The sequence below is a fragment of the Schistocerca americana genome, chromosome 6 (genome assembly GCF_021461395.2).
Source record: "Schistocerca americana isolate TAMUIC-IGC-003095 chromosome 6, iqSchAmer2.1, whole genome shotgun sequence".
NCBI classification, from domain to species: domain Eukaryota; kingdom Metazoa; phylum Arthropoda; class Insecta; order Orthoptera; family Acrididae; genus Schistocerca; species Schistocerca americana.
In genome coordinates, this window is record NC_060124.1 from 166,057,986 (window position 1) to 166,179,881 (window position 121,896).

The window sequence follows — 121,896 nt, forward strand, 5'->3', positions numbered from 1 at the left end:
CCTTTACCCCGCCCGGAAGATCTTTTTGACAAACTGTGCCCGGGTAAATATTTTTCGAAGTTGGACCTCGCAGATGCGTACTTGCAAATACCGGTGGACGAAGAATCCCAGCGCGTTTTGGTGGTTAACACGCATCTTGGTTTGTATCGATTCAAAAGACTGCCATTCGGGTGTACATCCGCCCCTGCATTGTTTCAGCAATATCTGCAAACTGTTTGTGCGTCGGTCCCTACTGCAGCAAACTATCTGGACGATATTGTGATCTCCGGAAAGACGGAAGAAGAACATTTAGCCAATCTCAGAACATTATTTCAGGTCTTGCGACAAAATGGTCTTCACTTGCGGAAGGACAAATGTGTGTTTTTTGCTCGTGACTTACCCTATTTGGGACATGTAATCAATGCCCAAGGCATACATCCCAGTCCAGAGCGCCTCCGTGCCATACAAGACTTGCCTTCTCCGCAGAATTTGAAGCAGCTACAGAGTGTGCTGGGACAAATTAATTATTACCACAGATATGTGCCACATGCCTCTTCCATTTCAGCTCCGCTTCATCGCTTACGCCGTAAAGGTGTTCCGTTCGTCTGGACGAGGGAATGCGAACGCGCCTTTCGCCAGTTGAAATCGGCGTTGCTTTCAAATACTTGCCTTACGCCATTCAATCCCCAGAAACCCCTTTTGTTGACAGTAGATGCATCGAATTTCGGGATCGGTGCTGTGCTTGCGCACAAAGATGGATCGCACGATCGCCCTATTGCCTTTGCGTCCAGATTGCTCTCGTCTGCGCAAAGAAATTATTCACAGATCGAGAAAGAAGCTTTGGCTCTCGTATTTGGTGTTACTAAGTTTCATGATTTCTTGTATGGTCGTCACTTTACCATCATCACAGACCACAAACCTTTGACATCGCTTTTTCATCCGAACAAGCCTATACCTCCACGTACAGCGCAGAAATTCATTCGCTGGCCTATTTTCCTCTCGCAGTACCGCTACGATATCTTGTATCGGTCCACTGCTAAGCACGGAAACGCTGATGCGTTGTCCCGTTTGCCTGTTGCTGAGGATAGAGCATTCGATTCCTCCGAACTTGCTTGCCTGTTCATTGATTCGGAAAACGATGATGTGGTCGAATCGTTTCCGATTGATTTTCGTCGTGTAGCTACAGCCACAGCTGCTGACCCTGTCCTTGCTACCGTTTTGCGTTTTGTTGCTACGCAATGGCCCTTGTCAAAGTCACGGATCGAGGATCCGTTGGTTCGCCGATTTTTTGCTCACAAGGAGAGACTTTTTGTACGACGTGGTGTTTTGCTGTTGCGTTCTGATAATGATCAGTCCAGGGTCGTGGTCCCACGTTCGTTACAGTCCTCTGTCTTACGGCTTCTCCACCAAGGACATTGGGGTATAGTGCGAACGAAACAACTTGCTCGTCAGCACTGTACTTGGTTCGGAATCGATGCTGCGATTACGAAAATGTGCTCTTCTTGCATGGCGTGTGCCGAACAACAATCCGCACCACCGCGGAAATTCTTTGCATGGCCGAAAGCCACTTCCCCTTGGCAACGCATACACATCGATTTTGCTGGTCCCTTCTGGAATGCTCGATGGTTGGTTGTGGTCGATTCATTCAGTAATTTTCCTTTTGTTGTCCGGATGTCTTCCACGACGTCATCTGCCACCATCCAAGCGTTATCTGCTATCTTTTGCATAGAAGGTCTTCCACAGACTATTGATTCCGACAATGGCCCACAATTCATGTCCGCAGAATTTCAGTCATTCTGCAAGGCCAATGGTATTCAACATCTGACATCCGCGCCGTTTTCGCCGCAGTCAAACGGTGCCGCTGAACGATTGGTCCGGACTTTCAAGTCACAGATGTTGAAGTTGAAAGAGTCGCATTCTCGGGAGGACGCGTTATTGCTCTTCTTGTCCTCGTATCGCTCTCAGCCCCGAGATGGTCGCTCGCCGGCTGAGTTGCTCCACGGTCGTCCTCATCGAACCTTGATGTCTTTGCTCCATCCGCCGCATCAGGTTCCTGTGCAGCGGCAGCCACCTGCTTTTGCTCCTGGCTCGCCTCATCCCCAGGTGTTACCGACGCTGCCTTCCATTTTGCCCCATGGTGACGCGCCGCCGCCGCCGCCGCCTGTTCTCCCGCCGGCGACGCCCGCGGTGGACGCTTCGCTGCAGCCGCCAAGCGCCTCCCTGGGTCACGCGCCGCCGATCGCTTCCCGTGACCCGCTGTCCTCCGACATGGAACTCTTGCCCGCTCCGGACCAGATGGCGTCTTCGCCCGTTGGGTACCCCGACGCGATGGAGGTCGACCCTTCGGCCCCTCCTGTCTCTCTACGGGCGCATACACCGCATGTTGGCGTGCTCCCTGGACTAGGTTTTCGGGCGTTTCCTAGATCCCCTCGGACCGAATGGCAGGGTGCGGGTGGCACAGCCTCGCCTGTTGTTAGGCTCCCCACCTCGTCGCATATGTCAACATCGGGTCCTCCCCACGGCGGGCGGAAGCCTTATAACACAACCGTACGCCGATTTGCGGGGGAGGAATGTGGTGTCACCGCCAGACACCACACTTGCTAGGTGGTAGCCTTTAAATCGGCCGCGGTCCATTAGTATACGTCGGACCCGCGTGTCGCCACTGTCAGTGATTGCAGACCGAGCGCCACCACACGGCAGGTCTAGAGAGACGTCCTAGCACTCGCCCCAGTTGTACAGCCGACTTTGCTAACGATGCTACACTGACAAATACGCTCTCATTTGCCGAGACGATAGTTAGCATAGCCTTCAGCTACGTCATTTGCTACGACCTAGCAAGGCGCCATTATCAATAGATATTTAACTTGTGATGCCTGTACCGTCAGACGGATGTACACCAATTATGGATTAAAGTTAAGTATTCCAGCAGCAACGTACCTTATTGGCTATATTAATTACATTGTCCTGTTCCAGACCTCACGCCAGTTTGCGTGAGCTTAAACGCGTGCCTTTCGGCATCCTCGCATAGTGACTTGGCTGTCTTGCCAAGTCACAACATTACCTATGTTCAGTTACAACAATAGAACTATTTAAAGAACTAACAATAGTGATCTGGAAGTTCTCTCTCTACTTTTATTGATACTACTAAACCACAACTAATACCAATACCACCAAAACTTCACACAATTTCTTACCTTAAACCAAAAATTCAAGCGACCACTGGAACACTCTACTGAAATATTTCACTACAAACATAAGAAACGTCAGCTGAAAACTACCGTAAAAATTTAATAAGCGGCTTCAACGCACAAAGAACTCTAAGAAGCACAGTGCCGAAAGTTACCAAAAGTTTATTAAACCGTCATTTCGCCAGAAGCAGCACGAGACACCGCTGAAAACTACTAAATTTAATAACTGAATAACAGTGCACAAACAACTTTGTCAGAACTTAAGAACCGCTACAGCTGCAACTGCACGCCGCGAAATTTAAACTTACAGCTCATATTTGGATAAACGAGTGAAAACTACTAAATCTAATATTCGAATACAGTGCATAAACAACTTTATCAGTACTTAGCTATGGAAACGCTACTCTTGCAAATGTGCACGTCTACGCTATGATGTTATGCAAAAGAATTTCCCATAACCCTGTTACTAATTGTGCTGGGGTATAAGTACATATTCTTAACTGCAGTGCACTTAAGTTGTTGAGACTAAGTCTCATTTCGTATAGTAACTCAATTGCTTCAAGTTACTAAGTTTCTTTCTACAAGAGAGCGAAACAACGCTCTCCAAATGAGATCGCCAAGTTTGAGCAGCTTGATCGATGTAAAGAAAATTGCCATCCAACAGTTTGTTTTGAACATAAAATAACGTGAGAAGTTCCCACAACTGGAAAGTTGTAAGCTGATTATTAGTTGTCAGCACCTGTTGATATTCCCTCGACTTTGCAGCAGAGCTAAGAAGAAGCAAAATTGCGTGTGTCGGTAGAAACGGTAATTTTACGCGCGGGCTCTACCACTCAGCATGTCCTCGCAAGTTCGACATATTCTTAAGATGAGAGTGTACGCTACAAGAAGGGCTTTCGGACTGCGTGAGTGGGCTGATTAAGAGAGTTAAGGGCGAGTGTGCAGCAAATAAAGTGCGGAGTGCTACTCAGATCGCGTGTTTGTTATTGCTCATAGCGAGGTGCTAGCTGGCGCGGGCAGACAAGTCTGAAATATTGATGACTCTGCTAGACCCCCATACATCAGTTCCTTTACCAGTTGTCTCGAGCGGGAGTACGACTGTATGTAGCTGTCCAGTTGCTTGACCGACGAACATTATGCGGCAGTTATCTATTTTACGACGTATGTCAAAATGCGGTAAGTCTTCCAGTACGCTATAGAAGATACACAGAGGGTGATTTGCTACTGTTCAACGGCATAACGGGTTTCTTGAGCGCCTTTTCTGCCTGCTACCTGCAAGGGAGCTATCACATCTCTAACGGCCAAAATCGAATAAAAATTATTTTAAAATACGGAAATATGTCTGTTGTACCTACCCATCATGGTCATTTATCTGTTCACCTATAAAACTCTGTGTTTGTGTGCAGTCGATGTTTGAACGTTAATCCAAGACCAGAGGAGCACAGCTCGTAGGGTATGGCTTAACGACTGGCCCGTTTTGAGCGCGAGTACTCGCGTCTGCTCAGGCACGTGCTCGCGAGCAGGTGCAAGGTCGCGGAGTAGGGAGGGAAGGGAGGGAGGGGAAATGCGCGCGCGCGTTTGAATAGGGCCGCAGTGTGCCTATTGAATTCGCGCCGACTGTGTAACGTTTAAAGTACTACTATCAGCTCTAACAGTCACTTCGCTCGTTAAGAATCATGTCAAGTCACCGTTGTGTAACCCCAACCATGCTTTCGCAGTTCAACCTCCATTGGGAGGAATTGTATCTGTTTACAGAAAAAGATTGTGTTGCAAAATGTTTAGTATGTCACAAAACGCTGAATTCTTTCAGGAAATTTAATTTCCAGCGACATTATATGTCGTACCACGCGAAAGACTACGGAAGTGGAAAATGTGATGGACCAGATCGTGCACAGGAAGTTATTAAACTTAAAAGAAAGCTATCCGAAGAAGATCTGGACGCCGGCCGAAGTGGCCGTGCGGTTAAAGGCGCTGCAGTCTGGAACCGCAAGACCGCTACGGTCGCAGGTTCGAATCCTGCCTCGGGCATGGATGTTTGTGATGTCCTTAGGTTAGTTAGGTTTAACTAGTTCTAAGTTCTAGGGGACTAATGACCTCAGCAGTTGAGTCCCATAGTGCTCAGAGCCATTTGAACCATTTTTAGATCTGGACGACGAAGAAAACTCAACTGCGGCAGCTCTCAGAGTGAGTTACAAAATTGCTTTGCTTTTAGCAAAAACCCTGCGCCCCTTCACTATGGCGATTTAATAAAAGTATGTTTGGTAGTTGCAGCGGAACATTTGAATCCATCTCAAGTTGAACAGTTTCGGATTGTGCCATTATCTAACATGACCATTATGCGTCGCATACAGCCCATGGCAGACGACGTCCAGAGCCAGTTTGCAAATATCTGTAAAGATTTTATGGCGTATTGTCTAGCTCTGGACGAAAGTGTTGATATCACTGGAACAGCGCAGCTTGGCATATTTATTAGAGGTGTTAATAGAGATCTTCAGGTGAGGGAGGAGCTCCTCGATGTAGTAGCCATGAAGAACACTACAACCGGAGGTGATATTTTGTAGTGTTGAAGAAAGTGTTGAAAATATAGAATTGTCGTGGAATTCTTTAGTTTCAGTGTCTACAGACGGTGCACCAGCGATGACAGGGAAAAAGACAGGTTTCGTTGAGCTGTTGAAGGAGAAAATGCAAAAACTGACCGTGCCGAATGAAATAAGGGGCGTTCACTTTGTGATCCACCAGGAAAACTTATGTGCAAAGAGTATCACTCTAAAAAATGTGATGAGTGTGGTTGTTCGTACAACCAATTATATAAGGAAGCATGGGCTACAACACAGGCAATTTAAAAGCTTTCTTGAGCATGAAAGCCAGTATGGTAGCCTGCCTTATTACAGCGAGGTCCGCTGGCTTAGTCGTGGCGAATTATTAAATCGATTTTTTTGCCTATTAGATGGGATAAATATGTTCATGGAAATAAATAACATTTGTGTTCCTGAATTGAAAGAGCCTTCATGGAAATGTGATCTCGCGTTCTTAGCAGATTTAACTAGCCATCTGAATGCTTTGAACATTTCACTACAAGGTAAAGATCTGCTAATTACTCATTTCATAGATCGAACACGAGCTGCCCGCATCTCGTGGTCGTGCGGTGGCGTTCTCGCTTCCCACGCCCGGGTTCCCGGGTTCGATTCCCGGCGGGGTCAGGGATTTTCTCTGCCTCGTGATGGCTGGGTGTTGTGTGCTGTCCTTAGGTTAGTTAGGTTTAAGTAGTTCTAAGCTCTAGGGGACTTATGACCACAGCAGTTGAGTCCCACAGTGCTCTGAGCCATTTGAACCATTTGAACACGAGCTTTTAAAATGAAATTGACGCTTTGGGTGAGTCAACTGGAAACAGGAAATCTAGCTCATTCTCCTAAATTATCATCCGTGCAAGATGTTCACAAAGACTGTGAACGTTATTCACATAGTTTAGTTGCCCTTAAGGAAGAATTTGATCAACGGTTTCAAGATCTGACAGCACTAGATAGTGATTTTCATCTGTTCTCCTCTCCACATTCAGCGAATATTGAAGAGATTCGTCCTGAGCTGTAACTAGAAATTATTGACCTCCAGTGTGACAGAGAATACAGAGACAAATTTCAGAACAAGAAAAACATTTTGGAATTCTACAACTTCCCTCAGGATAGATTTCCTCGTTTGCACAAATTGGCGGCTGCAATAATATCAATGTTCGGTTCCACGTATATTTGTGAACAACTGTTCTCTGCAATGAAATGTAACCAGACGCGCCTGAGAAACGCATTGTCTGATCGAAATTTAAACTGCACGCTGCTCCTACAATGCACAAGAACAATTACTCCGAACATAGACGCAATTGTAAAGAGAAAAAAGTACAAGATAACCAAAATCCCACACTTCAGTGACATCTTTTATTGTGTAACAGTCCACAAATTAATACGAATGTAGAGGCATACACTAAGCTAATAAAATTATGTGGCACATGTACATTCTCCTTTATTTGTTTCATTTGTCGCAGTAATAATTCGTGAGTGATATCCCTGCAGGTGGCCGCAGATTTACATTGACTGGCGGCAGCTGTTGTGTGCCCGACGTGACTCTCCCCACTCTCCGCTCTGGTCCGGTAGTGGGGGTAGTGTGCGCGCTGCTCCGTGCTCGCGCCTTGCTGCTCACAGCTTGCTCCGCGAGCACGTATGTTGCGGAGCCCTGTCGTAGGGGAAGCAATACTGCCTAACAGACAATTACGTGCAGGCAGCAAATTCACGAGAGTCACGAATGACGCATTATTTAGCAAAAATCTGAAAATTGGATTGAAATATGTGTTAACTCATGCTGCTCTTCCCAAAACGGACGCAGTTGTGTTGGCGCACGTAGTTTCCTCTTTCGTCACCGAAGTGAAAATGTACAGTTTCAGCCGAGTGATGAAAACACAGTGCAGTGAAACAATATGCGCGCTTGACAAAGACAATATGAGGAAATGCCAGATAATATTCGGTGTATCTGCAGTGGTCTTATGTCGAAAGCCACAGAGATTACTCCGTCCAGATTTCTGCCACAAGCCATTCCAGCTCGGTGTTCAAATGGTTCTAATGGCTCTGAGCACTATGGGACTTAACGGCTGAGGTCATCAGTCCCCTAGAACTTAGAACTACTTAAACCTAACTAACCTAAGGACATCACACACATCCATGACCGAGGCAGGATTCGAACCTGCGACCGTAGCGGTCGCGCGGTTCCAGACTGTAGCGCCTAGAACCACTCGGCCACTCCGGCCGGCCAGTTTGGTGTGTTTTAGCCATTTAATTAGTAAAAATATTCGTCGACGAATAAGAAAAGAACACCCGACAACACAACTGCTTCTGTTTCAAGAAACACCTAAAATATTTGAAAGCAAATAAATCACCAGGTCCGGATGAAATCCCAGTTCGATTTTACAAACAGTACTTTACAGAACTGGCCCCTTACCTAGCTTGCATTTATCGTGACTCTTTCGCCCAGCGCAAAGTCCCAAGCGACTGGAAAAAAGCGCAGGAGACTCCAGTATATAAGAAGGGTAAAAGAACGGACTCGCAAAATTACAGACCAATATCCTTAACTTCTGTTTGCTGCAGAATCCTTAAACACATTATCAGTTCGAATATAATAAACTTTCTTGCGACTGAGAAGCTTATCACCACGAATGAGCATGGTTTTAGAAAGTATCGCTCGGGCATAACTCAGCGTGTCCTTTTCTCACATGATAAACTGCGAACTATGGACGAAGGGCAACAGGCTGAGTCCATGTTTCTAGATTTTCGGGAAAACGTTCGACACGCTGATCCATAGCAGGCTGATGGAATAAGTTCACAGATATGTGAGTGGCTCGAAGACTTCTTCAATAACAGAATCCTGTATCTTGTCCTTGACGTAGAGTGTTCATCAGAGAAGGATATCGTCAGGAGTGCCCCAGGGAAGTGTGACACGATGGCTGTTGTTCTCTATAAACGTAAATGATTTGGCTGACAGGATGGGCAGCAATCTGCGATTGTTTGCTGATGATGCTGAGGTGCACGGTAAGGTGTCGAATTTGAGTAACTGTGAGAAGATAAAGGACGACTTAGACAAAATTTCCAGTTAGTGTGAGTGTTGAAAGGCAGCTAGCCCTAAACGTGGAAAAACGTAAGTTGATGCGGATGAGTAGGAAGATCAAACCTGTCATGTTCGGATACAGTATTACTAGTGTCCTGCTTGACACAGTCACATCGTTTAAATACGTGGGCGTAGCGCTGCAAAGCGATATGAGATGAAATGGGCATGTAAGAACTGAGGTAGGTAAGGCGAATGGTCGACTTCGGTTTAGTGGGAGAATTTTAGGAAGAGTGGTTGATCTGTAAAGGAGACCGCATATAGGACGCTGGTGCGACCTGTTCTTGAGTACTGTTCGAGTGTTTGGGGTCCGTACTAGACCGGACTGAAGAAAAAAAAATCGAAGCAGAAGCACACAGCTAGATTTGTTACCGGCAGGTTCTAACAGCATGTAAGTGTTGCGGAGATGCTTCGAGAACTCACATGGGAATCCCTGGAGGGAAGACGACGTTGATTTCGAGGAACACTATTGAGAAAATTTAGAGAACCGGCATTTCAAGCTGACTGCCGAACGATTCTGCTGCCGCCAACATATATTGCGCGTAAGGACAATGAAGGAAAGCCGGCCTTTCTGGTCGAGCGGTTCTAGTCGCTTCAGTCTGGAACCGTGCCACTGCTACGGTCGCAGGTTCGAATCCTGCCTAAGGCATGAATGTGTGTGACGTCCTTAGGTTAGTTAGGTTTAAGTAGTTCTAAATTCTAGGGGACTGATGACCTCAGATGTTAAGTCCCATTGTGTTCAGAGCCATTTGAACCATATTGAACAATGAAGGGAAGGTATGAGAAATTAGGGTTCATACAGATGCATATAGACTGTTGACTGGCAATGGCAAGAAAAGCATTTCTGAAGTAAAAAAGTTTGTTAACATCGAATACAGATTTAAGCGACAGGAAGTCTTTTCTGAATGTATTTGTCTGGTGTGTAGCGAAACATGGCCGATAAACAGTTTAGAGAAGAAGAGAATAGAAACTTTTGAAATGTGTTGCTACAGAAGAATGGTGAAGATTAGGTGGGTAGTTCACATGACCAATGAGGAGGTACAAAAAATGGTTCAAATGGCTCTGAGCGCTATGGGACTTAACTACTGAGGTCATCAGTCCCCTAGAACTTAGAACTACTTAAACCTAACTAACCTAAGGACATCACACACATCCATGCCCGAGGCAGGATGCGAATCTGCGACCGTAGCGGTCACGCGGTTCCAAACTGACGCGCTTAGAACCGCACGGCCACACCGGCCGGCGAGGAGGTACAGAATAGAATTGGGGAGACAGGAAATTCGTGGCAAAACTTGACCAAAAGGAGGGGTCGGTTGATGGTACACATTCTGAGACATCAAGGATCACCAATTTAGTATTTGAAGGAACTGTGGGGTGTAAAACCGGTAGAGGGAGACTGAGAGATGGATACAGTAAGCAGATTCTGAAGGATGCAGGTTGCAGTATGTATTCGGAGATGACGTTTGCAGAGGATAGAGTAGTGTGGAGAGCTGCGTCAAACCAGTCTTTAGACTGAAGACCACATCAATAACATATTTTAAGAAATCTGCACAGAAATCTCCACATGCTGCTGTTTCTTCTTGTCTCGCAGGTAGCTCAATAATGCAACTAGATTTCTCATAAATAGCTGAAAAATTCCTAGAGGTGTTCCATAGCCTGTTACAATGATCGTAGGAATATTCTGCAGTAACAACTCACTAGCACAATATTCTATCTGCTGATCAATACAAAATCTATTTGTTTCAGTTTCTTTGACTTTGTGTCCAACTTTTACATATGATGCAATTCCTCCTTTTTCCGTGTCAATTCCACACAAAGATGATGCTAGTCTGTAATCCCTGATATTTAACTTCTCCATCCCTTTGCTTACATGGCGTTCGGAGAGGCACAAACATCTATCACTTCAGAACTTTTCTCATATTCTAGACATAGAAGAAGCTCATCGGCCTTGGTTCCGTCTAATACTCTGATGAAACAAATTAATTTTATTTTCGTGAAAATTGCTACCTACGTTATGGTCCTGTTCTGATCCAACTTCTAAAAATAGTGTCTGTTTGTAACCTGCATGTAACCTAAAGGACGTGCCCCTTTGACTCGAGCAATCACAGGGATTTGGTCCTGTGTGCTTGTGGCCCCCATTACACTTTCAGCAAGCTGCTCAGGTAATCTTTCCTTCCACATCCTTTTCAGGTGCAACCCATGATTTATGTATCCCCATCTCCCAAATGCAGCAACAGGCACGGTACAAATGTGAGACCTTGTTTCAGTCAAAAGCAATTCGATCAGATCTTTATTCGCGTGGTTAACAGCCGTGTTAAGCCAGGGCTCGCCATGTCGCTGCGGAGTCCTACAAAGCCGACGCGAGGGTGTGCTGTTGCTGCTCCCGTTCCCTCCAGGTCACCTTTAACGCTAATCCTAAGTCGCTAGCCATACTGTTTCCTGCTCCTCCTACAATAAGTACCCTATCATCGTTATCACAATCTTTACAGGACGTCCCTTGGTCCTCTGTCACCTGGCTAAGGTTTGGCGCTAGGTTTCACTATGCATGCGGCCTTGTATTCTACGCCTAGCTTTTCCTAGAGCAACTGACCTATAACTCTGCCATGACTGGTACTTAGCAGCGAGATTCTTTCCTTTATACATGTCTTTTCTACTGACATCACCTTAAAATCGTTCTTACTAGTCTGCTGCACCCTACTTAGCCCAAAAACTCGTTGAACCTCCTCTCCTATTTACGTTAACAAGACAAACTGACTGCTAACCGGAATTTGAAATGTGATTTCTGAGGTTTTCTCCTTTTGCCTATTAATTGTCACCTTCTTTCAGCTCTCACTGTCTCTTTCCCACTTTCACCCATCCAATTCAAAATATACCATTTCTAATCCTGCCCGAAGGGCACAAATCCTTACTTCCGTATTCCACGATTTTCTTGGCTCCACTAAATAATCAATAATTCCATGGAAGAGCCTCATCTGACATCTTTTTGGCTTCCCGCTGCATTATCCCCAGTGAAATACCAATCCAAAATCCTGTTTCTCCCATACCAAGTAACCTACGACAGAAACTAAAAATCACTACAGTACACTTAAACTGTAATAAAATAATAATTAGTAAAAATTTATCTTTCGGTTTGCTGTGCAGCTAACTTCCAGGGGTCTTTGAACAATTTATACACGACTGTGCTTAAACTGACACACACTATTTTGTTAGCGCAACGCAATCTGACTTTCAAAATTCCCTACAAAAGAATGGCCCTGACTAACATTAAACTATACCCTTCACAAATCACTTACCTCACAAAAATCTTCGCTGCTCAAGCTACTGCAATACAGCGAGCGCCACTACTGCCAGCTAAATAAAAGATTCAGACTATGGAAGGCACTAACTACTGATAGGGATAGTTAGCAAATGAAAGATATTAATAGAGAACAAACAATGTATTTACCTTGATATCATCATATATAAATATAGCAGTTCATGACAAATTTCAAAACTCCGCCATCTCTCTCCCCACATCCACCACTGCTGGCGACTCACCTCCAACTGCGCAACGCTACGCGCTTTTCACATCCAGCTGCCGCTGCCCAACACTACAATGGCAGACAACAATGCAAACTAGCCACAGACTGCACACAGCACAGCCAGTGATTTTCATACAGAGGTGTGCTGTTGCTGCTCCCGTTCCCTCCAGGTCACCTTTAACGCTAATCCTAATAGATATATGTGCAGGTGTAGCAGGATGTTAATCATTGCAACTGCAAAATTCTTCCTCCTCCATCATCATAAGTTAATTATTGACTTCTGTAAACATGTCACCTCCAGAAAGTATATCAGGTATTTGGCAAATTTTGATAGTGAGATGACTTCTTCAGAAGTACTTCTCTTTATTTCCTCTTGGGTGGTTGTTATGTGTAACATAAAAGAGTGTAAAATTTTTTGTGGGGAGCATGGGGGCTATGTAAGTAGGCTGTTTAGGTTTTTTATTGGTAACGCCACCTCTGTATGAAAATCACTGGCTGTGCTGTGTGCAGTCTGTGGCTGCTTTGCATTGTTGTAATACTCGCCATTGAAGTGTTAGGCAGCTGGCTGTGAACAGCGCGTAGCGTTGGGCAGTTGGAGGTGAGCCGCCAGCAGTGGTGGATGTGGGGAGAGAGATGGCGGAGTTTTGTAATTTGTCATGGACCCCTGTTTAAGACGAGTATTAAGGATCACATGTGGGCAGCCTGTATCCGCTTCTTGTGTCGTCGGTGGCAAAAATGTTACTTTACCAATGACAGAGGTCTGTGGGGACTACTACACGGCACTAAAATTGCAGTTCCAGCCAATTTGTCGTAAGCTAGAACAAAGTCTGCCACTCTATGAGCCAAGCACAAACAGACAGAAATGCAAAACTTAGCAATAAGCTGGTGAAGAGCAGTCTAAGAGAGTAAGTTGAGACAGAGAGTCGAAGTCCAGTTCCGAAATATATGCAGTGATCACTGCTGGCAGTGTGAATGATTACGGTGAGAAAAGTGCTGACGGCTGGAACCTGTACCACCAGCAGCGGTAGGTTCGACGTGACACGTCACTGGCGTTGCCTGTGGCGAGGGCTGGCTTCAGTCACGAGGCCTACGAGAAAGGCAGGCCACGGCGCTTACGTCACTACTCTTTTAAATGCAGGCATGCTTTCGATAGCACACGGCTAGGTTGAGATCCTTAGTGGGTGCCTTTTCATTGACATTTTAATTTCCCTTGGGCCCTACTCGGAGCCGAGCGTTTGCGAAGAATCGCGGACATGACGGCTAGTGTGACGTCACAAGTTCGTTGCAGGGCCCGTATTTCTCGTGGACCCCGCATCAGTCACTGGTGACGCAACTACGAGCATATCGACAATCTTGCTGTTTGTCACGATATGATGCTGTCGTGTCCTGACACTGGATACAGGGAAGACAGGGGGTTTAAGGTCAGTCCGCAGTTCCCGAGCAGTGAGGAGAAAATGCAGAAAGACAAATTCTCAGTGAAGGCGAGCTGGTGTCTTGGATCAGCGCCAAACACTGTCATAGGGCACCTACGAGAGATGCGGATTTTGGGACTCGACAGGATACTTATACCAGGAGACACACGGAATTCAGTGGTCTGATTAGCACTATTTATTTGCGAGGAGACTACTTAATACATCGAAGGCTAATTATAGACATTAGAAAAGCAAAGGAGGCAAATGGTTCCACATCAGAAGTCAGTGTTTGAAGCCACTGGTACGGACGCTGACAGAAATAGCGATCGATAGCAGCACGTTAAGTACAAATTTGAGAGCAGCACTGCAAGTCGTTCTATACAGTTCCCCACAGTCGTTTAATGAACAAAGTAAGAGCACATGGACTATCAGACCAATTGTGTGATTGGATTGAAGAGTTCCACGATAACAGAACGCAGCATGTCATTCTCAATGGAGAGAAGTCTTCCGAAGTAAGAGTAAGTTCAGATGTGCCGCAGGGGAGTGTCGTAGGACCGTTGCTATTCACAGTATACATGAATGACCTTGTGGATGACATCGGAAGCTCACTGAGGCTTTTTGCGGATGATGCTGTGGTATATCGAGAGGTTGTAACAATGGAAAATTGTACTGGAATGCAGGAGGATCTGCAACGAATGACGCATGGTGCAGGGAATGGCAATTGGATCTCGATGTAAACAATTGTAATGTGCTGCGAATACATAGAAAGAAAGATCCTTTATCATTTAGGTACAATACAGCAGGTCAGCAACTGGAAGCAGTTCATTACATAAATTATCTGGGAGTAGGCATTAGATGTGATTTAAGATGGAATGACCATATAAAGTTGATCGTCGGTAAAGCAGATGCCAGACTGAGATTCATTGGAAGAATCCTAAGGAAATGCAATCCGAAAGCAAAGGAAGTAGGTTACAGTACACTTGTTCGCCCACTGCTTGAAGATTGCTCACCAGTGTGGGATCATTACCAGATAGGGTTGATAGAAGAGATAGAGAAGATCCAACGGAGAGCAGTGCGCTTCCTTACAGGATCATTTAGTAATCGCGAAAGCGTTACGGAGATGATAGATAAACTCCAGTGGAAGACTCTGCAGGAGAGACGCTCAGTAGTTCGGTACCGGCTTTTGTTGAAGTTTCGAGAACATACCTTCACCGAGGGGTTAAGCAGTATATTGCTCGCTCCTACGTATATCTCGCGAAGAGACCATGAGGATAAAATCAGAGAGATTAGAGCCCACACAGAGGCATACCGTCAATCTTTCTTTCCATGAACAATACGAGACTGGAACAGAAGGGAGAACCGATAAAGGTACTCAAAGTACCCTCCGCCACACACCGTCATGTGGCTTGCGGAGTATGGATGTAGATGTAGAAGTGAGAAAAACAGACACGTCGGAGCTTCCCGAGGCTGACCGCGGCGACAGAGTCGGCGCCCCAGCGATCTGACTGAGAACTCCCTCTGAATACAAAAAAACATGGGTTTTTAAAGAATCGCGGCGGCGCACCATTTCACCCTTTCAATAATCGACACACCAGTCCACCAGCACTTAACAATGTTCGGCCAATGTGGCGAGTCGTTCTGCACCTTCAGGGCGCCTCTGGCCAAGCACATTTAGATTCCGCCCCTACTCCTATTCGATAGGTAGGGATGCCTATGGATTTTACACTAACAAACTCCAAATTTCACAGCAACAGCGTTCAGGTGAAGGCTAATCGTCACTACCAATGCTATTACGGCCAGTAACGACTGTGTTTTACGTCACATGGCCCCTTCTGTGGGTCGGAACTGCTGTAGTAGCACTCTAACCTGTGTAAACCCACTGACGTCTCAGGAGCAAGTATCAAACTCGCTGCCTCTGCTAAGAGATGTTTATTCGCGACCATCTTCTACAGAGACCCCTTTCGACAGCGTCTAAGCGGTAAACGGAGTTATCCGGTAATTCTGTGAAGTGAAATTTCTCCCCTGGGACAGCTACACAGAACGTCTGCAGTTTGCACGGCTCTGGTAACGTAAACGCTACCACTTTTACCTACTCTCTGCATTGTGTCTCTGATTTCTTACCTTGGAGTGCCCTTGATGGCTCCAAATAGCCTTAAGCGTAACAACGTATAAGTCATGTCGTCAATGTATGATAATATGGATGTACCAAGGTAGGGCAAAGAAGTTCTCAGTTGCGAACGTTTGAGTAGATGTTATCAGTTGTATCATTTTTCTGACAGACAAGGAAAACCCACTAAAAGCATTGATCAGAACTGTGGAAATGGAACTGATTTTGATGTATTTTTGGGGAAATACAATTCCCTGACAGAAACATAAAGAGGGAGACGGAAATAGATTGACAGACAGATAGATAGATTGATTGAGAGAGAGAGTGAGAGAGAGAGAGAGAGAGAGAGAGAGAGAGAGATAGAAAGAGAATGCAGGACGTCGTTTTCCCGCTATTATTACAACACAAGAGATGAATAACTGTGTTCACTTGCCTGTTCAAGCTTACGACACTAAATCTGGATGGTTCCAACTTCTCTGCGTTGTTTTTATGGGGGAAATGTTTTGGTTATCCCACTGCAGTCTATACGAACTAATGTGCTCGAACTTGAGACATTTGCTTTACGTCGGCTAGTGCTCTACCGACTGAACTATCAAAGTATGGCTCACGACTCGTTCTCACAGCTTAACTTTCACTACTACCTCTTATCCTATGCTTGAACTTCACAGAAGTTCTCCTGCATACCTTGCTGGATAACAACTCCTGGAAAAGAAGTGTTGCAAAGGTCACGGCTTCGTGTCTTGGTCCAGCAAAAGGTTTTAATTTTACACTCCGCTGCAGAGCGAGATTCAATTCTGGAAGTATTTAATACAATGTTTGGCAGCTCTCAGTATCGTTATGCTTGCTGCACACTCTGTGTGCTAAAAACGGTCCAATACTCAGATTCTTAAACCAATGCTGGATTATTTACTCTTAAAATCCTACAGGGCAGCAACTTTGTTGTTGTTTATGTGTTCACTGCGAATACACCTACATGATGCTAGGGCCAAAATACGTTATCGCCTTAGATACGGTTGTGTTGGGTGCAATTAACAAAGTATTATGTAATACTGACGGGATACATGCTTGTCGCATTTTTACCACTGTGGCAGCCTGTTAATGTGGCGCCGGACCGTCAGTTCTGGAGATACCGACAAATTCCATTTCTCTTATGTGTTACGATGCTTTTCACCTTCAGTAAAGTGGATACTTAAAAACCAAAAGAGGAGTGGGGTAGAATAACATGAGTTTTCTCTTTCGCGTTACTTCTACCAGACAGGAGCAATGGAACCATTAGTGATACATACAATGCCTACCAATCACCTTGTGATTCAATACGTAAGAAATACTTGGATAACACAGGAAAGGAAATGGATTAGGCTATCTAGCTAACTTATACACACGCACTGAAACCATTCACGAAAATATTTTCGAAATGTTTGGCGAGGAGCGCATCTGTATACGAGCACCAGGTACGGATGACGCTCTCATTAATAAAACCTCCGCGGCAGAATTCTATGATTGTGGAATTTCAAAGCCAGTCAAATATGCGAGAACTGTCTGAATGTGGTTGCAATGTACAAAAATAAATTGGAGTGTGTACTGTCGCAGTATTGAAAAACAACTTCTGTAACTTCAATTGTATTTCTTTAAAAAACAGACGGAAGTTACTTTATAAACAGTCCACCTACAACATGAACTGGTAGTTTGATGAAGGGAACGAATCGAAAACCACCTTCTGTAGGGAAGTCCAAAAAACTTTCTCCCTTTCTTATTTTAATTTTATCTAAACCAAACAGTTATATCAGATTCTTTAATCATCATCCTATTTCAGTACCGTGGAAAGATGAACTGGATTTTCTTGAAGGACGCATCACGATATTAAAAACCAAGGATTTGTGCCCTTCTTCAAACTTATAATGTACAACGCATTTCAACTTCTTATAACAACAGCATGAATAGTTACGTGGTCACATATAATTCATAAGAGAAATATTTAGAAAATGTCTATACTACTCACAGGTTTTGAAAGCATTGTCTGTGAAACTTACTCTGAAAATCACTTTCATCATCCCCTGCACAAACACCTCCTTATAAAATGACCTGTACTCACATGGAATGTATGGATCTTCTTGTCTTATGTTAGAATTTTTCCATTGTATACCGTTTCTGCCGGAATGTGGGGCACTTCTGTGTTGTTATTTTGCAGCAAGAAGTATTTGTTACCACACCATCAACGGAATCAGTTGCGGTTAAATAACGTTTAGGTAAGAAGCATTCTAACTGCGTGTAATTGCAAATCGAAAATGAGGAGTCTTCCATGGAGATGCTTTTGTCGAAAGTACGTCAGCAGATCTCGAAAGCAAGTATACTATCACCAGAGGTGTGGGTAACTTTGGATCCTGTCTTCCTTGAGATTGAGGTGGAGGAGGAGATTATGTTTAAAATCCCGTCATTAGAGACGGAGCACAAGCTCGGATTAGGGAAGGATGGAGAACGAAAACGACCGTGCCCTTTCGAAAGAACCACCCGGACATTTGCCTTAATCGATGTAGGAAAATCACGGAAAACCTAAATCGGGATGGCCGGACGCCGGTTTGAACCGGTGTCCTCCCGAATGAGAGTCCAGTGTGCTAACAACTGCGCTACCACTCCTTGTTTGAGGATTAAATCAAATCATTGTGTTATTATGGTGTGTAAATTCTGTCTAGTCGCCTGATTTTCCTTTTCGCAGACCCAAAATTGCAATCACATTGAAGACAGAAGTGACCGCGCACTGGAAAGTACTGATAAATCTTTGTAAAAGTGCCCAGTAGCAACCAGTGCAAGGAGAAACCGCACTAATGTATTGTTGTGGATTTGACCTTCGCAGTCATCACTGAAATGGTGTAGTTCCTTAATCTCAAGGTCCATCTTGATTATTTTCAAGAACATCACGCTACGTACTTCTTTAGGTCCATGTTTAGCTTCTCCTTCGAGATTAACATAGAAATCGGCAGAATCTGTTTTCATATCCTGTATACAGAATACATATAAGAAGAGTTTCCTCAGATAGGGCGTTTCCTGGACAGGCAGTTTTGGTAAAGGGAGATATTGCAACAGTCAAATTTAAGTACTCCAACCATCGGATCATTAGAACAAAGAATTTTCTTCCTGTGTTTGTTACAGAACTTCCGAGGCCGACAAACGTGAATGATCTATCCCGCGACAGCAGCTCGCTTTGCCTAGTCATTCAGATAAGGACCTTTCTTCTTTGAAGTTAGTTCTTCACAAGTATCACAGACTTCGATTTGAGTACTGCTTCTTTTTGACATTGCCTGCGTATTGATGATTTTCGAACAATCAGCCCCATTAAGACTTTGTTCTTGAACCTGATGCCAATTTAAAATATAATTTATTTCATGACATTTTTGTAAATGCATTTGAAAACTGCTTCCCCAAGAAAATAGTTAAATATACTCGTAAGAAACCTTGTAACAAACCATGGCTTACTAAGGGTATAAAAATATCTTGTAACCGGAAAAGGCAGCAAGAAAGAGTAGTGACCCAGAAACTATCAAAAATTATAAAAACTACTGTGTTATATTAAGAAAAGTTATTAAAAAATCCAGGAGTATGTGTATCATGTCTGAAATCAGCAACTCTGATAATAAAATTAAAACAATTTGGAATATTATTAAAAGAGAAACAGGTCAACCAAGAGCAGAGGAAGACAGTATTACCATCAAATTGAATGAAAACTTTACGAACAAAAAGTCAGAAGTTGAAAATATTTTTAATAATCATTTTCTAAATGTTGTGGGTATAGTAGGATCCAGGTGTTCATTAGAAGATGCTAGGCTGTTAATGGAAGAGGCCATACCTATGCAATTTGATACAATTGAAATCTCACCCACTTCTCCCTCTGAAATTAGGGAAATAATAAACTTGCTTAAAAGCAAAAACTCACATGGAATTGATGGCATTTCCAGCAAAATACTAAAAGCTTGTTCTCAACAGATAAGTAAGATTCTCAGCCACCTGTGTAATAGCTCTCTGGAACAGGGCATTTTCCCTGATAGACTGAAATATGCTATTGTTATACCTTTGCATAAAAAGGGGGATAGATCTGATGTCAACAATTACCGTCCAATCTCCCTTCTAACAGCTTTATCCAAAATTTTTGAGAAAGTAATGTATTCAAGAGTAGCTTCACATATCTGTAAAAATGAAGTACTAACAAAATGTCAGTTTGGTTTCCAGAAAGGTTTTTCAACAGAAAATGCCATATATGCTTTCACCAGTCAAATTTTGAATGATCTGAATAACCGAACAGCACCCATTGGGATTTTTTGTCATCTCTCAAAGGCTTTTGATTGTGTAAATCATGAAATTCTGCTAGACAAGCTCAAGTATTGTGGCATGAGTGGGACAGTGCACAAATGGTTTAATTCGTACCTAACTGGAAGAGTGCAGAAAGTTGAAATAAGTAGTTCTCGTAACATGCAAAGATCAGCACATTCCTCAAACTGGGGAACTATCAAGAATGGGGTTCCACAAGGGTCAGTCTTGGGTCCTTTGTTGTTCTTATTATATATTAATGACTTGCCATTCTATATTCATGAAGAGGCAAAGTTAGTTCTCTTCGCTGATGATACAAGTATAGTAATCACACCTGAGAAACAAGAATTAACTGATGAAATTGTCAATACTGTCTTTCAGAAAATTACTAAGTGGTTCCTTGTAAACGGACTCTCACTGAATTTTGATAAGACACAGTACATACAGTTCCGTACAGTGAATGGTATGACGCCATTAATAAATATAGACCTTAATCAGAAGCATATAGCTAAGGTAGAATATTCCAAATTTTTAGGTATGTCCATTGATGAGAGATTAAATTGGAAGAAACACATTGATGATCTGCTGAAACGTTTGAGTTCAGCTACTTATGCAATAAGGGTCATTGCAAATTTTGGTGATAAACATCTTAGTAAATTAGCTTACTACGCCTATTTTCACTCATTGCTTTCATATGGCATCATATTTTGGGGTAATTCATCACTGAGGAATAAAGTATTTATTGCACAAAAGCGTGTAATCAGAATAATAGCTGGAGTCCACCCAAGATCATCCTGCAAACATTTATTTAAGGATCTAGGGATATTCACAGTAGCTTCTCAGTATATATACTCTCTTATGAAATTTCTTATTAACAACCAAACCCAATTCAAAAGTAATAGCAGTGTGCATAACTACAATACTAGGAGAAAGGACGATCTTCACTATTCAAGATTAAATCTAACTTTGGCACAGAAAGGGGTGAATTATATTGGCACTAAAGTGTTTGCTCACTTACCAAATAGTATCAAAAGTCTGACAGATAACCAACAAGTATTTAAGAAGAAATTAAAAGAATTTCTGAATGACAACTCCTTCTACTCCATAGAGGAATTTTTAGATATAAATTAAGAAAAAAAAGAAAAAAACAAAAATATTAAAAAAAATAAAAAAATAAAAATAAAAAATAAAGAAAAACAAAAAACACAAAAAAACAAAGTTGTTATATTAACTTAAGTATGTTGTTAAATTAACCTAATTATGTCATGTATTGGAAAATTCGACTCGTTCCACATCATTACGAAATATCGTATTCATGATCCATGGAACTAGTATTAATCTAATCTAATCTAATCTAATCTTTTTAGAACGCATATCAAGCAACGTTTTCGAGCTAAGTCCCTTCACATCCACAACCTCTGAGTACATTTACGTTTACAAGAGCAAACACCACTATTATTTGTCTTAGAAGATACTGTTACATCTGTCTCAATACTCGTATATTCGTCTCCACGAAGTCGTTTGTTTTTCTGCTCTTCATAACTTCACGTTTCTGGACGTCGAATACCTTTCTTCTTTTTTAGTATAATGGCGTCGGTTTCACTGTAAGAGGTGGACGAAGACACTGTAGCAATAATCTCAACACCAAACAACTTAAACGTAGGGCTACAACAAAAATATGACATCACATACGAAACGCCAAACAAAAACGCTTTGTAAACATGTAGAATTGTTACTATATCAATAACTACTATTGATTTACCTTTAATGAAGGATATCCAGACTCAGACATCATATATTGAACACAAAACAATAATCTGCTCTGCTCACACGAGATTTTAAGCAACTGAACAGCAGTTAGCGCGACCGCGGAATTGAGGGAAGACTAAGTCGAAAATGGGACATGTTCCTTTCTTGAAACTACCGAGTAGTAACGAGTCCGATTAAGCCGGCACTTAGTGGTTGATGGTGGAACTACTACATCACAGTGTTATTCTGTGGTAGTCTCCAGTAGTCAATAAATTTAACTTGCATGTTAATAAAGAAAATTACAAAAGTAGCCGAGGTCGCTAACGTTTGCCTGTGCGGTGGCACTCGACTCGGCGGTACGTTGTTCGAAACCCGGTGGAGGATGAAATTTACACTGCTAGTATTTGGCCGGCAAGAGGAGGAGACGTAGGGGCACAAAGTTCCTGATCGCCACTGTTTGTACCATTGTCCTGGATTAGATTCCAAACCTCTCTGCAGTGTCTCGTGGAATCGTGGCATGTCACACCGGAGATGAGTGATCCGTCCCTGGAATGGGGACACTAAGCTCGATAGCACACTCGGTACTATTCGAGAGGAGTAGGCTTTGTTGGTTGGTTGGTTGATTTGGGGGAGGGGACCAAACAGCAAGGTTATCGATCCCATCGGATGAGGGAAGGATGGGGAAGGAAATCGGCCGTGCCCTTTCGAAGGAACCATCCTGGCATTTGTCTGAAGCGATTTAGGGAAACCATGCAAAATATAAATCAGGATGGCTGGACGCTGGTTTGAAACGTCGTCCTTCCGAATGCGAGTCCAGCGTGCCAACTACTGTGCCAACTCATTTCATGGTAGGCTTTGTGCCGGCATTGGAAAATACGTTCTCCGTGCCATACTATCAACATGCGGGGTGATTTTGCTTAATAGGGACATGTTGCAGAGAATTATTCCTGAGAGGTTAAGGAGCAAGAAATGTGTACATCTACATCATACTCCGCAGGCCACCTAACGGTGTGTGGCGGAGGGTACTTTCTGTACCAGTAACTGAGCCCTCCAACCCCCTTACACTCACGAATAGCGCTAGGGAAGAACGATTTCGGTAAGCCTCCGTATTGCCTCCGATTTCTCGAACTTACTCCTCGTGGTTTTATGCTGGGAAGTAACATGTTGTCCGACTCTTTCCGGAAAGTGCTCTCTCGATATTTCAATAGTAAATCCTTCCCGATGGATAACGCCTCTCTTGTAACGCCTGCCAGTGGGGGAAACGCTCTCGCGCCAACTTAACAATCCCGTGACGAAGCGCGCCGCTCTTCGTTGGATCTTCTCTGTTATCAGTCCTATCTGGTAGGAATCCCAGATAGATGAACAATACTCAAGAATAGGTTGGACAAGCGCCTTATAAGCCACTTCATTCGCGATGAGTTACATGTCCTTAAGATTCTTCCTATACATCTGAGTCTGGCACCTACTTTTCCCATTATTTGTTTTAAGTGGCCATTCCACTTAAGGTCTCACTGATGACATAGAAACAGGTCTAAAATTGTCTACATTATTCCTTTCTCCCTTTTTATAAAGCGGCTTTACTACTGAGTACTTAATCGTTCAGGAAACTGACCATCCTTAAAGGAAAAATTACAAATATGGCTAAGTATATGGCTAACACGGGCGGCACAGTACTTTAATATTCTGCTAGGCACTCCATCATATACATGCGAGTCTTTAGTCTCAGTGATTTAATTAATGACTCAATCTCCCCATTGCCTGTATCACAGAAGAGTATTTCAGACATCAATCTCGGAAAGGAATATTTCAAGAGAGTTATATGGTTCCCTGTAGAAACTACGTTTTTATTTAATTCACCAGTAATATTCAGAAAGAGATTGTAAAATACCGTACTTATATCCGATTTATCAGTAACAGAAATAAATGATAATTAATTAAAACCCTCAGCTGCCGACAGGTGTTGTTGATATACCTCGATGGGGACAGCTGAAAAATGTGTTTCCCGACCGGGACTCGAACTAGGGATCTCCTGCTTACATGGCAGAAACTCTATCCATCTTTTTTTTTATCTCATTTTGTTCGTTTTCGTTCGTTGTATCTGCTCTGGGCGGACGTCGAAAGACACCCGTTTCAGTTCGTTGTTGATCCATTAACTCAGTTTTTTTATTACAGAGGGCAGCTATCCCTCTGACCGAACACGCTGAGCTACCGTGCCGGCATAATAATAATAATAATAATAATAATAATAATAATAATAATGAGCGTATGGCATTGGTGGCCAGGAGACCCCTGTCCATCTGAGCCACCGAGGCTGCAGGGACTTATCCCTTGCACGCTTCCCGTGAGACCCACATTCCCAAGTGTCCACAATCTACATACGTAATGTACCTAATAGATATTTGCCCATCCACTCACTGCTCGTTCACACTAAGGTTACGATTCCCGTAAGAGTTCGGGCAACCTGTGCGCATTCGCACAGGCATAGGTCAATGGCTGGGTAGCATTTAATTATATTTATGAAGATAGTAACTGTACTCGAAAGAACGGAAGTGAGCAAGGGATAAGTTGCTGCTGTCGCGATATTCACAGTTTCAGCTGTCCCCATCGAGGTATATCAACAACACCTGTCGGCAGCTGAGTGTTTCAATTAATTATCATTTATTCTAGAGAAGCTGGACGGTCATCAATGGTATCTGTTGTTTCGAGAACAGTTACTATCTTCATATATATATATATCGTAACAGAAATATTTTTGCTACGAACTGACTTTATCTCGTGGACCTTGTGCTGCTGAACGGACACATCCTCCAAAACTAGACCATATGGTCTTAATTTTATCCTGTGAATTAGCTATTATATTTTCGTACCACGTACTCTTTTCACGGCCGGCCGGTGTGGCCGTGCGGTTCTAGGCGCTTCAGTCTGGAACCGCGTGACCGTTACGGTCGCAGGATCGAATCCTGCCTCGGGCATGGATGTGTGTGATGTCCTTAGGTTAGTTAGGTTTAAGTAGTTCTAAGTTCTAGGGGACTGATGACCTCAGATGTTAAGTCACATAGTGCTCAGAGCCATTTGAACCATTTGAACTCTTTTCCCTCCTAATAACATTTTTAACTACCTTACAGTACTGTTTGTAATGAGCTATCGTAGCTTGATTGTGAGGATTTGTAACAAAAATTCTTAACAACAATTCATTTATAGCATAAAATATTAAAAGAAATTAATTGGTCTGCTGCCTGTGCCTACACAATAAGCCTTTATCTGCTTGTAGCCTTTGAAAACGGACAAATTAACAGGAAAAACAGAGTCCTTCAACTTCAGTTTTCACCTTTTAGCACTGACTGTTCGTAGTGCTCAAACAATGCTACGATCCCCGATTACAGAACTATTTTTGAGCAGAGTTTCGAAAAATTAGAATCAGTAGAGGTACACTGGTGACTTTTTGTTCTATTCAACCACTTATCACTTTTCGATAAAAGCAGCGAACGGTGGATGGACTTAGTTTTCTTTTATTTGCCTACTTAACTTAAAATTTTAATTGTATGTGTCTTGTAAAGAGAGAGTCAGAATTTTTCAATCTCTATTCGATTTCTTCGTTTATTACTTGAAATAATAGGGATAAAAAACAGGAAATCGTTTACTGCAGAATTTTGTTTTGATCGATGTTAACAGTCAGGTTAACTAGCGTAGAAAAAGATGGTACAACTGGAAACCTGTTGTTTCAGCGAAGACCGCCATCACTAGTTCCAAGAGAGGTTCACCCAACTGAAGGTGGAGATAAAACATCTTTGACAGTGTAGGCTTCAGTGACTGAAGGACACATGAGACAACACAAGCCAAGTGCACGTGTTTCAGCTCCACGCTCAACAGGGCAGTAATGTGTTGTCCGCGACAACTGTCGCTACACACATCATTTACAACGCGTGCAGGCCCCATTACCCATGGATATGCCTCCCATAGACTTACTAAAATCACTACACCACTCACTGGCACCAGTGTAGCGTTCCGATACTGAGGCCGCCATTTGGAGGGCAACGCTGTTTTTGCGCTTGGTAAATGATGTCAAATATCAGATAAAACGGTGCATTTACAGTGACTTAACATACGCAAATTACGTTCACAAGGACTCTGTATCCCTGTTAGAAACAAACGCCAGTATGAAATGGCTAATTCAAGCTATACTGCAGATTACAATTTTTCCAGTCGAAGCTAGCTGAAGGAGAAATACTATCGTATTGTGGGATGAATGATAGATAATGTTGTGAGATACAAAAATAAATTAAAGACTGAAAAAAGTAAGCGCAAAACACAGGAACAGGGTATGTGTAAGGGGATACTAAACAGGAACTTAAAGTGGGAAACTTAGTATACGATAAAATAATCTCACTATATGCTACTTCCTAAGTTTCGTGCAACTGTCTTCCATCTACAACTTGCTGCATTTTCGCTCTTACTTGTAAGAACGAATCCTACATTCTTCAATATACATTTATAACTTCCTGGCTTTTGTTGCAGATCTAAGACAGAGAAGTAGGAAACTACGTTCATTTAAGACAAACTTGATTACTCATTAGAAGCTGTGAAGTAAACAATCTTTTACTTTAGGTTCTTGATGATTCGGCCTGCAGTGAAATATGTGTCTTTAAAGGTCTTTAAGTAAGGTTCTAGTATCAGTGCTTGAAACATTTACTTATTTTATAACAGCAATTTCGGAAGATTTCCGTTTTCAAGTTCTTCTACGTTTCCTGACGTATATACAATATCTGGAGTGATTGTATCTGGTGACTGTTATCGTCATATATCAACTGAAATTCTAAAATATCGATTTCACGTAGATTTTGAGCCGTTTTATACAGTGTGGAGTCATATTTTCATATAATATTGTAAATATTTCCCATAATTTTTTGAGGTTCACACGATAGATGTTTTATTCTTACATAGTTATTGTGTAATGTACAGGGTGACGTAATATTCTGATATGGTATTGTAAATATTTCCTGTAATTTTTTTACTGTTCACACCATAGATGTTTTATATTACACAGTTACCATGTACATATAAAACATCTATCGTATCAAGTGTCAAAAAATTGAGGGAAATTTTTACAATATTATATCAAAATATTACTCCGCACTATATAAAAGACGTGAAATCGATATTTTAGAGTTTAACGTGAAATACACTGAAGTGACAAAGAAACCAGTATAGGTATGCTTATTCAAATACAGAAATACATGAACAGGCAGAATACGGAGCTGCGGTCGGCAACGTCTTTATAAGACAAGTGTCTGGCGCAGTTGTTAGATCGGTTACTGCTGCTACAATGGCAGGTTGTCAAGATTTGAGTGATTTAAACGTGGTGGTATAGTCGGCGCACGAACGATGGGACACAGCATCTTCGAGGTAGTGATGAGGTGGGGATTTTCCGGTACGACCTTCTGTCGAGTGTACCGTAATATCAGGAAACCAGTAAAACATCAAATCTCCGACATCGCTGCGGCTGAAAAAAGATCCTGCAAGAACTGAATCTACGACAACTGAAGAGAATCGTTGAACAAGACAGAAGTGCAACCATTCCGCAAATTGATGCAGATTTCAATGCTATGCCATCAAGAGGTGTCAGCCTGCGAACCACTGAACGAAACATCATCGATATGGGCTTTCGGAGCCGAAGGCCCACTCTTGTACCCTTGATGACTGCACGCCTGGGCCCGTCATTACCGACACTAGACTGTTGATGACTGGAAACATGTTGCCTGGTCGGACGAGTCTCGTTTCGAATTGCATCGAGCAGATGGGCGTGTACGGGTATGGAGACAACCTCATGAATCCATGGAACCTTCATGTCAGCAGGGGTCTGTTCAAGCTGATTGAGGCTGTGTAATGGTGTGGGGCGTGTGCAGTTGGAATGATATGGGACCGCTGATACGTCTAGATACGACTCTGACGGGTGAACGGATTTATGGACAGTCCTGCAGGATTCATGGTGTCAGTTTTCTCCAGCACTACTTCAGACATTAGTCGAGTCCATGCCACGTCGTGTTCGGGCACTTCTGGGTGCTCTCGGAGGCCCTACACGATTTTAGGTACATGTATCAGTTTCCTTGGCTCTTCAGTGTATAACGGGAACAGCCACCAGAAACGACTGAAATCACTCAACAGAGGAAAGTCCACTGGACCTGACGGGATACCAGTTCGATTCTACACAGAGTACGCGAAAGAACTTGCCCCCCTTCTAACAGCCGTGTATCAAAGTTTCTAGAGGAACGGAAGGTTCCAAATGATTGGAAAAGAGCACAGGTAGTTCCAGTTTTCAAGAAGGGTCGTCGAGCAGATGCGCAAAACTATAGGCCTATATCTCTGACACCGATCTGTTGTAGAATTTTAGAACATGTTTTTTGCTCGAGTATCATGTCATTTCTGGAAACCCAGAATCTACTATGTAGGAATCAACATGGATTCCGGAAACAGCGATCGTGTGAGACCCAACTCGCTTTATTTGTCCATGAGACCCAGAAAATATTAGATACAGGCTCCCAGGTAGATGCCATTTTCCTTGACTTCCGGAAGGCGTTCGATGCAGTTCCGCACTGTCGCCTGATAAGGTAAGAGCCTACGGAATATCAGACCAGCTGTGTGGCTGGATTGAAGAGTTTTTGGCAAACAGAACACAGCATGTTGTTTTCAATGGAGAGACGTCTACAGACGTTAAAGTAACCTCTGGCGTGCCACAGGGGAGTGTTATGGGACCATTGCTTTTCACAATATATATAAATGACCTAGTAGACCGTGTCGGAAGTTCCATGCGGCTTTTCGCGGATGATGCTGTAGTATACAGAGAAGTTGCAGCATTAGAAAATTGCAGTGAAATGCAGGAAGATCTGCAGCGGATAGGCACTTGGTGCAGGAAGTGGCAACCTACCCTTAACATAGACAAATGTAATGTATTGCGAATACGTAGAAAGAAGGATCCTTTATTGTATGATTATATGATAGCGGAACAAACACTGGTAGCAGTTACTTCTGTAGAATATCTGGGAGTATGCGTACGAAACGATGTGAAGTGGAATGGTTATATAAAATTAATTGTTGGTAAGGCGGGTGCCAGGTTGAGATTCATTGGGAGAGTCCTTAGAAAATGTAGTCCATCAACAAAGGAGGTGGCATACAAAACACTCGTTCGACCTATACTTGAGTATTGCTCATCAGTGTGGTATCCGTACCAGGTCGGGTTGACAGAGGAGATAGAGAAGATCCAAAGAAGAGCGGTGGGTTGCGTCACAAGGTTATTTGGTAAGCGTGATAGCGTTACGGAGACGTTTAGCAAACTCAAGTGGCAGACTCTGCAAGAGAGGCGCTCTGCATTGCGGTTTAGCTTGCTGTCCAGGTTTCGAGAGGGTGCGTTTCTGTATGAGGTATCGAATATGTTGCTTCCCCCAACTTATGCCTCCCGAGGAGATCACGAATGTAAAGTTAGAGAGATTCGAGCGCGCACGGGGGCTTTCCGGCAGTCGTTCTTCCCGCGAACCATACGCGACTGGAACAGGAAACAGAGGTAATGACAGTGGCACGTAAAGTGCCTTCCGCCACACACCGCTGGGTGGCTTGCGGAGTATAAATGTAGATGTAGATACAGTCATACCAGATGTTATATGTACGTCAGGACAACGTAGACGATCTTGAAAATGGAAATCTTCCGAAACAGCTGTCCAATAATCAATAAATGTTTTACGCAGTGATACTAGAACCTTACAATAATGTTGTTCTCGATTTACTAGGCCAGTATTCATATTCGTCTCTGCGGTATCGACGGCATCTTTTTCGACTACTCACGTACGCCGTGGACTGATCACAGCTACGTGCGAGAGAGAGACAGAGAGAGAGAGAGAGAGAGAGAGAGAGAGAGAGGGAGGGAGGGAAGGAGGGGGAGAGAGAGGCGGCACTTTCCGATCTCCCGTCGCTCGCTGTTGTCCGGTAGGGAGTACCACGCAGACACGCGAACAGAGGGTGCGGAGCTGACATGACGTCACTGCTTGCTACTCTGGCCGGCGCGTCTTTCTATGCAGCCGCTCTCAGAGCTTTGCCGCCGGATTCAATGCATCTGTAGAGGTCGGCAACATTACTGCGGAAGACTACACTGTCGTAGCAGAACCCTGTTAAACATTACTAACATTGAGAGACTGTCAGAGTGTGCAGGCATATCAGCTTTCAAGACAATTTGTTACTATCAACACCATTACTCTCATTGTACGAGGGGCGTTCAAAAAGCAATTCAACAATTTTTTTCTGAAAGCAGGTTGGTTTTATTCAGGATTGCAGCAAATGATGTCATTCCTTACTCTTCTGGCTATAAAATCTTATTTATCAACATAATCTCCGTTCACTGCGGCGGTCTTATCCCACTTTACTGGGAGGGCCTGCATACCCGCATGGTAACACTCTATTGCTCACGTCGGAGCCAACGTCTTGCTGCATCAATAAGCCTCCCGTGATTCAGGTACTGCTTCCTGCGGAGTGCTTTCTTCTTTGGGTCAAACAGATGGAAGTCGGAAGGTGCGAGATCCGGAGTGCAGGGTGGATCAGCAAGAACAGTCCAATGATGTTTTGTGAGCTCCTCTCGGTTGTGCAGACTTGTGTGAAGCGTTGTCATGGAGAAGAAGAAATAGGAGAAGAAGGAGAAGTACCACCTCGAATGAGAGTATCCGCACGTCCCAATATTGCAGAAGTCACAGCTGTGTGAGGGCGGCTGGCACGCGGGAGATAGGTCAGGTTTAGGCTGCCTTATTGTGATGATGAGAGATGCCGCTTCGCCCATCGACTCACTGTGATTTTGTTCACTGCCAAGTCACTGTAGACGTTCTGGAATCACCTATGAATATCTGCGAACATCTGGTTTTCCACCAAAAGAAACTCAGTGACACCTCTCTGCTCGGCACGCTCCTCCATTACAGACGCCATTTTGAAGGCTACGTATAGTGCTGCAACCTCTCGGAACTTCATGAAAGTGTAGGTGCTGAAGTGGCAACATGCCGCCATATTACACAACGAATTCCGCATTTGTAACCGAAATTGGACGAGATAACGCGCCTCTTATATAACAGAACGACTGTACCCCAAACTGAACTGTCAGCAATCGGTGGGAAAGACTGCAGAATATGTATGGGTCTACGAGTATGTAGGGAAAATATCCAGCATGTTGGAGACTGCGTTACAACCGCTAGCCACGTCTCAGAGCGCAGCTAGTTGAAGGTTGTCCCTCGTGTTGGATGAAACGACTCCTCTTTATGTTCGCCATTAGCAAACAAGGTAAAGAGACCAACTTGGTTCAAACGGTGCCAATTCAACTGACAATCTGCAGAACGGATCAGTGTAATGGTTCAAATGGTTCTGAGCACTATGGGACTCAACTTCTGAGGTCATTAGTCCCCTAGAACTTAGAACTAGTTAAACCTAACTAACCTAAGGACATCACACACATCCATGCCCGAGGCAGGATTCGAACCTGCGACTGTAGCGGTCTCGCGGTTCCAGACTGCAGCGCCTAGAACCGCACGGCCGCTTCGGCCGGCAATCAGTGTAATCTGTGATACACCTGTATCTGTCACTGTAGTGAATAGCTAAAAAGGCTTGCATATGTGTGTGATACTCTAATGCTGGCAAATGAAGTGGTAAAGAAATATAGTCAAAAGAAATAAACACACTCTGAGAAAAAAAAAGACGCACCTCGAAGGACTCATGCAAATTGGTCACATATTGATATTCATCCAGGTATCAAGAGAAGATGCAAAATTGTATACTTTGGCGGCCGGCTGATGAATATGTGACGCTACAGCGCAATTTTACCACGCGGCTGGTGAGCATAATAAACAGGGAGCATGTCGATACCACGGCATGAAGTTTTTGCAAGTATCATTTCGTATACTCCGTTGGAGAGGAAGTATGCCTCGCTGACAGGAACATGATCAATATACAGATATGTCAGCTTTTGGAAAGGATGTGTAGTTAGGCTGAAAGAAGCTGGTTGGAGTAATCGACGAATCGCTCTACATTTGAGCAGGAGCGATGCCACGATGTTGGCAGGAATGAGTGATCCGTGGCCAAGCTCAACGTCAAGAAGGAAGCAGTCGACCTAGAGAGATGACAGAACGGGAAGACCGAACGATCGTCTGAGAGGTACTCAGACCACCGGATTCATCATTGTCATCGATCCGAAGTGCAACTGGAGTTTCGGCGGCCACAAGGACCATTAATAGGCGTGTCTCAGAAAGGGGGCTGAGCTCACGGCGGCCCTCGTGGTGACTACCTTTGACTTCCGTACACCAACAAGCCCGTTTGCAGTGGTGTCGGTCACATTCGATCTGGAATCTCATTGACTAGAGTAGAATAGTCTTTAGTGATGAGTCCAGCTTCGAAATGAGCTCCCATGGCCAGTGACGACGTGTCTGGAGTCGCCCCAGACCACTGTGGGATACCACCCTAACTGTCGCTCGCAATATGGCCCGGCAACCAGGAGTCATAGGCTGGGATGTCTTTTGATTTCACAGCAGGGCCTCTTTCGTTGTCATCCACGGCACTCTTATAGCACAGCGGTAGATCGACGATATTCTACGCCAGCTTTTGTTGCTCTTCGTGGCAACACTTCCTGGGCTTGCAGTTTAACAAGATAATTCCTACCCACACATGGCGAGAGTTTCTACTGCTTGTCGTCGTGTTTGCGAAACCCTGCCTTGGCCAGCAAGATCGTTGGATCTCTCCCCAACCGAGAACGCTTGCAGCACTATGGGCAGAGCCCTCCAACCAGCTTGGTGTTTTGAAGATCTAACGTGCCAATTGGACAGAATTTGGCAAGATATCCCTCAGGAAGACATCCAACATATCAATTTGTGATGCTTTTTCTCTTGAATAAATCATCCAATTTTTCTGAAATTTTAATAATTTGTTTGTCTGTACATGTACATCACATCTGTCGATTTCTGTGTCATTCGGATAATTCCTCCGTTGTAGGTTGTTTTGCATAACAATGTGTGATGAATATGTGCAAAATTAGCTGGGTTTGTAAATTATATTAGATGGCTGCGACATCTGCTAGCTATATGGCAGTTTTTTCTTTTCATTTTCAAGGTTAAAAATGGCCTGTATTTACTGCGCTTTGCCCTGCTCACAGGGAGTGTCGTTGCATGCCACGCCCGTCTCTACTGCGATCTGTCCTCACTACATGGCGTACGACATCTGAACGCTCCATTCCTGTCAGAGAGGTGAGTAGAAAACTATGGCACATAACGCATACAACTTTCTGCACTTCCTCACATAAACTAGAATAACACGTAATGTCCCCAAATCCTTACATTTCAGTGTGGATATGCAGCACATAATTTTATGCTAAAGCTTTGTTGAAGAACCACTTCTGACTCTAGAGCAGCTTACTTGGAAAGTTGTTGGATGAGTTCTCCAATACCATGGTGATCGCACGATCAAGAATACTTACTCAAGAACGACATTTTTTGTTATTGAATGCTTCCACACTGGAGATCGATGACTGTGAACCAAGTGCCAATCATGTTTGCTAGTAGCAGCAGAATTCTGCGCCAGCATAACAGTAGCTGGTGCTGACAGTGCAATTGCTGATGCAAGTCTGGTGTCAGCTCTGCAGTGCAGCGAAGCTTTGGCAACTGGGCTGGCATACACTGCATGCAGCTCGAGGCGACTGGCAGGAACATGGAGACGGCTCAAATTGAAACCAGGACCCTCAGAAAATGGCAGGCGGTGATACTTACTGTGCATCCTTGCCTCAGTTGATCCAGTTTGTAGCCTGGAACCATCAGGGCTAGCTGACCGCTAATAGATCAGCAGCTTCACCCAACGGATGATGGTGCGTGATGAGGCTGTAGCAGACTAGCCACACAGTTCACTGATGACTGGCACCAAGACCACATGGCACTGATAGAATCTGCAGCTACCAGATGAGCCAGGAATGTATACTCACTCTGGCCAGGTGTACTGGGGCAGTCATTTGTGCAGAGTATGGATAGTTAGCGAATTGTGTCGAAGGGTGGGTAAATTGGAACTTCCAAATAGAATGCTTCCTGCGTTTTCCAGCGCTTTTATCATAGGACATGACGATGAAATGGACGAGGCAGCTGTTTGAAGAAAGACTGTTGACAGACAATGGTACTGTCTGTTCTGATATGCTTCACATATCATCTGGGAAAGTAGGTACATTAAAGCTAGTACAGATACTGTGATTATTCCTGCATAAGGGATTTATCTGAGGGTATTATTACGGAATTTTTTTTTTTTGGGAATTTGTGGGAAGATCTTATGGAATCAAACTGATGAGGTCATCGGTCCCTAAGCTTACATCACATTACTTAATGTAGCTTAAACTAACTTATGCTAAGGACGACACACACACCCATGCCCGAGGGAGGACCCGAACCTCTGATTGGGGGGGGGGGGGGGGAGCCGCGCGGACCGTAACAAGACGCTCCAGACCGCGTGGCTACCCCGCATGGCTATCATTACGTTTGTAATCAGAATTTTTTTTTTTTTTTTTGGTTTGACAAAATGGAGGTTGGATATGTCGAAGTTTTCTAGAAGAGTAGAGATCCAAAATCAAACTGTACCAGTAGGAACTTTGTGTGGGAGACAATATTTCACAAGTGAAGGATGGTCTAATCCCCACAATCATTTAAAACGAAACAGTAGTGCAAAAATGACTATGATGAAATGATAAGAGGCTAAAACAAGAATAAATCTTGAACTAAGTAAACGAAAGGACATAGATAATAATTTCTGAAGATAATTGTATGCAGAAGAGTCGAGGACACAACACACATACACACACTCATATACACACAAAAGGACACTGTTTATGGAGTATCATACGTTAAATGAACTTTGTATGTCCCAATAACAGGCTGTGTTGATGACATTCATGTACAGTGTGTGCAACTCCGCTTGCAGTGTGCAGTGGTGAACAAACTAGTGCGTAGAGATGCTGTCACAGCTCCACCACCACATCCATAGAGATCAGCTCATTCCTATGCAGATAGCAGATATGTTTCTGGTTGTTGGTGGGGAGCTGCATGCACAGTGTATTCCACCTTGGCTTCAGTGCACTATGCAGAGCTGCTTAGTGTGTATAGATGCCTTCACAGCTCCACCACCAATTGTGCAGAGACCAGATCCTTGCCAAGTTGATGGCAGGTATATTTCAGGGTACTGTGGTGAACTGAATGTACACTGTACACCACCACAGCTGCAGTGCGTAGTGCTGACCCGATTGGTGCGTAGAGATGCCATCACAGCTCCACCACCACGTCTGTAGAGATAGCTTCTCCCCACTCAAGTGGCAGGTATGTTGGAGGCTTCTGTGGGGAGTCGCATGCACAATGCATGCCACCATGGCTGCATTGTGCAGAACTGATTGGCATGTAGAGAAGCCATCACAGCTCCACGGATACCAGCTCTTTCCAATCTAGTGGCAGGTATACTGGAAGCTCCTGTGGGGAGTTACATGTGCAATGTAGGCTACCCTGGCTGCATTGTGCAGTGCTGAGACGGTTGGTGTGTAGAGACACCATCACAGCTCCACCATCACATCTGTGGAGACCAGCTTCAGCTTGTGCGCGTAGATTCAATGAGAGCCTCACCACCACCTTCTCCCCCATCTAGGTGGTAGGTTTGTTGCAGGCGTGAGGAGTTGTTGTACAATGTACACTACTTTAGCTGCAGTGCATGCCTTTTGGCATGCCCAGATACCACCATAGTCCCACCATGTTCTTCCTCACTTAGTGGCAGGTGTGTTGCAGGTTGCTGTGGGGAGCTGCGTGTGCAGTGTGTGCCATCCTGGCTGCTGTGCTGAGCCAGCTGGCGTTGGACAGGTATCGCCACAGCCCCACCATCACTTCTGTAGAGACCACAGCCTTCCCCATCTGGAACGTGCCATTCCCGGCTCTCACTCTCTGCAACAACAACAAGGTGTATGGGCCAGCTGCGGATCGCTTTATAGAAAATCTGTAAGTTCACTTGCATTACAAAATCAACATTACTGAGCTCTCTAGGCTCATTGGTTTCACACTTTATTTGTTGCTGTGTTTCATCATGGACAGATGTTATTCTAAAAGAAATGGTTAGTGTGTTGTAGTTACAGACTGGTGGAAGGGTTATGTTACCAATTAGCGCATTGTAAGATGTTTAACACTCCTATTTTCTAATGTAAAAAAGCCAGTTTTTTGAGTTATTGAATATTTCAAGGATTAGTATATATTTAATAAAATTGATTCTATTTCATTCTGAATTATACAGCTATCGTTACTTATTTTTCGGAAAATCACCTTGTGTTGCATAGTTGCAGCTCTTTTCTTATTTTCTAATGTATGAGGTTATCCAAGAAGCTAACTCATTGTTATTATGTAATTGCGTCACATCTTACGTATAATTTTATATTACTGGCATAATTAACTACAGCTCTTGCCGTTTTACTTTTCAACATTATCTCAAACAGTTTAGAAACTTCAATGCAGCAAGGTCTAAATGATAGAGAAAACTCATTAATGCACTATTCCCTTGTCAAAGGTTTCAGCGTGTTCAAAATCAAATGCTTTTTTTGAGTCAGTCATCAAGAAAGTGTTCATGAACTATTATTTGCTTGACAATTTTAGGTGCCTAGTCAGTACTTCCGTATCGTTTTCTATAACGTGCACAAGAAAATGTTGCAATATTTGTTCGAAATATAGAGGTGCTTCGTTGTGGGGAAGTGCAGATCTTCCTTGTCATTAGTTGTTGCAACAATAGTAAAGAAGAATATTTCTAACTTTTTGTACCTTTTCATGTTCATCATGTTAAGGAGATTACATTAATCCAGAAAAATACAATACTGAATATAAAACCACAGTCTCACATATGGACGGAACTGAACTTCCTCATTTGTAAAATCCTCAAAAATGGTTCAAATGGCTCTGAGCACTATGAGACTTAACATCTGAGGTCATCAGTCCCCTAGAACTTAGAACTACTTAAATATAACTAACCTAAGGACATCACACACATCCATGCCCGAGTAGCATTCGAACCTGTGACCGTAGCGGTCGCGCGGTTCCGGACTGAAGGGCCTAGAACCGCTCGACCACATCGGAGACAACTTCATTTGGCCTCAGAACACGACTCAAGATATGGTGTTATATTTTCAACAGACTAGCATGGATTTAATTGACAGCACCTTGATTTCACAATTCTTCTTCGGCTGTCATTTAGTGACAGGAGCTATCTGTGGTTTTCTGTGTACCTCCTTCGTTAAATTTAGTGTCAGACAGTACATCAAATCTGATTCTTGGGTCTTGTCTCGCAATGCTGAAACAGATTTACAGGCTTCTGTAAGAATTGTCCTCGATGTATCCTTACCGGTTACTTAATGACTGTAGTCCTACGCATATATTAGTTGTTCACAATACTATTGTGGCAACTGCTGCACTGATGTCCCACTTACATCAAAAATGGGCAGCTATACTTCTATCTTGTTGATGAGTTACTCCTAAAACAGACAAGAACTGCATATCAGTATCCGAAATGGCAAAATCCATCCTACTTTATGCTAATGTTAATAAGCAGTTTCACCAGTTTGTTACTGAACTAAATTAAATAAAAGTCGAAATGCCTTTAAAGATTATGCTTTAAGTATTTCTCATAGAATTTTCCTTCCTTTCCTCCCTCAGCAAACGATTTAGAAACACCACGCACTTAGCTCTTCAATACCTGCCAGCCATAGGTAAGAAAAGTTTTACTTTCGTTAACAGAAACCACCAAATCACACGTCACAAGGCATGCGAGGTAGGCGTGGATAAATGAGTACTACCAATGGAAATTCAGAGCGGGGGAGAGGGGGGGGGGGGGGAAGGTCACCCAAACTAAAGAGCTGGGTTGCTATTAGAACGAGTGAGTGAAGACTAAAGACGACTGATCCCTGTTGACTGTAGGCCACAGTTCGAGCAGTGGTGGTATCACCTTGGGTTCAACAGGACTGGAACCTTGGTATGCTTGTATTGTTACACACGTTACACAATCAGAGCTTGGGGAGGATCATTCAGATTAAAGAGCGGGAGTACTACTAGAACGAGTGAGTGGAGAATGAAGACGATTGATCCCTGTGGACTGTAGGCCACAGATTGGGCAGTCATGGTATCACCATAATTTCAACAAAATTGGAACCATGGTATGTTTGTATTGCTATACATATTACACATTCAGAGAATAGGGAAGGACACCCAGACTAAAGAGTCGGGGTACTATTAGAACGAGTGATTTGAGAATGAAGACGACTGAGCCATGTGGACAGTTCGAGCAGGGTGATATCATTTTGGGTTCAACCGAATTGGAATCTTGGAATGTTTGCTGCTATTCCTTACAGCTGAACGATATGGGAGTGTATTTGCGGTTATATGCAACTGTTTGCTGCCTAGAGCGTCCAGCTACAGAACTGCGTTCAGAATCGCTTCCTAATTATGTCAGAATGGTTCACCGACGTGACAGGACATGTCATTGGCCTCAGGTCCCCCCTCACCACTGAGTTCATTCAGGGTGTTTCTCAGAGCGACGTGGACGTTCTGGATCTGTATCTGGTAAGCATGCTGTGTCTACTAGAGCCAAGTTTTTTTGCTAGCGTGGCAGACTGTATTTGGACATAGAAATAAGCTTAACACCTGTGCAACTGCTGAGGGTAGAGTGGGGCTATCTGGAGGGGAGAAGCTATTTGTACGCTCAGCTTAATCGGAAGTGACACTAATATGACGTGAACGTGTCCAGCAGCACATTTCGATTAAGCCGAGTGTAAAACTGACACTAGCTTTTCCCGTGGCTGGATGGTTCCTTGGAAATTGCAGAAACAACAGCTAAATATTTAACTCGTAACAGTTCAAGTTATCCTCATAGCTTCCTGACTAAACACAGTCAAGTTTCACTCGCAGCAATTTGATCCTTCGTTTTCTAACCAGACAGAAGTCACAAAACCGAAGAAACTCATTGCTGAGAAAACAAGCTCAAGTACGTAAGTAACATAAAAAAAACAACAACAAATTAACGTGTAAGAGGACGCGAACCTGTTTCATTCAAGTTTGTGATCCATGTCCTTAACCATTACTTTCGCATTTTGCGTTTTCTTAGGCAGCCCTAAAAATAATCACCATATTGGTAACTCCACCTCCTCCATACATCACTGTTGGCGCTACACAAGATGGCAGGTAACTTTCTCCAGGCATTCGCCAAACCCAAAACGTTCCATCAGGTTGCCCACAGGGTACAGCGTGTTTCATCACTGCAGGTCACTTGTTTCCGGTCACCCACTGTCCAGTGGCGTCGCCCTTTACAGCACTTCAAGCGTCACTGAGAACTGACCACAGAAATTTGTGGCTTATGTTGAGCTGCCCAGTCACTGTACGCCATTCTTTTTAACTCCCTACACACAGTCATTGTACTAGCTCGACTGCTGGTTGCATTTTGGAACCCGCTAGTGATTCCTTCCGTTGATTTCATGAGGTCTCTTGCAACCGCATCACCCAATATAGACTGTGCCTGACCGTCAACACGACTGTGGTTGTTCCTTCGCGTACCCACTACACAATTACATCACCAACAGTTGACAGGGGCATCTTTAGAAGGACTGAAATGATCCTGATGTTTTCGTCACTCAGGTGACATACGAAGGCCAGTCCACGATCAAAGTCACTGAGCTCTCCTCAACCACCCACGCTGTTGCCGCTGCTCCTCTGCTTACAACACAGTACTCCCCGCCTCCTTTTATACTGCCGGGTCCGCCTCTCACGACATCTAGTGGTCGATTCTGCATTACATAGGGCTGTCCACCTACTGTTCATCGGACGGTGTATCTGTGATAGATTATTCTGATGTAGTGTCTACAATCCCGCCATACCCCGCATAATTTGGGCGTCATACTCGGTACATCTTCAAATGGAACCACTCAATTCAGTTTTGGCCATTCAGTTCAGTTTTGGAGTGACCTTTTTCTTTCTACATTGAATATGTATCATCGTTTTGTGTGAAGTGTCCTTAGGTCAACATACTGCAGTAAATTATTTACGTACAACATTTTGTAAGGATTGAATGCCACTACGCTTTTCATGTTCTCACTTCTGGACTTAACTCCTCTTACCACAGCGCATCGCTAGCATTGGTATTATCATATTATTGTAAGCAACTTCCATTTGTATTTAAATCTGCGAGGGAGTACACGTCTTACTGCCAAAAGCTTTATAGCTGCACGTTGAGTCTAAAGTACCGTGTACTTTCTGCAGGCGGAAACTATCTACGCCGGCCGGTGTGGCCGAGCGGTTCTAGGCGCTTCAGTCAGGAACCGCGCTGCTGCTTCGGTCGCAGGTTCGAATCCTACCACGGGCATGGATGTGTGTGATGTTCTTAGGTTAGTTAGGTTTAAGTAGTTCTAAGTCTAGGGGACTGATACCTCAGATGTTAAGTCCCATAGTGCTTAGAGCCATTTGAACCATTTGAAATTGTTTACGGCAATAACGAAACAACCACTCAGTGCAATAACTTTCAGTGAACCGAGCTGAGGTAGTAACTACGATGTCACACCAAAGGACTAGGTTTTATTTCGCATCGTTGCTACCAGCTGCAAATGCGTGTAACCCCCAGAGGCACTACTGCGAGTAACCACATCAGGCAACTCAGTTGCATCAACAGCTGACTGACAACAATGTTGTACGGTCTGGGGAACAATTATTTCCCACTTAATTACACAATTGTGGATCTGCATCGATACTGTGCAAACTACTGCGAAGTGCATGGCAGAGGAAAATGTTCCCCACTGTACATTCCTAGAGTCATCAGATATCAGAGATTCTTCAAATTTATTAAGTGGGCATTCAAGAGTTAGTGTGCGTATTTCTTCAGCGTTTCCCACCTCAGTTTGCTCTCCCATGGTTAAAGAAATCTGTGACCTTTCGTGCTACCCTCCTATGTAGACGTTCAATATCCCATGTTATTCTCATCTTGTGTGGGCCCTACACACTCGATAAATATTTTAAAATGGTTCGCACGAGTGTTTTGTGAGCAGTCTCGGTTGTAGACGGATCATGTTTCACTAGGATCCTACCAATGAACCGAAATCTGCATCTTCGTTGCCTAAGATTGTGCCTACGTCATCGTACCATTTCGTATATCTAAAAATACTTATACCTAGATAATTGTGTGGGAAGCCCGATTTCACCTGTGACTGACTGATATAATGGTTATAGGATATCACATTTTCCTTCGGTTTGTGAAGTGCACAATTTAACAGGGTGACAATTACTGAAGTATATGAAATAAAATCGTCATAACTTCTGAAAGGATTGCGTTAGGACGTTCAAATCGTACGGTTGGCGGCGGGGCATAATAGGAATTAGTATGGTTTGGTTTAGCGACGCAGCACACTTTCATTAGGATGGATTCGTTAATAAGAAAAATCGGTGGATTTGGGGGACTGAGAATCCGCATTTCGCGATCGAGAAGCCTCTTCACCCTCAACGGGTTACTGTGTGGTGTGCAATGTCAGTCACGCAATAATTGGTGCGATATTCTTTGATGGGACGGTGACTACCGAACGGTACGAGAAGGATTTGGAAGATGATTTCATCTCCATTATCCAAAGTGATCCTGATTTCGTCATGATGTGGTTCATGCAAGACGGAGCTCGACTCCATCGAAGCAGGAGAGCGTTTGTGGAGCACTTTGGGGACCGCATTCTGACTGTGGGGTACCCAGAGGCCAATGGCATGGGCCTCGATTGGTCGTCATATTCTCCGTATATGAACAGATGCGACTCGTTTTTGTGGAGCTATGTTAAAGACGAGGTGTGCAGCAATAACCCCAAAACCATTTCTGAGCTGAAAGCAGCCATTCAGGAGGTCATTGAAAGCGGGTCATGCGGAATTTCAATATTCGTCTGCACCACATCATTGCCGATGATGGCAGGCATATCGAACATGTCGTAACCAAAATCCGAATATCTGTAGCTACGTTTAGATATTGAATGAAGTGTGTGCACACCGTTGTTTGTAACTAATTTGGTTTTTTTTATCAAATAGTTCAGTAATTCTCACCCTGTACGTTTCAAGCTAATTGCCAATCTTTGAATGAATATTTGTGCAACATTTTTCAGACAGCACTTGATTATAGATAACTGCATCGCCAGTGAAAAATCCGAGGTTACTATTGTCTTCAAGATACAGCACGAACCGCAACGGTCCAAGGAGACTTCCCTGGGGCACACCCGAAGCTTTCGTTCGAAGATAACGTGTTGAGTCCTCCGTACCAAGAAATCCTGTATCCAATCATAAAATTCCCTTAGTACTCCATATGACGGTACTTTCGATGATAAGCGCAGGTGTGGTACTGACAAGAGGAGGCCATCACGTTCGGGTCACGGATTTACTTCAAACATTGTACGCCTTTAGTAGGCCATCAAAACAACATAATGTGCAAGTTGTAAGGTGCGCTACTCTGGCAGTTCCATGAAAATCGCAAGAGAAGTTTTACGTTTTCATTATGTGGTTTATACGTTTGTTGTAGGGGCAGCACCTTAGAGTTCATGGTGGTCAAGTGGTTAGCGTTTGAGCGTCCCAGTCCGCTTTCGGCCGGTGAGCGGCGAGGACGTCTTGTTTACAACCCGTCCGCAGAGTCGCGAGCGCGCGTAGTTTGTTTACTTCCTCGCCGCAGCTAATACTCGAGTCCGTTAACACTGAGTCGCCATGGCTCATTCGTACAGAAAAGCTACCATCAAGATCAGCTTCCAGCCCGACTACGCACGACCACGAGCCTTTGAAGCCGAACCATTCATCCGTGACGAAGTTCAAATACCAACACAGCACATCATCGGTATCCACCTATCCATCACAAGTAGCGTCGTTTACGTCAAGATGGTCGATGACGAGTTATGTCACGCAGTTGTGAACAGATGCGCGAACACTGTCAAGTTCAAACACTCCGATGGTCTCATCGGAGAGGTTACTGTTGACCATGCTGGACTAGGATTACGCACACTAAGAGTCTTCGAACTCCCTTTCGAAGTACCACCGGACTTCGTTACCTCAGCTTTCCGCCCTTATGGGACGGTAATTAGCCACGTGGCCGAAAAATGGAACACCTTCGAGACGTACCAGGTCCTCAACGGCGTCGGACAAGTGAAAATTGAATTAAAGAAACATGTGCCATCCTACTTAGTTATAGGTGGCTGTCGAGCAATAGTAATGTACGACGGACAACCTCGTACTTGTTCTGGTTGCGGCCAGGAGGGTCATGTGCGCTCGGCGTGTATTCAACGTCGGGTTACACAACTTCCAATACATGACACGACACCACCTCCTACGCTCACGGCCCTCCCCCTCAATTACGCAGAGGTGACACGATCGACCGTCATGCCAGACGACAAACCCCTCGGAAGACAGGAAGCGTTAGAATGCGCACCTGTCGCCAGTCCTGGATTACGGTGTCTGCAGAGATTGAAGAACGCCGCCCATCGACTCCACATGAGGATTCGGACGCTAGGGTTGTACCGACCTCTGCCTTTCTACCTCAGGGGGGATGCTATACGGGAACCACAAACTCTTTCGGACACAGAAACCCACGTCCGCAAACAAAGGTCACCGAGAAAACATAAAAAGCGACGTCGCACACCATCAGACGATTGCCTCCAGCGGACGTCTTCTCCAGATGACGACCGGACGGCCGACGAAACGACGAGGAAAATGGATGACACGAGATCGCCCTCACCTGTCACTTTGTCTGATTTTGACAAACCCGATTCCGCTCTCTCGGGCAAACGGATGGCCAGCACAGCGCCCGCCGTTGGTACACAACCGGAAACAACTGCGGATTCACCCTTAATCACTCAGCCCACAAGTGTTCTACCGCAGCCACCGTTAACTTACCGACCTTGGGCGGATGACATTGAAGACGATTCTACGGCCGCTGTGGTGGATGAGGAGAGGGGTCTCTCCTCCCACACCTCGGCCCCTCCCGAGTAGCAACAGATGACGGCGCGGACGCGGCCAGCAGATCACAGGCCCCACCTTTTACGGCGACAGTGACGGCGGCCCCCACCGCAGGAGACGATCTACAGACCTATCGCTTAACGACCATCAACATTAACACCATTCGGACACGTACGACGTTGTCGCTGCTCCAAGACATGCTCAATGCAGCAGACGTTGACATTGTCTTTCTCCAAGAAGTCTTCGTCGCCGATTTCCCGGGTATGTATGGTTATACGGCTCATGTGTCCCACGCCTCGCCAACTAACAGTGGAATCGCAATTCTCCTCAGAGAGGGCCTCGAGGCGCACGAAGTCCGATATCTCCCCGACGCTAGAGGAATGGCCGTAACGGTGCAAGGCGTCCGGTTTGTCAATGTGTACGCCCCTTCCGGAATGAATCGCCGTCGTGAGCGATCGCTCTTCTTCGCAGAAGGAATAGCACCGCTTTTTCAGGGCAGGCACGATGACTTGATATTAGGGGACAATTTCAATTGCACCCAAGCACCTAAAGATCAGCTGCCACGCCATTCACCGTGCCCCGAACTTGGGACACTCATCGGCGATCTCCAGCTGGTAGATACATGGGAACATGTCCGAGGAAATAGACCGGGATACACCCATTTCACGAGTCACTCGTCTAGTCGCATCGGTAGGATTTACGTCTCCCGTTCTCTCGCGGCAACGGTGAGTGCTCGTTAACGGGCGTCTCTCGCAGTCCCTCCCGATTTTCCGCTCCGTGCGTCAAGGCTGCCCCTTGTCGACGTTACTATATGCTCTGGCACTGGAACCGCTCCTCTGTGGATTCCGTCAACGCCTCACCGGTCTTACCCTACGTGACGTCACTTTTCGCTGTACAGCATATGCAGACGACCTGGTTCTTGTGTTCCACAATCGCGACGATGTCATCAGAGCACTAGAATGGATTACCACGTACGGTGAGGCTTCCGGCAGCTGTCTCAACGTCGCCAAATCGGTCGCCATGGCCATGGGAGACGGGTTGACCCCAGCGTGTGTCGAGCCCTTACAGCTTCGTGGCACTATCAAATGTCTCGGAATAGAGTTTCACGACGACTTACGACGCACTGCGGCTCTTACCTACCGCCGCTTATTACAAAAAATTCGGGTCCAGATCTTCAACCTTCGCCTGCGGACCCTCGACATTCTCCAAAGGACACACTTCGTTAATGTTTACCTCGCATCGCGCCTTCCACAAATAGCGCGTGTTCTTCCAATACCGTTACTGATGGCTCGACGTCTATTAGCGGCATTCGGAGCCTACGTCAGTACAGGCATGCTCTTCAAAGTCAGTTATGAGTCACTGACCCTTCCCCCAGAAAGGGGAGGTCTTAGTCTAGTCCATGTCCACGACAGAGCTGTGGCCCTGTATGTCAGCTCACACATCAAGCTGTGGCGCCACCACCCGGAAAGTTTGACAGGTTTGCTGTTGGAGTCCCTAGCTCCGCCCTCCCTTATGCCCCCACTGACGACGCAAGACATACCCCCGCCCTTCTACTACTTCGGGAACTTTTACATTGTCCGTATCGCAGTACCACCGACGAAACAGGCGTCGGATAGGGATATATATCATGTCCTACAGCAGAGGCGCCCACCAAACATCGTGGAGACCAAAAGCCCTCAGGTTAATTGGAAGGTGGTGTGGAAGACGATTCACGCGGTTACACTGGACACAGCCGTCCGATCCACATGATACATCACATTCAATGGTAAACAGATCACCCGATCACGCCTCCACAAGATAAACATGGTGGAATCGCCTCTCTGCGTAGACTGCGGGATACCAGACACGGACGAACACCGTCTCACATGTGGCGCGGCAGAAGACGTATGGCGCTTGGTGCGACAAATTTTGTCGTATTTTCTACGAGTGACTCCGGAACACATTACACCTCGGTTTCTACTGTTTCCAGATCAACAGTATTTCCCGCGCGCCAAGACCAACGCTGTCACGTGGATCCGTGCGCATGCGGTACACTACTTATTTCACGATGGACCTAAAGATGTATTCGACTTTTGGAACTACCTACAAGAACTTCACTGCAAGATCGTACGGAACCCAAAATAGAGACAGTATTTTTCTAATTACTTAGGGAGTGCCCTACGCGACCCTCAATGCAGCTGGAACATCAACGGGTAGGAGAAGACACCCATTGAGTGAGCTGACAAGACTAAGTTCGATTCTCGGTGGAATAACATGATATACGTGAAGACGTACCTGGATGATGAAGCGTAAGGAGAGTAGCGACACACCCTTCTGCATCCTGTATGCAGCACTTTTTTTTTCGTTTTCCCCATATACATTACCTCGGTGTAGGAACGTGCCGAGATATTGTTTTCTTTACTCAGAGCACGATGCGTTACTAGATACATTTATTTTTGTTGTGGTATAAAGTAAAACAAAAAAAAAAGAAACCAACAAAAAACAAAAAAACGAGCGTCGAAAGACGAGTGTGGATGAGGCGACGGCTCGACTCACTTCAAGGTCTTTTTCATCACTGGTCATGTTATTTAATTTAGATGACATTTGAGAGGTAATTTACTGAAAAAGAAACAACGTGTATTTGTGTGAAGTTTCAATTTATGTTTTCCACGTCTGTATGACAAATATCATCCTGCAACGTGTGACGTCGAGAGCACATTCGAGGAGTACTTGTACATTGCTCTTGCGGGCTGGCACATTGTGACTTACTGTGTTACTGATTCTGAATAATGTCGTTCGCATAATTATTTATCGAGGTTTGACTTGCGCTTTCCAAGCCTGTCCCTCGTCCTTAAAATTTAATTACAAATAGTAAGTAGTCAAATAACATATGAAAGTCACTACAAATTTATGAAAATGCACTTGTTTTTTTTTATTGCATTACCTCTCAAATGTCATAGGACCCGCCAGGATAGCCGAGAGCGCTAACGCGCTACTTCCTGGACTCGGGTAGGCGCTCCGGCCCCGGATCGAATCCGCCCGGCGGATTAACGACGAGGGCCGGCATGCCGGCCATCCTGAATGTGGTTTTTAGGCGATTTTCCACATCCCGATAGGTGAATACCGGGCTAGTCCCCACGTTCCGCCTCAGTCACACGCGTCGCAGACATTTGAAACACGTTCGCACTATTTCACGATTTACAGTAGACGCAGACACTTGGGATAAACTGATTCCATCCCTGGGGGGTACGGGGTGGCGGCAGGAAGGGCATCCGGCCACCCCTAAAACTAACCTTGCCAAATCCGTTGTAACCACGCCGACCCTGCGATCGTTGCGGGACTATGGCGTAAGTGAAAGAAAGTCTTCTCAAATGTCATATAAATTAAATAATGTGACCAGTGATGAAAAAAGTAGAGACTGCACTCAAGCGGTACAGGAATACGAACGGCCTCGTCCACGACCGGCTTACTACGCGCGAATCCTAACCGCTTGATCATAATGATGTCTTACGACTGCCACCTTCGCACAGTTACATCAGTTACACAATAGATGCGTAAAACTTCTTTCGTGATTTTCTCGGAATTGCCAGTGTAGTTCACCTTACTACTTTCACATTACGTCCTTTTAATGGCCCACTAAAGGTGTGAAATGTTTGAAATAAATCCCCGATTCCAACGTCGTCGCCTCCACCTGTGAGTCAAATACTTTTCATAGGTTAGGAAACGCTGCATCTACGAGGGCAGTTCAATAAATAATGCAACACATTTTTTTCTCTCGGCCAATTTTGGTTGAAAAAACCGGAAATTTCTTGTGGAATATTTTCAAACATTCCCACTTCGTCTCGTATAGTTTCATTGACTTCCGACAGGTGGCAGCGCTGTACGGAGCTGTTAAAATGGTGTCTGTAACGGATGTGCGTTGCAAACAACGGGCAGTGATCGAGTTTCTTTTGGCGGAAAACCAGGGCATCTCAGATATTCATAGGCGCTTGCAGAACGTCTACGGTGATCTGGCAGTGGACAAAAGCACGGTGAGTCGTTGGGCAAAGCGTGTGTCATCATCGCCGCAAGGTCAAGCAAGACTGTCTGATCTCCCGCGTGCGGGCCGGCCGTGCACAGCTGTGACTCCTGCAATGGCGGAGCGTGCGAACACACTCGTTCGAGATGATCGACAGATCACCATCAAACAACTCAGTGCTCAACTTGACATCTCTGTTGGTAGTGCTGTCACAATTGTTCACCAGTTGGGATATTCAAAGGTTTGTTCCCGCTGGGTCCCTCGTTGTCTAACCGAACACCATAAAGAGCACAGGAGAACCATCTGTGCGGAATTGCTTGCTCGTCATGTGGCTGAGGGTGACAATTTATTGTCAAAGATTGTTACAGGCGATGAAACATGGGTTCATCACTTCGAACCTGAAACAAAACGGCAATCAATGGAGTGGCGCCACACCCACTCCCCTACCAAGAAAAAGTTTAAAGCCATACCCTCAGCCGGTAAAGTCATGGTTACAGTCTTCTGGGACGCTGAAGGGTTTATTCTGTTCGATGTCCTTCCCCATGGTCAAACGATCAACTCTGAAGTGTATTGTGCTACTCTTCAGAAATTGAAGAAACGACTTCAGTGTGTTCGTAGGCACAAAAATCTGAACGAACTTCTCCTTCTTCATGACAACGCAAGACCTCACACAAGTCTTCGCACCCGAGAGGAGCTCACAAAACTTCAGTGGACTGTTTTTCCTCATGCACCCTACGGCCCCGATCTCGCACCGTCGGATTTCCATATGTTTGGCCCAATGAAGGACGCAATCCGTGGGAGGCACTACGCGGATGATGAAGTTATTGATGCAGTACGACGTTGGCTCCGACATCGACCAGTGGAATGGTACCGTGCAGGCATACAGGCCCTCATTTCAAGGTGGCGTAAGGCCGTAGCATTGAATGGAGATTACGTTGAAAAATAGTGTTGTGTAGCTAAAAGATTGGGGAATAACCTGGTGTATTTCAATGCTGAATAAAACAACCCCTGTTTCACAAAAAAAAAATGTGTTGCATTACTTATTGAACTGCCCTCGTACATTACTGCCTTGATCCATGGCTTTCAGTACCCATGTGAGAAGAGCGCAAGTTGGGTTTTATCACACAATCGACGTCTTCGGATCGGCCTGCACTCAGCGGCTGGACGGTGTTTCAGGACGCGGGCGACTGGTGTGAGCCGGGCAGACGCCCTGGAGGCCCTGCAGCAGCTGCCGCATTTGGTGAACCCAGTGATGGCTGAGGGGGGCCGGCGGGCGGTGCGAGGGGCCGCCGCCTTGCTCTCTGGCTATCCCGCAGGCGCGCTCATGCGAGAGGCACGCACCGTTAAACTAACTCTGTGATTTTTTCCTCCGTAGACTGTTTCTTTTCACTTAACGCGCTGCGTCCGTGGACTCGTTTTTCTTTTCTTTCAACTTTCTGTTTGAACTCAAGTCACGAACGATGGCGGTCGAGTTTAAGGTTGTTCTGCGCACATACATCACAAATTCTCCTATAGTCAACGAGAGTTCAGTAGTGTTTTCAGTGTTCTGCATGGATGTCGTAGCCAATGCGAGCATTAAACGTGATAGTAACGAGTTATTTACTGCCAATTGTCAGGGCCGATTGGTGTCGGTAAGCGACAAACTCTGCACTAAGAAGCGAGAGACATCGCAGTATAGACGATTTCTTCAGGTACAGAACACACGTGTGCGTTTACCGCAGCCGAAACAGTGCATTCCACGTCCGTGTCTCGAGCTGCGACAAACGCCATCGTTCGTGGCTCGGGCTGTAGTAATCAAACCTACCTTTCTTTGGACACCATAAATTTGATTTCAGTACAATTTTCAGCGTTCTAAACTTCTTGAAAACTCATCCTAATGTTGGCGTTGAACCTTTTCGGAAAAATAATCATAAATACCACTCACGGCCTTCGTTTTCATGATGCATTTTTGACGCCCAGCACTGTGTACAGGGTGTTTCAAAAATACTTTTACAAGCATTGTGGACAGGTTCCTTACACCAGAACGAGAAAAATTTCAGATAAACACATGTCCGAAAGTTCTTCGATTTCAGTTTTAATGAAAGTTAACGATTCAGGTAAATAGAGCTCATCAACATATAACAAATGTTCCAAATGTCCTCTTGCTTCTAAACACGCATGTAGTGGTCGAATCATGGACTGTCGCATCCTTTCTGAAACACTGCCTGACGGTACAGTATGGTTTCGCTGGCTTCGATGACACGCCGATGAAGAGTTTCTGCGTTCGAGTGGTCTGCTGCATAGACCTGTAGTTTAAGGTGTCCCGAGAGATAATAATCCAAAGGATTCGGGGGAACGTGCAGGCCATGCAACTGGTCCGCTGCGTATACATGTGTCATGGTATATACCTGTCAGAGCATCTCGAACATTGAGACCAAAATGTGCTGGAACTCCATCATGCATAAACCAAACGTTTCTCCTTATTTGTATCGAGCGAGGTGGCGCAGTGGTTAGCATACTGGAGTCACATTGGGGAGGACGGTTCACAACCGCGTTCGGCCATTCAGATTTAGGTTTTCCGTGATTTCCCTAAGTCGCTCCAGGCAAATGCCATGATGGTTCCTTTGGAAGGGCACGACCGACTTCCTTCCTCATCCTTGACACAATTCGAGCCTGTGCTCCGTCTCTAATGACCTCGTGATGACCTCGACATCGACGGGACGTTGAACACAGTCTTCCTTCTTTCCTTCTTCTTATTTCCAAGAGCATATCTTGTATTAGGTCTTGTACGGTCTTTTGATGAAGTCCCTCAAGACAGCACCTGTAAGACGTGCTGGGAGAATGTATGACCTTGGCAGACAGTCACCTATAAATCCAACCCGTTCATTAATCTTTTACTGATGCTGATGTCTAGCAAGTACTGCAGCGTAAGGCCTGGTATCGGCCCAAATGTGATGCTTGCGAAAATTTCTTAATCTGTCTCATCTAAACGTGTCTGTAAATAGAACTGAAGGGACAAACAACGGATTGGCAGTTTCTACAACAAACAATCGGCAAAAGTTCTTTCGTGGTGGATGATAAACGGGCGTAAGGCTCCGCACACTGTTGAAGTTAATAAGGATGCATGAGTTGTTCGTGAAGTGTCCTCCATTCTGAACTTGGAGGTGAGCCGCATGCAAGGGCCGCTTGTATGACGCCGATACCTGGCTCTTCATCGACAACCTGTAGAACGCATTCTTCCTTATAGGCACACGAGCCACAAGTGGTCTTCCTTGACCCATAGTCTGTGGTGCTACGAATCCTGTTTTGTCAACGCGACGATACATAGTACCAAAGGCTGGATGACACGGCTGTTTTCGTCCTAGAAACGCAGTCTGGTACAGCCATGCGGCCTCTTGCCCATTGCCATACTCGTAGCCTGTTTAAAAGTCGCGTCTGCCGGCTCAGGAAATGAATATCCTGCCATGCTTGAACAGAGGACTTTCAGTAACTCAATATCTGTAGTACTTGTACAAAATCGAGACATTCAAGATAAACGAACGACGAATGTCAACAAGTCTCCCTGGCAACATAACAGCATCTAGGATAAAATGAAAAAACGGGTGCACCGATTAGTGAAGCTGTTGGGTTGTACCTGGTAAGTCCTTGAGCACCACTTAGCGTTTCTCAGTGAAAGAAATTATATAAAAAAATAAGATGTTTTATTTAATTACTATTGGCTAGATGGAGATGAATTAAAATTGAATGTTAATGGATTTTATCTCTGCTAATAAAAGTGACCTTTGAGAAAGCACTGAATAATTGGTAAGAACTGGTTGAGAAGACTGCATGAACGTTGCTAGCTTTTCTGGAGGCAATAATACTGAAATGATAAAACATGGCACACAAAAATTTACTCCCTTTTCTAATAAAGCTGCCTTCCAGCATAGTCATTGCATCAGACCGGCGAGTACGTTGGCAGACGACATTGTTTGGGGCCAATGACAGATCTGAAAATTAAGCGGTTCGCATAACAGCGTTGCCCAGGTTTTGAAAGAAGAACACCGATAGAAATGATCTCAGGCATGTAAGAATTATAATCTGATGGATTAAAAGGCGAATGAACACTAACAATGTACCAGCAACTTCTCTTCGATGCAACCTGAAACTGGACTACAAAAATGCATGGTAAAATCACATATGACGTGGATAATAATGAAAAGGAATCTTCGAATGAAACAAGCCTACTAAACATCAAATTAACGTAATTGTTCAACAAAAGCGTAGAAGTGACAGTTACACAGCTTCTCCTGGTAGCAAAAAAAAAAAAAAAAAAAGAAAAAAAACCAGAAAGAAAGAAAAAGATAAGAGAGAGAGAGAGAGAGCGAATGAGTCGAGTTCCGTTCCGCTTTCTTATATCGCTAGGCAGCGAAGGTGCTTACTACGTTTTGTTTCACAGAGTTTTTTCTACACATTTTAACTCACAGATATTTTTTTACAAAATAAATCATGAATAATTAAAAATACATCTCATTAATACTTCGTTTCCTTCGATTAATATACAAATTTATTTGTACAGGGTGGTCCATTGATAGTGACTGGGCCAAATATCTCACGAAATAAGCATCAAACGAAAAAGCTACAAAGAACGAAACTCGACTAGATTGAAGGGGGAAATGAGATGGCGCTATAGTTGGCCCGCTAGATGGCGCTGCCATAGGTCAAACAGATATCAACTGCGCTTTTTTAAATAGGAACCTCCATTTTTTATTACATATTCGTGTAGTATGTAAAGAAATATGAATGTTTTAGTTGGACCACTTTTTTCGCTTTGTGATAGATGGCGCTGTAATAGTCACAAACGTATAAGTACGTGGTACCACGTAACATTCCGCCAGTGCGGGCGGTATGTGCTTCGTGATACATTATCCGTGTTAAAAAGGACCGTTTACCAACTGTGGGAAAGATCGACATCGTGTTGATGTATGGCTATTGTGATCAAAATGCCCAACGGGTGTGTGCTGTGTATGCTGCTCGGTATCCTGGACGACATCATCCAAGTGTCCGGACCATTCGCCAGATAGTTACATTATTTAAGGAAATAGGAAGCGTTCAGCCACATGTGAAACGTCAACCACGACCTGCAACAAATGATTATGCCCAAGTAGGTGTTTTAGCTGCTGTCGCGGTTAATCCGCTCATCAGTAGCAGTCAAATTGCACGAGAATCGGGAATCTCAAAAACGTCGGTGTTGAGAATGCTACATCAGCATCGATTGCACCCGTACCATATTTCTATGCACCAGGAATTGCATTGCGACGACTTTGAACGTCGTGTACAGTTCTGCCACTGGGTACAAGAGAAATTACGGGACGATGACAGATTTTATGCACGCGTTCTATTTAGCGACGAAACGTCATTCACCAACAGCGGTAACGTAAATCGGCATAATATGTTCTATTGGGCAACGGAAAATCCACGATGGCTGCGTCAAGTGGAACATCAGCGACCTTGGCGGGTTAATGTATGTTGCGGCATTATGGGAGGAAGGATAATTGGCCCCCATTTTATCGATGGCAATCTAAATGGTGCAATGTATGCTGATTTCCTACGTATGCTCTACCGATGTTACTGCAAGATGTTTCACTGCATGACAGAATGGCAATGTACTTCCAACATGATGGATATCCGGCACATAGCTATTGAATAGCATATTTCACGACAGGTGGATTGGTCGTCGAAGCACCATATCATGGCCCTCACGTTCACCGGATCTGACGTCCCCGGATTTCTTTCTGTGGGAAAAGTTGAAGGATATTTGCTATCGTGATCCACCGACAACACCTGACAACATGCGTCAGCGCATTGTGAATACATGTGCGAATATTTCGGAAGGTGAACTACTCGCTGTTGAGAGGAATGTCGTTACACGTATTGCCAAATGCATTGAGGTTGACGGACATCATTTTGAGTATTTATTGCATTAATATATGGTATTTACAGGTAATCACGCTGTAACAGCGTGCGTTCTCAGAAATGATAAGTTCACGAAGGTACATGTATCACATTGGAACAACCGAAATAAAATGTTCAAACGTACCTACGTTCTGTATTTTCATTTAAAAAACCTATCTGTTACGAACTGTTCGTCTAAAATTGTGAGCCATATGTTTGTGACTATTACAGTGCCATCTATCACAAAGCGAAAATAGGGGTCCAACTAAAACATTGATATTTATTTAATACTACACGAATATGTAATAAAAAATGGGGTTCCTATTTTAAAAAAAAAACGCAGCTGATATCCGTTTGACCTATGGCAGCGCCATCTAGCGGGCCATCCATAGCGCTATCTGGTTACCCCCATCAAGCTAGACAAGTTTCGATCTTTGTAGTTTTTTCGTTGGCCTGGTCACGATCAATGGACCACCCTGTATATGTAAAATTAATTGTAATATTTTCAGGCGTTAATTAAGATTGGGGTTACTTTTTATTCATTTTTAAAGTAACGTGTCAGCCTACTTAATTAATAAATCGAAAACGAAAAATTTTGGCATATATTTTTATAAGAACCTTTCCTCTTGCTTTGCTGTAAGGAATCTGTCGCCAAGGTTTGTAAAAGTATTTTTGAAACGCCCTGTGTATCTTACTAAAAGTAGTAATGCCTTCCTTCTCCTCCTTCTGCTCCACATACAGTTACATCCACTTCTTCATCACTATTGCAGTTCCCTATATTTGGATATTTCGTGACCACACTTCTTTTCACGAGTGGTTCGTCTCAAGATAACCCTCAGCTGCTACGCTGAGAATTCGCCAAGTGAACTGCACTTGCAACGCTATCACCTGTGACGTATTATTACCCCTGAGTTGCGGAGCTGCGTTGAGACAAAAGACGGCCGTGATGCGCAGCTGATGCAGCCCTGCGAGAAGCTGGTGGTGCGCTGCGAGTGGAACGGGCAGCCGCGGCGCTGCGCTGACCTCGTCCACGCGGTGCCCTCCATGGAGGGCTTCTGCTGCGGATTCAACTACCGCGCCCTGCTGCCGGAGCTCGACCCGTGAGTAGTGCGGCGCTGCCGGAGTGAAGGCGTCGGTAAACCCTAGTGTCCGATTCCGACCGTCGGCTTTGACCAATTACCGTGGATCACCTCCATGGAGGCAAATTGAGTACCCCATTGCCGCCACATTATCCCGTACTTTAGTGTTCTCTGCAACTCATAACCATAATTTTGCCAAGAAGCTCAATCAGGCACGTGCATTAGTTTTTGACTTGATTCTAGACCATTTCAGGTCAAATATACTAATCTTGAATAATGACCATCTATTTTATATGGCCCATACTGCCGGATTATCAGGAGAAAGAAAACTGGCGTTTTACGGATCGGAGCGTGGAATGTCAGATCCCTTAATCGGGCAGGTAGGTTAGAAAATTTAAAAAGGGAAATGGATAGGTTAAAGTTAGATATAGTGGGAATTAGCGAAGTTCGGTGGCAGGAGGAACAAGACTTTTGGTCAGGTGAATACAGGGATATAAATACAAAATCAAATAGGGGTAATGCAGGAGTTGGTTTAATAATGAATAAAAAAATAGGAGTGTGGGTAAGCTGTTACAAACAGGATAGTGAACGCATTATTGTGGCCAAGATACACACAAAGCCCACGCCTACTACAGTAGTACAAGTTCATATGCCAACTAGCTCTGCCGATGACGAAGAAATTGAAGAAATGTATGATGAAATAACAGAAATTTTACAGATAGTGAAGGGAGACGAAAATTTAATAGTCATGGGTGTCTGGAACTCGGTAGTAGGAAAAGGGAGAGAAGGAAACGTAGTAGGTGACTATGGATTGGGGGTAAGAAAAGAAAGAGGAAGCCGCCCGGTAGAATTTTGCACAGAGCACTACTTAATTATAGCTAACACTTGGTTCAAGAATCATAAAAGAAGGCTGTATACATGAAAGAAGCCTGGAGATACTGACAGCTTTCAGTTAGATTATACAATGGTAAGACAGAGATTTAGGAACCAGGTTTTGAATTGTAAGACATTTCCAGGGGCAGGTGTGGACTCTGACCACAATCTATTAGTTATGAACTGTAGATTAAAACTGAAGAAACTGCAAAAAGGTGGGAGTTTAAGGAGATGGGACCTGGATAAACTGAAAGAACCATAGGTTACACAGAGTTTCAGGGAGAGCATAATGGAGCAATTGACAGGAATGGGGGAAAGAAATACAGTAGAAGAAGAATGGGTAGCTTTGAGGGATGAAGTAGTGAAGGCAGCAGAGGATCAAGTAGGTAAAGAGACGAGAGCTAGTAGAAATCCTTGGGTAACAGAAGAAATATTGAATTTAATTGATGAAAGGAGAAAATATAAAAATGCAGTAAATGAACCAGGCAAAAAGGAGTACAAACGTCTCAAAAAGGAGAGCGACAGGAAGTGCAAAATGGCTAAGGAGGGATGGCTAGAGGACAAATGTAAGGATGTAGAGGCTGATCTCACTGGGGGTAAGATAGATACTGCCTACAGGAAAATTAAAGAGACCTTTGGAGAAAAGAGAACCACTTGTATGTATATCAAGAGCTCAGATGGCAACCCAGTTCTAAGCAAAGAAGGGAAAGCAGAAAGGTGGAAGGAGTATGTAGAGGGTCTATACAGGGGCGATGTCCTTGAGGACAATATTATGGAAATGAAAGAGGATGTAGATGAAGATGAAATGGGAGATATGATTCTGCGTGAAGAGTTTGACAGAGCACTGAGAGACCTAAGTCGAAATAAGGCCCCGGGAGTAGACAACATTCTCTTAGAACTACTGACAGCCTTGGGAGAGCCAGTCCTGACAAAACTCTACCATCTGGTGAGCAAGATGTATGAGACAGGCGAAATATCCTCAGACCTCAAGAAGAATGTAATAATTCCAAAGAAAGCAGGTGTTGACAGATGTGAAAATTACCGAACTATCAGTTTAATAAGCCACAGCTGCAAAATACTAGCCGGTCGCGGTGGTCTAGCGGTTCTAGGCGCTCAGCCCGGAACCGCGGGACTGCTACGGTCGCAGGTTCGAATCCTGCCTCGGGCATGGACGTGTGTGATGTCCTTAGGTTAGTTAGGTTTAAGTAGTTCTAAGTTCTAGGGGACTGATAACCACAGACCCATAGTACACAGAGCAGTTTTTTTTTTGCAAAATACTAACGCGAATTCTTTACAGACGAATGGAAAAACTGGTAGAAGCCGACCTCGGGGAAGATCAGTTTGGATTCCGCATAAATGCTGGAACACGTGAGGCAATACTGACCCTACGACTTATCTTAGAAAATAGATTAAGGAAAGCCAAACCTACATTTCTAGCATTTGTAGACTTAGAGAAAGCTTTTGACAATGTTGACTGGAATATTCTCTTTCAAATTCTAAAGGTGGCAGGGGTAAGATACAGGGAGAGAAAGGCTATTTACAATTTATACAGAAACCAGATGGCAGTTATAAGAGTCGAGGAGCACGAAAGGGAAGCAGTGGTTGGGAAGGGAGTGAGGCAGGGTTGTAGCCTCTCCCCGATGTTATTCAATCTGTATATTGAGCAAGTAGTAAAGGAAACAAAAGAAAAATTCGGAATAGGTATTACAATCCATGGAGAAGAAATAAAAACTTTGACGTTCGCCGATGACATTGTAATTCTGTCAGAGACAGCAAAAGACTTGGAAGAGCAGTTGAACGGAATGGATAGTGTCTTGAAAGGAGGATATAAGATGAACATCAGCAAAAGCAAAACGAGGATAATGGAATGGAATCGAATTAAGTCGGGTGATGCTGAGGGAATTAGATTAGGAAATGAGACACTTAAAGAAGTAAAGGAGTTTTGCTATTTGGGGAGCAAAATAACTGATGATGGCCGAAGTAGAGAGGATATAAAATGTAGACTGGCAATGGCAAGGAAAGCGTTTCTGAAGAAGAGAAATTTGTTAACATCGAGTATAGATTTAAGTGTCAGGAAGTCGTTTCTGAAAGTATTTGTATGGAATGTAGCCATGTATGTAAGTGAAACGTGGACGATAAATAGTTTAGACAAGAAGAGAATAGAAGCTTTCGAAATGTGGTGCTACAGAAGGATGCTGAAGATTAGTTGGGTAGATCACATAATTAATGAGGAGGTATTGGTTGGTTTGGGGAAGGAGACCAGACAGCGTGGTCATCGGTCTCATCGGATTAGGGAAGGATGGGGAAGGAAGTCGGCCGTGCCCTTTCAGAGGAACCATCCCGGCATTTGCCTGGAGTGATTTAGGGAAATCACGGAAAACCTAAATCAGGATGGCCGGACGCGGGATTGAACCGTCGTCCTTCCGAATGCGAGTCCAGTGTGTAACCACTGCGCCGAGGAGGTATTGAATAGGATTGGGGAGAAGAGAAGTTTGTGGCACAACTTGACTAGAAGAAGGGATCGGTTGGTAGGACATGTTCTGAGGCATAAAGGGATCACCAATTTAGTATTGGAGGACAGCGTGGAGGGTAAAAATCATAGAGGGAGACCAAGAGATGAATACACCAAGCAGATTCAGAAGGATGTAGGTTGCAGTAGGTACTGGGAGATGAAGAAGCTTGAAACGTCCCCTTTGAACAATTATACACGACTGTCCTTAACCTGACACACAATATTTTTAGCGCAACGCAATCTGACTTTCAGAATTCTCTACAAAAGAATGGCCCTGACTAACATTAAACTATACCTTTCACAAATCACTTACCTCACAAAAATCTTCGCTGCTCAAGCTACTGCAATACAGCAAGCGCCACTACTGCCAGCTAAATAAAAGATTCAAACTACTAAAGGCACTAACTACTGATAGGGATAGTTAGCAAATGAAAGATATTAATAGAGAACAAACAATGTATTTACCTTAATATCATCACAAGTCATAATATATATATCAGTTCATGACAAATTGCAAACCTCCGCCATCTCTCGCCCCACATCCACCACTGCTGGCGGCTCACCTCCAACTGCGCAACGCTACGTGCTGTTCACAGCCAGCTGCCTAACACTACAATGGCGAGTATTACAACAATGCAAAGCAGCCACAGACTGCACACAGCACAGCCAGTGATTTTCATATTGAGCGCTACGTAACGTTGCCAATAAGAAAACATAAACAGCCTACTTACATAGAGAAAACATAAACAGCCTACTTACATAGAGAAAACATAAACAGCCTACTTACAAGCTTGCACAGGATAGAGTAGTATGGAGAGCTGCATCAAACCAGTCTCAGGACTGAAGATCACAACAACAACATTGCCGGATGTTACAGATTAGATATAGACTTGTTCCTATGTTCAATCATGACCATTTGTGTGCTAGGTAAATAAGATGTTCATGCATTGTAACCATAGCTAAGCAAGTGCTTAACAATTACGTCTTAAAAATTTCTAGATCTAGTCGTAATAATGACGATGTCAGCTTTATATTATCTTTCCCACTCCTAAGTTCTTTTTAGGTGATCAAACTTTGTGCTTAAGCACAGAAATTTTCCTAGATAGGCCATACCTTGTAAGCACATGTCTTCCTCATATCATGACCACTGAATACTTCATAACTGTTAAGACAGTAGATTTAAGTACGTTCTGCACAGGTTAACATATACGCCCTTTTCCTCAGCTATACCTTTTATTTCACTTTACTAGTAAATTCAAGGTCAGGAGTTAAGTTCACGTCTTGTCCCAACAAGTAACTGTCATACAGTTTATGCGCAGTCGCAAGGTATTGTATCCGCCTAGGCGGGCCTCATGACGCTACGGTCAATTCCAGTACAGCACTCGTGGCTGCCGCATCGCGGCCGCGAAGTCGGGCCGAGGCAGTTCCAGTTAAGTTTTATAGTCTGACGATAATTTATGGATTTGTAGTTTTAGCTTGACGATGTCCACTATGGACAGACGGTAGTTACTGTTATTCTGAAGAATGTTGCGTTATCCCGACTGAAACCTAGGTAAATTCTAGGCAAACGGTGCAACTGAGGCTGTTAATTATTAAAATTAAAAGTAATTTGACCAATGACGCTATATACGGGCGATACCTGAAGCAAACGGCGCTTATTTGCATACAAACTAATGTATCACAGTAAAGAAAGATAATACACATGTACTCTGGTGTCCAAAATTAAAGCAACGAACCGCTATCTCCCTGTCTTGTGTCTAATCCACCGTATAATCATACAAACTGACAGCAGATTGTGTCTAATTCACCGTATAATCATACAAACTGACAGCAGATGTCCGTACAGCCGTCTTCTGCACTGAAAATGGCTTTCCTGTCACGGACAACCGCGTCACCGATGACGCGAGGGCACCTATCAAAGAGGGTACTGTTTGCCGGGTAGTCCCACATCCCCGGTGGTGCAATATGGCACAAAGAAGACGCCTGCCAGCTTCTCTGCGGTGGAGGACCATAAGAAGAATGGAAGCAGGACAGTCGCAAACTGGTGAGACTCGATGGCTCAATGTGAATCGTTCTGTTGTTTCTCGGATGTGCAGGGCCGACCACGTGTGATATCGGAGACAGAACCGTTATTTGCATGTAAGTATGGTTCCACCTTAGCACTGTGCGGCAACTGGCATCTGACTTCGCAGCATCAACTGGACGTGTTGTATCGAGTCAGACGTTGTCCAGAAGGTTTCAGCAGAGTGGCCTTTATTGTCGGAGACCTGCTGTATGTGTACCTGTAACGCAACTTCACAGAAGGGAACGTCTATAGTAGATTTTTACGTGGTATGAGCTGTAGTTCCATCAAGTATTTAACTTATTCGTATCGCTCTCTAGACTACTACTACTACTACTAAAAAAAAAAAAAAAAAAAAAAAAAGGCAAACCTTGCAAGCGACAACTAGACTTGACGTACGTAGCTCAAGTACAGAGACCAGAATTAGAAAAAATCAATCCACACTTGAAGAGAAATCACGAAAAATAACGAACTGTGGAATGTAAAACTCAGAAATCGTGCCTTATTCTGAAAAAAATCCCAAATATTCGTGAGAACCAAGATTATAAATATGGCTGTAGATCGTATCACTCGCAACCATGTAAGATTTGCTCTTGGGTTCCTGCCTAACCTAACCTACGAAAATCGTGGTGCCCACGCAAGAAAAGCGAAATTTGTTTGTGATAACTAAGATCATCAATATCATTCCTAATCGTTTCACTTTCAGCAACTTAAGATGTTCTCTTAGTTTCCTGCCTAATCACACCCTCGGAAACAGTGCCACATTCGGAAAGAAACAACCAAATATTTATGAGAACTGAGTTTATATATACGATTGATAGTTGATTCAGTCACGGCATTTCAAGCTGTGCGTTTAGATTCCTGCCTGACTACACCCAAGGAAATCGTGACGTATTTGGAATAAAAACATGCTTTACGACAGTTACTAAGACAACCACAGATAACGTTTAACAAGCCACTTACATCGATCGCATCGTAAACTCATGTCGTCACACACGACCTCACTGGTCAAAGCTGACAAGTGGACACCAGAATTGACCCCAAAAAGTCGCGTGGCACCACTCGCTGGAGAGTCGCCTTGTGGCTTAACCGTCCGAGTAGGTTTCGTTTAGTCGCAACCAATTGCCACTCTTGCTTTGCGGAGTGATAATGTAGTGTTTTGAGCATAGTTCTCTCATCCAGCAGACTGGAATGAGTCTCCCAGCAAGTGGTTTGAAATTAATGACCACGATGACTGTATTCCAACGTATGTATCTACGGTGTTTGGCCAGTTAATTCCCCTTTGGTGGTCAAAGGATGCGCTGCAGGAAACAGGACATTAATTCCTCAGCTTCACAAAAACCCCTTAGGGCACTCTCTGGTTAAAGTAACCCATCAACTCCAGCCGACAGCCTGTTCAATGCTCTCAAAGCTTTCCAGATGCAGGAATAAACTGTTTGCCGGGTAGCTATCTTTCTCCACACTACCACATGATGCGTCTCAGACCTGTGTACTACAGGCAACAGAAACTTAACGAAACTTCTTCTGAAACCCAACCATCAGCTAGAAAGTGCCTTTGCAGTGGTTGGCGTTGACGTTCTTAGATGATTCTCCATCATGTTGCCTGGTGCTTCAAGACATAGCTCAGGAGATGATATGCTAGCAGCAATGTAGCCTTTGTCTAAATGTGTCTGTGTTATCAACAGAAACAACTCAGAAGGATAGCATGACTTCAGGCTCGATAAAACTAATACTTGTAACGAGAAATAAAAAATCGAAAATTGGTGCGGGACGGGGATTCCAAACCGGGTTTCCTGCTTTCTAGGCAGATGCTCTGACCACTAAACCATCCAGGCACAGTGGTCATCTCGACTTCAAGGATTACCTTAGCACGCCTCCCGTCAGATCCAAATTCTCAGCTTATCGAAACACTACGAATGTAGTGCCCCTTCAACCTCATTACGCTCAGCATTTCGCCGATTCCCGCAGGAGTTCGGGCCTGGTGTACATCTGCACTGAAGAGATCACTGGCTGTCCTATCATTGATTATATATATGTGATATGTGGCATCGTTCTTTCGCACATGGCTGAAAGAACAGACACCATTTTGATCCAGCATTCACTATGAATTAAGACTCAAAGGAATTACAGACAATGGCTACGAGTGAGCATTGGTTTCTCCGAACAACCCATACTATGCACAAAATTTTAAGAAAAAGTGGAGAGTCAAGCCAGAAAGAGGGGTCTATACTTTATTTTTCCTAAAATATTAAGGATAGAAGAAAAGAGGGGAGTGGCTGGACAATACGAGAGTTAGCAATTAAGAAATGGACAGGCAGGATCTAGATCCAGCACTGGGGCCTATAGAGACTGAAGAGAGACACTCTTTATAATTGGAGGAGACGGGGCTGGGGGTGGATGGCGGTATTTGTAGCATGGGAAGGGGAGAGAAAAAGAAGGCATAACAAGTCGTGGGCCCCAGGGCAACGGGGTGTTACTCAGAGCCTGAGTCATTCAGAGCTGAAGCCACCCACCACCACAACACATCAAAATCGTAAACACTTTACCTTGCATATTCTCACATTTCCAATTGGATGGTGAAAACTTTAAATTCCATGTCTCTAATCCATACACATACACAATTTTTAAATTATTGTCTCGGACAATTGACAACATTGTCCCAATTAAGTTAGATAGTACCCTTCGCCCAATAAGACTGATGTTTTTGGTGGTTTTCCGTGGTCATCATCCAAATGCTGGAACTTGAAATCTCCTCCAAAAAACTTCCAATTGGTATTTCCTCTGATTCATTCTAAACCTGTTGAGATATTTGACAGGACGTAGTCTGCTCTCACGGGTTGGGAATGAAGTGTGTAAAAAAAGAAAAAAATCCTGTAACCGTAACTGATCTCAACTTTCCTCATCATCTGATCAAAAACATTGAATAATCAGATGTCATACTAATTGATCTCTATTCAATTAGTCCAACAATCATGTGCTGCATGGTAATGCACTGGACTCACAGTCGAGAGAGTGCCGATTCAAATCCCAGTTTCACTATGCAGATTAAAGTTTTCCCCCTATGTGTTGAGGTAAATGTCACGATCTTACCACTGAAAAGAACATCACTCATTTTCTTCTCCATCTTTCCCTCAATCCGGTCCTTAAGATACCAGACAATGGTAGACATCGTTACCCATTCCAGCTTAGCTTAAGCCTGGCTCGGGTAGCTGTCAATTAAGGAACACTTTGCTCCAAGCTTTGGAAATCCTGCTTTCTCTTTCGCCAATCGTCTACCCGCGATGTGACAATCTCACTAAATCGGCTTGCATAATATCCGTTCCAAGCACTCGCTCATGGTGATTAAGCGGCTAAAGAAGTCACGTGGATTGCCAAACACAGCTGCAATATATCCGCAGCTACTTTGGTATGGCGGGCCTTAAAGGAGGGTGTTCAGTCGCAGAATCCAGCGAGCGTCTACCTTTGTGACGTTCAAAATGTCGTGGAAGATGTTGAAAACTGACCCATCACTGATTAGTATTTTTTCCAACTATCTCTTCGATTATTATACGTCGGTCTTCGACCACCACAGCTTCGCTTCAGTTGCAATTCCCGGACAGTCGCGAGAGGTGGCCTGTCACCTCGTTCTTCGTCATTCTGAGTTGTTTGACCGCACTGGAAGAGTCTGCGCCAACTAATCACTGTGTCATATGATGGTGCATTGTTGCGTGCACTTACACCAACATAGCAAGGGTTCTTCCAGTGTTGTTCCCCTTCAAATTTTGAAAACGAATTGACACCTGATCCTCGACTTTATTGATGGGTTGCGCCATTTTGTTTTGGCTCCCATAGAGGCGGCGTGCTAATATGAGTTTATAAAATCGATGTGCACTAGAAACTAGTAAAAATATATATTATGTCTTTCGCAGACTTAACGCATGTTGCAGGCCCATCAGAAAAGAAACTTTTGGAATCAATGCTGAGAACAACTATAGGCAATTGTTGCTGAACATACGCGTTAAAATTAAAACAGTAAATATTATAGAGAGCATAAAATTCAACAAACAGTGCCTCACAAGAAAAAATACCAAAATACACATGTACAAATGTGCAAGCGAAATTTAACTTAGCGCACCATATTAGAAGGTTTGGAGCAAAAATCTGGATTAAGCATGAAATTACCAATAAGTTAGACCAAACAGACAGAATAAATTAAGACTTATATCTGGCACATTTGATACTATTAATGAAGAATCAATTTTGCCAAGATTACCAGTAGTTGTTTTTATTACTGTTGCCGGTTTCAACAGAACCATACTGTCATCATCACATCTGTCGAAACTGGTATTGGTAATAAAAAGAATTACTAACGATCTTGACAAACTTGAGGCTTCAAGAATAACATAATATTCAGATCACCCCCAATGACTCACACAATGTCAAAAATATACAGCTCATTTATAGTTAAGTAGGAGCCTGTAACCTTTGATATTTAGTCCTGTTAACAGTTCATTAAACAACTATATCTGATATACCAACTGTGAAATGCATACTAAAATTTGTATGTTAATAGAAGTACAACAACACAATGTCAAATATGGACCACAGCAGGAAATCAAAACACCATTTAAACTCTTTGAATGTAAAGAATTCACTAACATTCAGTTAGTTCATAGAACTACTCAGTAGAGGTCTTAAATACAACATAGAATCCCGCCCATATTATACAACTACAAATAGTCTAATACATACAACTGACGTTACAATAGACATGACAAAATTATCAGTGTGAGAACAAAATGAGTTCATGTCAAAAATAGCAAAATTCGTGGAAAGAGAAATAAAACAACAGAAAATGCTTAAACAGAACTACAGACAATGAACACAATACTCTCAAAAATATAAATAATAATTTGAGCACACAGAATGCAGTAACAATGAAGCAGAGAAACATAATATTGCAGTAATTATGAAACTTGAAAATTATGTTAAAAAGGTATTGCATTCCTTAGAAATAACCCTTAGAAATAACAATATCATAACTATAAGCACATCCCAACTAACAGATTCAGTACAAATGTTAGAAAAAAATTGTAAAGCGATCTTCTCAGACCAAGAAAAGGAATCATGTGTTCTAATGAACCTCATCTTTATGAGCACAGTCAAAAATTCACAAAGAATTCTTCCCACTAAGCCTATAAGTCATTGCACTGATAGCCCAACCTAGTAAGAAACAAAACAGATTAACAACCAAATTATATACATACACTGAAAATTACACAATAAAATTCTATGGTATTGATTTACATTATAAAAGTCAAAGACCCTCCAGAGAGGAAAGTTTGTATCGCTGAATATAAAAACCTCCTACAAAGATAATAAGAAAAATCTTATACACCATGAGAAAGTATTTGCTTTGGAACTCGAATTCAAGAAGAATTAACAAACAATTAGTTGGAGTAACTAATCCAGGGATACATAAAATCTCATGCGGTGATTGTAACAAGTTTCACATTGGACAAACAGGTAGAAACTTGGACGTTAGGTTCAAAGAACATACACAAAACTGCGAAAGTAATCAATCAACATTTTAGAAGCACCTACATAGCCAAAAACACAAAGCAGAACGAAAAGAAAATGCAACGACAGTTTTACATTTTGTACGCAAAGGAACTACAACGGATGTTCTGGAAGAATTCAAAATCTATATCCACACCTATTCATATCCAGGAGAAATTCTTAATGAACAAATGTAACTTAAACAGAAACAACATTTGGAAAACTTTTATTGACTTCCTAACAGAAAAAGAATAAATTTCACTGCCTCACTAGAGGACCATATAATTTAAAAACAACAGAATTCTCAAGATACAAATATCTTTACACGATACACGAAAACATGTACTAATATATTTGTACTGTTGCTATTACCGTAGGTTTTTCGCAAATTTAAAGTCATTGTAAATGTGTATGCGCCAGTGAAGGAAACATTCCTGTCAAAAGAATACATTTGCAAATACAAAAGTGAGCACCTTACATAATTTCCAACATAAAAACTGATAAATAATATCAGTAAAACACATTAGGACGCTGTGTTATAACTATAAAACACAAGGCGAAAAATTACAAAAATAGATGTAGGCCATCCAACAGGTACTTTTATAATTTCATACAAAAATTATACCTTCATTAATATTGCAGGGTCACTTGAAAATGGCATAATAACTGACTAGTCGTATATAAACAAGTAATTGATAAAGTCTTTGAGCATCAGAAACTTGCAAAACTGTGTAGTACATAGAAATTAGTTACGTAACTCTTTTTTGAGGTGATAATTATGCCTTTATGACTATCTCTCGTAATAGGTAACTGGTCCTCACGTATGCCGTCATACGAACCATGTTCTCTCACTTATGAAGTTCTCACTCACTGTGCAGGTGGGTGAACCCCGACGAGCCGATGCTGAGGACAGCTATGGCGGGACCCCGCTCCGGTGTGTCCCTCTTGATGGACTGCGAGGCGCAGCACTACGTGGCATCGCTAGGCGGCTACTATGGCGTTTCGGTAAGAGCTCTCTCTCTCTGAAACTAGCGCCTGAGACAACTGTTGGTCTGTATCTTATCACATCTTCTGGTCATCCACGGTAGCAAGGCTGATAACAGTGTGCTGGTGGGCACTGAAATCACTACACCCTCTAACTGAAATCCTACTCAACTTAATTTCGATCACTCATCACATCAGTAGGGAATGTGAACGATTAACGAGGCACCGCAATGTCGTCAACACAGTGCAAGGTACGGAGGGCGCAACCATAAGGGGACAGTCAGACGTTTGAGTCGTTAATTGTCATTCTCAAGTTGTATTCCATGAATCTGGTGGAGAGGGTGTCTGATATGGAGGGAAGTGAAGGAGGTACATTTTATTTAAATGCAATACAATGAAATGAATTAAGTTACATTATCAAGTTGTATTCCATGAATTACTTGCAGAAGGGTCTCTGGGATATGGACGAAGTCAAGGAAATACATTCTCTTTAAATACAATGCAATGAAATGACATACAAATGTAAAATATTGTTCAATTAAACTGCTGGTATTAATTAGAATATAATCTCAAATGTCAATTTTCTGTGAATATCCTGTTCAATCGAGCAAAAGGAATTCTCCTACGGAAAGTTCTCCAGATCAGTCTTAAGCTCCACCAAGTTACCTGTAAGATATTTAATATGCTCTTAGAGTAGTGGGAATGGAGCGGAATTATGCCTTTTCGTTGCTTCTAGGGTGTAGCTTTCCCAAGTAACGTTCAGTTCTACATACATCCCAAAAAACGTACCACCTGCTTCTTGTATTTTATTATTTGAGCAGACTGTTGTCGCAGCTTGTGGATATCTATGAGAAGCAATGCATTATAAAGTCTGAGTCTTGGCAAACTTTAATGATAATCATTTTTTTAACCTTATGTTGATGTTTAAGATATTTCATTAGCTGCTTTATCATTTCGAGAACTACTAATACTTTCTGTTTGTGTGCTTGTATAATTTGGAGTAAGGATAACATCTGCATCACTAGACAATGCAAGTGGAAGATCATTTATGTTTATGAGAAAAAAATGAAGACCTAAAATGGAACCCTGTGGTACATTATATCTGACTGTTCTCAATTTGTAGCACTTATTGCTATTTTATCGACATGAAAATGATACGCAGTGTGTTTGTCGTAGATAATAAACGAAGACAGCTAATAGTGAAGGCCAAAACTGCTGTGTAGGCCCTTTGGAAATGGGTGAAGGAATCAAAATTTGGCCTAAGAGGACTAAATTCCATAAAATTTTAACAGAGACCTGCTAAAAGCCCAGCAGCAACCTGTGTCCTAGCCGGATACTCATACAGACCATTAATAATAAGATAGTGCATCAGTTATATCAACCAGGATAGGGAACACCTAACACAGCCAACAGGAGATGAGAATTTAATAGAGACTTAATGGAGCTGGAATGAAAGCTAGAATCAGATCAGCTAGAGGAAGGAACTACCTAAACTAAATACAGAGATGCGACCCATGCTGAGATATTAGTGAGGTTTCCCTCAGCATAAAGGGCAATACAGAAGACATAATAATCATTTCGATAAGAAACGAAAGCGATGAATAAAACAAGGAATACAAAATTCCAGCCTACCAGTTTCTTAAAAACAGTTTCGATATCGTAAGAAAAGCTTGAGTGAACTTCCTGCGCCAATAAGCAGTGAGAATAGGTGGGGTCCATTCCAGAGAGTAACTCTTGCCATGTAATTTAAATCAGTGTTCGCAAGAAGCAATACACAAATACTATAGTTCAGGAAAACTGAATAGTCAATCTGGTTTGACACCCGAAATTACATGCACATCTTCTCTTTAAGTACGAAGGGAATGTCTCAGAAATCGCAGCTGTAATCTATAAGGGGCAGTCAAATGAAAAAAGTTAATGAACTGTTTATTATTTCAAAGTAATCGCCATAACTGTTAATATTCGTACATTTATCCCACTGCGAGACAAGACGGTCTATGCTTTCATGGAAAATGGTTTCTGCTGCCTACGAACCATAATTAGTCCGTGGAAAATTGTATACCACGAATGGCTTTCTTCAGGGCCAAAAAATATGGTAAGCGCATGGGAAGAGATCAGGACTATGTGAAGGATGTGGAAGGGCTTCCCAAGGAAGCTTCTGCACCATAGTCGAAACACTCTTTGTAACACGTGGGCCAGCGTTATCCTGCAACACAATGATGCAGTTTCTACTACAGTGTTGAAGTTTCGCTGGTAGCCTTACACATCCTTCACACAGTCCAATCTCTCCAGTTTTCCGCAATCTTCAGGCAACTCAGATATGGTTAATATAACGAATTTTTCTGGTCGAAATGTCTCCAAGAATAATAATTTTTTCCGCTATATTTACTGTAAAAGCCGCAAAGAGTCATTCCACTGCCTCGTTCGTATGGTCTTCCACGATATATGCTGTTTCTTACGGCACGTTATGTAGGATTAGACAAATATTTTGCTAGGAACCCGGCTTGAGATTCTGCAGATCACTGACAAAACTCGGTCATTCTTAGCCCACGCGCTAAAGCTGCATGTCTTATACAACTTAAAGTGCGACTCGCTGCATTTCTTCGTCAGTATCTCTGCTAATTGCTTGATAAAGGCAACCCGATTGCCTTCTTGCTTGCACGAAAAGGATGAGGTATGCAGATAGATAAAAATCTCTCGCTACCTCCGTTATAATAATCTTGCCTCGTTCCCGCTTCCCTGTCCTGTCGTCTTGACTGATTTGGATTTTCAAGTGGGCCATATAAAACAGATCTACCAGTGGCGCAAGTAAGTTTCACCTGCTCCATCGCGATGGTCACCTTTTTTGAAGGTGTGAGATACTTACAGAAAGTTATGCCTTTTTTCGACAAAGTGATCACTTTTATCCTTCAGTCCTGTGACTGTGAGCACTGCTCTGGTCTCTGTCTGTTCTGTTCTATATCAACATCTACATCTACATGACTACTCTGTAAATTACACTTTAGTGCCCGGCAGAGGGTTCATCGAATCACCTTCACACTAATTCTCTATTTTTCCACTCTTGAAAGCGCAAACGAATACATGTATCTTTCAGTGCGAGATACGATTTCCCTTATTTTATTATTATGGTCTTTTGTCCCTATCTAGGACGGCGTCAACAAAATATTTTCGCATTCGGAGGAGAAAATAGTTGATTGAAATTTCGTGAGAAAATCCCGCCGCAACGAGAAACGCCTTTGCTATAATGCTGCCCACCCCAAATACTGTACCATATCTGTGACACTCTCTCCCCTATTTCCCGATAAGAGAAAACGTGCTGCCCTTCTTTGTACTATCTCTATGTACTCCGTTAATCCTATCTGTTAAGGATCCCACACTGTGCAGCAATACTCCAAAAGAGGACGGACAAGCGTAGTGTAGGGAGTCTGTTTAGTAGCTCTGTTTCATCTTCTAAGTATTCTGCCAATAAAACATAGCCTCTGGTTCGCCTTTCCCAGAACATCTTCTATGTCTTCTTTCCAGTTTAAGTTGTTCGTAATTGTAATTCCAAGGTATTTAGTTGAATTTACGGCCTTTAGATTTGCTTGATTTATCGTGTCACCGAAGTTTAACGGACTCCTTTTAGCACTCACGTGGATGACCTCGCACGTTTCATTATTTAGGGTCAATTGCCAATTTTCGCCCCATACAGATATCTTATCTAAATCGTTTTGCAATTGGTTTTCATATTCTTATGAGTTTACTAGACGACAAACGACACCGTCATGCTGAAAAGAAGAATGTACAGGCGTAACGAGTGTGCACAGGGACAGTGGTAACCATTAGTGTTGCTTCAGTAGACATGTGATTAACTGTGTTCTGAAGCTGAAAATTGTTACCCAGTTCGCTAATATAATGCGGGAGGTGATTCCAGAGTCGGGCCTGCTACTAAGAAGGACTTCGAGAAGGTAGCTCAATGATGGAGTGGGAGGGATGGGATTTTGCTCTGATGGGGATGGGTGTTTCTGCCATGTTGTTCAGACAAGAGCGTTAAGGTCGAGGTGAGATATGGGGAACAGTGTATGTCGATAAGACACTAGAGTAGATAGAGGCTAACCGAAATTTAACGCAGTTTGTTTAGTAATCATTTGGAGGACCTCGCACTTTTTATTGTTTGGGTTTAATTGCAATTTTTCACACTATGTTCAGTCGCAAGAAAAAATCAAATTAATAATGATTTTATTAAGCAATACTTGTCAGATGAAATGAGCTGAAAACAATTGCCACTTCAAGAAGTTAGAGGCCTCAGAGTTTAAGCACTGAGAAACCCTAGTGGATGATATTTGTGAACAAGAGAGAGATAAGACGCATACGATCAAAACACGCACATTAAGACATTATTTGAACCGCAGTTGGACGACAACTGAAGTTTTACATATTTTATGTAAAGTATGGACCTCCAGTAGCCCGTCAGATCACGGACTAATCACAGATGGAACTATTTGAGACTGCGCCAAGGGATACAAGCCCTGATGTCAACGGAAGCTTTCCAGTATACGTAAGTGGTAACATCGAGTGGAAACCTCTAGGAGAAATCAAACATTAAAATATTTATGTGTCAAGGTGAAAGGACTCTGTTGGATTCCTTTCATGTTAATTTCTTAAATCTGTTGTCATTTACGCCATACATTCCACTTCTGAGTTTACTGTGGTGTTTCTGACTCCATCTGGGAGGAGACTGAGCAGTGGAACGTGTTACTTTTACACATAAACAAGAACCATCTGTCACACTACTACATTTTAAAACACAGTTTATATGTAATTCATGTCACACAGTCTCATATGGAACCTACTTGCGCTTTTTTTTTTATATAGTGTATATGATAAGATACTGTCATCCCCCTTCCCTTCTGTGTGGGAGGATGAATGAGCAAATGTATTTCTAGTTGCATGCTGGATGGTAGCAGACAAGCCTGTCTGCTGGAGAACAGTAGGACCAACGTCGGAACAGGTAGCTATGCTTTCTAAAAGCAGAGGTTTCTGTTCTTAGTATGGTGCTGTCCGTCCCTTGTCACGTTGGTATAGGAAGCTCCCTCTCTGGTCACTTCCATTTGTATCTGTGAAGCACCCTTGATAGGGGCCCATGCCAGTCTGTCTGTGGCGAGCGTCTGAAGTGGTAAGATCTCCGGCTCAGCGCGTCTCTGCTAAGTCTGTAGGACAATGGATTTCTTAAGTTCAGACTAACTAAAAATTTAATCACCTTTATTTCAGGTTTAGCTCTAAAATATCTTATGTTATCTTAAATTGCAATGCAGTGTAATTGGAGTGTGAAGCTCAGAATATCTTCCAGTAGTTACTTTGTCACTAATTTGTGAGTAAAGTGGAACCACGTGTTGATGATCTGTAGCTCTAAGATCATCAATCTTAAATGCGAATGTGCATGAGATTATAACATCTCGTCTTGAGAATATTTTTCAATGTAGCAACTTTTCTTTGAGTTCAACCCACGTGGGGTGTACTTTGTGAGACCAGTACCACGTGTTTATACATTTGTTTGACCCATCAGGTTAATAGTAAGACGATAGTAACCAGTTCGAGGTTTTCCTTTTGTAAATAGAGTTCCGATGTAATTTATTTTAATTATCAAAATTATTGTGGAGTTACACTCTTTGTGTAATCCAAGTTGACCACGTGAAGCATGTGGTGTAATCATCAAAGTAGCTCTCAGCTATTCTTTTCGGGAAGATTTCACAGAGAGTTATTATGAATTTAGTATGCCAGTGTGTGGTAATTTCATGACGAACAGGATTGCGCTGCGAACGTCACTTCTTTGGGTGAAAATTGAATCGGTTGGTTGTGGTTAATTTCCTCTTGCATATGTTTCAACGTTCTTCGTGTGTTATTTTATGAATGCAGTGTTGCATGCAGTCTCCCAATCTTGGCTCCATATTTGATGTGTTCCGTAAGATTACAAACTAACATTTTCACAGTCCTAAATAAGGCACCAGTTTAGTTATGAATCAAGTTTGATATGCTGAAATTGAACAATGATCAATGTTAAAATAAATGTCCAAATATAAACTGATTTATTTCTTTTTATTTAAATTCTCTTTATATATATATATATATATATATATATATATATATATATATATATATATATATATATATATATCACCGGTTGTCGTAAGATGACTATTAAAAGATTATAATTAATGTTAGTCTGGTTGGGAATTTGGCAAGCTAGACTGGATACCTGGTGAAACAGTTGCTCAGTAATGCAAGGTTAACTTCCCCAGATAGCTCACAGATTTAATCCGCTTTTATTGTCTTGAATATCAGCACCGCTTTCAGAACAACTTAATGCATCAACATTACAAAGGGAGCCAGCTAATGGAAATATCCCGAAAGGCTATTATCGAGGGTCAGCTGCGACGTAGACGATATATAAGCAAGAGATAAATTGGGAAGAGTTAGTCTGATGGAGAAGTCTGATGGAGGATTCTGATTGAGTAGTCTGACGGAGGAGTGAGAGAGCAGTAGTACGCCAGTCCGCCGCAACCTGAGTATGCAGAAGTAATATTCTCAGCGAGAAGTCGGTGATCAGATCTGGAAACACACACAGCAGCTGCAAGATAACTAATCATTATCTGTTCTGGGGAATAGCTCTGAACAGAGACGATCTGTCTTTGTCTCAAGGAGCAGCTAGCATTTGTAGCTTCATAATTAACAAGAAAAATTTGCGGAATAGTAATTGTCTCTTGTAAGCTTAGGCGAGTGACCTGCTGACAAGAGTAAACTGAGTCTGACAAGTAATACAGAAAGGGGTTAGGAACTGGCACCTCTTTTATACGTTATCAAAGAGAATAAAGATATTACTTAAATAAATACTGAATTCTTCAGCATACCCAGCCTGCCATTAATCCTAAGAGATTACCACTGTAACCAATAACCACCCAGTTCTACCTCAGAGAGCTTTCTCCCTCTCATCTCTGACAATAAAGGTGGACACTCGAACAACCCTCAGATTGTCGTCAACATTCCGATCGCACTACAAAACTGTGCTGGGACACAACAACTATGCAGATATCTTGTCTAAATATTTTTGCAATTCGTTTTGATTTTCTGTTCACTTTACTAGATGCTATACGACAGCAACACATGTAAACAATCCAAAAGAGCTGCTCAAATTGTTCCTCTCCTGCCATTTATGGCCAAACACTGGCGGTAAAAATTTCTGTCTCCTTCGGATTATGACCCAGATACCTCCGAGCCGCACGCCAAAGATCAGGCGTGCGTTAGCTACAGGGCGTGTCTTCCCGTCCGTAAGAACGTGGAGGTGGGCTGCTACCTCCTAGAAATAACTGTCAAACTTACAGTGAGTGTAAATTTAAAAGAAATCAGAAGAGCACGAGTAGACTTCGGTAGGTGGATCTGACGTTGCAGGTGTTCGTGCACGACCCGCAGGACTACCCGGAGACGTCGGTGCAGCAGGTGCTGGCGCAGCCGGGCACGGAGGTGTCGGTGGTGCTGGACCCGCGGGCCATTCACAGCACCAGGGACGTCCGGCGGCTGCCGGCCGAGGCGCGCCGCTGCTGGTTCGACGACGAGGTCGGTCACGCTCCGATCTCGCTACTGGAGGGGGAGCAGGGTGGAGTTGGGGAGTTTGATGTTGACTCTGTCTTCACTCCCCTCCCCCACATCTTCAAATACACTGATCAGCCAGGGCATAATGATCACCGACCTGCTGTCGATATAAACCCGTCCAGCATTAGCAGCGTCACTTGGCGGGGAATGACTGCTAGTCACAGTGCATGTAGTATCGGTCAGCGTGCTGTCCTTATTTAGAATGGGGAAAGTGCGCTGTCTATCTGAGTTTGACCGAGGGCAGATTGTATGTCCCGCAGGCTCGGAAACTGCACAAATTGTTGGTGTTTGAGGAGTGCTGTGGTGAGTGTCTTCAACACGAGGCGAAACCAAGGTGAAACCACGTCCAGAGATCCCGTGAAGGTACTCCTCGTTACAGTTGTCGGACGTCGTAGGCTGGACAGACTGGTAAAACAGGACAGACTGCGAACTGTAGCGTGACTGACATCAGATTTTAATGCTGTCTAGAGTACAAGTGTATCTGAACCCACACTGCATCGAACACTCCTAGCCATGGGCCTCCGCAGCCGACAACCTGTGCATGTTCCCGTGTTAACACCACGATATCTGAAACTACGACTGATATGGGCACGTGACCATTGGCACTGGATGTTGACACTGTGGCAGAGCGTTGCAAGGTCTGATGTGTCCCGATACCTTCTTTATCATGCCGATGGGAGGGTGTGGCCCAGTGGTTCTGGACGCTTCAGTCTGGAACCGCGCGACCGCTACGGTCGCAAGTTCGAATCCTGCCTGGGGCATGGATGTGTGTGATGTTCTTAGGTTAGTTAGGTTTAAGTAGTTCTAAGTCAAGGGGGATGATGACCTCAGATGTTAAGTCCCATAGTGCTCAGAGCCATTTGAGCCATTTTTGGAGGGGGTGAATCCATCATCTTCCAGGGGAACAGCTCCTTGACACGTGTACTGCGGGACAGAGACAAACTGGCGGTGGCTCCATTATGCTCTGGGGAACATTCACGTGGGCATCCATGGCTTCAGCAGAGCCCATGCACGGTACTGTTTTGGCCAAGGAGTATCGTACACTGGTTGCAGACCACGTACACCATTTCATGAAGATCATGTTTTCCGATGGCTCTGCTTATTTTCAACAAGACAATGCTCCATGTCGCTACGCCGAGAGTGTGATGGAGTAGTTCGAGGCACACAGTGGCGATTTCCTACGTATGTGCTTGTCCCCGAACTCGTCAGATCTGAACTCGACCGAACAGATCGAGGATGTTATCGAACGTGGTGTTAGATCTCATCACCGCCCCCCCCCCCCCCCCCCGCAATTTACGGGAATTAGGTGACTTGTGTGTGGAGATGTGGTGCCAACTTCCACTACCGACCTACCAAGGTCTCATTGCTTCCATGCTATACGCGCCGCCGCTGTTATCCGTGCCAAAGGTGTACATACTGGCTATTAGGTAGGTGATCATAATGCTCTGGCTGATCAGGGTAGACTGTTGTTGGTATTAACTTCGTCTCTGTCTTCGCTACTATAACGCGTTCGCTATCCTGTTCGTAGTAGCTTACCATCATTGTTCACTTTTTGACCTACTGTTGCATTATTCCTACCTAATCTGAGTTGATAGCCCTGTACTCACCTGACCAAAAGTCCTGTTCTTCCTGCCACCGCACTTCACTAGTTTCTACTATTTCTAATTTCTACCTATCCATCTCCTTTTCGAAATTCTCTAATCAACCCACCTAACGAAGGGATTTAAAATTCCACGTTTTTTCAGATGACGACATCGTTCTGAGTAGTCCCTACTGGAGATCCACGTTGGGAACTATTTTACCCCAGAATATTTTATCCAGGAGGGCATCCCCATCATTAACCCAGTATAGGGCAAAACTTTCTTTTTAAAAGTGACTCTTGAAGTCTAATTTGTTAAATTACTTATCATGTCCAGACACATAAAAAATATTTAAGATATGAAAAATCTTATGGTACTAATTACTATAAATTTTCATGCTTGGAAAAATATCGACCACAATCCATTCACTGGAAGTACTATTTTTGCGGTCGGTAATTTAACCAAATTGTGAAAACGGGGTCTTTTATTGAAACAGCAGTAAACAGAAGAAAACAAAGCTTTATTTATTGTTATCTTTTGTTATTTTATATACGTACATAAAAATGCATATAAGATACACACACATTAAATCATAAACTTGATTTGTTCTGTTACGTAGTTCTGCTGGTGGAAGGGTTCAAAGTGTTGTCTGCTCAAAGCTTCATTGCCAGTAGTCACGCTGACTTACTACGTTTAGGTTTGCTTTGTATTCTATAAGATGCACACCTTCCTGATGCACCCGTTGAAGCCATATGCACAGTCACATTCCTGAACTGCATCGCTTGGAATCCTGTATCTCTTTTGTGAAGTTTTGACCTGCTAATTACAATTTTTTGGGCTGGGTGTTGCTACCGTTTTCGGTTTTGAGCAGAAACTTCCAGTTAGCTCGTTGCCAGAATATTTCGAAATTTTAGATGTGACAGAGGCTTTATATTCCCAGCAAGAAAGCTAGTCGCCTTATAAAGAGCATACTAATTTATTGTTGTTGCATCAATGAAGTTCATCCATCCACGCCTAGGAACACTAGGACCAAATAGTAGTAAAAGTATTTGACATGGGTTCCTTCTCTGTTTAGAAAACTTCAGCAGATATGGAGTAACTACAGGCATATTAGAAATTTTAGAATCTGTTTGTGAACTAGAAGTTTATTCTAACACTTCTTCACTGTTTGACTGACCTTCATCCTCTGGATGTTCCTACTAGAACACCCTCTTCATCTGTGTCTCCTTCATAAACCGATGTCTTCTAACGCATTTCCCAAGAAAAGCTGTCCTTTTCCATAAGGGATGAAGACTGATTTTCACCAAGCCTAAGTTGTTCCGTCGTAACATCAAGCGCCGGCACGTCGGCCTGGAACCTCACAGTAGAGAAGGCTGTGAGACGACGTCAGCCACTAGAACGCTGACTGGGACGACACCACGACAGGAGCAGCACCTATATGAAGAGAATATTAGCGCCGCTCCAGCTAGCCTCGACCGCACCAGAAGAACTGTACTAGAAGACGAGCCGTCATCTTAACTCTTTAGTCGTGACTTGTGGTCTATATTAATTGCTTGCATGGAAATTGTATACATCGAAGGATATTGATTATTTGCATGTTGCCAATTGCCTGCGACACCTATTTGTAAAAAGGCAAAGTTAAGTATTGTCAATCTAACTTACTGTAATAAACTCCATTAATAATATTTGCTTGAATTGTTGTCTAGCTATCCGAGAAAACAGCTTCCTAGCCACGATACAGTAGAGTGGGCATGATCCCACATAAATTATAAAGAAATATTAATCATGTTATGATATTGTAATTTTTGTGCAAATATTTATGAAACGATATAGAAACAAGAATGCAGATTAACACTCTTTACTGAGTGCAATACTATAATTCTGAAACTACTTGTTAAAAACATCAAGTAAATACTGAGGTACCATAACAGCACGAAATAACTGTATTTGTTTGCAACTTAAATATTACGATAAATTCGCGGGAAATTAACGTCATGTACGTATTTTTGGCAACACGAGACAAAGAAACTCATTTCACAATGATTTGCACTAGGTGCAGTGAAACTGGAGGCAGGTTATAATTGGCATATCTTTATTAGACTGCCGGCCGAAGTGGCCGTGCGGTTAAAGGCGCTGCAGTCTGGAACCGCAAGCCCGCTACGGTCGCAGGTTCGAATCCTGCCTCGGGCATGGATGTTTGTGATGTCCTTAGGTTAGTTAGGTTTAACTAGTTCTAAGTTCTAGGGGACTAATGACCTCAGCAGTTGAGTCCCATAGTGCTCAGAGCCATTTGAACCATTTTTATTACACCATAGTATTAGAATAATTATAATAAATCTATTCAATTTTATAAATGCAAAGACTTATCCAACACCAAAATTACGACAGATTGCGTGCACTGAAAACTTCTCCTTCGGCTTCCCGTGCTCTTTGCAGCTCTCTGCTCACAAAACGTCGACCTTGCTGTACTGACGTGCCTATAACATCTGAGCGAAATGCTATATTTTAGAAACTGTTTGATAAAAGTGTCAAGCAATTACTTAGGTACCAAAATACACAACATAACGTGTGCAGAAGTACTTGTTTACAACTGAAGTATTACATAAACTCAAGGAAAATCGAGATTATGTACGTCTTCTTGCACACGTGAGACAAAAAATTCATTTTACAGTGATTCGCAGTAGATACAGTGAAACTGGAGGTAGATTTCTGTACTACATCAATATTATACTAGAAAATCATAATGAATAGACTAAATTATCTAAACGTAAAGACCTACCAGCTAAATTACGACACACTGCTGAGACTGCTTCGTTGTTACTTTATCGACCACAAAGTACAACGAGTGCCACCATGCGTTGACAAAACAACGTAAGTTCATTGTGGTTGCTTTGTTGGCCACAGATTGGTCCCAAAGAATGCAGTATCTGAATGCGATAGGGTCGTTTAGAGGCATCAGATTACAGATATTTTGAATCTTATGTGGTGTGGTTAAAATATCGATCACAAACCTATAAAGGATTAACTAATACAGTAAAGCTGCATGCTCTCGGGGGAAAAAATTATGGGTGTAGTTTCGCCTTGATTTCAGCTGTTCGCAGCATCAACACAATAATGCCGTGTTGGCTAATGTTACAAGAGCCTGTCTGCCAGTCATCCAGGCCGTTGCCCATTGCAACTACTGAAAAGCCTGTTGCCCTCTTCAGGAAGCACGGTTTGATCTACCCTTTTCTGCAGATACCTGCCTCTCGTGGTTGCACCTGTGGTACAGCTATCTATACTACTGAGGCATGCAAGCCATCCCACCTCACCCCGGTCCAAGGTTCATGGTGAAAGGAGGAGGACAATACGGGAACAAAGATAAATAGAGTATATAATCAAACGAAATGCAGTCATTTTATTTTAAGTACAAGTTTTTTTTATTAATTCTTCGTAGTGATACAGGTTGCACGACAAGCTCGTTTCGGCGATTTGCCATTATCAGGTGTGCCTGTGAAGATGATATAGTAGGTATAATGTTGTTCCTTACGGCTATATTAGTCTCTGTCTACATATGGCACTTTATGTTTACATCTTAGCTGGTATGACGTGGTCCATGTGGCATCTTGCAGTGTAAATATTGCTTGCCTTTCGTTAAAATATTACCACGTTACTTACATGTTTACTTTTTTGAGTGATATTGTAAAGTTATGTTTTGGCAGCTTTCCTGACAGCTTCGGCTCCAGCGATGCTGTTTGTTTACAATGGAATTTCTGTTTCGCGAAAGTCTGTGATTACGTTTAATTTATCAGAGATAGCCATGGTGCCAATATCATAACGAAAACACAGCCGACATTTACGCTCCAAGATGCCATATGGACAACGTCATACCGGCTAAGACGCAAGCATAAGGTGCCACATGTATACAAGGACTAACATAGGCGTAAAGAACAATATTATACCTATTATACCATCTTCAGAGGTACACTTGATAGTTGTAATTAGCCAAAACGGGCTCGTCGTGTAGCTTGCATCACTACGAGGAAATAATAATGCAGCAAAGAATTTATACTTAAAACAAAATATGTCATTCTTCGATCTTGTGTAGGCAAAGGAAATGCAATTACTCTGTACCCAGCCACAGTGAACAAGTGTTCTTCGTACCAGTGTACTCGGAAAATATCCCTGAACAGTCGTTGAGATTTCGTCGATGGAGTTCCGGTTTACTTTGCATAAGTTGATCCAACCTGGACTAACAAGGAGAGGGCTCCAGTGATGCGATCGACTTTTTATAGCTATCCGTACGGTGATGTAGGTTAAGAGCCCAGGTATCACACACTGCAGCCATTCACCCTGGTAAGCCCTCATTTGCAAGTAATTGACGAAAAACGAAATTCAGAATTTTCTGTGATACTCAGTTACGTTAAGAAAAGGTGCATAACGTAGTGTGGCTACGCATTGTAATGGGTAGGATAACAGATTCGCATGCAGTACTTTGTGGGTTCGAATTTCATGTTTTTTTATTTTTCGATCTTTATCGTAATTAGCTTGGATTATTAGTTTTGTTAAAGTAATTGGTTTAAATGTAATTTTTTATTTCTGTTCCTTATCACATCATTTTAATCACCGTATGAACTTTGTAATTTGTTTCATTTTTTCTTTATAACATTCTTTTTCGAATAGGAAGTTTTGTGAATATGAATTTTAATACAGTTACCTATTACAAAGTCTAAGCACTTGAAAATGCTGATGTATTGTTTAAAAGGCAAAAGATGAAATAATCTGTCTATATTTGTGCAATGGTGTGAAAAACGTATTTTTGTTACCAGATTTGCGATTTTTTTTGCACAGTAACTGTCATACAAACATTTAAAATATAACCTAAATACCTGTTGCACTACGGACAAAATAGCGCGGTTGAAAATTTAAATAAAAGACGGGTTTATAAGTAAAACTAAATTCAGGCAAAATGAGGAACAGGTATAATGAACGCAATAATGGGGACGAAACAATAGGGTGATAAAACAAAAGAGATTAAATCGAAATTAATACATGAATTTGATTAGAAACTCATGAACAAAGATTTCAAGTGGAGAAAGAATGGCAGGACGAAAAATGAGAGCAGATGAAGAAGTTATTATGGACAAAGGAATGGAGTTAAAAAATTATATTTAAATCAATTAGATGAATAAAAATGATGATCAACGTCGTTTCGATAATGATTTGAAAATAAAAAGAAACTTAGCGCTCCTCTTGAGAGTCAAACCCGTAACCTCCTGCATGCAAAGCTGTTATTGTATCCATCAGTCATTTCGATAAAGATTTGGAAATAAAAAGAAAACTTAGTGCACCTGATGAGAGTCGAACCCATAACCACCTGCATGCAAAGCTGTTATTGAACCCATTACACCATGCAACCGCGCTATGTATTGAAACTTCTTGCCGCTATTATCACATAAAATTCTTAATTTTTTTTCGTTAGTTACTCTCCTATGAGGGCCCACTAGTGTGAATGGTTGCAGTGTGTGATACCTGGGCTCTTAAGATACTTCATCGTATATACAGTTTCAAAAGCTCGAACGCACCTTGTAAGTGTGCCATCTACTATGATCCCTATGTCAACAGCGTTGTGCGGTGTACTGTCAGCGGAGTGTTGCTCGCCCGGCAGGGAGAGACTGCGCACGCCCCCGCCCTGTTGCAGGTGCGCTCGCTGTCGTGGGCGGACGACTACAGCCACCAGACGTGCATCAGCGAGTGCCGCCGGAACCTGCTGCTGGCGCTCTGCCACTGCGCACCCTTCTACTACCCCAGAGGTGAGCTAACCTGCGTTACGAGCTGCAGTGGGTGGACAGAAACATGCAGACACCAAACACACAACACACTACCTTGTCTAATATGTGTAGAGCTCCAGTCGTCTCGGAGTGGATAAATACAGATCCTGTATGGTTTTCAAGGGAACCGTATACCATTTTCCCTCCAAAGTTGTGGCAACGATGATGGGGGTGAATATTGATCATGCACCCTTCTTTCCAAAGTAGTGCACAAAGGCTCAATAATATTGAGATCTGTTGAGTGTGAATGCCAGAGGAGATGTGGCAATTCATTCTCGTGCTCACGACACCACTGTTCGATGATGCGAGCTGTGTGGACAGGGACCCTGTCGTCCTGGAACGCAGCATCACCATTGGGAAACAAACATGGATGAAAAGGTAGAGCCTACCGTCATGTTAGCTCGTCCTCTCTATAGATCCTTCACAGCTTCCCGTTTGCTTTAAATTTTGCACGAGGCGTTTCGGGAAATGATTTTCAGTGCTCTATATCATTCGTTCGTGATATTTTAGATGTTTGACGTGCTGCATTGTTCTGTTTTCATTCGATTTTCTCTTGGTCCAATTATGCAGAGACTCATACATATAGTAATTTTTGAGAACATTTCTCTTAGAGTACAACCGCTTTATTATTACTTAACATTGAACATGAGCAGTAACAACCGCAAGAAACTCTCTTTATGAGGTTAGCGGTTTCTGCCTGTTTTAGACCATCTTCAGACCAAACAGCGTGATAGTATGTAAGTCTGTAGGCTTTCGTGGCCGTTGTCACTGAAGTTAAAATCTTCTGGGTTATTAGGCCGCGGCATGTTTCTTCTAAAATGTTCGACGTTTCGATCCCTCTTCTGGGATCTTTCCCAGGATCTTTTGGTGTCCACTACTGTTAGAACACTGTCAGAGACTAGTGTCGCGTCCACTTATAAAGGGGGAATTTTCTGGCGTTAGTGCGGAGAAGTGATAGTATTGGTTAAAATTCATACGGCTACCATTGGTGGGCCATAGTCATAGGCTAATACAGAAGAAGGGGCATTGGTAGCTTATCTCCTGTGGATACCATTGGGGGTCATCGTCATTGGATAGAAAGGCACTATTCCACACTATGCTGGAGAAGGGTTATTGGTTGAAATGCCTGCTACCGCTATTGGTTGGTCGTCATCAGTGGATAGATTCGAACCGGACAGAGCAAGAGAGGGGGAATGTTTACCCAAAATATTATTGTCCGCCGAGGTGAATTGCAGCACGTTGTTCATGCCGCTACCACACCGCGGCCGCGTATTTACTTCCTTGATGGCGGGGAGCCACGATGCCGGAAGCCAATAGCCCCCTCTCTATTGAAATTAAATGCATTCTTAGAAATTTCAACCGCTTCTCGGACCTTTCTTCTATCGACAGTAGCGGAAAATCACGAGAACTGTGGCTCTGACATCGATTTTAATAACGTACGTGTACTGGCTAAAGAAACAAACATTTACAGAAGAAAGGTCCGAGAAGCTGTAGAAAACTGTGTGTAACGCGTAACATGTGTTACTTTTTGCAGAAGTGGATCACAAGAAAACCCAAAGAGAATAGGGCAGTGGAGCACCTCATCCATCTAAAACATCGCAAATAAATGGCATAGCACACGCAAAACACACTTGAAAATGGGAATCACTTATCAAGATGCCTCGTGCAAAATATAAATGAAAAGTAATTTGTCACTGGTAACAGAAAAAGTTATTTTATTAACAAAGCCATTAAAAATTCTACGTGAAGGAATACATTGTATACACTCAAGAATTACTTGAGTAACACACAGCAGAGGCTTTGTAAAAACTGTAACACAAGTAAATAATAGTAATGATAACACTGATAATAATAAATATGTCTTACGTAACATACCCCTACTATGTTTCTTCTCTTCTTTTTCTTTTATTTTCTGGAAAACGTTATTCCACAAGTCACGCAATGTAAATTATAATACTAACACCTTATCTTCTTTCTGAGCTCAAAATTTCACTCATTATAAGGCAATTAGACTCAGTAGTTCAGGCTACCAAATAGGAAGTTGCGGTACACAAAATGGAAACCAAACATCTTCTCTATGGCCCTAATTTCAGCTGACAGCGTGTGTCCTGTTATTTAATTATTTTCATTCTTCTGCTTTTTGTTTTGCCTTTGCCCCGCATCGGCGCAGGGTCGGCATGGTTATTAAGGGATTTAGCGCGGTTAGTTTAAGGCAGGGGTCTCCAAACTTTTTAGTCCGCGGGCCACATTGACTCCTCCACGAAGTCATAAGGGCCAAGATCTACCTAGTGGGATTAAAGCACCCTAGCACTCCATGATCACCGTAATGTAAGGCTAAAGGAAAGATGAAATCGCAAAAATCTAAGGTTGTGGGAATACCTAGCACTGAAACGAACTACGATTTTTATTTAATTACATAATTTTGATTGGTGGACGTAATTGACCGAAACTCTGGCGTATTTTACTCTGGCGAATTTCACCGAAAAAAAGTATTTCACTGCACATTCTTCACGAAAGCGTCCCGCAAAGTTTACGAAATCTCAAAATCATTGTTAGCAACACTATTACTGCAAGACGTACCAGAGGTAGTGTATGTCAACGCATTTTTATTTCAAGCGGCGCAACAATAAGTTTAGTTATGTAGTCTTGTAGCAAGTAGCAGAGTCAGAGCATATATTTGATAGTTCTGTTGCGTGATTGTGTCTATGTTGCGAGTGTCTCACGACTTTTTTAGTGTTTTATGTGTACTAGTAGGTGAGACGACGAAGTGTGGGACAATTCAAAGTTTGAATTCGAAGAGACAAGGAAAATCTGAAAATCGAAATACGTATAGCACGACTTGAGTATTTTTTCACTGTATTTTTTAGTGGAACTACAGTGTAATTGTGAGTATTTAATTTAGTAATTAAAGTACCTTAAAAATAAATTGATTGCAGTTTGTTTGGCAGACTACTCCCTAGTTTTATTAGTATTAAATAGCACAATTTTATTTTCAGGTTACAATCTTTTGTGATGTTCTGTACAAATATGGAAAAGAAACGAAAAGTTGACAGTGAATATAGAATTTTTAAGGAGCAGTGGGGATGTCAATATTTCTTGGTGGAGTCAAGCAACAAACCAATGTGTATTATTTGGATAGCCACAAGTTTAACCATGACCTTCCGCTTTTTTACAGATAGAGCTCCGACAATGTCGCGGTGTATTGTTCGCGATAGGCCTCGAAACTCAATTGTTGGCAGTATAGGTACCACGTCAAATATTTGGCGGGCCAGAAACCGGGGATGTCCCGCCAGCTAACGCGGGCCGGTTTGCCGGCCCTCGTGGGCCGGTTTCGGCCCGCGGACCGTTTTTGGAGACCCCTGGTTTAAGGGGTCGCAGGATGCCCTTCCTGTTGCCAAGCCGCTACCCCCAAGAACGGAATACGTGTGTGTCTACCGCAACTGTCTGCTTGCAGTGTTGCTCGTGTGAAAGCGAGGGAAAGTTTTCTAAATGTTTGGGAATCGTATAACTGAGGCGGGACTTGGATACCAGCCCGATATTCACGGAGTGGAACGGGGGAAACGGCCTAAAAAAACATCCACGCTGGCGGCACACCGACCCTTGTTAATCCGCCGGGCGGATTCTACCCTATGCCGGCCCACCTCCCCGTCCCGGAAGCGGCAAATTAACACGCATGGCTATCTGGGCTGGATTTCTGTGTGTATATAGTGTTCCATTATGAAATAATGTGTATATAGCATGTGCAGTTTTTTCAGTGTCTGGTGGTGGGAAATGAACGAACAGCGTATTACTAGCCTTTTACATTACTAATCGTAGGCCGGCCGGAGTGGCCGTGCGGTTCTAGGCGCTACAGTTTGGAACCGAGCGACCGCTACGGTCGAAGGTTCGAATCCTGCCTCAGGCATGGATGTGTGTGATGTCCTTAGGTTAGTTAGGTTTAATTAGTTCTAAGTTCTAGGCGACTGATGACCTCAGAAGTTAAGTCGCATAGTGCTCAGAGCCATTTGAACCATATAAACTAATCGTAAATAACTGCTTTGAAAAACAGTATCGTACACGAGGGGTAAATCAGACGAGGTAGCACTGCTTTAAAAAGACTGGCCTTGTACTCGGAGGGATGGAGGTTCCAGTCTTCATCCGGCCATTATGAGTTATGTTGACAGTCGTTTACTTCAGACAAATGGTGGGATGGTTCCTACTACCGGTCACATAACTAGACCTGCAAGTATGTAAATTCCTGTATATATTAACTATATTATTTGCGTTGTTCTTAAATTGTAATACCGTAACACGTCCAGTAACCTCGTAAAAGTAATCCACGAATAAATAAAATTAATACTTGTACTACTCCCACAAGTAAGTCCGAAGCATACAGCGATTGATCTATGAAGCACGGTACTGTAATCACAAATATATGTGGGCTGTGGCAGGGTTTCGCGGTGGTCAGCCAAGTGGACCAAGCGACGTCGCAAGTTTGGCCGCCGACGGAATGCGTTTCGCTGTGGGCAGGGTTGCAAGTACGACACACTACGGGACGAGGCTTTATTCGAGTGCCATACTCAGTGCGCTCTCTGAACCGAAGCTGCCAGTGAAGAACGGGGAACAACCTGAGAGTGGGGCTGATTCTGTTTGGTAAACCATTTAGGTGTATATTGAATATACACTGAAGTGCCAAAGAAACTGGTATACGCATGCGTATTCAAATACAGATGTATGTCGACAGGTATAATACGGCCCTGCAGTCGGCAACGCCTGTATAAGCCAACAAGTGTCTGGCGCAGTTGTTAGATCGGTTACTGCTGCTACAATGGCACGTTATCAAGCTATAAGTGAGTTTCAACGTGGTGTTATAGTCGGCGCACGAGAGATGGGACACAGCATTTCCGAGGTAGTGATGAAGAGGCGGTGTTCCCGTACGATCATTTCAAGAGCGAATCGTGAATATCAGGAATCCGGTAAAACATCAAATCTTCGACATCGCTGTGGCAGGAAGAAGGTCCTGCAAGAATGTGACAAACGACGATAGAAGAGAATCGTTCCACGTGACAGAAGTGCAACTCTTCCGAAAATTACTGCAGATTTCAGTGCTGGACCAACAACAAGTGTCAGTGCGCGAACTATTCAACGAAACATCATCGATATGGGCTTTCGGAGCCGAAGGCCCACTTGTGTACCTTTGATGACTGCACGACACACAGTCTTAAGCCTCGCCTGGCCTGTCAACACCGACAATCGACCGTTGACGACTGGAAACATGTTGCCTCGTCGGACGAGTCCCGTTTCAAATTGTATCTAGCGAATGAACGTGTACGGGTATGGAGACAAGCTCATGAATCCATGGACCCTGCATGTTAGCAGGGGACTGTTCAAGCTGGTGGAGGCTCTGTAATGGTGTGGGGCGTGTGCAGTTGGAGTGATATGGGACCCCTGATACGTCTAGATACGACTCTGACAGGCGACACGTACGTAAGCATCCTGTCTGATCACCTGCATCCATTCATGTCCATTGTTCTTTCCGACGGACTTGGAGAATTCCAGCAGGACACTGCTACAGAGTGGCTCCAGGAACATTCACGTATGTTAAAACACTTCCGCTGCCCAGCAAACTCCGTAGACATGAACAATATTGAGTATATCTGGGATGCCTTGCAATGTGCTGTTCAGAAGACATCTCTACCCCCTAGTACACTTACCGATTTATGGACAGCCCTGCAGGATTCATGGTGTCAGTTGTTTATTGGTATTCTGAAAATTCGTATGTCGCATATCGAAATCAAAGTCCGCATAGATCAGCCCTGTTGTGAAATACGCGAAAGTTCATTTAATTTTTGCTACACTCAAACTCCTCCCGAACAGGCCATGAAGGCCCAAACGTACTGACCGGCCGCCGTGTCATCCTCTGCCCACAGGTGTCACTGGATGCGGATACGGAGGGGCATGTGGTCAACACACCGCTCTCCCGGCCGTATGTCAGTTTCCGAGACCGGAGCCACTACTTCTCAAACAAGTAGCTCCTCAGTTTGCTCACAAGGGCTGAGTGCACCCTGCTTGCCAACAGCACTCTGCTGACCGGGTCACCCATCCAAGTGCTAGCCCAGCCCGACAGCGCTTAACTTCGGTGATCTGACGGGAACCGGTGTTACCACTGCGGCAAGGCGGTTGGCTTAATGTTTGATGCTTGTAAAATATTTAGTATTACAGCGTACACTTCCGGCCTGACTCGTCGAAATCGTCTTCTGGAAAAAAGAATATTACTTTTGGTCAGGGCGTCAATGATATAGATGCAAATGATTTTTTTATTGACATTTGCCCCTCCCGTTACTACTCCGTGGATTCGCACATTTGTATATCTGATCTGATTCGTATTTCAAGAACATGAGGTGCTGAAATGCGTCTGGGTTTGTAATTTGCTGTGCTTCGGCGAACGAAGTTGCTGTTGTGATAGTAAGAGCATGAGCTAGTTGCCTTGGAAAAATACACTACTGGCCATTAAAATTGGTACACCAAAAAGAAATGCAGATAATAAACGGGTAATCATTGGACAAATATATTATACTAGAACTGACATGTGATTACATTTTCACGCAATTTGGGTGCATAGATCCTGAGAAATCAGTACCCAGAAGAACCACCTCTGGTCATAATATCGGTCTTGATACGCCTGGGCATTGAGTGAAACAGAACTTGGATGGCCTGTACAGGTACAGCAGACCACGCAGCTTCAACACGATACCACAGTTCATAAAGAGTAGTGACTGGCGAATTGTGACGAGCCAGTTGCTCGGCCACCATTGACCAGACGTTTTCAATTGGTGAGAGATCTGGAGAATGTGCTGGCCAGGGCAGCAGTCGAACATTTTCTGCATCCAGAAAGGCACGTACAGGACGTGCAACATGTGGTTGTGCATTATCCTGCTGAAATGTAGGGTTTCTCAAGGATCGAATGAAGGATAGATCCACGGGTCCTAACACATCTGAAATGTAGCGTCCACTGTTCAAAGTGCCATCAATGCGAACACGAGGTGACCGAGACGTGTAAACAATGGCACCCCATACCATCACTCCGGGTGATACGCCAGTATGGTGATGACGACTACATGCTTCTAATGTGCGTTCACCGCGATGTCGCCAAACACGGATGCGACCATCAGATGCTGTAAACAGAACCTGGATTCATCCGAAAAAATGATGTTTTGCCGTTCGAGCACCCAGGTTTATCGTTGAGAACATCATCGCAGGCGCTCCTGTCTATGATGCAGCGTCAAGGGTAACCGCAGCCATGGTCTCCGAGCTGATAGTCAATGCTCCTGCAAACGTCGTCGTACTGTTCGTGCAGATGGTTGTTGTCTTGCAAACGTTCCCATCTGTTGACTCAGGGATCGAGACGTGGGTGCACGATCCGTTCCAGCCATGCGGATAAGATGCCTGTCATCTCGACTGCTAGTGATACGAGGCCGTTGGGATCCAGTAGGCGTTCCGCATTACCCTCCTGAACCTACCGATTCCACGTTCTGCTAACAGTCATTGCATCTCGACCAACGCGAGCAGCAATGTCGAGATACGATAAACCGCAATCGCGATAGGCTACAATCCGACCTTTATCAAAGTCGGAAACGCGATGGTACGCATTTCTCCTCCTTACACGAGGCATCACAACAACGTTTCACCAGGAAACGCCGGTCAACTGCTGTTTGTGTATGAGAAATCGGTTGGAAACTTTCCTCATGTCAGCACGTTGCAGATGTCGCCACCGGCGCCAACCTTGTGTGAATGCTCTGAAAAGCTAATCATTTGCATATCACAGCATCTTCTTCCTGCCGGTTAAATTTTGCGTCAGTAGCATGTCATCTTCGTGGTGTAGCAATTTTAATGGCCAGTAGAGTTAAAAAAAGAAAAAAAGGAATGTAAGTCAGGCAGATGGCGAAATAATCTTCAAATCATACACACATCAAAAACGTTTTGCATCACCGCAGTTCCCAGAACTCCTGAAGATAGACACTGACTGTGGATATTGTATCACAGATACAGTCCCTTTGACTGTTCAGAGATGTCACTAAACCCGCCCAAAGATGTAAACAACCATACATGAGCAGCGCCTGTTAGACGGAGGCCGCGCGGAGTGGCCGTGTGGTTTGAGGCGTCATGTCACGGACTGTGCAGCCCCTCCCGCAAGAGGTTGGAGTCCTCCCTCGGGCATGTGTGTGTGTGTGTGTGTGTGTTGTTCTTAGCATAGGTTAGCTTAAGTTAGTTTAAGTAGTGCGTAAGTCTAGGGACCGATGACCTAAGCAGTTTGGTCCCTTAGGAATTCACACACATTTGAACATTTTTGAACATTAGAGGACGGGGTCCGACAGCCGACCAGTTCCAGTCTTTCCACCAGGAAGAAGGTGCACGGTTCCTGTTGTCTGTAGTTGAACCATGCCTAGACGGTCAATACCGCGGTTCACTCTTGTCCGCATTATTTCTTTGTGCCACGAAGGGCTCTCAACAAGGGAAGTGTCCAGGCGTCTCTGAGTTAACCAAAGCGATGTTGTTCGGACATGGAGGAGATACAGAGACACAGGAACTGTCGATGACATGCCTCGTTCAGGGCTACTACTGCTATGGATGACCGCTATCTACGGATTATGGCTCGGAGGAATGCTGACAGCAACGCCACCCTGTTGAATAATGAATGCTTTTCGTGCAGCCACAGGACGTGTTACGACTCAAACTCTGCGCAATAGGCTGTATGATGCGTAACTTCACTCCCGACGTCCATGGCAAGGTCCATCTTTGCAACCACAACATCATGCAGAGCGGTACAAATGGGCCCAACAACATGCCGAATGGACCGCTCAGGATTGGCATCACGTTATCTTCACCGACGAGTGTCGCATATGCCTTCAACCAAGACGATCGTCGGAGATGTATTTGGAGGCAATCCGGTCAGGCTGAACGCCTTAGACACACTGTCCAGCGAGTGCAGCAAGGTGGAGGTTTCCTGATGTTATGGGAGGCATTACGTGGGACCGACGTACGCCGCTGGTGGTCATGGAAGGCTCCGATACGTGAATGCCATTCTCCGACCTATAGTGCAACCATATCGGCAGCGTATTGGTGAGGCATTCGTCTTCATGGACGACAATTCGCGCCTCCATCGTGCACATCTTGTGAATGACTTCCGTCACGATAACGACATTGTTCGACTAGAGTGACCAGCATGACCAGACATGAAGCCTACCGAACAATCCTGGGATAGATTGAAATGGGCTGTTTATAGACGACGTGACCCACGAAGTACTGTGGGGGATCTACGCCGAATCGCCGTTGAGGTGTGGGACAGTCTGGACCAACAGTGCCTTGATGAACTTGTGGAAAGCATGCCACGACGAATACAGGCAAGCATCAATGCAAGAGGACGTGCTACTGGATATTAGAGGTACCGGTGTGTACAGCAATCTGGACCACCACCTCTGAGGGTTTCGGTGTGTGGTGGTACAACGTACAATGTGTGGTTTTCATAAGCAATAAAAAGGGCGAAAATGATGTTTATGTTGATCTCTGTTCCAATTTTGTGTAGAGCTTCCGGAACTCTCGGAACAGAGATGATACAAAACTTTTTTGATGTGTGTATATTCGGCAAATGCCTTCAGAATGTTAATGCACTGACCACTGCATATGCACGTTACTGAACGGACTAGCAATCTGCTGAACAGTAACAGTTTTGTTTTCGTGTTGCAGAAAGAGAAGGAATTCGTGTTTGCGGCTTGCAGGACGCCGCTTGTATCGAGCATCACCAGGGTGAGTTTGTATTGTATTTTCTTTCCTCAAAATGTCATATTAGTATCATACTCATGCGTTCAGATTTCTTCTGTTTTACAGCAATTCTTTCCTTTCTAAAAGTCGAACTGACGGAAAAAGTAAATATCCCTTTGTTATGTAATTATTTTAAGTTCTCCGCTGTTGCCGTTAATCTAAGTTCGAAGCAAACACTCGAACTATATCGAAACGATAGCTTCAGAATGTAGGCTCATTGTTCATCAACACTTTAATTTTCAACTAATACCAGTTGTTACTGATGTAACATAACACAGAATTGCTCGAAATTACTCATCTCTTTTCATATCGCCGTTTTTATTTATCCAGTCAATTTGTATTGTGCCAAACCCTTTCCAAGTTTCATACATCTATGATTTATAAATGTGCAGACTGAAGCAACGAATGAAAATTTGTACCAAGGCCTGATTTGAGCTCAGGTCTGCTGCTCACAAGGCAGATGCACTAACCACTACGCCACTCTGGCATAATGGCTCAGCAGAACTCCATCGACTGCCGTAGCATGCCTCCCCACTCAATCCAAATTCCCATTCACGCCTCAACCCATACGGTATTCCCGCTTAACTCGGAGCGCACTGCAGAGGCTCTTCAGCTGCATTGGTTTATCACATCAGCATCGAAGAAACGGGGGATTCTGCCTGAAACCCAGGCATAGGTGCTTTAATCAACTGACTCAGTATGTCTCCAGACCTTTTCAAATCTCAATCATTTATGATGTATGTATATGCAGACTTAAGTGACGAATGAAAATTTGTACGAAAGTCAGGATTCGAAGTACCTACCCCTGGGTTTCGGGCAGGATCCCCCATTTCATTCGCTGCTGAGGTGCTATTCAAATACAGTTGGAGAGCCTTTGCAGTGCTGTTTGAGTTTAGTAGGAATGGCAAGTGGACTGAGATGAGTACAGGAATTTGGACTGAGGAGGGAGGCGTGCTAGACTAGTCTGTACAACTGTGCACAGCCAATGTGCCAGGGTGGCGTAGTGCTCAGCGCAACTGCCTGGTGAGCAGGAGACTTGAGTTCGAATCCTGGGCCTGGCACAGCTTCTCATTTTTCGCTTCAGTCTGCATGTATACATCATGAATGTTCTTACTTACATTTACTTTATTACCATACTTGGTGTAATTCACGTTTTTACAATTAACTCCACTTTTAGAAATTATCCCCAGAATTTATTGAATGTCATGATCATGTCTTGTCCGATTGGTTCGTTGGAGCTACCATCCAATGTGGGCTATTTACCTCCCGCCGGAGGTTCAAGTGCTCCCTCGGGCACGGGTGTGTGTATTGTTCTTAGGATAAGTTAGTTTAAGTAGTGTGTAAGTCTAGGGACAGATGACCTCAGCAGTTTAGTCTCTGAGGAATTCACACACATTTGAACAATTGTGGGCTATTTATATTCCAGTGTGAGACTCAAAAGTCGTTCTGAAATGCCACAAATGAGGAATTCTCTATCCCTCGTGGGATAATCTTTTATTGTCAGCTTCCACGCAGCTGTCGTTTCCATCTTGGACCGTCTGGAGATTTTGTACTGGGAGAAGTATACGTTCGGCTATGGCAGTGGTGCGAATTTGAGAGCGCCATCGCATCACTTTCAATAAAGTTCACTTGCTCTTTATGGTAAAACATCTTGCCGTATGGACAGTCTGCTGTCATGCGACATTACCGTGTCTAAATAGCTACACTGGTATCTGAACTATCCGCAACATGTATAGTGATGACCGACATCTTCTGTGCGCTTTACTGACCCCCTACCCCCTCCTTAAATATGGCTGCGAAGTCCAACGAGATGCGATTTCACACTAAACCCGTGTGCTGCGGTTGCGTGGATCAAATGCTTAGCACCACTCATTGTTACTTTAAGCCAGTCTGTGTCTTTTGCAGCTTCTCAAGATGAAAGGGAAGCTGTAGCCTCTCATTGCGTTTCTCAAACCTCCTTTTGCCACCTCGAAGAAAAAGGGGGTGAATTATTGTCGAACAGTACAGATAACAACGCTAGTGATCAGAATTTTCTTCAGTACTTTGTGTGATCCTCTCAAGTATCTTAGTTTAGACGACTTGGTTTCAGACGTTGTGATGTGTTTTTCCAGGTGAGTTGGCGCGCATGCGATTCCACACGTCAGGTGGAGACCACGTCGGGAACGGTGGAAGAGGTCGGGAGTCGTCGGATCCAACCGCCAGCTGCGTGTGCCTGCCCCAGTGCTCCGACAAGTTCTACTCTGCCACCGCCGAGAAGGTCGTTCTCACCCCGCAGCTCTTCAACTCGTCCCTCGTCCTGTGAGTCTGCACGTACATATGTACGTGAGCCGTGCACGGCTCCTGTTCATGCCATTTATCGTTTGTCATCTTCTACTACGGTACTGCCGCCTCGTTTTCTTATTCCATTTACTCGCGTCACTAACTTCCTGCCTTACTTGCCTGTGAGTGGCAGCGGCAGAGCGTATCGATAGTGCACTGTCGTACCATCTCTGGAGAGACCGATAATATCCCCGGGCCGTCGTGCGTCTGGAAGTCGGTTGAAGACGGACCAGCAGTGCAGTCGGAACGCAGCAGCACGGAAGTTCAGTCGGGCACGGAGCAGCAGTCGGGTACCAAGCTGGCAGTCAGTAGCAGGCGGGTCCGCACGGTGCAAGACGCAGACGGAAGGCCGTTGGTCGGCCGGTCGGCTGGTCGTCGGATGGTGACATGTGGACTGCTGAGCACTGGCGAAGGTGGGCTGCCGTTGGTCGTTTGCTCGGCCGGTCGTCTCAGCCGACGATGTCTTGGAACCTCGGGACGAACACCATTTTCCGAGTTGGGATGTGGTTGGACATTGTTGTTGGATCTGGCCATTGGAAATCGGTCAGATTGTCGGTCGGTTGTGAACCGTCCCTAGGTCGTGTTGCCTCCTGATTAAGAGGTTGTCGGTCTGGCTGCCTGTCTCATCTAAGCGTGCGTTAGTGTTATTTCCCAGGCCGACCCTTGGAACCTTCTGAGCGCCGCTCCTTCTGTTTTACATAGTGATTTCCTTTTATTTTTAAGTACTGTGTGTGGCCTTCAGTCGAGGTTTAGCTTATTTAAATTGCAAGGCTGTTCTTTTAGGCCTTAAGCCGTAAAATTGTTTTCTGCATGGTGTGTGTGGCCTTCAGCCGAGTTTTAATCTCTCTGAAACTAAAAATTCAAAATTTTGGTCTTGCCCTTAAGTCATAACATTGTTATTCTTTAGTATGAGCCGAGTTTTACATGAAATATCTTAAGCTAAGGCCCTCAGCCTTTTTAAATTAAAAGCTCTTCTTCCTAGCCTTTAACCCGTTAAATTGTTTTGTTGATATGCGGCCTTCAGCTGAGTTTTCAGGTTATTTAGAATTAACTTTGAAAATCTTTGTTTTGGCCTTAAACCGTAACACTGTTCTTGCTTAATGTGAGGCCTTCAGCCGAGTTCTATGAGAGAGAGTTAAGCTAAGGCCTTCAGCCTATTTTTATTGAAGTAAAAGAAGTGAAACTTCCAGAAGAACTACTGTACCTCAGTTCCTTGCTTAGGCCTTGGGCCTTGGATTTTCGTATGTGGCCTTTAGCCGATTTAAATTAAATCTCAGGAGCTCTTACGTTAAATCCCTGAGAGTTTTTTAATTCTTGCTTATGCTATTGTGTGTTTTAAGTAATAAAATTTATATGTTGAGTGTAACTGGCAGCAACTTATTTTGGCCCCTTTGCACGCCCGCTCTGTCCTGCTAGATCAGGGATTTCAATACATGTACGATTTTTATACATACACTTTCGGAAAAAAATTAGTACTCCCTTTCAGAGGTTTCTAATTCACTCTAAATTTATTGTTGCAACAGTGCATATGGAGTTCATGAAATGATTACGTTTCCAAATCCATAGAGTAAACTGTTATGAGGTACCAGGTATCGACCCAAGATGCAACATCCGTATTAGTACGTGGTGTAGCCTCCACGGGCGGCAATGCAGGTGCTGACTCTGGGATTCAGTCGATAGTACAGATGGTGAATACTGTCCTGGGATACATTATGCCACGCCTGCTCAATCTGTTCACGTTGTTAGTTGACGTGTCGCACGAGTCACTTCTTATCCCATTATATATCACACGTGTTCAACTGGAGACAAGTCCGGAGGTCGTGCTGGTCAGGGAAGCTTCTGATGCCTTCAGACCATCTTGAGTTTCAGTAGCAGTGTGTGAGCGAGCATTATCCTGTTGGAACAACTCATAACGTTCCTGTTGCAAGAATGACAAACGAACCGGTCTAACAACATTCGAGGGCTGGTTAGCGTCCCTCCAGAAGCAGCAAAGGTGAACAAGAGTCATAACTTTTCGCACTGTAGACCGTAAGGCTTGGGGTGGGCCAGTGTGTTGGAGGAAAGCATTCTACGAGACAGCGTTCATCAGGCCTACGTCGTGCACGCAAACGAACATCACTTGTGTGCAGGCAGAACCTGCTTTCATCGCTGACGACCACGGCGCGCCATTCCATCTTCCAAGTGATCCTCTGGTAGCACTTGTCGATCCGAACTGTGCACGCCGATGGTGTGGCGCGAGTGGAAGATAGGCTAGAGTTGTGCGTGCCCGTAGTCCCACTGCTAATAACTGGTTCGCAACAGTTCGTGTTTACACGTCTCAGCACACAAGCCCTCTTATCTGTGCTGTGGTAGCTGTGCGATCTGCCACTGCTGCCCTTACTATACGATGATCCTGGTAGACGTCTGTGCTGCGTGGACTCCAAAACCTCGTCTACGGCAGAACGTCCTCGTGGCCGTTGATACCAGCGCGTCCAACTTGTGTGGCAGTTCTCCGAAAGGACCGTCCCGTCAATAGGAAGGCCACAATTTGTTCCCTTCCAAACTAGCTCAGTTGGCTGTAGGAAGCATGAGTGCATCTCTGTGGCACGGTCGCCTGCTCTCTCCACACTTTCGCAACACAGTCTTCTGGCATTCCCTATTAAAGAGTAGACAGTGATGGTACGCTGTTAGCTACGCCACAATGCTATCTGTTGGCGGACGACGTTGAAACCATTACAGTACTTCTACTATCTCCCAGGTGGCATATTCCGTCATCGGATCAAAATCAATATCATCTTTCCAGGTGTGCCAATATTTTTTCTGGTAGTGTATTTGACGTGCAAAATTTACCGTGTTTTCAGTAACTTCGGCTAGAAGATTGAAAGTTCCTTTCGAAGGTACCCACCACTTCTAGTCACTTTACGGAAACCGTTCTTATTTTGGTGCGTCAGAGAACTATCGGGATCTTTTCGATTATTGGTTTCCTGTCTTTCCTGTGCTCATCATTTTATTGCGATGCTCACTTTTCCTTTTTTCTGACCTTGTTCCTTGATCTTCCCGTACTAGGAAATATTCCTCATTTTCCATTAACCAACAAATTAATTACTGAAAAAAGAAAGACCTATTAGCCACGGTCGATTTTCTTGATGTGAAATGACAGGGAATTGTATTTTTTGTTGTGCCAGTGCTCTGTATTCTTTATCGCTGCTCAGAAAATAAATGAGGTGATGCTGTGCACATTCAGTGATTCCTTGGAAGGGAAGCATGGCAGTTACATCTTTACCTAAACTTCCGTTTCTTATATTTTTTAATTATAAATGGATTACACTTCTCCGACACATTTTCTGTCAGACGTTACAAATGATGTGAAACAGTCACAATTTACATTCCTTCGAATAAAAATGTTTGTGACGTGACTCTTTCTTGGCTTTTTCCTGTTTTATTACATTTGGATGTTTATTCCTATGAAACAATTTGTTCTTGATCTATTCGTTGGTGTTTTTCCTACTTTAGGCTACTCATCTTGAGGTCACAGGTCTCGTATCCGTTTCTGTTTACAAATTTGTCCTTGGTCGGGACCCCCCTTGAGCAAAAACAATTTTCTCTTCTTTTATCCACACAAATTTTGGTGATGTAACTGTATTATCAGCGGGATTTTACTTCCTTTTTGTTAAACAATACGAAAAATGCTTTTACGACCCGTACAAATATAAACTGAATTTCTTATGTGAGTATTCATAACTTATAAAACAGACAAGACTTTTTATATATACCGTAGTTCTTGGGGTTTTTAATGTTTTAATTTACAGTTGTTTTCTTTTTACCATTTGTCATCTGTAGCCATATACAATGTACAGAAGTTATTTACAGAGAAAATTTACAAGTGGAGATGTAATGATAAGGATTACATGAATTAGTCCTGTGTTGGAGACTGTATGTTTGTATGTGTGTGGCTGTTTTTGTGTCTGTATATTCAAATTTTCACTTACTTTTTTTGCTAACGTAGTTTTGTAAACCGTGACAGTGAAAGTAAAAATTGTAGTTTTTCTCAGTGAAGATAAAGAAATTACAAAAAATTAATTCTTATAAGAAAGGTTTTTCAAGGTATGTACATAGAAAGAGATATTCTGTTCAAGTTTAAAGATGTTGCACCCGAGATAATCATGTCAGTACCACATTTAATTGTCTACGGGGTTACATTATTACTCTACTACACACCATTAATCAGTAAGTGAAATCAAATTAAGTGGAAGTATTATCAAAAACCAGTTACAAGTTAAAAAACCTTTTAAAATAGAAGTTGAAGGCAACTAACAGAAATTTCCATTTTCAAGACAGGGAACGTTTTTAAGACATTGAAGAGCTCAGTTCATTTGAAAACGTCACTTGTTCCACGGTAGAAGACATTTCGTTTCGAAATGCAAGTCGTGCATGACTGACGAAGTATGGCTTAACTGTCCACACGCTATGTAACTAGTTGTAAAAATATGCAGAATGTTACTCATCACTGAAACTCTGTAATTGAAGAATTAAAAGTATCCTCCAAATACATTTAATATATTACATAGCAATAGAACACATAGGACTCGTAATATTTGCAAACGCAACCTGATGTCTCACAAGAATACAAATAGCAGAAAATGCTGCAAACTGCTTATGGCACCGATCAGGAAACATCATGTGTTCCTAGGTACACTGTCTTCCAGGTACAGCAATCTCCCTATGGTGAATATTAGTAGTCATACAACAATGTCTTGGGTACACCCGGAGTTCTTTCACGTATGAAGATTTCTCTCCGTTAAGAATAACGTGCTGAGACCTCTTAAAGCCGATCACAGAATTCGTCTATTCCGTACGCTCATATTTCTTTCATTAGATGGCGGCTCGGAACTGAACGCCTTCCTTCAGTCAAGGAAGACGGCATCAAACTGGGCGCCTGTATCTATTGCTTTCTGGATCTCGTGGACGAACAGATGGAGCTGGGTTTCACTCAATAAACGTTTCCGGAATTCATGTTGACTTCTACAGAGGAGATTTTCAATAAACATCACATAACACGCGAGCATAAGATGTGTTCTAAAATTCGACAACAGAATGACGCCTGTGACAGGAGTCTGTAGATTTCTGCGTCTGTTCGACGGTATTGCTCTGTGCACTTTTTCAGTGAGTAGAAGCCTTCTGTTCTCCCAGCGACCGAGGACCTACAGCAGACTGTTGCCAGAATAAGAGCACGTTGTTTCACACTATGTAGAGTCGTATCGAAATCCCATCAGTTCCTGTCATCTGTGCTATGCCAAGCGATTTCAGCTGATATTTGCTCACGCAGTTATTTACTTCGACATCTGTCATTTTGACGTTCGTGCGACGACTGAAAAGTGAAACCGCAGTACTCTCTTGCCCGGTGAAATGATTTTAGAAAAAAAAATAGGTTTGTTTATAAATAACTCATCTGCTACCAGTCACGATTTTTTTTTATTTTTCTCACGACGCATTTCAGGAAATGATTCCAATTTTTAAGTGAGTTTTTTGTGTTTGTCATGTCATTCCTATGTGACGTTGTTGATGTGTGAGATAGAAATGACATAACAAACACAAAAACGCACTTGAAGAAGGGAATCATTTACCGGAACGCGTCGTGAGAAAAAGAAAAAAAGAAAATCGTGACTGGTAGCAGATGAGTTATTTATAAAGAAACCTATTGTTTTCACAGTCGCAGGCTTTCAGAACCATTTATAATGGATCAAATAAGATTTTAGAAAAAAGGGATTTAGTACTTCGGGCTTCACTCTGTCAGCCTCTGTTTCCATGCCGTTAAGGCACGGAGAAGTTGGACAGATCTCTTAATGATTTAACGTAAGACCAAAATCAGTTAGGGTTTTCGGACAGGTCAACAGACAGAGTTTTATTTTCGAATCTGTTTTAGGCTTCACGCACCGCTCTCCATCTGCTAATTACGTTTTTTCGTAGTTTTGTTTATCCATGAGGTTTTGGTTACGTTTAAATCTGCGCTGAAGCTCTCTTTGCTTTCGGAGCAGCTTTCTGACACGGCTCCCGAACCGTAGCGGGTCATTCCCACCCCTCACAATTTTGCTCGGCGTACATTTGTCTAAGTTGTCTAGTCAATACTCTTCAACTTTGTCCATTTATACACGTTATTTTCAGTCTCAGAGAAGAATGTTTTGCTCTGATTGCTCAGGTTAACTGTAAGGTCTTTCTCGGTCTTCTTCTTTTTCTGGTTTCATCCGGATTTCTGGTGAGCGTTATGGAAGGTGGCCTGTTCACCGGCATCCAGGCTTAACGCGCAACCCAGTGTAGCCACAGGTGCATTACTCGGCCGATACTATCGTATTTCCTTATTCTCCATTCCAGTAGGTTTTCGTTCACATTGGGTCGATGATTTTCACTTGATTCAGTACTAAAAGTCTCTCATCGACTTCCTAATGAGTAATCTCAGATCCGTAAAGCAAAAAAGACATAGTGACTGGCTGATAGAAGCAGGTTTTGAGATTTGAGGAGACGGATCTTTATTTATTTATTTATTTATTTCAAAGACTGCCACAAAAAACAGACTTTGAATTCTATATGTATTTTATCATTTTTAAGAAGGCTTCCTAATTATTTAAAACTGTTGGCTGTTGTAGACGAGCTACAGACGGCTGTCTATAGAGTGTGGAGCTGCTAGATTAACTGATCAAATAATTTTCGGGTTCTTCTTCAGTTTCATGTAGACCCACTTTCAAAGGAACTGTATAACAGTTTTCCGTAAGACTTTTGAAATCTTCTGTTGAGAAGATTTTAAGTACTTCACCATTTGCGTGAGCAAACCTACAGGTGGATGCAACATTTGGGTCGATGATTTTCACTTGATCCAGTCCTAAAAGTCTCTCATCGACTTCCTCTTGAGTAATCTTTTGTGTTTCGTTTTCATGACTTTTCTGTCAAGTTATATCCAAGGTGATATTTAAGGCGAAATGGATTTTTCCTGATTTGACTCCATCGTAAACTCTGAATTTCTTTGCCACAGTCGTCTTCATTCTGTAGGATGTATATATTTGTAACAATATGATGAATTTTGTGGGGAATTTGCATTTCGTTGACGATATTTATTAATTTTTGGTGATTTATGGCGTTATACAACATTTTGTGAGATACGCAAAGAAACTGACATCTGTATTAAGTTCTATTGTCTATTATTGCCCCAGATGTGATTAAGTAATGTTTTATAGAAATGTTCTTTCGAAAGCAACAATGATAGTCTGTAATTAGTTCTGATCTCTTCTGGGGACACGCGGAAAATGTTTTGTATGTAACCTCCAGAAAGCAAATGGTCTGCAATTGCTACAAACAAAGGCCTCAGTTTTCTTTTTCGTGCGGAGCTGACAATTTCCATAAAATATTTTGTTCTGCAATACGTTAATCGCCTTTTCTATACCCGACAGCGGTGGAGGTTTGACTCCTGATCTGCCGTGTCTGGGCACAGAAATTAAAAAGAAGCTGCCTGTTTTTGCAGTTGAGAACATCAAACAAAAAATTCACCGACTTTTTAGTGATTTAGTTCTTGACTGTTAATATGCTACCTTGCTTACTCTAACCAAAGTGGCTCTCTTTTGTCAAAATTATTTGTAGTTATCCTAAGACCTTGCTGCGTTTTTTTGGTTTTATTATATTAAAAAAAAAACAATCTCGTTAGGACTGCCATGAAATCACATCATTTGCTGGTATCTTAGGGGCTATCGTGTTTCCCTGCGTATACTAAAAGACCTCTGGTCTGTTACAGCACTGTCTACATATTTATATTGCTCTGATTCTCTGCAATACTTTTTATTCATGTTTTTGTTTAAAATACTTCATATTCGTCCTTTTCGTTTCTCCCAAAACTCCAGACATTGGATCGTGCAGCCCGCCGCTTGCTTATTTTCATTTGTCCTCCACTTTAGAACAGAAAAAACAGTCTTGGTTTCACAAGACAGGTTTCTTTAATTTTCACATGTGACGCGTTTCGCCTGTTCTAGGCATCATCAGACAATCTTGAGAAATTACAAACTGGTATTCGTGTAAATTGCTGTTAAAGGCAACAGTAAATGAATAAATTAAAAACAACAAAAGGAATACATACACCGATTGGACTATGGAGCACAAGGTGATGAAGGGTATAGATTTCAACTCATAAAATATTGCACCATAACTGAACTTACCGATAAAAATTCTTGCAAATCGTGACCGAGGCGTCAAACGTAATTAAAAGTCCCATAGAACTGGGAGGTAACAGCCAAATAACGACTGTCAGTGCTTCATTACATCATCTAGAAGCAACACGAAAAAAGGTAACGAAAGTAAGGGAAAGAAAGGTTCTAAATCGTGCAAGGAGTACCTAACGCAGGTAAATAGGCTTGAGCGTCGTGCTTAGGTAGCTCAGCAGGTAGAGCGCTTGCTGCGAAAGGCAAAGGTCCCGAGTTCGAGTCTAGGTCTGTCACACAGTTTTAATCTCCCTTGAAGTTTCATATCAGCGCACAGTTCGCTGCAGAGAGAATGTTTCATCCTGTATATAAGACTTACTTGGAGACAGAACTCAATATGTATTCATAAACGGAGTACCCCATGGGGGAGTTATACGGCCTTTACTGTTACACTGCCCGGTTTGATGTGTTTCTTGACTTCCGAAAGGATTCGGCACAGCTCCACTCTGTCATCTGATGGACAAAGTTCGATGTCGCGAAATATCGAACCACCTTTGTGACTAGATTCAGAACTCCTTACCGAATACAAGTCATCTAGGAGAGGAAATAGTCAGTTGTAAAAGTAACTTTGGGAATACCCCAAGGGAGCCCTTATAGCACACGATTTATGTATAAATTATCTTTTTCCCCGTGGCTTTGCTCGCATTCGTGTTCGACATATATATTGTGTACATCTATGCTCCCTGTCTGTCTCCATTTCTTACCCCCCCCCCCCCCCCATCTCTGTCCACGTTATCCTTCCTCCTCTGTCATGTCATTATCCATTAAGTGCCCCCCCCCCCCCTTTCCCTGTGTGTAGCCATGCCAACCCATACACGTAACCCATGCAACACATACCGATACTGCCCACAAAACATGCTCGGCTTTTGGAGGAGCCTACATGTGAGGATCTGAAAACCCTTTTCTCCCATATCTCTTGGCCTATGTGAGATAGGAGGTTCTAATGAAAGTGAAACTCCCTGGAAGATTCTAATGCTCACAGTTCTAATTATCATATAGCAAGGAATTTGTGTACCAGGTTTGCCTGAAATCGATCCACTGGTTTAGGAAGAGATGCTGGATATAACACACACACACACACACACACACACACACACACACACACACACACATATATAATATATATCGCCGGCCGGTGTGGCCGAGCGGTTCTAGGTGCTTCAGTTCGGAACTGCGTTACTGCTATGGTCTCTGGTTCGAATCCTGCCTCGGGCATGGATGTGTGTGATGTCCTTAGGTTAGTTAGGTTTAAGTAGTTCTAAGTTGTAGGGGACTGATGACCGTAGATGTCAAGTCCCAAAGCGCTGAGAGCCATTTGAACCGTTATATACACTCCTGGAAATTTAAATAAGAACACCGTGAATTCATTGTCCCAGGAAGGGGAAACTTTATTGACACATTCCTGGGGTCAGATACATCACATGATCACACTGACAGAACCACAGGCACATAGACACAGGCAACAGAGCATGCACAATGTCGGCACTAGTACAGTGTATATCCACCTTTACAGCAATGCAGGCTGCTATTCTCCCATGGAGACGATCGTAGAGATGCTGGATGTAGTCCTGTGGAACGGCTTGCCATGCCATTTCCACCTGGCGCCTCAGTTGGACCAGCGTTCGTGCTGGACGTGCAGACCGCGTGAGACGACGCTTCATCCAGTCCCAAACATGCTCAATGGGGGACAGATCCGGAGATCTTGCTGGCCAGGGTAGTTGACTTACACCTTCTAGAGCACGTTGGGTGGCACGGGATACATGCGGACGTGCATTGTCCTGTTGGAACAGCAAGTTCCCTTGCCGGTCTAGGAATGGTAGAACGATGGGTTCGATGACGGTTTGGATGTACCGTGCACTATTCAGTGTCCCCTCGACGATCACCAGTGGTGTACGGCCAGTGTAGAAGATCGCTCCCCACACCATGATGCCGGGTGTTGGCCCTGTGTGCCTCGGTCGTATGCAGTCCTGATTGTGGCGCTCACCTGCACGGGGCCAAACACACATACGACCATCATTGGCACCAAGGCAGAAGCGACTCTCATCGCTGAAAACGACACGTCTCCATTCGTCCCTCCATTCACGCCTGTCGCGACACCACTGGAGGCGGGCTGCACGATGTTGGGGCGTGAGCGGAAGACGGCCTAACGGTGTGCGGGACCGTAGCCCAGCTTCATGGAGACGGTTGCGAATGGTCCTCGCCGATACCCCAGGAGCAACAGTGTCCCTAATTTGCAGGGAAGTGGCGGTGCGGTCCCCTACGGCACTGCGTAGGATCCTACGGTCTTGGCGTGCATCCGTGCGTCGCTGCGGTCCGGTCCCAGGTCGACGGGCACGTGCACCTTCCGCTGACCACTGGCGACAACATCGATGTACTGTGGAGACCTCACGCCCCACGTGTTGAGCAATTCGGCGGTACGTCCACCCGGCCTCCCGCATGCCCACTATACGCCCTCGCTCAAAGTCCGTCAACTGCACATACGGTTCACGTCCACGCTGTCGCGGCATGCTACCAGTGTTAAAGACTGCGATGGAGCTCCGTGTGCCACGGCAAACTGGCTGACACTGACAGCGGCGGTGCACAAATGCTGCGCAGCTAGCGCCATTCGACGGCCAACACCGCGGTTCCTGGTGTGTGCGCTGTGCCGTGCGTGTGATCATTGCTTGTACAGCCCTCTCGCAGTGTCCGGAGCAAGTATGGTGGGTCTGACACACCGCTGTCAATGTGTTCTTTTTTCCATTTCCAGGAGTGTATATACATCAAAAAAAGTTTTGTATCACCCCAATTCTGTGTTGTCTGTAGTTCTGACTGTGGATATTGTATCACAGACACAGTCCCCTTGACTGTTCAGAGATGATACTAAACCCGCTCAAAGATATAAACAACCATGCATGAGCAGCGCCTATTAGACGGAGGATGTCGGACAGCCGATCACTTCCAGTCATTCCACCAGGAAGGAGGTACTTGGCTCGTGTTGTCTGTAGTTCAATCATGCCTAGACGGTCAATACCGCTTATAGATCGTATCTGCATTGTTACTTTGTGCCAGGAAGGGTTCTCAACAAGGGAAGCGTCCCGGCGTCTCGGAGTGAACCAAAGCGACGATGTTCGGACATGGAGGAGAGACAGGAACTGTCGATGACATGCCTCGCTCAGTCCCCCCAGGGGCAATTACTGCAGTGGATGACCGCTACCTACGGATTATGGCTCGGAAGAACCCAGACAGCAACGCCACCATGTTGAATAATGCTTTTCGTGCAGCCACCGGACGTCGTGTTACGATTCAAACTGTGCGCAATAGGCTGCAAGATGGGCAACATCACTCCTGATGTCCATGGCGAGGTCCATCTTTGCAACCGCGACACCATGCAGCACAGTGCAGGTGGGCCCAACAACATGCCGAATAGACCACTGAGGATTGGCATCACGTTCTCTCCTCCGGTGTGTGGCATACGTCTTCAATCGTCAGAGGCGTGTTTGGAGGCAACCCGGTCAGGCTGAATGCCTTAGACACACTGTCCAGCGAGTGCAACAAGGTGGAGGTTCCCTGCTGTTTTGGGGTGGCATTATGTGGGGCTGACGTACGCCGGTGATGGACATGGAAGGCGCCGTAACGGCTGTGCGATACGTGAATGCCATCCTCCGACCGATAGTGCAGCCATATCGGCAGCATATTGGCAAGGCATTCGTCTTCATGGACGACAATTCGCGCTCCCATCGTGTTTATCTTGTGAATGACTTCCTTCAGGATAACGAAATAGCTCGACTGGAGTGGCCAGCATGTTCTCCAGACATTAACCCTATCGAGCATGCCTGGGATAGATTGAAAAGGGCTGTTTATGGATGACGTGACCCACCAACCACTCTGAGGGATCTACGCCGAATCGCCGTTGAGGAGTGGGACAATCTGGACCAACAGCGCCTTAATGAACTTGTGGATAGTTTGCCACAACGAATACAGGTACGCATCAATACAAGAGGACGTGATACTGGGTATTAGAGGTCAGGTGTGTGTAGCAATCTGGGCCACCACCTCTGAAGGTCTTGCTGTGTGGTGGTACAACATGAAATGTGTGGTTTTCATGAGCAATAAAAAGGACGGAAAGCATGTTTTTGTTGATCACTATTCCAATTTTCTGTACAGGTTCCAGAACTCTCGGAACCAAGGTGATGCAAAACTTTTTTTGATTTATGAGAATGCTGTTTGATAAATCACTGTGAGTAGCAACAACTGTAAAATATATAGAAGTATCTCTTTGGTCCCAAGTAAAACTAACTGGAAAAGCAATTTCAAGACTAATTTTCCTTGGAAATATCTTGGGTAGATATAATTCATCCACAAAAGAAGTGACTTAGAGAATAAGCATTTCGATCGATTCTTAAGTATTGCTTTCTTATTTAGTATCGTTATCAGATTGATCTGATAGAGCAAACGAAGACAGTCGAAGGAAGAGCGGTGATTTTCATCACGGCTTCGGCTTAGCCATTGGGAGAGCATTACAAAGGAGCAGGCTCATCTCTACCAAATGCCAGGTGCTACAAGGTAAGAGCTGTGTACCACACCCGAGTTTGCTGTTAAAGTTCTGGGAACGTACATTCCAAGAAGAATCAGGCAAATTATTACTGTCCTCCACGTATGTCTCACGAATGACCACTTCTTGGGAATTGGGGAAGTTGCAGCTCATACGAGTGTTTGCCTGCTATTGTTCTTTCCAAGCACCATGTGTGGATTGAGTGAAAAAAAGGGGGGGGGGAGATGAAATTGACATCAGAAGTACCCTCCACCTCACACTGTAAGATGACTTGTGGAGTGTAGCTGTGGATGTGGAAATACAGTCATTATGTGCTCGGCATTTTCATGCGCGATATCTAGTTTCTGCTCATTCCACGGAATAGCACTTTGAGTGACTTCCTTCTCGCTCTTTGTTTTCAGTTGTGACAGTGTTTTGTGTTTGTTCTTTCAACCATAGGAAAGGCCAGACGTCTCCAAACCTCACGGTCCTAAACGCTTACTTTGGTGACATCACATGCATCAAGTACCAGAGGACTGTCTACATGACGTGGGACAACCTGCTTGGTAAGTGCCTCTCTCACTTCGCTATGTGTTGAAACAATGTGACAATGAATTTCTTCTATAGATCTCTTTAGCGTGCCCGTGTTTCCATTTGTTTTACTCGATGGTCATTTAACTATAAGAGCCAGTATGTTGATCTAGATCGATAGTTCCCAACCTGGAGCTAATTCCCCCCTGAGGGGTAAGATGAAATTTTCTAATGGGTAAAAATCCAAAACGTGTGATTGTGTTTCACTCATGAAACTAAATTACTTTTAAAACATCATTATCATTATCACAATTTTGGAATACCTTAATGCTGATTGTAGAAGTTATCAATAATTCTTTTTCCTCAGTTACTAGTATTAACGCATGACACCATGCAGTGGAGGTCACAGATATTTCACATAGATCACTGATTACACACGTACTTTGTACTTGGAACTGTACCTCTATGAAAGTGAAAGTAAGACTTCCGCAACAAACGTTGAATATCTCAGGAAAATATCTTCTGTATTGTAGATAGTTCCTGCAATAGACGAGAAGTTGCTTCATTACTAACTTCGAAATGTATACACTATGTGATCAAAAGTATCCGGACACCCACAAAACATACGTTTTTCATATTAGGTGCATTGTGCTGCCATCTACTGCTAGGTGATACATATCAGCGACCTCAGTAGTCATTAGACATCGTGAGAGAGCAGAATGGGACTACGAACATGGTCAGGTGATTGGGTGTCACTTGTGTCATTCGTCTGTAAGCGAGATTTCCGCACTCCTAAACATCCCTAGGTCCGCTGTTTCCGATGTGATAGTGAAGTGGAAACGTGAAGTCACATGTGCAGCACAAAAGCGTGCAGGCGGATCTCGTCTGTTGACTGACGGAGACCGCCTACAGTTGAAAAGTGTCTTAATGTGGAACAGGCAGACATCTATCCAGGCCATCACACAGGAATTCCAAACTGCATCAGGATCCACTGCAAGTACTATGACAGTTAGGTGGGAGGTGAGAAAACTTGGATTTCATGGTCGAGCGGCTGCTCATAAGCCACACATCACGCCGGCAAGTGCTAAGCGACGGCTCGCTTAGCGTAAAGAGCGTGAACATTGGACGATTGAACAGTGGAGAAACGTTGTGTGGAGTGATGAATCACGGTACACAAGTGGCGATCCGATGGCAGGGTGGGGGTATGACGAATGCCCAGTGAACGTCATCTGCCAGCGTGTGTAGTGCCAACAGTAAAATACGGAGGCGGCGGTGTTATGGTGTGGTAGTGTTTTTCATGGAGGGGGCTTGCACCCCTTGTTGTTTTGCGTGGCACTATCACAGCAGAGGCCTACATTCATGTTTTAAGCACCTTCTTGCTTCCCACTGTTGAAGAGCAATTCGGGGATGGCGACTGGCCGCGCATGATTAGCCGAGCGGTCTAAGGCGGCTGGTCCCGGCGGAGGTTCGAGTCCTCCCTCGGGCATGGGTGTGTGTGTTTGTCCTTAGGACAATTTAGGTTAAGTAGTGTGTAAGCTTAGGGACTGATGACCTTAGCAGTTAAGTCCCATAAGATTTCACACACATTTGAACATTTGATGGCGAATGCATCTTTCAACACGATCGAATAACTGTTCATAATGCATGGCCTGTGGCGGAGTGGTTACACGACAGTAACATTCCTGTAATGGGCTGGCCTGCACAGAGTCCTGACCTGAACCCTACAGAACACCTTTGGGACGTTTTGGAACGCCGACTTCGTGCCAGGCCTCACCGACCGACATCGATACCTCTCCTCAGTGCAGCACTCCGTGAAGAATGGGCTGCCATTCCCCAAGAAACCTTCCAGCACCTGACTGAACGTATGCCAGCGAGAGTTGAAGCTGTCATCAAGGCTAAGGGTGTGCCAAAACCTTATTGAATTCCACCATTATCGATGGAGGGTGCCACGAACTTGTATGTCATTTTCAGCCAGGTGTCCGGATGCTTTTGATCACGTAGTGTATATGAACTAACTATACTGTTGTACACATAGTCATTATCATTATTGTTGTTAGAGTAGTCAGACACAAAGCGTTACCGGCCTGAAGTCTTGCAATGTGTGCCAGTTCAGAAGTAGAAGTCCAGCAATCAAGTGATTTAGAAACAGTAACTACAGTGCACTTATTTTACCTAGGTGGATTTTAATGGGGATGCAAGGTGTGGGTGAAGCAAATGCCGCTAGGGACAAGCGTAGTGCAGAGAACGCGCATTTTGTGACAAGTGTCTACCATCACCGTGAATGTTAGCTTTCGTGACTGAGCTGTGGGTAGCACTCGCTCACCGGGAATTGCTTCATCAGTCATTACAGTATATACACACACACACACACACACACACACACACACACACACACACACACACACATACACACATAAACTAAATATCATTTATCTTTCATCATTTTAAAAACATAAGTTTTCAAACAAAATTATTTTTCATTCAAAAGTTTAGTTAGGCGTTAAAGTTGATGATGGTGGGGAATCGGTTGAGGGGTGGGAGTGGTGTAGGCGGGGGCGGGGATATTGTGTAACAGATTGCACTTAGGGATATGGGCATGGGTGTGTGTGTTGTCCTTAGCGTAAGTTAGATAAAGTAGTGTATAAACCTAGGGACCGATGACCTCAGCAGTTTGGTCCCATAGAACTTACCACACATTTCCAAAATACGATGGTTGGAACTCAAATAGTGGTAACTATTCACTCACAACCGATACAAAAGAGTTACATGTTTGCACCTCTTACTGTCCTTCAAAGTAGTCACCAGCGTTGTGTAGAACCCATAGCCAGCGATATGGAAGGCGTAGTGTACCATTAGCAGAGCCTGTTCTGTTGATGGTGCGAATGGAGCGGTATACTGACTGTCGAATCTCTGGAATAGTTCTGAAGCGAATGCCACGAAGTGGCTCCTTCATCTTCAGAATCAAATCAGAGTCACAAGGGCTTAAGTCCGGGGAGGATGGTGGATGGTACAGTACTTCCCAGTCCCATCGACCGAACAAAGCTGCCACAGCTTGCCCACACATTGTCGTGCAAAATGAGGGGTAGGTTGCGCAGGAAGTGTCGCCGCTTCTGTCGTAAAGCTGGTCGCAGGTGATGCTCCAAAAACGAACAGTAATACTGTGAATTGACGGTCTGCCGTGGAGGAACGTAATGCTTTAGGACAACACCTTCACAGTTGTACACGAGAATCACCATAACTTTAGACAGCTCCATTCGCACCATCTACAGAATAGTCTCTGTTAACGGTATACTACGCCTTCCACATCGCTGGCAACGGATTCTACACAACGCTGGACAGTAACAGGTACAAACATGTAACTCTTTTGTATCAGTTGTGAGTAAATAGTTGCCACTATTTAAGTTCCAACCCTCGTATTCTCATTTCATATCAGACGAAGTTTTCTTTCAGTAGCATGGGATATCTTAATAACGGTTCTGTTAGACGTGTTACTACCCTTGTCTTCCTCCGACCTATTATATGAATCATCAGGGTAGTTACGGGTGCTCATACAGCGTGACACAGGATCCAAACTACAGCGCAACTTCGCAGCCTCTTCTTAGGTAAAGTGTTGCCAGCTGTGAAAGCCAAAAAATGGTTCAAATGGCTCTAAGCACTATGAGACTTAATATCTGTGGTCATCAGTCCCATAGACTTAGAACTACTTAAACCTAACTAACCTAAGGACATCACACACATCCATGCCCCGAGGCAGGATTCGAACCTGCGACCGTAGCAGTAGCGCGTTTCCGGACTGAAGCGCCTAGAACTGCTCGGTCACAGCGTCCGGCTGTGAAAGCCAGATTAAGCCCCGAAGCACAAATAGACCGAGAGGGACAAAACTTTAAACCTGCAGCAATTAGTAGCTTGCCTCAAAGAGTCGGTAAAACTTTAGAATTGCTGAACTTGGATGACAGGTTTCGCAATTATTGAGTGTGCCCACTAGGTAGTGATGTTTTGCGGCGACTTTCATAAGGCAGAAATGTAATTCATGGAAATCACACACGTGTGAGGTGGTTTAGCACTGTTTCACAATTTCATTTTAATTAAGAGTTTCGTATATATTGTTGTAGATTTATTTGTGATTTGACTCTGAATTGCCTGTAAAGTTTCCTTCTCGTTGATGATAGTGATGTCAGTAAATATTTCTCCATCAGCTAACCGTTCGAAAGAGTGATCTAGGAGTGCGAAAACGAGAAAATAGGATAACAATCGTCTGTCGACGTCACAAGCCCACAGATTTAGGTATTAGAGTTTCGGCAGTTTGAAACCCAACAAATTAAAGACGCGTTTAATAACATAGCTTCTTCAACTTACTAGTAAACCTAACGAAAAATCTTGCAAGATAAATGACCCTGGATCCGATAATTTTTTCCCAGACCAAAGTAACACACAAGTCCAAGTAATCAGGAAACTTTCCTAACGATGGCAACTACTCAGCAAATGGTTACTTCTGAGGTAAGTTCACTATCTGATCAAAAGTACGCAGATACATGTTAATGGGCATTAATGTGGGAGGGGTCCACCCTTTGTCCTTATGAAAGTTTGGACTCTGCCAGTGACACTTTCAACGAGCTGTCTGAATGTCTGTGGAGGAATGACAACCCATTCTTCCTCAAGAGCCTAAACCTGAGAAGGTAGTGATGTCGGACGCAAGGGTCTCGAGCGAATCGACGTTGTAACTCATTCCAGAGGTGATCCATTGCGTTTAGGTAGTGACTCTGGGCAAGCCAGTCCATTTCAGATGTGTTATTCTTCACAACCCATTTCCTCACAGATTCTGCCTTATGACACGGTACATTGTGATGCTGTGATGATGATGAGATTTGGTTTGTGGGGCGCTCAACTGCGCGGTCATCAGCGCCCGTGCAAAGACCCAGTTTCTACACAGTGCTATCCAGTCACTATTACGAATGATGATGAAGATGAAATGATGAGGACAACACAAACACCCAGTCCCCAAGCAGAGAAAATCCCCAGCCTGGCCAGGTATCGAACCCAGGACCCCGTGATCCGGAGTCAGCAACGCTAGCCACAAGACCACGAGCTGCAGACGCATTGTGATGCTGGTAGAATCATCGTCTCCGGACTGTCCCTCTACTGCATGCAATACACTGTGCTGGAAGATGTGTTCACATCCTTCTGAAGATAGTGTTTCCTTAAGAGCAATAGGGGGATCACACCCTAACCAAGAACATCCCCATACCCTAACATCACCTCCTCTGTACTTCATTGTCGGCAGTGTACATAATGACTGGTAACGTTCTCCATGCATTCGCCAAATCGTTACCTTTCCGTCTAACTGCCGTAGGTTATAGTGCGATTCACCACTCCGAATCACTCTTTTCGATTAACCCACTGTCTAGTGGCGTCGCTCATCACTCCACATCAAGCGTCGTTTGTGTTGGCTACAGAAACGTCTGGCCACTGAGGAAATAGACGACCATTGTACCCGTTCATTTTAACTCTCTTATGCACAGTCATTGTGCTAGCTGGATTGTTGGTAGTACCTTGGAACTCACGAGTCATTCCTTAATTCCTTCCACTGATTTCATGCGATCTTTTACAACCACAGCGCTTGATGGTTGTTGTCCATCAATACACGAAGTCTGCCTGGTCTTGGTTTAGCAGTTTAGTTTAGTTTAGTTATGTCATGTTCCGTAGATCATTTTTACGATTATGTTATCGATATGATGTGGAACAAGTCAGGTTACAAGATATATATACACACATGAATAGTGCTAATATTAATATTACTGAAATTTTTAGTTCTACACATGCAACTACATGTAGAGGTACATTTTTTTTACCCGTTCTGATACAGAAACTCGTCCATGGAACAGAAGGAGTTTTCCAAAAGAAAAGATTTTAAGATAGATTTAAAACTTGATCTGCTACCTGCCAGACACGTTCTGTTGTTGGGCAAATGCTCAAAGATCTTTGTTGCTGAACAATGTACTCCTTTTTGAGCAACTGACAGCTTTAATAACGGATAGGAAAGGTCATTTTTCCCTCTAGTGTTGTATGTATGAACATCACTGTTCTTCGCGATTTGAGATGGATTATTTGTAACGAATTTCATTAGCGAATATATGTACTCTGATGGTGCAGTTAAAATACCTAACTCCTTGAAACGGTGCCTACATGACGTCCTTGGGTGAACACGACTAATTATTCTCACTGCTCTCTTTTGTGCAATCAATACTTTATGTCTAAGTGGTGAGTTACCGCAGAAAACTATTCCATAGGCATTATTGAGTGGAAATATGCAAAGTACGTTAGGAGGCTGATCTTTTTATTACCAAGACTAGCAGTGGTTGTTCCATTGCGTTTCCAATTCACAGTAACAGCTCTGACAGTCGACCTGAGCAGATTTAGAAGGGCTGAAATGTCTCTAATGGATCTATTATTCGGTTGACATCCAGTGACTAACCCACGTTCGAAGTCTCTGACCGACCCATTTGTAACACGCACTGGGGTACATCTGGTGGGGGAACCTTAAACTGTTCTCGCTTTAACCGTGCGCCCTGCCCACGCTACATACCTGGTGCTCTCGCGGCGGCCGTGTTCTTTCTGCTCCACGCTACTGCTTGCTTGCCTCAAATTATGTAGGCTATATAAATATGCAAGCAGGTTTAGAGGAGCCATTAAACACTAAACACAACACTGTCCTACGTCTGGTATGGACGATTCTATTTTGAGACGATAAGAAAATCGCAGGTTTACATACTAAGTCGTAATAGTTGATGACAAGTAACGTTCTTGCTAATTTGATGAGAGGTCATAATTATCATTCCCTAATTATTGTACAGTGTTCTTGACGATGTTAATGTCTGTCACTATTGTACTTCACGCCGTCACACGTATTTCACGGTCTTACTCTGGCTGAACCTTCAGTGATAGATACACAGGCAATGATGATGGTGATTAGTTATCCACAATTTTCACTTTGACGAGCGTACGCATGACTGACACGGCGGGGGTATTGTTGATGATGCGGAAGCCGAATGGTCGAAAGAAAGTTCTTACGCTCGTCACGCACACACAATATCTGGTACCAGATTGCTCTCGTTTGTGCTAAATTATTTTACTGACTCACATTAGTTTCATTCTGGGAGGCCGAACTCGACGCGGATGATTGATGTTGTTAGGTACGACACGCAAACGGGCGGACACTCAGAGACATTATAGGCGGAACTGCTCATACTTAATTACATCTTTACGCACTTTTCACTGAATCCACTTCCATAACTCATTACTTCACAATAACAATACTTGCAGCCACACTTGAACTGACATAATAATGCCTTCCCCATGCAGAGCTACCCACAACACAACACAGCATGCGGCGAGGCGGGGTACAAGTCGCGTTGCGTTGGGTAATTATCCGACCACTGTCTTTCGTCGTACTGTGCACTACAAAAAGTTCCACCTAACTCAGTAAGGCGTCTGGTCACCAGCCCGATTCTTTGCATACGTAGATACTGTTCAGACGATGTTAAAAGCAGCGTTGAAGAAAAACGTCGTCAATACTTGTTTGCAAAGTTCGCCTAAACTCTGGTAGCAAGCAAGCTATCCTGTAATATCTTATAACGATTTTCGGGTGGAGGGCGATTGCTTCATTCTTTTAGAAAGAAATTCCGAAACAAGTTCTTTATTTCTTTACGTTCAAAATTAAAGAATTAGCCATCAGCTCGTATTTATTTAAACGACTAATACCAATGTCCTCAGCTCACAGTTCATTCAACCCAATATACACGCGACACAGCTAGAAATGTACTTAAGTCCGACCCGAATTATTACGTGATCTACAGTCGATGCTCTGCTACAATATATGAGTTTCACATTCGGTCTTAACACTTCACAAAGCTCAAATTTCCACAATCTGTCTGTAAATGCAACTGCTTTCACGGCAATACCATCCGGACGCGAAATACCATTAACTTCTTCGTTTTACTCATAACATAGACGGACACGTCCAACATGCCCCGTACGTCCGATAGCTAGCCGACGACTGACTCCCTGCCGTTCCTTCCAGGGCCTGTAACTACTTGATATAGCGCGGGCAATGCGTAACTCTGATTGGTTGTTCAAAATGACCAGCCAATCACGACAATCCTTCGAGTTCTATCTCGCGCCAAAACTGTCCTACGCCAATCAATATTCACAGATGCATTTACGTCACTTCATCCCGAAAATCTTAATACAATGTTTAACAAAACCAAACTAAAAGAAAACTAATCTTGAAACGACATTGGACAATCGTTACTCTGGAAATGGTTATTCTGGCTGCCTTCTTACAAAAGCAAGTACCCTTGGACAAACATCATCAGCAAGGTAGTGAAATTACAGGTTTCATTGCAACTGCTTGCTTCACACTTTGCCATGACATAGTTACGTAATGTTTAATTAATATTAAATCTTTACGTATGTCCCACAAATACATTCTCACTCACTCTCATTTATTCATACAACAAAACAAATAGTTATTAAATAAATATTAATCCTTTCTGAATTATATGTTACGAAAATGAAAAATAGTGAACGTTTTTAATTATAAAAAATCTAAATAAATCGTTCTGCCATTTAGTGAACTTCAGTGGTAATTCCAAATGATAGTGAAAGACAAACTGCAATGAATCCTAACTGACTTTAATCTTATAAGTGTCGGTTTTTGATGTTTTAGGTAATTGTCTCTAAATCTGAAAGTATCTCAGGTAGATAGCTGAGATTTTAATACAACCTTCCTTTTAATAACAAAGGGCTTTATACTGACCTTTAACAAACTGAATAATATTTAATACTGTTTATTTAGATTCTTAGGGGCTTGAATATTCTGTCACTCCAACTTAACACAGGTTGCGCTTCCCACGGCTAGGCTAGCGACAGGTGCGAGTGAGTCACGCCAAGATACCAGCGGCTGTATATTGCCACTGCCAACGGCTCCAAAACTACGAACCCGTACTTCAAAGTAGCTTGCTGCAATAAAATGCTATTGCGTATTGACTCGCGACGTTACAAGCAGCTCCACGTCCCGTGCTCGACTCTGGAATGCAGACGCTCGCAAAGATACTCTGCAACCAAGTTAGTGATATGACAATACGCTTACACATTCTGCTGTTCCTGCCTCTCTACTGACACCACAATACTCCCCGTCTCCTTTTATACTGGTGGGTCCGCTTCTCGTGACATTTAGTGGTCAGTCCTACTTTACGCACGGGTATGCCCATGAAATATGAGCAAAAGAGAGTAAGTTTCGGTTGCCTCGATGTGACATCTGAGTACCATTTTGCAGTAGGACTGCGTAATAGCTGCACAGTTTAGCGACGAGCAGCGGGAAACAGAGACTTAGCCAAGCCCAGCTTATTTGCCGACCGACATACCTTCTATAGAAACCAGTTTCGTTGTAGGAAAAATAGTTGCAAGTGAAATTTGCTTTGAATGTCTACAAAAATTTCAGGAAAATTGATTACAGTCAGAAACGCTTACATGTTGACGTGATGCTCTGGGAGAGTATTGGAGGCAACGGTCGATTCCAGCTGCTCTGATTTGCGACTGCTCTTAATGGAGACCGCTCTGTGGACACTACAGAAGCGGAAAGTGCGTTGTTTAACGCATTTTCGCAGAGTAGCAATATCATTTATCTAGTGAGTACTCAGATGCACACGCACAGAGCAGGAATTTTGTCGTCAACATAGTTGCGTCCCAGGTAACGTGACTTCTGTATGGTGTAGGGTTTGCCCGTAATCGATGTGGAGATGTCGAATGCCGGTACGATCGGATTCCGTTCAAAAATTCCGTGGGTTTTGTGCGTGGATTCTATAGATATCTGAAGAATTTGCATTGGACATCTGGAATGAAATAAAAGCCCTGAAGAAATAAATACAACGCCATTTAGCTTGTTTATGATAAATGTCACAACTCTGATTTTATAACAGTTCTCATTTAATCTTCAGTTTTAATGACACATTTTTTAATACGTGATACGTTTCGATCTCTCTGGATTATTTGAGATCTATGTAGTTGCCTCAGCAACCTATCATATCTATGTCAGATCATCACATGTGACGTGAGGTTCTGACACAGACACGACCGGTTACAGAAGCAACTACATAGATATGAAGATGATATAGAGAGATCGAAACATGTCCTATATCAAAAACTGCCCATCTAAGACTGAAGAACACGTGAGAATTCTTTTACGTACCAGTACAGTTTCTGTTCTCTCGCAACTAATATGTCGCCTGTAGTGTAAACACTTTTGTTCTTGTTACTGGGCAATAAGTGTAAGTCACCGCTGGTTTCTAGGTTTTTTGCTGCAGACGATCGTATTGTCGAGTCTCCGCTCCACTAAATTATCCCTGTATTTAAATCTTACCGAATTATATGGCGCATTTACAAGTGTCTTCCAGATTACAGATCAAAGTTGTTTTCTGCTCTTGTGGTCTTCAGCCTGAAGGCTTGTTTGATGCAGCTCCCCACGCTAGATTACGCCGTTTAAGCCTCATCATTTCTACAGAACAACCGCAGCCTACATACGTTTGAAACTGCTTACTGCACTCAAACCTTGGTATCTCTCTACAATTCCGCCCTCCCCCCTCCTCGCCACTTCCTTCCCGTACCAAATTGACAATGAAGATAATTCTCATTTATTGTTCTGTCTCAGTTGCACATTTTCAATTAGACTACGTGTTTCGATCGCTCTCGATCATCTTCAGATCTAAGCAGTCGTGTCAGCAACCCGTTTTCTCTATTCACAACTACAAAGCAGAATACTGCGTTTTGCAAAAACACAGTACTCTGATATGAGGTTCTCAATATGCAAGACAGGTTGCTGACGCAATTTAGTAGATCTGAAAATGATGCAGATTGGTCGAAACATGTAATCTAACAAAAACGTTAACTGAGACGGATCAAGAAATGCCAATAGTCTTAATTATCTAAACACTAAACAGTTGCTGAATATCTCAAGAAGGTTATGCCAACTGTTCTGAAACTGACAATTTCTTCATGCCTCTGGACGTCTCCCATCTTTTTTTCCCCAGTCCAGTTCAGTAACTCCTCATTTGTTATTTTGTTTACCTAGCTAATCCTCAGTATTCTTCTACAGCACCACGTTTTAAAAGCTTCTATCCTCTTCTCGTCAGAACTGCCTGTCGTCCATGTTTCACTTCCATACAAGGTTACTCTTCGAACTCAACGGCTTCAGAGAAGATTTCTTAACACTTAAATTTTTATCACATATTGACAAATTCCAGTTTGTTACAAATGTTTTCCTCGCTTTTTCCAGCCAGCATTTGATATTTTCTATTGCGCCACGATTACTGAATGCCTGGCCCCAATGCAGCAAAATGACATCTTAAGGAGCGAGGTGCAGTCATTAAGGTGGCCACACACTATGGAGTAAGAAGACATATTCAGAGTGCAACACTACGTACTCAGTACGCTGCCGTTGCAAAATACGTCCGCTACCACTTCTGAAAAGCGAAGCTGAGACACCTTTCAGCTACAACACGGAGTCCAGAAGAGATGATCTGACGAGAAAAGCTGGCTAAGTGAAATCACGAGGAAGGGTAGTAGTTGTTTTGGTTTCTGTGCTAAAGCGCTGTAGAGAGGAATACACTACCTGGCCTCATTGGTATAAATAGATTTCAATCAAATCCTCTTCCTCGGTGTGCTTAGATGTTCACATGCAGTATACTGGTGTTTACAGCATGCTAGACTGGGGCCATGGGGAGGTCTTTCAACGAAGTGGGTGCTACTCGGAATGGGCAAAGGCTGCTTCTTTTTGGCCACCATTTTGTAGGTTTTCGTTATATAATTGGCAGCTAATGCTATGAAGCTGGAATTTTGTGTACATTTACTCCTGTACCTGTGGAAGTAATTGATACCCGTCCGTGCACTTTCCAACATGAATGAACATGTCAAACTCAATTATAAATTATTATTAAATGTAAACTAATTATCATATCAACAATTAAATTACAGAAATATATTTGTTTAATTATTACTGATTAACTGATAGGGTTGCTTTCCATATTTGAGATGCTACGAGTTGTTAGATCATGTGATTTATTCAGAATACCCGATTGGTTCGCACATAGCTGCTATGACAGGTGATCCAGTATGTCACGTGGTACAGCCTCGTTGCTTACACGCGTTGTCTGGTCACTGCTCCGTATTACGAGCTCTCTGGGTGAACTGTCAGTATTTCTCATCAGCAGATTTTGAGTTAGCCTGCGACTGGGGCGTCCTTGTGCTTTCCAGAGGCAGAATATTACAGGGGACACAGCTTGAAGTAAAATGTATAAAATTAATGAAAATAAACACACTACGTCTGTGGGGCTCTGTACAGGCATAAGTGCATTTCCTGATGTCAGTGTGTTGAATGCCTGCAGCACGTGGGCTGAAAAGTATTGGTGCAAGTACAAAGCCCTGTGGGAGTCCACTCTTCAGATTTGTATCGTTGCTGACTTTCTTGTCTCGTATTTCGCAATGGATTGGGCCTTGCTTTATTGTCTGATCCACAGTGATAGAATGAATGTTGAAGGAGAAAAGTTACAAGTACAGAGCCCTTCGTGAGCCCTTACTTCAGCATAATACCATTACTGATTTCTTTGCCCAGTATTTTGCAGTGCATTTGGATTTCCTGTGCTCAATGACCGACGTTAATTTGGCTATCATACTACTTCTGGTGCATTCAGTTGGCTAACAAACCAAGCGCTGTACCCAGAAACAAAGTACACATTTCACAATCACCTGTAATTATTATTCTGATAACTAATGTTTCCCACTAAAGCGCAGTAACACCATTCACCACTGAGCCATGAACCAACACTAACTCACCACGAGAGTTTTACTCACGACAATCAATAATTCTGATTGCTAATACCGGTCGCCATGTCCTGAAAGGACGAATCTTGTGAGTGGTGTTATTTCAACTTAGAACAGATAATGAATTTATTATTCAAGAAACGTAATTATAGCTTTTTGTACCAGTATGAATGTAATAACTACTAAAATGATTTCCTTTTCAAACATTACTTTACGAACTTTTCATAAGCCAAACGAAGTTAGTATATGTCATTTAACTGACAATACATTAAGACTTTTAGTGCGTAAATTGAAACAAGTGAAATTTAAGTGAGCATTATAACAAAGCGACACATCAGAGTTGTGTATCTCCATTTTCCTTCTTTAATAAACCACACAATGATACAATAATTTAGCACACATTAATTTTAAGACACAATTTAATCAGAGTAATGGTAGGTACTCGAAATAACATGGTGGCACTGGTACCAGAAGGACGCTGAAAATAACTGGTACCAGTAGAGATCCCTGTGGCAGTCCATTCTTCAGAGTTGTTCAGTTTCTGATTTCCTTTGCTCTTATTTTGCAGCAGGCTTTCTGAGAACTGACCCGTAGTACCAGAATGAAGGTTGAAAAGAATTGGTGCCAGTAGAGAGCCCAGTGGGAATCTATTCTTCAGATCTGTTCCATTACTGGGTACCTATCCTAGTATTTTGTAGTGGACGTGGAATTGTTCTACTGACTGACCCCCCAGTGTCAGTATGCAGGTTGCAAAGAATAGTTGCTGTCGCATTCCATGATTCAAACTATTCTGTTAGGATTTTCTTGCCCAGAATTTTGCAGCGCGCTTGTATTCGCCTTGCTGACTGATCCACAGAGCCAATATGCAGGTTGAAAAGAATTGGTGCAAGTACAGAACCCTGTGGGAGTCCACTCTTCAGAGTTGTTTCATTGCCTAGCTTTTACAGCGAACTTGCCCTTGCTCCGGTGGCTGACTCACGCTGCCTGCCCTGCCCTGCAGCGACTATCGGGGGCATCCTGGGCCTGTGTCTTGGGGGCAGCCTGCTGAGCGTGGTGGAGCTGGCTTACTACGCCACCCTCTTCCCGTGGCTGCGCCGCCGCCCAGCGCCGCCCGCGTCGCAGAAGCTCCACGGCCGCCATCTGAAGTCGGTGGCACCGTGCACTTGCCGGGTGCTGCCGCCCGCTTATGGTGCTGCCAAAGGACGGCTGCCCTTCTTTTTCTAACACGGCCCAGCGAGAGGATGGTGTCTGGAAACATTCGGATCGCCAAAAACTGATAAAGTTAAGCTTCATATTCTTCACATGTATCGAATCTGGTAATAACTTATGGCAATGCTGCTGGGTAATGCTGCCGATTAGCGTCGATGTTTGTAGAGAAGAACACCTCCTAATTTTCAAAACATAAACGGAATGAGAAACGCCAGACGTTATTCACAATGAAACATTAACTAACGATGGGCAAGCAAGTGCTGCCAACTCTGTCCCTCTGTTGTTGGACTATGGAGGTATCAGGATCCCTGGTAGAATTAAGCAGAAATTCCCATTTCAACAGCATCTGTAATGACATAATCTCAGCAGTGGGAAATGCCTGCGAAAATCTCTGTGCTTCTGTATGCCATTGTATGACTGGTAGCAAGACAAAGTTCTGCCATCACAGCTTCTCTCAGCTGTTCAGAGCATGTTAATAGTTAGTTTCATGTTCCAAGAATCATCTGTGCAGTTATTCGCTATGACGTGGAACGAGTCATTTTACATTCATATTACACCTTCATATGTAAT

The 121,896-nt window shown here is 43.6% G+C and overlaps 1 protein-coding gene and 1 pseudogene across 1 annotated transcript; one reads left to right on the forward strand and one right to left on the reverse strand.

Moving 5' to 3' along the window:
• Positions 1–34,889: 34,889 nt before the first annotated feature.
• On the forward strand, positions 34,890–121,341 carry LOC124620029 (pickpocket protein 28-like). The gene is made up of 11 exons (XM_047146695.1): positions 34,890–35,101; positions 35,707–35,913; positions 49,070–49,226; positions 54,761–54,906; positions 66,749–66,875; positions 74,280–74,444; positions 81,708–81,852; positions 91,594–91,653; positions 93,780–93,966; positions 107,173–107,279; positions 121,118–121,341. The coding sequence occupies exons 1-11, from the start codon at positions 34,890–34,892 to the stop codon at positions 121,339–121,341; spliced, it is 1,737 nt and encodes a 578-aa protein (XP_047002651.1).
• Positions 87,920–88,034, reverse strand: LOC124621161 (annotated as a pseudogene).
• Positions 121,342–121,896: the final 555 nt, after the last annotated feature.

Coding starts and splice junctions, on each gene's coding strand:
- LOC124620029 (XM_047146695.1), top strand. CDS start 34,890: ATGCTGTCACAGCTCCACCACCACATCCATAGAGATCAGCTCATTCCT. Junction 35,914..49,069: donor GATCGCTTTATAGAAAATCT/GTAAGTTCACTT, acceptor ACGGTGTTTCAG/GACGCGGGCGACTGGTGTGA. Junction 54,907..66,748: donor CTGCTGCCGGAGCTCGACCC/GTGAGTAGTGCG, acceptor CTCACTGTGCAG/GTGGGTGAACCCCGACGAGC.